The sequence below is a fragment of the Phyllostomus hastatus genome, unplaced genomic scaffold (genome assembly GCF_019186645.2).
Source record: "Phyllostomus hastatus isolate PE091 unplaced genomic scaffold, TTU_PhHast_1.1 phas_contig_152, whole genome shotgun sequence".
NCBI classification, from domain to species: Eukaryota; Metazoa; Chordata; class Mammalia; order Chiroptera; family Phyllostomidae; genus Phyllostomus; species Phyllostomus hastatus.
This window is the reverse complement of record NW_025333622.1, coordinates 53120-197298: the sequence shown is the minus strand read 5'-3', so window position 1 is coordinate 197298 and position 144179 is coordinate 53120. Positions and strand designations below refer to the sequence as shown.

Here is a 144179-nt window from a genome sequence, read left to right as displayed (position 1 = left end):
AGCCACTAAGGAGACAAAGCTTATCTCCCTGGCAGGGGTGCTACCTCTGCTCCTTTTACTTCGCTCTGCCAGGCCCCCAATGCTTGATCAGTTAGTCAATGACAGGTAAGATTCCTCAAGGGAGGGACGACTTAAGACAGGCATGAGCACGGGGGCCCCCAGGGAAGGACTTGGGGGCTATAGAAAAAGGAGGTGATGGACCCTCACCCCTTGGCTTTGACATAGCCTGAGTCCTCATTCTGTCTGTGGGAATTTCCTAATCTCTTGGCTGCCTTACTTCCCCTGTCTGACTTAAGCCTGAAACAATGCTGGAGGTGGGTGCCACCCTGTGCTGGAAAGGGTGGGTTTCCTAGAGTGATCAGGCCTAAGAAAGAATGCATAAAATCCTATGAAACCTACTTTGCTAATACCCTCAATTTAAATGATAAGGGACCAAGCAGAAAGTGAGTTTGTTTCTCAGTTTTATGGCCCTTTAGCTATCTGACCCTGACTCAAAACAGCAAAACAGGCCCTCAGAGTTTTTTGAACATTATCTATTATTTAATCATTTCTGCCTGACAATGATTGAAGAGCTTTACATATATACCCTATATTCCTATGCAAATTGAATCCAATAAAATCTTGTCAAAGCAAGGGTCAAGGTGCTCTCCTCTTGAGAGGGTAGCCATGCCATCCCTTTTCCTCCACAGGACTCAGTAGTCTGTGTGAATTTGTCTCATATCTCATGCATAATGCCTCAGACACTGTGGGCCAGTATTGGTGCCAATCTGTGGCAAGTTTATCTCATTACAAGATGTTTAAATTATACACTTTTATTATAAAAGATTTTATGGGGGCATGGGTGAAAAAGTGAAGAGATTGAGAAGTACAGATTGGCAGTTACAAAATAGTCACAGGGATGTAAAGTACTGTACAGGGAATACAGTCAATGATACTGTGATAACTGTGTATGGTGCCAGGTGGGTACTGAACTTATCAGGGGGATCATCATGTGGTACATGTAAAACTAACATAAAATAATATTGAATGTCAACTGCAGTTTACAATAGTAATAATAATAAGGTTTCTAAAGCTTAAGCAGTTGGCCCAAAGTCAAATGGCCAATAGGCTGAGCTAGGTTTCAAACCCAGGTCTACCTTGTTCCAAAGGCTGTGCTCTCAAACATTTTTTTCTAGTGGCTCTCTTGGAAATAACAAATCTCAGGTCATTTCCAGAAAAAGATCCTAGTAGAGGGAAATAAAACACCAAACATAAAGTTCATTTTAGCAAATGAAATTTTTATCATTGGATGTACTATTATTTTATGTCTGTAAAATAGATGGTATATAAGAATGTAGTATACTGAATATAAATTCATTTGGAATATTATTTAGATTTATTAATTTTTACAGTGCCTTTTTCAATGGGTCAGCTGGAAAGTCTACAATAAATATTAGTTGCTATATATTAAAAAATAATGTTAGTTGCAGGTAATTTTTAGAATCAAGTCAATCTTTATACTAGTTTAAGTTTCTGTATTACTTCCTTTCATAAGATGCTGTTCATCTCCTTCATTTTATTGTTAAATTATAATAATTGATAAATTATGTAAATCTGATACAGTGCCTCTCTCGTTATGTTCTGAACTCTATGAAGGCTGAGACTATGTTTTCTTGTTCACTGTGCCATCCTTAACATCTTGTCCAGTGCTTAACACATAGACACACGTATAAAGTTGTGCTCTGCGAAGGAAGGGCTGACTGGCCTGCACCAGGGATGGGCAAGCTGGCTCCAGTCCAGCTTGCTGCCCACTTTTTACAGCACTCAAATTAACAATAATTTTTTATTTTGAAAAATGAATTCACATTTTTCAAATGGTTGTATAAGTACCTAAATAGTAACCTGTTTTGCCCATTGGCCCATACATTACAAAATATTTACTATCCGGCCCTTTCAGATAAAAATTTTCTCACCCCGACCTAGACCAGCGCTGTCGCACGGAGCTGCTGTGATGATGGACATGCTCAGTGTCTGCGCTGTCGGGGTCCGATAGCCACAACATGCCAAGAGTGACTGAGCACATGAAACTTGTCTGCTGCGACAGGGTAACTGAACCTTTTATTTTATTTCATTTTAAATAATTTGAATAACCCAATCTGGTTAGCAGCTAGTGTATTAGATAGCAGCAGATGTAGACATGCAAAAGAGTGGACACCATGGAGAGACAGTAAGTAATCAGCGATCCAGTATGGCCAAGGAAAGAAAAAAAGTACATGCTAATTTTGCAGTTGGTTGGACTTTCTGGCAAAACAAGAAAAAAAATAGGATTAAAAAAATAAACTAAAACTTCTACCCTTAGTTTATTAAAACAACTAATGTTATGAAAACCTTAAATGTCAAAATTATTCCTTTGAAGGTTAAACAAAAACTTATTTGAATTAAGTGGTGGTTCTTTATTCTGTGAATTGTGGATAACAAAAGAATTATTTTGGATAAGGCAGATAATGTTAATGTTCTAGTAACAAATAAATAAAGAAGATTGATTATATAAAGATTTTAGAACTCTGCTTTACTGAAGGAAACTACTTACTGTATTAAATCAGAACGATTTGGAATCGCATTAAAGCAAGATGATCAATACCACCGCAGGAAAACATAAACGAGTGAGAACAGCCATATGATCTGCTAACATCCCTGAACAGGTGGCGCCAGTGCGGAGGGCTGAGACGACCCAGTCCGCAACGGGACATTCCTACGCCCACATCCACACGTTATTTCAAGCCTTTTAATCAAAAGCACTTAACAGGAATTCTGAATTGTGTGCTATTTAGGATTAAAGTTATTTGTTGCTGTTCTTTATAACACTTAAAGAAAGTTAAAAAATGAAAAATTGAAGAATAATTTTTCTTTCTTTTTTTTTTGCTTGTACTACTCCTGATGTGTCTATGTATGAAATAGTATCTCCCTGAGTAAAACTAGTTTGGCTGCTTTCTTTTATTTAAAATGATTCTATCACTAGGGATAAATTTGAAATCACAATGGACAAATAATCCCTTAATGATCTCTCTGGCTAGCAAGCACTTTGCCAAACCAATGCAGTTTTCGAGCAGCACAGAAACTCAGTAAGACACTGCGCCAATGCATGTGCCCCTCTCTGTATTTAACGTATGCACCAAAGCCTCTCATTTGCAGGGGAAAAGCTGAGATTCAATTCTCTAAAAAGAAAATTTAGCTCTAGTAATTAAAAATCATTTATATTTTCTCTCTGATAAAACTTCAAAGTTTTGTTTATTTTTAGGGCTGATATTTTAATAACCTGAATGATTTCATTAAAAAAGCAAAGCTGAAACGTCAACACCCTGGCCCTGAACCAGTGAAACGTCTTTCTTGGGATGAAGACCTGCAGTGGGCCTGACCTGCCCACACCGGAGCTGGCCGGAAGGCTCCCTTCCATCTGCTGTCCTGACAGGCAGAAACGTCAGCTCAACCTTGGATTTGAGGGACTGACTGTATTTGATAACTTTTCTGTTCTTAGGATCTGGCTCCCTCATTTTTCTTCTCTATTTTGAATCAGTCTAGGCCTGTCCTCTTCCGAGTCCCTCCACAGTGACAAGAGATGGCTGCGGTCTGCTGCGGAGACCAGCAGGGCAGTGGGCTGCCTGCTGCAGATCTGGGGCACCAGCACCAAAAGCTTTCCCCTCATCCTTTCTGGGTTCTATTGAGGCTTCCATGGAGTCATGACTGATTAAGTCACTGGCCTTTGGTGATTCAAAGCTTTAAGTTTTTTCTAAAATTCAGGTTTTATTGAGATAAAATTTACATGTATAATATTCTTCATTTTTAAGTGTATAGTTCAATAACTTTTTTTATTCATCACTTGAGGATATGTCCTTTTAATTGATTTTATAGAAAGAGAAGGGAAGGGGGAAAAGAGAGATGGAAACAGACATTGATGTGAGAGAGAAATATGGATTGGTTGCTTCCCATACATGCCCCAACCTGGGATGGAACGTGCAGCTTAGGTCTGTGTCCTGACTGGGATCAAACCTGCAACCCTTCAGTGTACAGGACGATGCTCCAACCAACTGCACAACCTGGCCAGGGCCAGCTTAATGAATTTTGGCAAACATTACAGTTGTGTATCTACTACCAGTATAGGACCTTTTCATCACTCCCAAAAGTTCCCTCATGCCTCCCTGTAGACAACCCCTCCACCAATGTATTTTCAATTTCTAGTTTTGACTTCTCCTGTATACGCAACCATACTGCCTGTAGTATATTGTATCCAACTTATTTCACCTAGGCACTTAGTGTAATGCTTTTGAAATTCATCTATCTCATTGTATGTATCATGTTCATTGCTTTTTGTTGCTGAGAAGAATTCCATTGTATGAATGTATTAATACCACAACATTTTTATTCATTTGGCTATTGATGGACTTTTGGCAAATATGAATAAAGAAACTATTAACACTTGTCTGGGCAATATATTTTCATTTCTCTTGGTTAAATATTTATGAGTGTGATTTTTGGGTCATATGCTAAGTATATGTTTAACTTTGTAAAACTCTTCCAAATCATTCTTCAAAAGAGTTGTGTCATCTGCATTTCCATCAGCCATGTATTAGAGCTCCAATTGTTTTGCATCGTCTCCGACGGTTACTGTTATCAATCTTTATAATTTTAGCCATTCTAATGGATGCATAGTGATATTTCTTTGTGGTTTTAATGACTATTTCCATGACAATTAATAAGGCTGATAGTTTTGCATATGTTTATTTCTATTTGTATACCTTCTTTGGTGAAATGTTTTTTTAAATTTTTGCCTCTCTTTTTACTGAGTTGTTTTGTTTTTCATGTATTCTGCACACAATCTCTTTAACAAGTTTGCGATTTGCTAAAATATTTTTTGAACCAAGATTTGGCCTGTTTTTTCATTTTCATAACAGTGTCTTTTGAAGAACAGACATTTTGAATTTGATGATGTTCTATTTATCATTTTTCACTTATGGTTCATGTTTTTGTGTCCTAAGAAATCTTTCCTTAACCAAGTGTCACAAATATTTTCTCCTATATTTTATTCTAGAAGATTATTTTAACTTTTCAATCTTATATTTAGATCCACAATCCAGTTGAAGTAACGTTTTGTACATAAGTTGTAAAAGTTGAGATTCTTTCTTTTCTTTTTTTTTTTTTTTTTTTGCTATCCAACTGTTGGTACCAGTTGCTGAGAAGAGCACTTCCCCCCATTGAATTGCTTTGGCACCTTCATCAAAAACAAACTTACTAAACATGGGTGGGTCTATTTCTAAACCCACTAGTTTCTTCCATTCACCTATATGGCTGTCCTTAAAAAAATGCCACACTGTCTTAATTACTGTAGTTTTATAGTAAGTCTTGTAAACTTTTACATTTTAAATGAATAAGTGAATACTGACAGCCTTCAACAGCTAAGTTCCCTTGAAATAGTTGTTTATTACCCAGTGTAGGCTTGCACTGATTTGGGAAGCTAGCCTTTCTCCAGAGATGCAAGAATTGCCATTCTTAGTTGGTGCTTGAAGTGGTCTGTCTTCCTGTGTTCCACAAATAGGGCGTTTACTGGACCTAAGTGATCCACAGTTAGAATTTAGATCTTGCATGTTTGAGAAAATTTACTTCTTTATTTTCACTAACCTCTGATTGAAATTCAGTGTTTCCTTCAGTTAAAAATGTGGACAAAAAGAACCTTAGTGGTATTGACATTACATGAGACTTGACAATAGAAGGTAAAGACATTTTCATGATATATTACAGTTGTGGCTGATATCTTCAAATATTGTTCACAGTTATTACTACCTCAAACTAAAAGATTTTAGAAATGATACTTGGTCTTGGTATTTAATGAGTTAATAAAAATATATAACTAAATTATAATTTTAAAAACTTTTGCCTTGGCTGGTATGGCTCAGTGGATTGAGTGCAGGCCTGCAAACCAAAGGGTCACCGGTTCAATTTCCAGTCAGGGCACATGCCTGGGTTGCGGGCCAGGTCTCCAGTGGGGGCACATGAGAGGCAACCACACATTGATGTTTCCCTCCCTCAATTCCTCCCTCCCTTCTTCTCTGTCTATAAATAAATAAATAAACAAACAAACAAATAAAATCTCTAAAAAAAACTTTTGGTAACTATCTCAATACAATTGATTTCCTTTCTCATATTATGTTTTTTACTACGTATTTAAAAAAAAATTGTTTAAGAAGGTCCCAAAAACATTTCCAGACCTAAGCAATAGGTTGCCCACCACCCTGGGAAGTTCATTAAAAGTATCTTTAATTCACCGTTTTAGAATATCACCAGCTTTGCCTTACTTCATCTTATATGATATAACATAATTGTAATATAAAGCATAAGATATATTATTTCATCTTATTAATAAAGGTTCAATAAGCTTTTATTAGACATGTGAGATTGGACAATGCTCCATGTCAGAATCTGGAGATTCAAAGGTGTACCACATGGTCCTGCCTTTGAAGAGCTTAGGTCCAGTACTAGGCAGATAAAGACGCAGTCATCACAATCAAGTCTATGTACTTTAATGACCACACATGGGGGTGACCCAGATGATGTTCTTATCATTTGCTTGGGCAGTAGAGGAAGTATGGGCAGAATATCAGAAAATGACATAGGAATTGACACCTATGAGAAAATCTGGAGAATAAGAGAGCATCAGCTAGAATGGGAAGGGACTGTTTCACAAAAACATGAGCAAGCATCATTCCCAGGAGCTGTTAGGAGATGAAGAGCCATTGTTTGGTTGATGGAGACCTTCTGGCAAGGGCCCCTCCCTATTTCTTTTGCCTTCTTCAGCCCATCCGCCACCCATGGGCTCTCTCAGTGTGCATCTTTGGCTTTAGCGTGGACTGGTGGCAATGCATGACCATGCTTTTAGATACAGTGGTACAAATGCTAGGGATAGCTGGGTATAGGCCCACAGCTCCCATCTCTCCTTCAGCACTTCAGCATATGGACCTGTCCAGAGCAGTGGAGATCCTCTCCCACCCTGGATTACAGGAGGCACTTATTACATCCTAAACAGACGTTCCTACTTAAACTAACTCTCCTCAAGCTGGGCAGCAGCAGGTGCTGCTCAGTTCATCAGGGACTAACTGACTGTTCAGCATACTCACTGGCTGTGACAGAGGCTTTCTCTCTGTGTGTGCCGAGTTGTGGGACCATTCCTCTGTGGTGGGCCCCATTTTCACTTTGTTTATCTGGATCTAAATGGGAGAAATTCCAGCTGCACATTTACTGATATTTTCGATAAGATAGGAATGTAGATGAAAACTCTTTATATTTTTGAGGGTTTCCGTTTAGGCTAGGAAATTATTTCATCATGCTAGTTATCCTTATGGGAAACAGGTTATCTGTCTTTGAGGGGTTTCTGCTTCCAATTGCTGAGGTGACATTGCATTTTATGAGAAAGAGGATGGTGCCCTTTCTTGCTCTCTGTAGGAGAGGTATTTTTAAAGACATTTTTAATAATGACTATAAAATTTCATGACTTCACTTACCCAGGATTATTCTTTTCCTTCAGAGAATAGGCTAAGCTATTTTTCCCATGGAGGATCAGTGTATTCATTTCCTTCCTTTTCTCCACAGCATATTCTGAATGCTTTTACTGCTAGGCATTAAAAAAAAACAGTAAAAATGATATACTTTGTGCTCCCCCTCCTCAGGTTGAATGGAAGAATACAAACATTTTAAAATTAAGTGCAATAAAGCAATACTGATGTTGTCATAATCATCTGTACAAAGTAAAAAGGTAGAGATTTCAATGTGGGGACAGGATCATAAATAGTGGAGGACAACACAGAGAAGTGCTGACAGGAAGAGAAAAGGGTGTAGCTTTCCTGGAAGAAGGATCAGTGGGAGCAAAGTCCAGATGGAGGCAACTCTGGGGATGTTGTGGGACTTGCAGAAAGCCCAGGTGATTTGAAATTGAGGTCAGATGAAGTTCAGCAGAAGATTCTGAAGAAGATGGGGAAGCATCACAGAGGATTTGGACTCCATGCTAAAGAGTTTGGATTCTGTAAGAAAATGTGAAGGCCACAAAAGAGTTATCAGTGAGAGACTGGTGGCAAGGAAAGAAGGGAGCAATTGTGAGGTCCTGAACTTAGACAGCAGCTGTGGGACTGGGGAGAAGAGACAGTGAACAGAAATGCAAGAGGTTGAATGAACTGACTTAATGTTCAAATGGATTGGAAAGAGAGAAAAGTCTCAGATGAAACTGGTTTCAGTTGAAAGTTTCCTCCACTGAAAACGAGTATTAGAGGAAGAGTAGCTTTGGCAGGCAAAAGCTACTCATGTTGATTTTGAGGAGCTAGGGGTACACTCGTAGTGAGCACCAATATCCATGAGCAGTTGGGTACACAGGTCTAGAGCACAGGAGAGAGACAGCATAGAAATTAAGATTAAGCGTTATCAGATATGTGTAGCTTTGAAAGCCATGACTATGTCCCTTGGAAAATGGGTACCTTGCAAAATGCTCAAGGACAGAGCCCTTGATGGAAAAGACTAATTTTTAAGGAACAGACAGCAAAGGGTTTCTAAGGAAGGCAGGGAGGGAACAGACAGGTGAAGGAGAAAACTCTAAGAGCAGTGGCTCTTTTACTTTCCAGCAAGCAGCTCTTGGAGGTCAGATGTTTCCTTCTTCTCTCTGAGTCTTCGGACCTGGCCTCTCTGTATTGGCTGTATGTCTTCTCTTTCACAGTCTCTTCCTCTGCTCATTCATGTTTTTGACCCTCGTAACTTTGGCTTCCCATGGTCAAACATTGCCTCTATAATTTTTTTGTATGCCATGAACTTTCACTCCCACACCATAGTGTTTTCTATTTCAAATTCCTGAGGAGAAGAGAATCGGATAGGCCACACTGTTCTTTCCGAGCCAGGTCTCACCAGGCATCTAGCCTACAGCGACCAGGCATGTGCCCCCACTCCCATCACCTGTGGTCCTGAGAGTCTTGGGCATAAAACACGGCTGCCTGACTTGGTCTCTCTGGCAGGAGATATGGGCAGGGAGATAAAAGTGATTTGTTACTTTGAGTGATATCTGTAGTTTAAGGAGTTGATGGAAGAGAGTCCTTAAAAATGGCAGATACCATAGCATGGACAAGAAAGACTGCTTTGGGTCTGTTGATCTGGATGCCAGCTGAGGCACTGACCAGTTGCTGGGATGGTCCCTCCTCAAGCGAACCGATAATGTACAGGAGTGGACAAAAGTAGGTTTGCCGTAGTAAGTATGTGAAACAGAGAGTGTCTTTCTTGTAGTATTATTTATTAGTTATTATTTATTTGTATTATGAATGTGAACCTATTTTTGCTCATCCCTGTAATGCTCCTTCAGATCCTGAGATCCCCAAAAAGGATCCCATAGAAAATCAGATGGAGGGTAATTTACTTCACAGCAAAGCTTTCTTTGGCGTAGTCCCTGATGTTGATTTATTTACAGGAGTTCCTGCCAGCCTTGCCAGCATCCTCGGGCAGCCTGCCCCGTGCACACTCCGCCCTTAAATCCAGCCAACCTGTGGTGTCATGGGTACTTAAAAGGTGTCTTAGAAATAATTGACTCTCTCATAATATAAATAAGAGAACTGAGACCTGGAGAGGTTAAGTGACTGTGCAGGGTCATGAAGCTTGTGGCAAAGCTGTGAATAGAGCACAGGCTTCCCAACTCAAGGCACACTGTTATTATTATTTTTAAGTATAAGCATTGCCCCCTAATTTCTTAATATTCTGCCTATGTCCACTCTGTGCTCATAACTGGAGTACTGTATTTGAATTATACTGACGAGCCATGGTCCTAATTTCAGGTTCCAGCCTGCACTTGGCATAAGACCTCTCATGCTGGGTATTCAGAACATAGAACCTAAAGCTAAGCTTACCTCACATAGGTCCTTATATACGTTCTTAATTAAAATAAAAACAAAAAATTGTGGGGAGGAAGAAAGGGTGTGCAGATGGAAGAGATAAATGGTGATGGGAAAAAATTTTAAAATAAATAACTTAAAGAAATTTACCCCCCTCCAAATATTATAGTAACTAAAATTCTGTAGTCACGAAGTTTCTCCCTGTTCTCTGGGGAGAAGAGGAGCAGTGATAATAATGAAAGAGTACTGATCATGAAGACAGAAAATCTGAGTCATCTTGGGCAATTCATGGGCAGCTTGTTGAATCCCACTGTACAGTGGAACCATTTTACCTACAATGGCATAGGTACACCAATACACTGTGGAAGCTAGGGGAAGGGAAAATTAAGGCTGAAAGTCAGCTGGGGAAGGTTTCCAGAGAAAGTGACATTGGAGGTGGCTTGTGATATTGAGCAGGGGTCACCAGGGAAGAAGGTAAGGAAAAGGGTTTGATGTGGGCTGTATGTAACACCTCCTACCTAGGATGAGGTGATTATCGTACACAGACACAGAAAGGGGCCAGCAGAGGCCTCTCATGGCCTCTGTTTGAATCACCGAAAATATGGAACTACATACCTTCACCTTATCACCCCACCCAAGTGGGCAAATCACATGCATCTCCACTCATCTAGTCCCTTTATGCTCTTATGTCTATACTGCTGTGTGCTTCTTCCTTACCACTTATCCTCCCATCGCTGCTATCTTTTTCCACTGAGGCCATCTAGAAATCCTTCTCTAGAGAAAACAAGCTGCCTATACCATCACCTTTTCCACCAAACACCTACTTCTCTGACACTTGACTAACTTTTATGGCACCAATTCCCTTGCCACTCTCCAATTCAGGATGCTTATTTTTTTCACATAATAAGGACCATGAGGAGAGGCTGGGAGGCTGAGTAGAAGAGGGAAGGGTTAGCTTTCTTTTTGGTCTTCAGTGTTATTCTTCAGAATTAATTCTTCACTCTTGAATAAAAGAATCTCATTGGAGGAAGTTAGCACATTATAGCAGTTACCATCATTTATCTTCTACTAAATTCTCATTAACATTTAACATCTGTCTGTGTCATCAGAAGTGATTTCCTAGATCAGTTCTTTGAATAACTGATAAAGTCCATTTTTTCAAGTACTCTTCTCTCACTAGATATTGAAATAACCACTTGAACACTCATGACTTAGACATCTTTAGCTCAGACTTTCCAGGTTGCATATTGGATACCTACATCATTTGGATGTTGCACCAACACAGCATATCCAAAATTGAACAATAATTCTCCTAAATCCTAAACTGCCCCTTGGCCCTTTGTGCCTTCTAGAGGCACAGTGAATGGTTGTACTACTTAGCCAGGCACCCAAGCTAGAAACTTGGGAGGTGGTGAAGGGTGAGAATCCTAGACTTCATTCTCTCTCTCATCTACAATCCACAATCAGTGACCAGATCATGATAATTTTAACTCCTTGACTTCATTGTTTTCTTTTCTAATTCTACTTCCTTCCCCTTAATCCAAGCATTATTACTGTCCATTTAGGTTTCTGAAATGGGTTCCTAACTGCTGTCTCAGTCTTCAGTTCAGTTCTACCCCAATCCATCCACTGGTCTACAGTCAGTGAATTTTTCTGAAGTAGAGTTATAATCACAGAAACCTCTTCTTAAATGCCTTCAATGAATTCTTATACCTTGAAAGGAAATGTACCTCTTTAGCAAGGCATTCAAGGTCTTCCATCCATAGGACTCGGTCAACCTCTCTGGTTTTATCTCACTGTTCATATTGATATTCGTCCAAGCCCCTATTGGAGTCATGTTGTCTCGTGTTTTTTGCAGTAATTTTTGCTAATCCTTATGGACAAATTACTCAGGATCTCTATTCCTTGTCACAACCACATGTGGTCACTTACCATTTTTCCCCTGGCTGAAGAATGGAATAACACACACAAATAAGTTAAGTAACCTAACCAAGGTTATATGGCTAGTGAGGAACCCAATTGGGAACTCTATTGTCTCTCTCTAGAATCAGTTTCTTTAACTGCTTTTTATAGCTCTCCCACAATTTCCCTTCTTCTGGAAGACTCTTCTTCCTTCCTTCACTTAGCTTACCTCATACTTACTCCCCTTCCACTTAATCTGGCTTCAGTTTCCATCAAAACTCTGGAAAATCTCTCGCAAAAATATCAATTATGAACTCCAAAGGGATTTTTTCCATTCTCTTCTTACTCAATCTCTTAAATGCTTTCAACCATTGGCCTTGGCCCTTCTGCTTTTTCTATGGATGTGCTCTCTTAGCATCCTTTGTTGTTCGTAAAACCTTTATAGGGGAGTTATTAAAGTTTCAGTCCAAGTTTCCCCATTCTCCTCTCCCTGTGCTTTTTGCCTTGAGTGATATTATCCACGTCCATCTATGTGCTGATAACTTCTAAAAATTTTCCCAGGCTTTCCCTTTGTTCTACAGGCCCTTACAGACCAGTGCTTCTTTAACATCCTTTGAATTTCTAAAAAGCATCCTGCATGCAACATATCCAAAATGAAACTTTCAGTTTCCCCAAAATATTGCTCTTCAGTGTGCCTTAGCACCACCCTTCATCGAGTCAAACAAGGTAGAAATGTTTCCACTGACCAAAGAGCATTCGGAACAAAACTGTGGTCCAAAGCTTACTTCAGCTAGGAAGAATAAACTCCACAGAATCTGTGGGTTGCCTCAATAAAAGAGAATTTTAAGAAGCCTCTACTAGGTTTGAACTTGTACTGCATGGTTGTAGGAATGATTTTTTTTAATGGGGTCCAGTTCTGAATTAGAGGTTGTCAAGAAGCTAGGGAAATTCAGTGATACCCTTACTTTGATTTTTTTTATAAGAGGCAGGAGGATTAAAGTGGCCTGAGAGTAGTCACTGCCAAAGAAGTAGCAGGTATGTGTTTATCACAAGGAAGGATGTTGAAAATGGCCCTGTCTGTCTTGCTCCAGACATGTCATTCAGGGCTCTTGTCTGAGTATTATCTTCAATTGTGATTTATTTTGAGTTTTAGTGCCTCTAAGTTTTAGCTAGGCAATTTTTGAAAAGTGACTTGAGCTTACAGCTTTAGTTTTCCAATAAATAAATAAAACACACATCTATCATCATCTTGGACAAAATTTCAAAATCATTTATACATGATTTTACCTGTACGTTTACATTCTATCATTTCAATAATAAATTATTTTTTAGGTTTCTAACAAAGAAAACAATATTATTTTAGCTATTTGCAAAAAACAGTTTGAGCTGCTTGGTAGACTGTGAGACCTATGCATTTACAGGCAGCACTGCCAAGACATCGCCAATTTCTGGAGGTCTGTAGGGTTATACATCCACAAAAGTCTTGCTTTTCTCGAGAGGAAACAACAAAAAAGGAAGACTAACACAGAGGACCCTCAAATAATCAAGAGGTGAGACAGGATCTGTAGTGGTTAAGTAGTTCTACACTCAAACTAGAATGCCTGGGTTTGGATCTTTACCTTACTATTCCTTAGCTCTCTCCCTTACTTGCTTGATCTTTTTCATGTCTTAATTTCTTCTTCAGTAAAGCAGCAGAAACAGTCTCTTTCTCTTAGAATTGTTGTGAAGATTAAATAAGTTAATAAATATAAATTGTTCAGAACAGCATGTGGCACAGAATAGGCACTCAATAAATATTTAGTTGGCATTATTATTATAATCCATTAAGTCTTTTGGAATTTAAAAAACCTTTTAAAAATTGAGTAGCTGCCAAGGACACTCTGTATGAATGGTTTGTATGTGGATAGGAGAAGAATGAAGTTGAAGTCATCTCTACAATTTGTATAACAGATCTGGCCACTCGAGAAGACTCCTTCAGAGAGAGCTGCTCAAATGCCAGCACACTTGAAAATGGTGAGTCTGGAATTATGTTAACATATTGGAGCTTTCCATGAGACTGAAATAGCAAAAGCGCAGTTTGAATAGTAGCCTTTCAAAACTGTCAAAGAAATTAATGATGTCTCCTGTTTGCCAGAAAGGGGCTTACACAACACCTTTAAATTGAATATTAGAACTTCTGGGGGGATTCCATGAGATCTACCATGAAGTGGCCCCATACTTTTCTTCCCATCAAGCTGGCCATTTTGACATCTATTAACTAATACATCTAAATGGGACAAAAATGTTTTTGATTATGACATCTGTTTAAATTGGCCTCCTGTGTCTGTACATAATTTCAGTTAAATCGTATGCTTTTAGCATGTACTATATTAGAGGTAGTTTCTTTGAAGCAGGAAAAAAAGTGTTTGCGGCAAAGATTAAATTACAATTTTTAAAAAATATAATCACACAGAACATGGAGAAAAGCTCTGCACTTATTCTTATATTTGGTGAATGCCCGTTTATTTCTGGAGGGTGTATTTGAATTAAGTTTTTTTTGGCACATTTATGTTGAAAACCAGTCACCTGAATTGATTTCTGTTGAGTCATTATTAGATTGTTTGTCTATATTTCCTTGCATTTATGTACAAATATCCAGGCAGGAGATGATTCAAAGTTTGTAATTCATTGTCATGATCCTGAATGTGGATCCTGTATTTAGCCACCAATGATTTCCCAAGCTGGCAGCTATTATAAGAAGAACTAAATAGAGGGTTCCATATATTTATTTTAAAATGGGGACTTCACCTCTGGCAGTTTCAAAGGAAGTAAAAAAAACAATAAAACAGCTCTGGCTGGTGTAGCTCAGTGGATTGAGTGCCCTCCTATGAACAAAATGGTCACTGGTTTGGTGCCCAGTCAAGGCACATGCCTAGGCTGTGGGCCAGGTCCCCAGTAGGTGATGCATGAAAGGCAACCACACATTGATGTTTCTATCCCTCTCTTTCTCCTTCCTTTCCCCTCTGTCTATAAATAAATAAATAAATAAATAAATAAATAATAAATAAATAAATAAATAAATATTTTAAAAAACAATGAAACAGAGTTCCTAAATAGTTTACAATGTATTTAATAATATTATCAGCCTTTAACTAGCAATCTTACTTCTAGGTATCCTTAGAGAGTAAAACATTAAAGAAAAGAATAATGCCATATGCTCAAAGGCATTCAAAGTAGTGTTAGGTACAATAGTATATCTCATTAGAATGGATTCTTATAAATTCACTAAAATGATTATCATAAAGGCAGAGTAGAATCATGAGAAAATATTTCTCGTATCATGTTAAGAGGCAGAAAAAATTTGTTGACAGCTAAGGCAGACATAAACCATACATGCATTTGGACCAACTGAGAATAGCTGCTTGGTAATAAAAATATCAGTACTTTAATATTTTCTTCATTTTAAAAAGATTTTATATACTTATTTTTAGAGAGAGGGAAAAAGAGGGAGAAAAACATCAATGTGCGAGACGAACATTGATTGGCTGCCTCTCACATGCCCCCAAACTGGGGACCTGGCCTGCAAACCAGGCATATGCCCTAACTGGGAATTGAACCAGCAACTTTTTGGTTCTTAGGCCAGCACTCAATCCACTGAGCCACATCAGCCAGGAGTACTTTCTTCATTTTTTTAAAAAAGAGAAAGAGTATGGAGTTTTAGTGGCATGACCATATTATTTAAAAGTCAAATTCCTTGTCCAGTTTTCATGGATTTGTAGAAAATGACAGCTTGTATGTTAAGGCCCAGGAACCTCAATAGATTCACTGCACCTTGATTTTCTTAATAAATTCTATGTAAATTTCAATGCCAACTAGTTTTCTAACTTTATTAATATGTAAAGATCCCATGGGTGAAAAGATACTGGAATCAGAGATAAACAGGAAAGGCACAAAGAAGACTCTTTTGAAGGGTTGTTTCTAATTGCTATGCAGTTTGTTTAGAAGTTACAGTTTTATAGTAGATACACATATATGTATGTATAATTGTCAAATTCTTAAGTTTTACTTTCAAATTGTCATTTACATTATAATTAAAAGATAAAAACCACAATGAGATACCACTTCACACTGGTCAGAATGGCCATCATAACCAAATCACAAACAAAAATGCTGGTGAGGTTGTGGAGAAAAGGGAACCCTAGTGCACTGTTAGTGGGAATGCAGACTGGTGCAGCCACTGTGGAATACAGTGTGGAATGGCTTCAGAAATTAAATAATGGAACTGCCTTTGACCCAGCAATTCCACTGCTGGGATTATACCCTAAGAACCCTAAAACACCAATTCTAAAGAACTTATGCACCCCAATGTTCACAGCAGCATTGTTTACAATAGCCAAGTGCTGGAAGCAACCTAATGTCCATGATAAATGAGTGGCTCAAAAAACTGTGGTACATTTACACAATGGAATACTATGCAGCAGAAAGAAAGAAGGAGCTCCTACCCTTCATGACAGCATGAATGGAACTGGAGAGCATTATAAGTGAAATAAGCCAGTCCATGAAAGACAAATACCATATGATTTCATCTGTAAGTGGAACCTAATCTACAAAACAAACAAGCAAGCAAAATAGAACCAGAGACATGGAAATAAAGAACAAACTGACAGTGACCAGACAGAAGAGGTGAAGGGGATAATGGGGGAAAGAAGGGGAAGGGTCAAGTCAAGGTACATGTATAAAGGACCCGTGGACAAAGACAACAGGGGCTGGGGGAGGAGTGAAAGTGGAAGGTGGGGGTGGGGCAGGGGAGAATAATGGGGACAACTGTAATTGAACAACACTAAAAAAATGAAATAAAAGATATAGCCACAGTAATTTGTAAGAAATAGTTACCCCAAAAACCAAAGCCATAATTAAAGCCAAAATTTATTAACAAGTCCTCTTGGAGTGAGTAATACATGTTGAAAGAATGTCAGCTGGAGGAAGAGGGCAATTGTGTCATCATTGCTATTTGTTCCTTGGCAGTGACTAAAGAGAGAGGGATCTGATCTTAGATACAGACCTCTAGAACAGGAGCCAAGATGTGGGTCCATCTAGGGCAAGGCTGTGAACAACTACTCTTGGGATCTGCATGCTCCCCAACCTTGGAATGCAGCAGACACTATGGAGCCTGACAAGGTCTTCTATGTTCTTGGGCATAAAACTTTCTCAGAAGAGCCACTTTAAGCCTGTTTGCAAATGTGAATCACTTGGGAATCTCCTTCAAATACCCATTCAGACTGAGAGCAAGTTTGGAGTGGGCACTGAGATTCTACGTTTTTACAAGCTCCCAAGCGATGCTCATACTGTCGACCCAAGGACTGCATTCTTTTTGGAGCAGGAAGACTCTAAGCTTACCTTAGTTGAGGAAAAGAAGTGATGCAGGGAGTTTCCTGGATAACTTGTTGCTTTCCATCATATCTCTATGACTGGAAGGAACTAATCTTGGAATGAGGGGGCATGTCATTGGAGTGAACTTCAATTTGAAAAGAAGTGTTAATTGTCTATTGAAATCATTTCTTCCAATTTCTATGCATCACTCTTGTGCCCTGAAAGATAAGTATTGGTAATTTACACATTGTTGGATGCCCACCAGTTTGTGTGGGTGTCTGTTTGGTTGGCTGTTTTGAAATTTTGCTTTAACACTTTCAAATTTAATTTATAAATAAATCTCTTCATGTAAAACCTTCTCTGATTCTTTTGGTGGCCCTTGAATGCATATGTAAAATGCCAAATTATTCAGTATTTAATAATGAACAATTATTTCAGGTTTATTTTTAGTTAGTATCTTAAGATTTCTTTTAAAATCAAAGCTAAAATGTTGTGCAGGAAGCTTTTTGGTTTTTACTGATCTTTCTAAATTATAATTAACCACTATTATTTGTGTTCAATTCTTTCAAAAGTGGAATCAGCCTGAAACTTTTAACTTTAAATTGCTAAGTTCTGATTATAAATTATCCTATATGTATGAAACAGTTAAAGCCAAGCATAAACTCTATTACCTACAGTAGTAAAAAAAAAAGTACATTATTGGAAATGTGAATGGGATTCTTATTATTGAATTTTTTTAAGCCTGTGAACAGTGAACTGAAAGATCTTGTGTATTTCCTATGAGAGCACATTTCTGTGGAAAATATGTTTACATGTTTTCTTTTTTGCTTTTTTTGTTTTATTTTTAATATAGTATTACACCATAAACCCTTGACCTGACCTACCCAAGTTTGGAGACATCAGAGCTAGACAAAAGAAAAGAACAAATGGAAAGAAGGTAAGCAGATATTGGACATTCAAGTTATTGTGATTTGAAGATAAATTCCTAGAGTGAATGAGGAATGGGTGAGCAGTTCTAAAGTATTCCTGCTTGCTCCTTGGGTTTATACTACTGTTTTGCTATTAAGAGTCTCTATCTTAATGCATGTTATTAATGTTATTAAGTTAGTTTCTTGTTCTGAAAATGGAAGTTAAGTGTGAAAGCAACCAGCACAGTACCCATTTCATAGAAAATGTTTAATGAAGCTTTTTTTTGGATATATATTATATATATATATATATATATATATATATATATATATAATATATATCAATAATCTTACTTGATTAGAAACATATACCCTGTTCTTTACAAAGTTATAGAAATCTGGACATCTGTTTCCTATCTTTCTAAGATAAAACTTCTGTTTTGGTCCTAACAAATAACTCTCCCATCCTTCTTACATATTTGCATCTTGTAGAGAGGTTAGAATCTAAAAAGTAAGACATAAATGAAATGTGCATATGGTATAACTCCACCAGGATACTATGACCTTCAGAAGTTCTGTAAGATTGCTTTAATTAACTAAATAAAGCTCCATGAGGTCCAGCTTTAATTTTCATAATAGAAAGATAAAGAGATCTTGATTGAATTTACCATTGTTTCATTACTCTTAAAAGTAGGAGCAATGTATTAACAACAGCAATTTTAATGAAACTCTTTCTTCTCTAACCATCTGCAACAAATTTATTAGAATAAAAACACATTAGCAATAATCTCATTAACAAAAGTGGATATTAAAAGTGCTAGAGATCTGTAACATGAAGCATATTGTTAAAGAATTTCAGATCTGTTTATTTTTAAGATAAACGGTATTTGCTATAAAAGTTATCCAATAAAGTCATTTATTTCACAGAAACTTTCAGTGTGTACACTCTAAATATTAATACTCATAACATTTAAATATCATCCTCCAGTACAGTAGAACATGCTGTTAAAACATGACTTCAGTAAATTTAGTATAAATGGTAACACAAATGTGGACCATCTAAAGGCATTGTTGGTATACACACAAAAAATGCTCAACATCCTATACATTTAAAATGAACTTCCATTTGCTTTCAATGTTTAGTTCTGTCCTTTAGAGTTAAGTGAAAATAGAACAGCATTATATTTTTCTTTTTGATTTAAAATCTGTCCCTTATGCCTTTATTCATAGAGATTTGCCTGCAAAGAATTGTATTGTCTACTAAAATTAGAAATATTTTGAAGTCACCAGAATACCAGAGATGTCTCTTGTTAGAATCAAATGTATCTGGAATTGTTTTATCTTTCCCTTGAAATGCATTATTTGAGTATACTTTTCTTGATGGAAAACCATCATTAAGTCTTTTTCCTATGAGTCGTAGCAGTATTAGAAGACTAGATTTTTTTTTTCTGAAAGGGCAGCTAACTCAGAATACATGTGCATGTAGCTAGGATGATTAGCAGATAAACACCAAATCCCATGTGGACCAAATGGACAGCAATATGGAGAATTTTAGGTTGGAATTTGCATACTTTTTCCATTTTTAAAATAATTTGACATGTTTAATCATAACTGTCTGAGTACAAGTTAAAGGACTTTCCTCCCATGAGATTTAAATACATGCTACTTTGTTCTGTGCTAAAATGTGTTAACTCTCTTATTTTGAATTGTGTATTGGAAAATTCTAATAAAACAGTATATTTTTCTTTGAAAAAAGGCCTTCCATTGACAGAACATCTGCACACTTAATGAGGCAATCCATTGAGATAAATACATCAGGTAATAAATTCCAGTACATGCTGCTAGTAGTATCACTGGCCAAGTACAGAGCATCTGGGGAGGTTTGGAGACTTTCAGTTCCTGTGGTCACAGGTAAATCAGAGCACATATTTCTCATAGCAGATTGTTTCTTAACCAGGCTTCCTCCGTGAAAACAAGTCATTCTACTGACCACATTTAAAAACAACCTAAGGGAAACTATAATTAAGGGGGAGAATGAGACAGGGTGTACAGTTCAGCACAGTTTAGCAGAGTTCATAGTATTGTGTGTTTATGTAGACACCTCCTGACAAATATCATTATCTAAATCTTAACTCTTCTATATGCTTCTTATATTTTTATATGCGTTTCAAAGACTAGATCATAGACTCCTGAAGTTTAGAAACTATCATAGCTTTTAAATCTTTCCCTTCAAGCTCTACTATCTAGCATAGTCTTTTCACATAGTTGTAACCTAACAGACAGTAGTGGATTGAATTATATGCTACATCCACAACATACTTTTATTGAAATGTAGAGATTTAATAAAGGATTAATAGCAGATTCAGTTGAACAGTTATATGATTATTCATGCTTTATTTTCCCTCTTGAGGCAGTTTTGATGAATTGTATTTCTTTAAGATTTTTTTTTCATTTCAAACAAATGTTCAGGTATATTGGCATAAAGTTGTTCATAATCTTATTAACTTTCATTCCCTTTTACATTCTGAATATTGGTTATTTAAATGTTCTATTATTTAAAGAATATTTTGTTGTTGTTCTATTACAGTTGTACAAGTTCTTCCTCCTTTGCCCTCTTCCATCCAGTCCACCACCCACTCTCACAGTCAGTCCCCACACTGTTGTTCATGTCCATGGGTCACTCATACATGTTCTATGACTAGTCCCTTCCCTTTCTTTCCACCATTACCCCTCCTCAGGCCGCTCTGGTCACTATCAGTCTCTTCCAGGTTTCCATGCCTCTGGTTCTACTGTGCTCATTTGTTTGTTTTTGTTCATAGGTTCCTCTTACAAGTGAGATCATATTGTGTTTGTCTTTCACCACCTGGCTTATTTCTCTTAGCATAATATTCTCCAGTTCCGTCCATGCTGTTGCAAAGGGTAGGGGCTCCTTATTTCTTTCTGCTGTGTAGTATTCCATTGTGTAAATGTACCACAGCTTTTTTGATCCACTCCTTTACTGATGGGCACTTAGGCTGCTTCCAGCACTTGGCTATTATAAATTCGGCTGCTATGAACATTGGGGTGCATAGGTTCTTTTGAATTAGTGTTTTGGGGTTTTTAGGGTATAATCCCAGCAGTAGAATTGCTGGGTCAAAATTCAGTTCCATTTTCAGTTTTTTGAGGAAATTCCATACTGCTTTCCACAATGGCTGCACCAGTCTGCAGTACCACCAACAGTGAACTAGGGTTCCCTTTTCTCCACAACCTTGCCATCACTTGTTGGTTGTTGGTTTGTTAATGATGGTTATTCTGACTGGTGTGAAGTATCTCATTGTGGTTTTAATTTATATCTCTCTAATGGCTAGTGATGTTGAGCATCCTTTCACATGCCTCTGGGCCCTCTGTATGTCCTCCTTGGAGAACTGTCTATTCAGGTCCTTTGCCCATTTTTTAATTGGATTTTTTGTCTTCCTGGTGTTGAGTTGTGTGAATTCTTAATATATTTTGTAGATCAAACTCTTGTCTGAAGTATTATTGGGGAAAATGTTTTCCCTTACAGTTGGATTTCTTTTCATTTTAATAATGTTTTTCTTTAGCCAAGCAGAAGCTCTTTACTTTTATGAAGTCCTATTTGTTTATTTTTTCCCTTATCTCCTTTGCCGTAGGAGACATATTGGTGAAAATACTGCTGTGTGAGATAGCTGACATTTTATTGCCTATGTTCTCCACTAGGACTTTTATGGTGTCACGACTTATGACTTATATTTAAATCTTTTATCCATTTTGAATTTATTCTGGTGTATGGTATAAGTTGGTGGTCAACTTTCATTTTTTCACATGTACCTGCCCAGATCTCCCAACACCATTTATCGAAGAGGCTATTTTCACTCCATTTTTATGCTCCTGTTCCCTTTGTCAAATATTAATTGGCCATAGAGACTTGGGTTTATTTCTGGGCTCTCTATATTCTTTTCCATTGATCTATGTGCCTGCTTTCATGCCAGTACCAGGCTGTTTTGATCACAGTGGCCTTGTAGTATAGTTTGATATCAGGTATTGTGATCCCTCCTACTGTGTTATTCTTTCTCAAGGTTGCTGAAGCTGTTCGAAGTTGTTTTTGGTTCCATATACATTTTTGAAATACTAAATGCTCTATTATTTTTTAGTGATTAGTTTTGCCAGAGTTGTGTCAATTTTATTAATGTAATCCTTTTTCTGTTTTTTTGATGTGTTAATCCTTTCTCTGTGTTTTTTCACTATTAAATTTTTAATATCTAGTCATTTTCTCAAATACATGTGAAAGCTAATGTTTTTGTATATCTTGTAGTTTAGCTCATCTGACAAGTTATAATATGTAATTTTTCATTATAGTTCAATTATTTTCATTACAATTAAAATTTCCTGATTTCCATTGTGATTTCTTCTTCATTCAAAAGTTATTTCAATGGGTAAATCTCAAATTTAAGGCATATGGAAATTTTCTTATATGTAAAACAATTTTTTAGTCAGCTTAACAACACTTGGTCAAGTTTTTAAAAGTTCCACATGTGCCTGAAAAAATTATATATTGTACTTTGTAGTGCTTGGGAACAGTCAATTTTACTTATTTCATTGTTCCAATCCAGCATCTTTACAATTTGATTTGTTTGCTTTTTTCATGAGATAGATTGGAGCATGAAAGCACTCCCGGAATGATTACAGATCCATCTATTTCTTCTTGTAGTTGCGTTAATTTTTGCTTTACATATTTTGAGACTGTTATTAGCTAAATGCAAATTTATAATTATTAATACTTCCTAGAATGTTGCAACTTTTTTCTTTATGAAGGGATTTTCTCCACCTTTAAGAATACTTTTTGTTTGACAAGCAAAATATAACCAAAGACACTGAAATAGAGAACAGGCTGACAGTGACCAAAGGGGAGAGGAGAGGGAACTTCAGAGAAAAAGGGGAAGGGTTTACAGGAACAAGTATAAAGGACACATGAACAAAAACTAGGGGGTGGGTAGAAATAGGAGGGAGGTGGGGAGGACTGTGGGGTTGGGCTGGGATGGGAGTAAAAGACAGAAAACTGTACTTGAACAACAATTATAATTTTAAAAAGTTTAAAAGAGAATACTTTTTGTTTGACATTAAAAACCTACTTTTATGTTAATATAGCTTTCTTTTTATGACAATTGGCAAATATGTCTTTTCCTTAACTATTAATTTTGAACTTTTTGTACCCAGGTTTTAGATGTGTGTCTTTGAGCATATTGTTTGGGTTTATTTTTCTAGTAAGTTAATCTTTGTTTTAAAATTGAAGCATTTAATTTACATTTAATGAAATTACTGACATTTCTGGATTTAAGTCTGCTATCCTATTATTTCCTTTCTGTATGGCCTGCCTCTTCAGTGGTTTTTTTTTTTTTAGCTCTCTTTTACAATATTACCTTTTTTGAGAGAGAGAGATTGAAAATCAGTATCACCCATAGACCTAGGCAAGCAAGGTTCTGTTCTGGACCCCACACTTCAAGGGTCTCTGTGGGTCCTCTGGTGCCTTAGCCCATCTAGGTAGGGCAGCCCAAGCTCAAAGTGGGAACAGTTTGAGTCCCAGTCCCTACTTCAAACCTCTGGGTCTTCCTACTCTCTACCTCCTATGTTCACTCAGCCTGACATCTCCCCAAACTCTGAGATTTGTTCCTGTGATTTGAGTCTGAGGCCCCAGAATTACAGGAAGGCAGCCAGGTAAGCAGATTGCTCCTGCTGAATAACACTGTATTCCTTCCAGATTGGGCTGCCAGAACGGTAGTGACAGGGAAATTTTGGGTGACTCACACTTTATATAAGGATAGGCATCCTGAAAAGAAAAATTGCTCACGGATCTGCTCACTCTTGGGGTGGCTCCATTTAGAGTATCATTTCATTATCTTCCTTCTATTATCTTGGAATATCTTACATTCTTCATGACTCTTTTAATGGTTACCTTAGTATATTACAATACTTAATCTTAACTTACCAAAATCTGATAATAATTTTTACTATTACTCTCTTCCTGATCAATGAAAGGACCTTGTTAGAACATTATTTTATTTTTAAATTACAGATGATGTACAATATTATATTAGTTTCAGGTGTACAACCCCATGATTAGACATTTATATAATTTATAAAGTGATCACCCTGATAAATATAGTATCCATCTGATACCATATATATCAGCAGTGTCAAACTCATTTTCACCAGGGGCCACATCAGCCTCACCGTTGCCTTCAAGGGGCAAAATGTAATTTCAACTCTTTAACAGTTAAAGAGTAGTTGCATTTATAAAGTCCTAAAATTATTTTGGCCCTTTAAAGGCAACCTCAAGGCTGATGTGGCCCCTGGTGACAATAAGTTTGACACCCTGATATATAATTATTACAACATTATTAACTATAATCCCTATGCTGTACTTTACATCCAGGTGACTATTCTATAACTACCAATTGTACTTCTAAATCCCCTCACCTTTTTTACTCATCTCCCCTCCCAACCCCTTTGCCAACTGGCAACCATTAAACTGTTCTCTGTATCTATGTTTCTGTTCTGCTTGTCTGTTTATTTTATTAATTTTTTTTTTTTAGATTCCACACATAAGTGAAATCATCTGGCAGTTGTCTTTGTCTGACTTATTTCACTTAGCATAATACCCTCCAGTGCATTTATGTTATTGTAGATGGCAAGATTTCATTCTTTTTTCATTTCTTTTACTGTTAACATTATTACAGATGTCCCCCATTTACCTCTCCTTTCCCCACCCCACACTCCCCTGAGCCTTCACCACATTGTGTCCATGGGCTTTGTATTTATGCATATATATTCTTGGCTAACCTCTTCCAGTCCCCCACCACCCTCCCATCTGAGATCTATCAGTCTGTTCCATGTGTCCATGCCTCTGATTTTATTTTATTGTCAGCTTGTTTTGTTTCTTAGATTCCACATATGAGTGAGATCATATAGTATTTCTTTCTCTGACTGGGTTATTTTACTTAGCATAATATCCTCCAGGTCCATCCATGCTGTCAAAAAAGGCAAGAGTTCCTTCTTTTTAAGATTTCATTCCTTTTTACAGCTGGGTCATTTTCTACTTCTTTATACATTTATCTATTGATGGACACTTAGGTTGCTTCCATATCTTGGCTATTGTAAATAATGCTTCAATAAACATATAAATATATGTCTTTTCAATTCATGTTTTGGATTTCTTTAGATAAATACTCAGAAGTGGAGCTGCTGGGTCCTTCATTGTATCATTATAGCCTTTACTTTCAGTCTATGTGTGTCATTTGTTCTGAAGTGAGTTTCTTGTAGACAGCATATGTAAGTGTCTTGTTTTGTTACCTATTCAGTTATCATACTTCTTTTGACTAGAGCATTTAATCAATTGCATTTAAGTTGTTGATGGATATGTATTTATTGCCATTTTATTTTTCATATTTTTATATATTATTCTTTTTAAAGAAGATCATTTAACATTTCTCATATACTGGTTAGTTGTGATGAACTGCTTTAGCTTTTTCTTGTCTGTGAAGCTCTTCATTTGCCCTTCAATTCTAAAGGATAGCTTTGTTGTGTAGAGTAATCTTGGCTGTAGGTCCTTGCTTTTCATCTCTTTGAATATTTTGTGCCAACCCCTTCTGGCCTGCAAACTTTCTGTTGAGAAATCAGCAACAGTCTTATGGGAGCTGCCTTGTTGGTAACTATCTGCTTTTCTCTTGTTGGTTTCAAGATTCTCTCTTTGTCTTTAACCTTTAGAATTTCAGTTATATGTTTTGATGTTGGCCTCTTTAGTTTCATCTCATTCAGGACTCTGTGCATCCTGGGTTGTATGTCTGTTTCCTTCTCCAGGTTAGAATTTTTCCATTATATTTTTACATAGGTTTTCAAGAATTTTTCCATTATATTTTTACATAGGTTTTCAGAGGTAAACATAGGTTTACCTCTCCTCTCCGCTGGTACCCCCATGATGCAAATGTTGGTACACTTGAAGTTGTCCCAGAGGCTCCTTACACTATCCTCATGCTTTTGTATTGTTTTTTCTTTTTGCTGTTCTCATTGGGTGTTATCTGCCCTCTTATATTCCAAATCACTGATTTGATTATCTGTTTCATCTACACTACTTTTGATACCCTGTAATTTATTCTTCATTTCAGTTAGTGTATCCTTAATTTCTGTCTTGTTCTTTTTTATGGTTTCCATGTCCTTTTATGGTGTTGAAATTCTCTAATTTCCTTGAAAATCCCTCTAACCATTGTTTTGTATCTTGTAGTTTGCTTGCCTCCATTTCATTTGGTTCTTTTTCTGGAGACTTCTCCTGTTCTTTTATTTGGGGCCTATTTCTTTATCTTCTCATTTTGACTGCTTCCCTATGTTTGTTTCTATGTATTAGGAAAAGCTGCTCTGTCTCTCTGACTTGGTAGAGTTGTCTTGTAGTATAGTAGTCCTCTTGTAACACCCAGTGGAACAGCCTCCCCTGGTCACCTGAGCTGGGTGATCCAGGTGCACCCTGTGTGTGCTGTGTGCACTGCCCTGTTGTAATTGAACCTTGATTACTGTTGGCACATCACTGGGAAAAGTTGATCCCCAGTCCATTCAGCTTTGAGGACCAGCTGTGACTACAGTAGAGGAGCTGCTGTTCAGGGGTATATTCCATGGAGTAGGACTTGCTTCAGTGGGGTTTTGGTGCCCTGAATCTGTCCATTGAGTGTGTCACTAATGGAGATGGTAAGGTTGTAATCCAATGTGCTCCATGCACCAGTTCTGAGGCCTCCTGGGTGGTCCAAGGTCAGCCACTGCCTGCACCCTGCCCAGGTCCACCCATCACGAGCTAAAGAGCATCTGCAGATGGCTGCTACTTGTGCTAGGCTTAGAGGTGCACAGAAGAGGCCAATTGAGCCTGGTTGCCACCATTGCCAGCTGTAGGGCCACTTAGCAAGAAGTAGAGGGTTCACAGAAGCCAGATGTTTCTTGTTTCAGAGATTTTAGAAGTCTACAGCATGAGCCAAGAGAGGCCATTTATATAGAAAAGCCACTGGAAATGGCTTGGGTAGGCCCACAGGTTGGGTGAGGAAGAGTCTCATGGAATCACCAAGGCAGGGCTAACAGGGTAAACCAGGTTGATGGAAACTCAGATATGGTATCTGCCTGCCAGCCTGTTTGGGGTGGGCTCAGAAAACAAACAATGGCCTCTGCTAGCACTTCTGTCTGGGAGAAAGCTGCCCCTCCAGCTCTTGCCCAGTAGCCAGATAATTCAGTTCATCCCTGTAAATCCCTGGTGCCTTTGGAGCTGCTGCCCCATCACTGAAGCTCAGAGGGAGTGAGTGCAAGTCCATATGTGGGCTCCTTAAGAGGTATGCTTGGGACTCCAGGAGCCCTTCTCCAGTCAGCCAAAATCTCCACTGGTTTTTATAATCAAAAGCTATAGAGACTGCTCCTCCCAGCAACGGAACCCTGGGCTGGAGGGTTCTGATGTTGGGTCGAGACCCATCACTCCTTATGCAGGACCTCCACAGCAGAGTAGGAGGTCCCAATTTTTAACTGCCATGTGAGAGTGTGGGACAGAGCCATTCTGCATCTCCTCCTCTCCTACCAGTCTCATTGTAGCCTTAGTTATAGGACTTCCATTCAGCTAGATTTCAAGTGGTTCTGAATTGTTTCTTCTGTAGTTTAGTTGTAATTATGATGTAGTGGAAGGTTCTGAGTATTGCATTTACTCATGCCACCATCTTCATTGGAACTCTGCTAGAACATTTTAACTTTGTTCACTACTTTCTCTTATATGCTACTAGTTTTGATCATTTCAGCTGTATGTACATTTTAACTCCCAAGAGACATTACTATTGTTGTTTTATATAGTCAATATTTACCTGAATTTACTTATATAACTTTTTTGTTGGTCTTCCTTTCTTCTTTTATTTCTAGTCCTTCTCTGAGATAATTTTCATTGTGCACAAAGAATACCCTTTAGTATTAATAACTTTAGTGGAAAATTGCTGTTAAAATTTTTTTTTGTCTGAAGCTGTCTTTCACTTTAATTCTTGAAGGATATTTTTATTGGGCATAGAAATCTATCTTAGCAGTTGTTTATTCCAAATACCATTTGGAGGTATTGTTCAATTTATCTTCCAGCAAATATTGTTTCTGTTGAGAAGGCCACTGTCATTCCATGAGTATGTCTTTGTAGGTAATGAGGGTTTTTTTCTTCTGGATATTTTTAGACTTTGTTTTCTCCGGTATCCCAGTTTTCACATAGGCCTAGATATGTTTTTCTTTTCTTAAAAACTTTTCTTCCTTTTCTTGATGACTCTGGTTAAAGGTTTATCAATTTTGTTTATCATTTCAAAAACCAGCTCTTGATTTCATTGATTTTTGCATTTTTAAATTTATTCTCTGATCTTTATTATTTCCTTTTCTTTACACACTTTGGACTGTTTGCTGTTCTTTTTCTCATTCCTTTAAGTGTAAGGTAAGATTGTTTGAGATTTTTCTAGTTTCTTGAGGTAGACTTGTAATGATAAGAATTTTCCTCTTAGGAATAATACAAAATATTATTGAATGTAAATTGTAATTGAAAAAAATTAAAAATATATAAAATAAAATTTTCCTTCCTGAATCTGTGGCTTAAAGTTTAAGGTTATTTTTAGCCAATTATCTCCATTAGTTCCCCATTCTCTATATTCTTGTTTTCTGAAACTCCAATTATATGTATGCCAGACTTTTTTCTATGTATTCCCTTTTCTCATCCTGTCTTCTCATTACTTTTTCTAAAACTCATTGTTTATGCTTCATTCTCAATATTTATTTCAGAATTTCTTTACAGTTCACTAATTCATACTTCAGTTGTGTCTAATCTCCATTAAACCAATCCATTAAAATATGAATTTTGACTATTTTTTTCACTTCTAGAATTTCCATTTTATATTTCTGTATTGTTTTTAATTCTGCACTTAAAATCAGTCTTTTATCTCTTTCAACTTAGTAAGAGAATTCCAAGGATCCAAGGTGGTGAAGGTATAGGTGGAAGCTGCACAAACCTCCTCCCAGGACCAAACTGGAATTACAACTAAATCATACAGAAATCATCCTGAATAATGAACTGAACACTAGCTGGAAAGAAGCCTTATGACCACAGACAGACAGAAGAAACCGCTTCACCACAACATGACTGGTAGGGAGAACAGAGGAGGCATGAGAGGGCTGACTAGGCTTCCATGGGCAGCAGCTGAAGTTCTAGAGGGATATTTCAACAGCTGGTACAGATCCCCCTGAGAAGTGTGGCACCTATACCCCAGGCTGGGCTCCCCAGCCTATAGCACTAGAGCCAGGAAAGGAAAACAAATAACATCCAGCTGTGAAAAGCAGTGGGGTTTCTGTTCACCAGAGAGAGACTATTGGAGATGTAGAGAGCTTCTTAAAGGGCCAACACACAACGTACTGTTTGCATTCACTTACCCTGGGCTCTGGCAGAGGAAGGGCAGAATAAAGGAGAGATGCAGGAGGAAAGTCTGGGGCTAGTGGCTCTGGGGAGAGAACTGAAGGAACAGCCACCAGGATCCCTGTGCTGAGTCATTCCCCACACTTAGAAGCCATCTTTCTCAGGCAGAGCATTCCCTTCCAAGTTTCAATGCCCTGAGGGGAAGCAGTAGCTGCACCCACTGGAATTACTCTACCCCACCCTCTTGAGCTTAGCTGGGCTGCTCAGTACAGACGGAGGCTATATCACTGACTAAGTTTAACAACTAAGCAGATCTCTGGGAGCTCTTAGACTTTAGGTGACCCTCCACTTGGCCTGGTGCTGATAAAAGCTGGCCTTGGTGCTTGGCTTGGTTCTTTCTGCACACAAATAGGCTTAGAAGAGAGGGCCGCAGGCTGTGAATTGCTCATAGTTCCTAACAGGGCGCGTCATAGTCAGCATCTGACATAGGCCTATACCAGAGTCTTACAGATGTACCTAATACATAGAAACAAACACAGAGGCAGCCAAAATAGTAAGACAAGTAACAGGCCCTGAATGAAAGAACAAGAGAATCCTCCAGACGAAAAACAAAATGAAAGGGAAGCAAGGAATTTATTAGATAGAGTTTAGAGTGATGATTATAAGGATCCTCAACAGCAAGAAAAAAGACATAGAAACCACAAAAAAGGACCAGTCAGAAATAAAGAATACAATATCTGAAATAAATGATACACTGGAAGGAATAAACAGTAGGTTAGAGGAAGCGGAGGATCAAATCAGTGATGTGGGAAACAAGGTAGAAAAAAACACCCAAGCAGAGCAGCAAAAAGAAGAAGAATTTCAAAAAATGGAGGATAGCTTAAGAAACAAATGGGACAACATGAAGTGTAACGACATCCACATCATGGGAACACCAATAGAAAAGATAGTGAGCAAGGGATCAAGAACCTATTTGAAGAAATGATGACTAAAAACTTTATTCTGGTGAAAGAAAAAGATACAAAAGCCCAAGAAGTACAGAGAGTTCTAAACAAGATGGACCCAAAGAGGCTACACCAGAACACATCATAATTTAAATGTTAGAGCTTAATGACAAGGACAGAATCCTAAAAACCCCAAGAGAAAAGCAGGTAGTTACCTACAAGGGAGCTGCAATTAGACTGTCATCTGATTTCTCAACAGAAACATTTCAGGCCAGAAGGGAGTGGCTTGAAATAGTCAAGGTGATGAGAAGCAAGGATCTACAACCAGGGCTACTTTGGAAGGCTATCATTTAAATTTGAAAGAGAAATAAAGAGCTTCCCAGACAAGAAAAAGCTAAAGGACTTTGTTAGCACCAAACTAGGACTGCAGCAAATGTTAAAAGGTTTGCTTTAAGAAGAAGAGAAACAGAGAAAGATAGTTTAAAAATAAAATGGCAATAAATACGTATCTATCAATAGTCAATTTAGTAAGAATAATTACTTTAAAGATGCTCATAACTGAAATATATGGGAGCTCTGTAGGTTTGCTTCTATTCCATAGTTTATCTTGTTTTTCAGCTTCACTGTATATCAGGTCAGTTTTTTTACTTGCAAAATGGTGTGTAGAAATAATATGAGGCCAAGAATGATGTTAAGAGAGGTCAATATTTACTTCTGCTAGTTTCCTAATCTATAAAATGGGAATAACAATATATCTACTTCATGATGTGTTCTTAGGATTAAATAACACTAGTAAAGTGCTTAGGATAGTGTCTAAGTAAAAATAAATATTTTATAATACATGAAGACAGAGATCCATCAGATACTACTCTATAGGACATTTTGGTAAGTGATTTAAGATAGAATTTGTACATTGAGTAAGAAATGCTCATCATGAATATGTTATCTTACAGGCACTGTCTTGGGTACTTGGTCTAGAAATATGCCTGATAGTTGCTGGGAGTTGCAATCTGCCATGGCTACAGAGAGAGCCCTTTTGTGGAATACAGAGGTGTTTCAGGAGACTTATCTGCATTTCTTGACAATTTCTGTTCATTCTAGTCCTCCTAAATGCTAATTAAGTCAGGATTCCCCATATCGACCTGTGTCTACTTTAACACATCTCTGGATTATGCACATTTATAACAAATTAATAGCAATGGTATTCTTAAATGGCTTTAGAACAATGAGCTAAAGTAGAAGAGATTCAAACAAAATGTTTGGATGTATTCTGAAAAACAACTTTAAAGAAAGTAGACGAGCAGCAGAATGCTAGAGAAAAGACAAAACAAAATAAAACAAATTTAGCTCATAACCAGCCAGGAAAGAACTTCATACCTCATGACAAATATTCTGGAATAATTATGCCTGTTGAAAGGGGGTAATAATAAAATAATAATTATTATTATGCACAATGGCTAAAACCACGAATCAAAGAACAATTTTCAGATGCATATAATGTGGATAAGCCTTTTGTTTCAGTCTCTGCATTAATATCTATAGATACAGAGCACATATATATGTACTCTAACCATTATACATGGTTAGAAATTACCTAAAAATAAATATTAACACTAACAATTATTTCAGTGAGTAAAATGACTGTGAAATTTAACGACTATATATAAGGCAATGCTTTTCATCCAACAATCAAATCAATTTTGAATGTGAACAGTTCCCCAGATTCGAAAGGGGATACCAAAATCCATTTGTAAATTATCTGATTGGAACTTAGAACATACTTCTTTCCTACAATGTCAATGTTGTAAATATGATGAAGTTTCCATTTCTATCCTTCTGGGGCACTTAACAAATGCAACTATTGGTTTTATATGATGCACTATATGTCTGAAATTATGTGCTTTTGTACATTGAGAGCTGCAACCACCTGCATCAATATGTGAAAGCAACGGGTCAAAGAACTGAGACCACATGTGTCCGCATGATTTATTTATTTGTTACAGGAAAACTTTGCCCAGAAAAGATAAACCTCTAAACCAATGAATAACTTCATTGTTTGTTTCAGGAAATTCCCACATATTCATTTGTCTCAGAAAAACAATCTGCTCACCCTGGCAAAGAGCTCACTTATCAAGCAACAGTTTACTCACCAAGACTCACGCCTTGCTATGACACCAATCGTGAAACCATTGTGTCGTGAACTCTTCCAAGTTCCGGCGTTCTCTGCCCAGACCCCTGGAGCCCAGACTCCCGAGTTCCATCAATGTACTCCCTGCAGAGTGTCCAGACTTTCTCAAGGCAGAGTCCTCTATTATTGCAGTTCTAATAAAACTATAGCTTTGTTCATTAACCGGTTGTCGAACAATATTTTAAGGGAGTTCAATAACATAGTTTTTTATTCCTTTAATCCTCGTAACACCCTTGTTAATGGTGAGATGAGAAAACTGAGGCACACTGAATAAAGTGACTTACCCAAGGCAACAAATCAATTTAATTCACATGAATATAAACTACAGTACTAGTATTACTGAGTCATCCTTCCCCTAAGTCAATCAATTTGAAGAATCCCTGGGGAATTCCATGCTCTGACTTTATCAGCCCTGAGGCACTAACTTCGGAGTTAGTAATTTTATGGTCTGTCTTCCTCCCTGTACTATGAGATCTTTAAGGACAGGGACATAACTTGTTTGTCTCTGTACTGACAGTGCTTCCCATAAACTCCGATACATGGTAGGCATTCCATAAATGTTCACAAAATAAATGGTATCTGAAACTCTATTTTATAAAAGAGGTTCTGAGAGAGTAACAGCCTGGTTTTAGCTCATCCAGAAAGTAGCTCAGAACTGACGCTCCCGCCGATGCACTACATTCTTTAGCTCGACTGTAAATGAGTTCCAAAAGAGCAGTTTTTGTGGAAGTCTACAAATACTGCAATCCTACCAAAATGCATTTCTTTCTTTTTGCTGTAATATTACCATCTCAGTGTGATTGTATGGGCCATCTCATGCTGGTTAGATGCTTGAATGATATGTTTGTCTCTGATTAATAAAAATTGAAAATATTAATTGAAAATTACAATTTCTGACAGTTTTACAACATACGGAGTTCTACATAGTTTCCTTGATATTGAAACAGTTGCAATTCTCTATTCTAAACTGTGCTTTACACATATAAAATTCTTTTTTTCTTTATTATAAAGAGAAGTGAATGTTATAGAAATATTGGGCATCAGGGAAACATTTAAAATTTTACATACATGGTAAAATTATGAAAGGAAAGAAAGTCTGGAAAGGTTTTTTGCTCATTCTGGGATAGCTACTAGTGTAGTAAACAATATGAGGAAATAAAATAAACAACCTACAGAGACATATAGAGTCAATGCAAATGCATGAGCCCATTTTGCTTCTGAATTGAACAAACTGATATAAAGTACTTTTTGAGCCAATCACAGATATGTGATAAGGACAACAGATATTATGGAAAAAAATCCTGAACTTAGAAATATATACTGAAGTATTGGTATGAAACAATAAGCTGCTTTTGAGATTTGCTTTAAAATTCTCAGGGAGGGAGTGTTGTGGTGGTGGGCGTGTTTGTGTGCATGCCCACGTGCACACAGATGAAACAAGATTGGTAAAATGTGGACACTGTTGAAGTTCATGATTAAGTACATGAGGATTCATTATATTCTACTCTCCATTTCTAGATATTTGAAATTTCCTGGAATAAAAAGCTTAAAAATGGTTAATTTTACCAGTATTGTAGTAGATACAAAGTTCCTGATCATTCACACATATATAGTCTGCAAACTCAGTATTTTTTTTTTGCAAACTCAATATTAATGTCAAAGCAAAAAATTATTCTTCTCTGTGGATAGACTGCAAAGTTTAAGAAAGCAATTACTTTTTCTGCTTAGGAGAATTTTACACAGTCTCTGGCTGAGCATCAAGGAAGACTTTTCCCAGCTGTTCATCTCTTTGGAGTGTATTAGAAACCTCCGGTTTCCTGTTAATGAAATGAACCTGTACCACATGGGCAGAGGCTGGCCTTCTCTCATCACTCTTGCTTTATTCAGTGGCTTTTTAAAGAGCACAAAGTAATTTCATTAAGTGCCAACCCATCCTTTTAAGAAAAAAAGAAAAACCTCACGAATCCTTAAAGTAAGTATCTCACTATAAAATGCTTATTCCTTTAAGGGCATTAACACAGTGTAAAATATGTTTCATATTAGGTAATTTTTATGTCTGGCCTGGTTTCTGGATATTTCTTTCCTTTAAATGTGGATTTTTTATTTCCAGATAATACGGAAAATACTTCCAAAATGTGGAGAAAAATGCAAATAATCCTCAGTACAACTAATTTTACTATACCTATATCTATACCTTCCCTCTTTTTAAAAATCAGTTAAAGGCAAAATGTGATATGTAGCAAATATCAAGGGTCTCAAGTACTGAACAGGAAACAAGGCTCAGAACACAATGTCCTACTGACATTCTAAATCAGGAATTTAGGTCAATCCTTTCATAGTATTTTCACATGTTATTTTATTAAATGAATGCTATGACAATGAAAAAATGGATGGTAGCCTTCTGTTGTTAGCTATTACTTTATTGCTTATATCAAATGTAAGGCAATGTTTTAAAAATATTTACATAACATGACATAAATGTTTAGAAAACCAAAATCAGCAATAGATTCCACAAACAGATACCCTGCTTCAACTGAAATCAGTGCTGCTGCTTCAGAGCAATAACAGCATAACATCTGGGAGATTTCACAGGATCAAACAACTTTACAAGTGCAGACCACGCAGTGTCTTCCTGCAAATTGATAAGTGATTTGGCAGTAAGACCATTTGTTGAAGATAGAAATGAGAGATAAGTCCAGCTATATATTTTAATATTAAAAACTACATAAAAACAAGTCATATAAAAGAAAAATATTCTTTGTTGAATAAAATTAACATTTATAATTTCACCTTCATGAACTTATGCTGAGAAAATAAGTAAATGTACCTAGAGAGTGAACTACAAGTTTACTCTTTGCTCTGACTGTAAAAAACTGGAATCTGCCATAACAATTGGGTATTATTAAATTATTTTTGAAAGGTTTTGATTTATTTTCAGATAGAGGGGAAGGGAAGGAGAAAGAGAGGGAGGGAAATATCAATATGTGGTTGCTTCTCACATGCCCTCTACTGGGGACCTGGCCTGCAACTCAGGCATGTGCTCTGTCAGTGGGAATAGAACCAGCAACCCTTTGGTTGGCAGTGTGGCACTCGGTGCACTGGGCCACACCAGCCGGGGCATTAAATTATCACATGATAAAACATTATTCAGTGTCTGTAGTAGATTTAATTCTAAATAAAATAAAACAAAGTAGAGGCAAAGAGCATTTATAATTTGATTCCAGTTTTAAGTAAAGTATTAAATATGTGCATGTATATCTGCCATATATAGATTAATCAGAGCAAAGCACTAGAAAACAAACCAAAAATGTAATAGTGCTGAAAGGTGGCATTTTTGTTACTTTTAATTTTCTTTTTTATAGTCTTCATTTTACATTCTAAAAGAAACATGTATTAATTTTATAAGATGTTATTTAAAATATTAAGAAGTTAATATTTATATGATTTCTATCATCTTATTACCAATCTACTAATTTTTGTGCAAAGCATTTTTATTACCTATAATACTTAGGACAAGAAAAATTGTTTTGGAAAGGGAAACGATGAGCACCTAGTAAAACAGGAGTGATTCTGTCATGCACCAACTTCACAACCAAAGCTTTGCAGTCCTTTTTGAGTCAGTAGCTTAGGAAAACACACCATTTTCTAAATATTTAAAAATCACCTGTCTCCATATAAATACTAATTAGAACAAAAGCAAACATTTATTAAAATCCATTTGTTCTGAGTAGCCTGTTGAAAAGAAGAAAGCAAAGCTCCACATATGATAAAATGAAATTGTTCAAGTAAAGAGTTTATACAGTGGAAACATAACCTGAATCCACAAGTGGGTTTAATTTAAAAAGTTCACAAAACTTTATTTTGATCAAAGCTGAGTAAAATCTGCAAAAAACATTTTCCCTAAATATAACCAAAAGCACAATATTTTTAGTCATTCAACATAGATAAATAAGATTGAAAATAAAAAAACAGATGCCGTCTTCCTTGATCAGAAAGACGTTTCTAACTGCCGAGTGCATATGTCCAAAAATTCAAAAGTGAAATAAAAGGCAAATTCTTACAAAATGTAACATATATACATTATCTTTTCTGTCTGGTCTTCATTACTTTTAGCTACACAATACGGCATATATGATAATCTGTGTTCACTGCCTACTGTATAGTTATTACCATACAATTAAAAGAATGTAAGCTTTATTATGGCAGTACTGCTGAAAACATCTGTTATACACATGTTTGTTTTAAAAGAGATGAAATGAATATTTAACTTTGAAAATATTTATAATGAGAAAATTATCTTATGTCCTAATCTTAAATTTTATGCGAAAGAAACTTATTCTACATATAAGTGGATCCATATTACTAAATTTAATAAAGATGTTTGTTATGTATTTAAAAATAACATAATTTACCTGCTCTTTCAGGTAGCAAAGTCGATCTAGAAGAATTAATGTCTCTATACAAGGAGCCAGGACAACTTTCAACTAAAAGAAAGAATAAGATTGGAAGGCGTTACAAAAAGGAAAAAAACTAGCTTAACAATTACATTTTTAAAAAATATATCTAAAGGAGTTTGTATATGATCAAATTTTCAATACCAATCGTACATCTACAAAAAATAAAGACTGCAGAGATCAAAAGTTTTTCTTTAATAATAATAGGAAAAGAATGTCCTTTAAGTGGCTTTGAGGTAGAATCCAAAAGCCAGCATACATGTGTGATAGAAAGCTTTTAAAAGGGATACCAAAACGAAATTCATTAAAAGGAATGCTTGTGAAATAACAGAACTGAGACCAATATGTGTTCAAAGAACTCTGCAACTTCTTTTTGTGCATTTATAATATACGTTAGGAGAAATCTACCATGTGTTCTCTTTATTATATTACTGACACCTAATATAGCTCTGAAATAGGAAGTGATCCTAAATGGTTTTTCTGCAATAAGAGAAAAACAATCTAAGTTGGTTGGCCCCACAATAAAATTTAATAGGATCCTGTTCAAGTCTAGCAACAAACCCAATTTAATATGTTCAATGCCGAGATTTACCATATTAAAAGCTTCCAGCTCATTCATTCTAGGCTTATACTTCTCATAGTAATCCGTTATAACTTTTTCTGGCACCTTCAAGATAAAACAAAAATAATAACAATAAATTTAACAGTAGTTAAACTTTTTCTTATCAGCCACACCCTAAAGTAAACATAATAAATGTAAAACAAGCTAGGTGTCTAAAGAGCTCCAAATTCATAAAGCAATTCAATATAAATGTAAATTTCTTTTACTTATATCTGTTGTACCAATATAAGTTTTTCAGTATATCACAAATGAAATTACCAATAACATCCTATTAACAATGTTTAATTTCAATCAGTAGTGATAAAATACTTTCACTTGTTTCTATGATAAAGATACATAATAGGAGCTCAATAAACAATTTTTGAATAGAATTAAGATTTAAAACAATATATCTAAAACTATATAACCTAGACAAAATGACTCAAAGACAACAGGAACACAATAATGTCGTATGTTCATATTTAAGATAATTTCCCTTAACATTAACTAAATAAATGCATCAACTAGCACTACTTTTTCCTCTAAAAAGTACAGTGCACACAGTGCAGTGAACCCTCATGGTCAGCAGGCCCCTTTTGGATCACCTACGTGTTTCTGTTACCACCAACTGAGCTTTCATGAATTCTGCGTCAACTGTATTTGTTTCTAAGCTTGTTATGCTAGTTACATTGTTATAATAAAATAGTATATGTACATAATCAATAAAATATGTATGCTAAAGGAAAACCTGTTTCTGTAAGTTGAGACCCTCTGTGAAAGGCTTGATAAAGGAAAGTCACCAAAAGAAACTGTTGTCGAATTACATGTGTTCAGAACTAATGACAGACTGGAAAAAAGAACAGAATATCTGAAAGGATGTGAACTTAGATATTCTAGCAAATGTATAAATAAATCTACTATTTTTTCCAAGCCCCTATTCTTTTTCTTACAGCGCTAAGTTTCTTTTGAATTTAAGAAGTACAAAAGTGTAACTTTGAAATTTCTAGTGCTACCTTCCAATAAGATCTCCACCCTCCTCCCTCCCGGGACAGAACTCAAACTGGTTATGCCACCCCTCCACAATCTTTTTTAAACTTTGCCCATCTTTGATTCAAATGAATACCCCCTGGGCCAAATTTCTGCAGTAGAGTATATTGAAATGGATCCAGGCCTGCACTTCAAGCCATAAAAAATCCTCATCTCACAAAATTTTATGTGTGTTCAAGTTAGTCTAGTTTTTATATCTCTGGCCATCTGAGATCAGCACTCAAAACACAATTTGTTTCGATCCTGAATCAACAGCATACCGCTTCTTATAAAGCGGTTTTTCAATGTGATTACTTGGGCTCTCCAATATTCTGTTTCTCATTCATGCCCAACTGGAAGCCCCACCTAAACTAGAAGCTGTTGGTTTTGTTGCTGAGTATGCTGCTTCAGAGGACTGTGATCTGTTGGTCTTCTTGTTGATCTGTAACCCTGGGCATGCTCTCCTGTCACCTTTCTGCACCCCTTTTCTTACACTGTACTTCACAACACCCATGGTTTGAGATTTAACATGCTTCCTGATTTTGCCAAAGAAGTTTGTGCTTCTGTTTCTCACTCTACTAGTTGCTTCTGTGGATTTTAAAAAGGTGAGAACATCACCTTAACTCTCAAAAAAAGAAAAAAAAAAGGAAGCCTGTTGCTTCACTTTAAGTGAAACAAAGCTGGACACTATAGGTTATACATTAAAGATATGTTTGATGCAAAACAGCTAAAGCAAAACTTCAAATAGTGAAACTATATGCAAATCTGTGTTCAAAAAGCAAAACAAATGGCCTTGTTCTTACAAGAAAATTTCTATGAGTGAAAGTATATTAATATGTTTTTAAGTAAAACATTCAATGTTTAAGGTATGACTTCATGCTTTAATCAACTTTTTCAATCAAGTGCTGATCAGATCACAGAGATTATATGAAAATTTAGAAACAAAGATGCTATCTCATTTAATTCTAATATCAATCTGTAACACACATGTATTTATGGCCTCATTTTATAGATGACATTGTTGAGGGTTAAAGCCAGTGAGAGCCCAGGTAGGACCCACATCCTAGAGATAAAGGAAGACATAATTGAGGTGCTGCCTGGTATAGGCAGCCTAATTACAGGCATACTGAGGTATGTCTTACTAAAGTATGTAAGTACAAAGTATGTAAAGTATAGGCATACTAAAGTATTAGGCATACTGAGGTAAAGACATACGCAGAAACTTAAAAGTTAAAGTGCACATTGAATGGCTGTTGGTCATGACATCTATGGTTCCCTGCTACCTATCCCCTAGACTCAGTGGGCTGTGGTTTGGGTTAGGGGAGATACCCGGTCCTCAAGAACTGGGGTGATACAGTAAATGAGCAACCATATTCAGGTGTTTTAGATTCCCCTGCACAATTCTTATAATTTTAGACAGTGACTTTAATTTCAATGCACCTTACATGTTAAAAAGTATATGTGTTATTATTCAATACATTTAAAATGATTAACCAATTTCATCCTGTCTACATAAGTTTCAAGAGTCAAAGTTCTGGATATAAGCATCTTTTCTTTAAAGCTTCAATAAAATTCAACATTCCTGAAATTCTTCTACTTTTATTTGAAACCTAAATTTGTCAGCCTAGTTTAGATGTGAATTTATTTTGTCTGTTGGTAAGCACAAATTTTCTCTTTGCTCTTCCTCATCATAGGATTATTTGTCTGATGACCACTACCTTTGGAAAAATGCCATGTGTTTTTCTTGTGCTAAACATCTGTTAATAAGAGAAATCAAAATGACAAAGAGGGGCATGAGGTCTGGAGTGAGATAATCTAAATTGGAATCCCTCCTTCCCAATTTCTTAGATCTGGGCCTGAAAAAACCCATTCAACCTATGTCTCAACCTCCTTACCTATAAAATGAGGGTAACTACTTCTTTCATAAGGTCATCCTTAGTATTCAGGGAGCTAACACAAACAAAGCTTTTTAGCACAATGTCTGACATAAAGCAAATGTTCAAAAAACAAGCTTTTCTCATTTTTAAAAAATAAACATTAATTTTGAAGTTTCCATATACCCACTTTTCCCTATTATTAATATATTATAATATGGTTATTTGTTATAATTAATGATCCCATATTGATACATTATTAACTAAAGTTTATATTTTATTCAGATTTCCTTAGTTTTTAGCTCATGTCCTCTTTCTGTTCCAGGATACCGCACTGCTTTTAGTCCTACTGGTAGTGATGGTTTCCCAGACTTGCCTTGATTTTAATGACCTGGTCAGTTTTGGGGTGCTAGTCAGGCATTTTACAGAATGTTCCTTCACTGGGATTTGTCAGATGTTTTGCTCATCATTAGACTAGGGCTATGGATTTTTGAAAAAAAGACCACAGAAGTGCCACGCTCCTCACATTATATCATTATACCACGCTCCTCACATTATATACTTATATCACACACAATAAGTATAACCTATCTCTGTTGATGTTGACTTTGATTGCCTGGATGAGATAATGTCTGTCACACTTCTTCACTGTTAAATTCCTCTCCACCCCCCTCTTTCCATACTGTATGCTTTGAAAGAAAGTCACTATGTACAGCCCATACTTAAGGAATGGGGAGTTATGCTATATCTCCTTGAGGGTGGAATATCTAAATAAATCATTTGGAATTATTTTCCGTGGGAGACTTGACCTTCTCCTCCATATATTTATTAATTAAAGTGTCTTTTTATAGCTCTATATAAAAGGGTCCAGATAAACAAAAGTGGACCATACTTCAACTTAATGGGGAATGGGCTGAAGAGATGAGAGACATACAGTTGTTCAGAGAACCCTCCAATACCCTACGTGGTCAGAAAATGAGTTAAGAACTGACTTAGTTCTCACCATTAGATGTGGGGGTTGAAAGTGCTGACATACCTTTGGAGAGGATATGACTGGCTCAAGAACTAAGGTCAGTGAATGTAAAGATAAAGTCCATTAGCTAATCTTGTCCAGGGAGTAAAAATGAGGCTGACATGAGTCTGATAGTCTTAGGTTGGCTAACAGAGGAAGTTATCTATGCGATCACTCAAAAGATCAGTGTCAATAAGAATCTTCTGGAGCACACATGAAAAAGTGACTCTTTTAGAAATAATGTAATTATGTATGTGACTAATCTCCTTAAGCTTGAAATTTATGGGCAATAAATAAGATACAGGATTTCTTAAAAAGAAAGGAAAATGTATAAAGTTCTTTCTATATTTTCTAATATATATCTGTTGAATTACTAGCTAATGGAAATAAAATTTGAACTTACTACTATCTGAATAGCACAATCTATATAAAAACCAAGTTCAACTAATTTTCATTTTAAAATTGATTATTGATATATATCATATATCATCTATGATATATCATAAAATTATTACATATATTTTTTCATTAGTCATTTGCAGATTTTGTACACCAATAATTCTAACAATCTATAATAATGTGACTTTGAAATTAATGTTTTTTCCTACATTAACAGTATTTTTGGATGAATTTTTCCTTTATTTTTATTGTTTACACTATTACAGTTGTCCCCCTTTCCCCTCTTTGCCCACCTCAACCCAATCCCACCCCCCAGGTCATCTCCACACCATTGTCCATGTCCATGTGTTATAAATATATGATCTTTGGCTAATCACCTCACTGTCCATGCAGTCCACCCTCCCCTCTCCCCCCGACAGTTGTCAGTCCATTCCCATATCTGTGCCTCTGTTTCTATTTTATTTGTGAGTTTATTTTGTTCGTTAGATTCCATATATAAGTCAGATCATATGGTATTTGTCTTTCACTGACTGGCTTATTTCACTTAGTATGGTAATCTCCAGGTATATTAATAATATTAATAAAATAATTAAGCAGCTCCTATTTTTCTTCCTTAAATAAAAAGTAAATAAAAAGTGTAATGGGTTTTCCTATTCTTTCAATGATTGTATCTTCTATTCCCTAGGGCTACTGGTTGGCAGGGAGACATTTCTATACCTAATGATTCTCTGTGGTTAGCTGGGAGAAGAAAGATAGTTTTATAGGCAATGTGGCTATTCTTACATAGAATTAGATTTATATTACATAAGAATGTTCTATTGCTTAATGGAAATATCCTTTTATCTTCTGTGAACTTGGCATTAAATGTTATTAGGCTTGGTCTTTGCATATAACTTTGACATACTGTTTTTGATCACCATCTCAAAGATGTTTAATTATTAATTGTTGTTTTTTTCACCTAAATGTATTTGCTCCAAATCTATACAACCATAAATTAAAGGAAACTTTATCATTCATAATATGCTTTCCTTTTCAAGAATAACTTGAGGTGTTTTCTAATAGGAAGCACAAAAATGTATCAAGGGTGGGACAATTAAATAAAGAATAATTCTCAAGGGTATAAAATTCAAGGGAAAACAAAATACCAAAATAACCTAACTAAGGACAACTGCTGAAATCAAACATAAATTGAACTTTGAGTCTCCTAATAGCTAAGGCAAAAAAAGAAGTGAATGTTCTTTGAAGATCATCCTGTCACGAAAAATTGAACAAAAATTATGTAGACTGTTGTATAACATGAAAAAGCTTCTTAATATTGTCTTATTTAATATCCCAAAATAGCCTCATACCAAATAAGTTAATACTCAGAGTGCCTCTGAACACTAAGCCCTATTTAATGTGTTCCTGCTGAATTACTGCTTCAGCAAAGGGTCATGGGGCAACTTTTGCACAAATCTTTCCACAGGTACACATTTCCTCTCTTCTTCTTCTCTCATCTTATTGGATTTAGGGTATCTGTGACTTATGACAGGGCTATTACTAGTAGCTGATATGGTGTCTCTGTGAGAATTAGACAAAATATTCCCGGACTTCTGGCCAAGATGGAGGCATAGGTAGACACACTGTGCCTCCTTGGACAACCAAAAGAAGGACAACAAAAAATTTAAAAACAAAAAATAACCAGAACTGCCAGAAAACTGAACTGTATGGAAGCCCAACAACAAGGAGTTAAAGAAACATTCATCCAGACCAGCAGGAGGGGCAGAGACGGGCAGTTGGGGCAGAGAGGATGCGCAGCAAGGCAGCGGTTAGTGGACTAGGTGGTCCCACATTTGCATGAGGATAAACCAGGAGGAACTGGGGAGGGAGACAGACCCTGCAACCAAGGATTCCAGTGTGGGGAAATAAAGCCTCAAAACTTCTGGCTGTAAAAACCTGTGGGGGTTGAGGTGGCAGGAGAAACTCCTAGCCTCACAGGAGAGTTTGTTGTAGAGACCCAAAAGGTCCCAGAATATACACAAAACCACTCACTCTGGAATCAGCACCAGAAGGGCCCAATTTGCTTGTGGGTAGCAGGGGAAGTGACTGAAAGCTGGCAGAGAGCAGAGCAAGATTAAAGATAAGGAGAGAATCTTAAAAGCAGCAAGAGAAAAAGAAGACTGACCTACAAAGGAGTTCCCATAAGATTAGCAGCTGATTTCTCAAAAGAAACCTTGCAGGTAAGAAGGGGCTGGAAAGAAGTATTCCAAGTCATGAAAGGCAAGGACCTACATCCAAGATTGCTCTATCCAGCAAAGCTTTCATTTAGAATGGAAGGGCAGATAAAGTGCTTCCCAGATAAGGCCAAGTTAAAGTTCATCATCACCCAGCCCTTGTTATATGAAATGTTAAAGGAACTTACTTAAGAAAAAGAAGATTAAAACTATAAACAGTAAAATTACAACAAACTCACAACTATCAACAACTGAACCTAAAAACAAAAACAAAAACAAAAATGAACTAAGCAAATAGCTAGAACAGGAACAGAATCACAGAAATGGAGATCACATGGAGGATTATCAGTGGGGAGGTGGTGGGAGTAGAATGGGGGAAAAGGTACAGGGAATAAGAAGCATAAATGGTAGGCACAAAATAGACAGGGGGAGGTTAAGAATAGTATAGGGAATGTAGAAGCCAAAGAATTTATATGCATGACCCATGGACATGACCTAGGGGTGGGGGATAGGGGGTAGAAAGCGGATAGGAGTGGGGTGCAGGACAGAAGGGAATAAAGGAGACAAAAAATTGGGACAACTGTAATAGCATAATCAACAAATTAAAAAAAAACACCACTCCCTCATCTTCCCTTGGGTGAGGCAGTCCAGTGCCATGGCACCTGTTGTAAATGGCACATGGACTGGAAGTTCAATTCTACTTGTGTCCTTAGCTAGATGCCTTTCTGCAGAGCAAAAATTGCAATAATCTAATGTAGTGGCCTTGCTGATGAAATGGTGTGGAATAAAAAGTCTATCCAAACAGGTATGAAAGAGATCAAACTAATCAACTAGAATTTTTTTTCTGGAGGGAGGATAAGGTTACTGAAGGTGATGTACAAAGTTAGTTGAAGATGAGAAGAATAGTCACAAATAAATAACCTATCACTAAGCAAAAACCTGGAGAGAAAAATGATCTAGGAGAATGAGTGAATTATTTGGTAGTTCAGGAGCCAATCACATAATGGCAAAAAATTAGAAAACATGAATTCCTGCTAAGAAAGTAACAGTAACTCAGTCACTGTTTTGAATCCAACTCTTATTAAAACTATACCCTGATGAGGTGAGGCTGTATATGTCTTTCTGAGTTCTTGTGAAGAGGAGAGATCCTAGTTTTTCTTATAAGTATATATATTCCTGGAATACCTACCACAAATTTTTGAAAAAACAAAATAAAACAAAACAAAAACCTGGGTAATTTTTTTTCTTGCAATAAAATAGCCATATTTCTTTCTTCTTAAAACCTTGATAAACACAAGCTATTTAATCATAGTTCTGATAATGCATCACTACAGGGATGAGCTACTGTAGCTATAGGGGCTTAAACAGGTGAATATACTTCTTCAAAGATGTGATTTGATAGAGATGAGGCTTTAATATTTGACATAGAGATGCATTGGGATGGACAATGTCTGTTATGTAATATTCCTGCCAAAAACACGTAACTTTAATCTACTCATGAGGAAACAGATCTTTCAAAATACGTCAGTGTCATGGAAGACAAAAAAAGACTTGAACTGTTCCAGATTAAATGCAACTAGAGACATGACAACCAAATGCAATGCAACATCTGGGATTGAATGCTTTTAAAATCATGCTATAAAAGACAGAGGCAGATGATGCCCTTTTGTCTCATTAATGGTGATGCTAACTTTGATCACTTGGTATAGGGTGTTGACCAGGTTTATCCACTTTTGTAATTAATAATCTGTAGAGGGTACTTTGAGGCTAAATACATTGTTCCACCTGATCTTTTACTCAATGTTTTCAACATCCATTAATGCACAGGTGGCAAACACAAGGCCCATAGGCTGAATCAGGCCCTCCACCTTGTTTCTACCTGGCAGCAGTACCAAGCTCCCAGAACTGTTAAGGAATAGTTACATTTATACAGTTCTAAAATTACACTTGGTCCTTTGAAGGCAACCACCAGGCTGATGAGGCCCCTGGTGAAAATGAGTTTGACACTGCTCCATTAATGATTCTCCTGTGAGTCAATTATTACTTTGGTGGTTGAAAGAGGCAGCAGGAACTTATTTATAGGAAAAATGCACATGTTTGTCTCATATCAGCAAAGATGACAAGTTTTCTATATATTTAATCTGTAATAGGAATTCACTGTTTCTTTAGGGTTAGAGGGACTCATTCAATCTAGATCACTAATGAATACATACCACACAGAAAAGTTTATGAGCTCCTTACATCAGTTGTTGGCCATTCTATGGAATGATTCCTGCCCTCCCATCTGTATTTAAACTACTAAGATTAGTCCTGATCAATCTCTGATTTAATGTCCAAAGATCAGTTTATTTGGCCTCACCACATGTGCCCCCTCCTTTAACCTCATCTCTCACCACTGCCTCACCGCTTGCTTTATGCTTCAGCAATGCCAAGTCCAGAGCCATGTTTCCTACATCTCTGTGGTTTTGCACTAGCTCTTTCCCTCCCCCACACACCTAAATGAATTCCTTGCTCCCTACCTTCCCACCTTGTTTGCTTAAACAACTCCTACCCATCCTTCAAGACCAAGCTAAGGAACCAATATGGTTTGTAAAATCTTCACAGGCAGAGTGAGTCACTCCTTGCTCCTATGCCTCCACTGTACTTTATTGCAAGTTCACGCTACAGTTATGCGTTTTCTTTTTTCACGGGTTATGCCTTAATTATCTTTACAGCTCCAGTTTTCACTGTTCCTCACATATGAGAAATTCTTCAAAAGAGATGTCTGTTGATGAATAACTAAATGATTTTGCTCTCAAAAGTTTTGCTTTTGCTGGCCTGTTTTGGAAAATAGCTAATGATATTTTTTCTGAATTATCCTTTATCTACTTCCATTAAGGTTCTACCTCAGTAGTTTTCAGCTTTGTCCATCCAACAGTATAACCCCTCTTCCATTAAATCAATATTTGAAATTACTTCTTCATTTGCGTATTTACTATATGTGTATCTCTCCCTCTCCCTCCCTCTCTCTCACATACATGTACATAGACAAGCTCTTAGAGAACATAAGCTAATTTTATTCTCCTCTTCTTATATGGACAAATGCTACAGTTCATTCTTTGTTTAGCAAACAATATCCATTCTGACACTTTTAAAATCCTACAATGCGTGTGTGCAGCATATGCAAGATAAGGAGACAGAAAAAAAAGTAATACAAAAGAAGATAAAAACATGAGAGCTTAAACACAATTTTGGAGGTTTTCTGAAATTTGGTGAGATGAAGTTTGGGGCAGAAGATAAAGTGAGAATACCTAATTTATTTATGGTCTAGGTAAAGTTATCACTAGGATTTTATTATTTTAAGGCTTTTTAAAAGTTCCATTGAAATGTTTTACAAAGATGTAATTGAGCTTTACAAGGATTTTACTGTAACATTTCATCCTAGAAATCCATCGAATATAAACAGTATACTTGCTGATAGAAGGAGGCCAATGTTCTGTCACAACTTATTGTTTTTGGTAGTATAAAGTTGGCCTTAATTTTACCATAAAATCTAAATAAACTCTCTTCTTAAACAGACCTATATTTTATGCAGGGCTGAAACAGTATCACCCTTAGGTGGTTAGAGCTAAACACAAAGATCAAAGAAAGTATCACTTTGAATAAAAAGTCTTTAAAAATGTAAGAACAGAATTACTGATTCCTTCCTCCTTCCTCTCAAAGCTTCTTGGTGTTGGGTGGCATTTTCTTGTTAAACATGGAGTTTATAATGGGAATGTCAGATGACTACAAATTGAATTACCCAGATGACGAGCTGAAACACAGTGGATCTCAACTAGGGCGATTTTTTTCCCCTCAGGGAAGTTTTGGAAATGTCTGGAGACTTTTTTAGATTAATTTTTTTGGATTGTTATCACTAGGTTACTATGGCTGACATCCAACGGGTAGAGGCCAGGGATGCTGCCAAACATCCTGCAATGCACCAGGGAGCCCCACAACAAAGATTTACCCAAATGTCAGTACTCCTGAGATTCGGAAATCCTGCTCTAAGAGAAAATGTCCTATGCTATCTCTCACGACTGACTACAGGACTTAATTCTCTAGGCTGTGTGTGCGTGGGACACTCAAGTATCTGGCACATGTAGCTCTGGTCTCCTCTGGAATGATGATTTGTCTATGAATAGTCTCTTTTACTTCCATGTGTTCGGCATGATTTCTTCGACTGAAAATGTATCCAGAGCATGTTAGGAGATTTTTTGGGAATTTCATTTGCTTCCACTGTTTTAAATATGAAGAGATGTGCTTTAAAAGATCAGAAACATTATCAATAAATCACTACACTTTCAATTATATATAGTTTGTTAACAAATGCTTATAAATTCAGTCAAATATTCTTTAAATATTTTGGTATATTTAACATTTTAAAATTAAATGATTTAGATACTTTTTAGTAGTCAGAATCCCAGGTGAAAATTAATTCATTTAAAAAGTAAAACTAGCCATGGCTGGGTAGCTCAGTTGGCTAGAGCATTATCCCGATATGCCAAGGATGCAGGATGGATTGCTGGTCAGAGCACATAGAAGAAATGACCAATGAATGCTATGGGGAACTCACTGAGATGCAATGTGCTCCAGCAGCAAAGGTGTCTGGAAATGTTGCATTTTTAACTTTCTGTAGCCTCAGGCTTGGCTGACTACCCAGAAAACTGGAATGCTACCCAAAGAGAAACGTCATGCCCCCAGGAGGGCCATTAATGACTGTGTAGAGTGTGATAACTGCCTGATGTTACCTGTTAACTTAGGAAGGCGTTGTTCTTTGTGGTTGTCAACGTGACTGCCCACTACATGGCTTTACTACTAACCCCCTACAATAGAGAGACCCTGTCCTGGGAGGGGTGTGGATCTTTGTCCCAGCTGGCCACCACTGGGAAGAGCTGCTTTGCCCATGTTTGTAAGTTTCTCCTATTAAAGCTCTTATGAATTTGAATAAGGCTGTGTGTCAGCTCTTCTGAACTGATCCTGAATTTAGACTTTTGGAACTTTCCCCCAACAATGCATAAATAAGTGGAACAAATCAATGTTTTTCTCTCTCTCCCCCCAGATCTTTCTAAAAGATCAATTAGTAAAACAAATAAACAAAACTATACATAAATGCCTTTTTATTAGCTTGTGGCCAAAACTTTATTTTAGTACTGATACTTCATGATGTGGGATAAAAATAAGATTTTGTATTGAATTGGAAATATAAGTTTGGTTTTAATAACTTATCCTATTTCCAACCACTTTGGCCTGATAAACACAACTCTCTTAATTCCTCTTGCTTAACATTAAAATGAACAAACAGGCAAAAAAAAAAAAAAAAACCCCAAACAAACAAAAACACCCAAATTACACATACTCCTTTATTTGCTTCCTCTCACCAGAACATCCTTTTAAACACCTCATGTTGTTCTGTACCTTCCTTTTCCTTTTCTTTTTCTAACCAATTTTATTCAATGTTTGTTTTTAATGAGTGTCAACAGTATTATGGGAAAATCAGAGGGGCACTGTTATTGCCTTTATTAACTAATAAAGGTAATCATTTTAGATTGATTTGACATGGTGCTATGTATCTATATTAGTCTTTTCTTTTTGTCTTTCTAATTTCACTCTCCACACAGTGGTGGTTCACAGCAGAGGTTTTAATGTTAGTTGAGTCTGTGTTCAAGTTCTGCTCTATCCCTTGCTAGTCTGTGATCCTGGGAAAATGAGCTGGCCATTTCTGTGCCTCTCTTTCTATATCACTACACTGAGAAATTTATAATAGTATTGATCGTGTTTTCTGAAGAACAAATAAGATAATGTTGTAATGTCCTAAGTATAGTAACTATCACATAGTAAGTACTTAGTAAACATTAACGACTGTTAATATTCTTATCAGGAACAAAATGAGCATATTCAGGAACACTTACTATGATTATTATTAATGACAAATCTGGGAAGAGAAAGCCATGAGAAAGGGTAAATAACAATTTTTTTGGATTTTTACCATTTGGTTTTTGGAAAAAAGTAATACATTTTTAGTTTAAGGAAAAACTTACCGTATTTTTTGGACTATAAAAGACACTCCCTCAAAAAAAAAATATGGGAGGAATAATGGTTGTTAATACTGCTGTTGAGTTCTTTTTACATTTACACTGGTGAAATGTTATGTTACTTATTAAATATTTTACCATATTTTTTGTTTCAAAAATTGTTTTCTTATTTTCCTCCTCTAAAACCTAGGTGCATCTTATGGTCCAAAAAAACACAGATAACTCTTTGTGAAAATAATGTATACATTTGTGTTCTTGGTATTAAATTCAAGGCATGAAACTGAGACATGCAATAAAATAAGCACTAATTTAGACTAAGTGGAAGGAAGACCAGTCTGATTAAAAATATTTTTTTAAAAACCTAGAAATAAAATAACTTCAATAAAAGTATCTATTCTTGCTAATTTATTCAAGAATAGAAGGATCTTCATTTTGGTGACTGAATAAAAATACTTACAGGAGTCATATCAGTGGTGCTACTATTAGTAAGTATACAAAGATCAGAATAAAAACTAGTACTATTTAGTTAGTATTTACTATGTATAAAAATTGTGTTCATTCAGCCTTTTACTTGTATTACCTCATTTAATCTTTCTTAAATCCTATTAGAAATGCTTTCCTAGCCTGGGCTGGTGTGGCTCAGAGGCTGAGCACCGGCCTGAGAATGAAAGGGTGGCTGGTTGGATTCCGAGTCAGGGCACATGTCTGGGTTGCAGGCCAGGCCCCCAGTAGGGGGCACATGGGAGGTAACTACAAACTCATATTTTTCTCCTTCTCTTTCTCTTTCCCTTCTTCTTTCTAAAAAATAAATAAATAAAATCTATTTAAAAATTAAAAAAAAAGGAAATAAATGCTTTTCTAAACAGCCATTTTATAGTGGGAGGAAACTGATTAGTACCAGTCCATTTGCCTTAAGCACTAAAGCAACTGGGGAGTAAACAGATAATTGGTGTGATAACTAACACCATAATACCTTTTAGCTTTGTAATAACCACATCTGGGTAAGTTTTCTCTTTCGAGAAATACAGTTCATTCCTATAATCATATTTTATTCTTTATTTCAATTTATAATAAAAAATACCAGAATGATCCAAGCTAAACTTAGTATTTCAGACAACTCATTTAAATCATATTGAGAATTTATTTATTTTCTCAATGTTAGAATATTTATTACTTTTTTCACATACTACACAGAAGAAAGAAAGAAGGAACCCCTACCCTTTGCAACAGCATGGATGGAACTGGAGAGCATTATGCTAAGTGAAATAAGCCAGGCGTTGAAAGACAAATACCATATGATCTCACCTATAAGTGGAACCTAATCAACAAAACAAATAAGCAAGTGAAATAGAACCAGAGACATTGAAAGAAATAACAAACTGACAGTAACCAGAGGGGAGAGGGGTGAGGGATACTAGTCAATTAGCTTATCTCTGTGTTCCCAAAAATATGTTTTCAATTATTAGCTTGGACTAATGATGTTACCACTTTCAAGGGTTCTCCCATTCAAAGGCTTTTTGAATTTAAGAATTTTAATTTTAATTAGTTATATAATCTTTAAATAAAAGCAATTCAAAACTAAAAGCAGTTGTGTTTTACTTAAAATTCCCATTTTTCTGTTATTTTGTTTTTAACTGTATTTTGATTTGAGAATTGGCATTTTTTTCCTGAAAAAAACCTACAAGAGGACTCTCTGAGGGTGTAAAGTAGCAGACTATCCACACTGACAGATGTCAACTGAAACAAAGGTAATGGAAGTTTGGTATCAATATAATTTACAATGTTTTCACAAATAAGAGAAAAATAGAAGGCAAATGATTTTGTATTAATTCAATTCATTACACCACAGAAATTATCCTGTTCTTATGAAAATAATGAGTAATCACATACTGACCTTGGACTCGTCTAATCCAAGCTTCTTGAGAGACTTTCTGACATAATCCAGAAAGGACAAGGATTTGGAATAAATTTTACCAACATGCTGATCACTGTAAAACAAAATTAAATCACAAAATATTTTTAAATATCATTTGTGTTTGTGTTTATGGTGCAATATCCAGTTGTGACAAAAGTGTAGTAATAATTTTGTGAATATTTTTAACTTACATATTACAAAGTATTTGAAATTCACTTTTGAGAATTCCGTCAACACACAGAAAAACCATGCTATGGAGACAATACTATGAGAAAGATGTATATAAATTTATAGTATTAAAAAGCTTCAATTTTAAAGTAAACTATAGGTCTTTCAAAAGTTTCCTTTGTGTTACAAGACACATTTTAATTTTAAGGGCTCAATATTATAATGCACATTTTTTAAAGTATATTTTATTGATTATGCTATTACAGTTGTCCCAATTTTTTTTTCCTTTTATCCCCCCTCCATCATGCAAACTTCCTACCCTTCAGCATTAGTTCATATCCATGGGTACATATAAGTTCTTTGGCTTCTATATTTCCCATGCCATTCTAACTCCCCCCTGTCTACTTTATGGCTACCAATTATGCTTCTTATTCCCTGGATCTTCCCCCTTATTCTCTCCCTGCCTCTCCCTACTGATAATCCTCCATGTGATCTCCATTTCTCTAATCCTGTTCCTGTTCTAGTTGTTTGTTTAGTTTTTGTTTTTGTTTTCAATTCAGTTGTTGATAGTTGTGAGTTTACTGTCATTTCACTGTTCATAGTTTTTTATCTTCTTTTATTTCTTAGATAAGTCCCTTTAACATTTCATATAAGAAGATCTTGGTAATGATGAACTCCAACTTGACCTTATCTGGAAAGCACTTTATCTGCCCTTCCATTCTAAATGAGAGCTTTGCTGGATAGTCAGTCATCTTGGATGTAGGTCCTTGCTTTTCATGGCTTCACATACTTCTTTCCAGCTCCTTCTTGCCTATAAGGTTTCTTGTGAGAAATCTGCTGACAGACTTATGGGCACTCATTTTTAGGTAACTGTCTCCTTTCCTTTGGCTGCTTTTAAGATTCGCTCCTTCTCCTTAATCTTGGCTAATGTAATTATGATGTGCCTTGGTGTGGTCCTCCTTGAGTGCAATTTCTTTGGAACTCTCTGGGCTTCCTGGACTTCCTGGAAGTCTATTTCCTTCACCAGATTAGGGAAGTATTTCCTCATTATTTGTTCAAGTAAGTTTTCAATTTCTTGCTCTTCCTCTTCTACTTCTGGCACCCCTATGATTCTGATGTTGGAAAGTTTAAAGTTGTCCCAGAGGTTCCTAAACCTCTCACTTTTTTTGAATTCTTATTTCTTCATTCTGTTCTGGTTGGATGTTTATTTCTTCCTTTTGTTCCAAATCATTGATATGAGTCCCAGTTTCCTTCCCTTCACTGTTGGTGCCCTGTATATTTTGCTTTATTTCACTTTGTATAGCCTTCATTTCTTCCTTCATTTTGTCACTGAACTCAATCATTTGTATGAGCACCCTGATTACCAGTATTTTGAACTCTGCATCTGATAAGTTGTCTATCTCCTCATCGCTTTGCTCTTTTTCTGGAGTTTGATCTGTTCATGTGGGCCATATTTCTTTGTCTCGGTGCACCTGTTATGTTGTAAGGGGCAGAGCCTTAGGTATTCCCCAGGGTGGGACAAAACCCTTTGCTGCGTTGTGATGCTGTCTGTGGGGGAGGGGTCAGAGAGGGAACAATGCCGCTGGTTCACGGTGCTCTAGCCCCCCTTTCCTTCACTTCCCTTGCTTCCCATAAGCAGATTGTGTCCTTTCAGGTACTGATTCCCAGGTAGGTGGGTTTGTGTACATTCTAGGACCCTGTGGGTCTCTCCAACAAACTTTCCTGTGAGACTTGGAGTTTCTCCCACCTTTGCAACCCACACATGTTTTTACAGCCAGAGGTTTTGAGTCTTTAGCTTTCCAGTCAGGCAGCTGCACTCCTTTACCCACATGGTCCACCACCTTCCAATTGGCTACACATCTCCACCCCTCCTACACATCTGGATGAATATTTTTTTAACTCCTTCATTGTCAGAGTTCCATGAAGTTTGATTTTCTGGCAGTTCTGGTTGTTTATTATTTTTAAGTTGGCTGTTATCCTTCTTTTGGTTGTGCAAGGAAGTGAACCATTTCTACCTACACCTCCATTGTGGCCAGAACCTACAATGCACATTTCATTGCAACATCTGCTCATAGTGGTGATAATTCAACAGTCATGCAGAGAAATCTTCTTCAGTGCCAGTCATTGATCAAACATCATTAACACTGAGCTGGGTTTCACTTGATCTCATTTATGTCCAGCAGAATTTCATTATAGTTTAAATAAAATATCATGAGATGACTTTAAATTTCAATAATGCAATGCTAGATTATTACATCTCACAATTTTGGTTGCAATTTAGGTATAATATAAAAAGCAAGGGAATAAAAAATTCACCACCTCCAAATATCAAAAACAATGAATAAAAGCTCATCTATACTTGGCGGTTTAAATATTAATCCCTATGATTAATTAAACATGAAACTCTATCAAATCCTCCATTGAAATACACCATAAATATGTAACTTCAGCTTCTAGACAGCCACCTCAATTCCACTTATTATTATCTCATCTCTAGATCGTTACAGCTACTTCCTAATTAAGACTGAAGTCTGTCCCATTCATTCCTGCCTGTATTGCCATGTTATTTTTTCGAGGAAAATTTTTCATTTACTACTTACCTGCTCCAAACTGCTTTGAAATAATAGTCATTTAAACAGGTTTAAGTTCCAGGAAGCAGAAATTATATATTGTATAAGTTTTTATATATTTCTCAAAGCAAACACGTATGTATGCTTTTTAATGTACAACAGATATCATATAATAGCTATGTATATCTTATATATCACACAATTTTGAACTAACTGTGTGGCCCGAAAAAGATGTCATTTAATAGTAACATCCTGCTCATCATCTTTAAAAGGGTTTTAAGATGTTTTACAGAAACAAAGACATCTATTTAAACTATAAGAGGAAAAGGCACTAAGACCATATCTACTTCTTAATTAAGTAGACAAAAGTATAGGCAAGCTGAACAACACAAATAAACTAAGGTAACTTAAAATATAGAGAGAACTACTGAACAAATATATAAGAAAAAATGAAATATAAATAAAACTAATAATAGCTAATATTTACTCCATGTATACTATATGTCAGGGTCTCTTTAAGTCCTTTACTGCATTTAGTCATTTAATCCTTGCAACAACCCCATGTGGTAAGTCTAATTATCATCCCCATTGTAAAGATGGTGACACACACACAGAGGTTAAGTAAATGAGCCAAAGGTTGAATCGAGGAAGTTTGGCCTCAGAATCTGGGATATTAACTACTATTAAATATTACCTCCAGCATAGTACTTCAGTAGGATTCATACTCCATGTTGTTAAATTGCAGATGAAGAATGGTACTGTGTATTACAGGCAAAGAGAGTTAGGGAGATTCCATGACATCCTACAAGAGTGTATGCATATATATTCTTACAGAAAAGCTATGTAGGTCCTCTTGCTATACTCAAGGACAGGGAATTTAGTGCTTTAATGCAACTATGTCATGCTAAATAATTCTAATAATTAAACAACTATGAGAGAGGTGGATATGTGGTAAGAGGCCACTTTTTTCTTTCCTAATCATGTACTGCCAAACTTATTGCTTAAACTTATCAGCAGTGAGGGCCAATCAGAAATATGTGTCTTCTTTCCAAATCATCTGCAGTTCATGAGAAATCATTCACCACTTACAAAGGAAGAGAGGTGAACAAATGTTATAATCAACTTGCTAAGTAATGATGGCCAGCAGAGGGCAGCATAGCGGAGGGAGTGCTTTAACTACTTAGAGGAGGAACTGCAGTTCTTGATGTCTGTTTCCCACAGTACTGTGAACAGCAATATTAAGAAATGAAATGAATAAATATTATCATACTAAAATTAGGCAAACACATAAAATTAAAACTTGTTTTTATATTTATTTTTCAATAATTGGTTTAAAACTGTCTCCTTAAAAACTTCAAAAAGGTATTTTAAATTTACAATTTTCCATAAAACATGAAAGTATAATTATATAAGAAATAAATCCTTTTCAAAAATATGTTGAATTTACTTGATTCTTTGAGGAAAATAGAGTGCTACTGCTAAGAAAGGCTGAAAAAACAAACTGGCTTTATTAACATCATGGATATGGAAGAAGAGGGAAGTGCCAGTGATCCCATTTTGGTTTAAATACATTGCCTGGCTGGCGTAGCTCAGTGGATTGAGCGTGGGCTGCGAACCAAAGCATTGCAGGTTCGATTCCCAGTCAGGGCACATGCCTGGGTTGCAGGCCATGGCCCCCAGCAACCGCACATGGATGTTTCTCTCTCTTTCTCCCTCTGTTCCCTCTCTAAAAATAAATAAATAAATAAAAATTTTAAAAATAAACAAAAATAAATACATATATTTTACAGGAAGCAGAATGCCAATTTATATATTACCAAAGCAACATGTTATTAAATACAATGAATCAGACTTTTAGACCTTTTGAAGGAAAAAGATTACTTTTGCAGAACATGGCACCAATCTCTAAAGTCTGGGTGTTTTTAAATCAATCTTCTTAAAAATAATACCCACAGACAGTTTATGATGCATAATGCAATCTGCTCTTTTGCAGGTGCAAGAAAGGAAGGGTCTACCGGTTTTTAGAATAAATACTGCAATTCTATTAATTAAAAAACAATGGAAAAAAGCAGGCCAAAACTTACAATATGGAAAGCAAATGGGCAAAATAGGATGATTCACAAATGGAATATGAGGCATCCTATTTTTCATTTGTAGTAAGTACTAATCTGATTTCTCTTATTATAGAACATTACAGAATTAAAGTCAGACTTTGATAATTTTACAGGGTCTGGCAGAAGTAACGCCACTGAGTGTGGTTGGTAGGGTACGTGAATGTCTCACATGATGGACAGCATTTGAACATTTTACCTAAAATGTCATATGGTGTGCACAAGTGTGATATCATTATGTTAACAGAATTACATGCTTATGATTTTGTAATAAAATATTTTCATATAATTAAAAAGGGGCATTAGTGCTGGACCCTAATTGTAGTGTATATTACACTACAGATTCACTGTAGTCTTAGTCTTTGCTGAAGTGTGTGATGATAAATAGAAGTCATGCCATCCATTAATTTGCTAATAATTAACAGTTAATATAATTGTTTTCTGTCAGAAAATGATAAAGGTCAGGAATCCGGATGCCCGCTCTTTCTTTCTCCTCATGTATTTTCATCTCCTTTTTACTGAGTGTTATTTTCTTATATGAAAATGCTCAAGCTTTTCTGTCTGAAAAAAAGCAACAAAATACCCCCAAACAACATACCCCCAATCTCATACAATAAAACTATCTACTATACAATAGGGACCTCCCAAAGCCCCAGAATTTATTTATAAAAAATTGTGTACTTATTCTTACATGTTCAAACTTTAGTGACCTTCAAAGTACTCTCCTTGTTGCAATACATCTATTGATTGATTGATTTTAAAGAAATTAATTTCCAGATCCTCTATTTTCTTACATGCATATTCCTAAAACTTGTATGTGGGGATAGGTGCCTGTGGTCTAGATTCTGTGTTATACATGCGCTTTCACAAATAGCTCTTCTCCTGCTTTAGCTTGACAAAGGAAAGGCACACCTCTCACCCATCTTACTATCTTGCATTGTGAAGAGGTAGGGCTCAGAAGACCCTCCACAGCATCACAGACAAAATAATTCCTTTACTACAGGCATTATAAAGGCCATCTCTATCCATCTCAATAGGAGATGCATTCCATTCACGTTTAACCCCTCATATTTAAGAATTTAAAAGAAAAACTCATTATAATTTATGCTACCTACATGTGTAAGTATTTACTTAATAATAATTCAACTTAGAATAATTAAAAACCACTAAGTAGAGGAAATTTTGTTGTCAGCTAGACATGATATGAAAAAGTAAAAGGAGAGCAAAGACTAGTCAGCAAAGGGAAAGGATGTTGCACCATGTTCCTGTCTCGGATTTAAAGAATGACCAGACTATGCCTAATAGAAAATGTTAAATTTTAGAAAATATTCATATTTCAGAAGTATCTTCCATAGTATTTTATACTTGACTGTCAATAATATATGTAATATTAAAGAAAATATTCACAAGAACTTTATTTTGTTATTGTCATTTCATTTGAGGTTGACAAATCATCACATAAATCACAAATTAGGTCTTAGAAGAAGTTAAAAGAATTACTTTCAAGATATTTCTGTATTTCTTAAGAGTATGCCCCATACAACACTTAGTGCTACAAATATTGTGTGCAGAGTTTTGGGAAAAGAAAGGTACTATGAATATTGGTTTGCCTCAACAAAGTTAAATTGATTTTTTAAATAATAATAGAATTCACTTGCTATATCCCAGGGATTATTTTAAGAACCTGAAGATATTAACTTATTTTTCACAACATTCTGTGAGGTAGATACTATCATTAACCCCAATTTAAAGATGGGAAAACTGAGGCAAAAAGATGGTAAGTACTGTCCCAAGCTCATAGTGTTATTACCCAGTAAGGCCTGGGACTTAACACCAGGCAGTAGAGCTACTGTGTATGCACTTAACTGTGACACTTTGCCATTTTTCACCAAGGTATTTGGTGTCTTTAAAACATGAATGGGGACTAGGATTCTTAAAGAGGGTGATATTACATAAGGCATTTACTTGATTAATAAATTCTTTTCTTAAAGTATTTTTACAGAATTACTGCTCTTCAGGATAACCATCTGGAGCACACTATTATAGATTAATCAAAATCTGATTTATTCTCTTTCAGAAGCATTTCTAAAGTACTCTGGAGCAACATTTTGGTTCTAACACTTGCAGTGAACAAAACAAAATGTCATTTGTGTTGGAGCATGATCAATGGAACAAAAAAGTAAAATATGCAGTGTATCAATAAAGAGAGTTGACGAGACAGTGACGGTGGAGGAGAGAGGGCAGATATGAAATAAGGTGTGATGGGGATGGTGAATATCATAGATAATACAAGTAAAAAGCTGAAGAAGGAAAGTACACCAGCCATGGGGACATCTGGTGAGGCACATCACATGCAAAGGCCCTGAGGTAGAAATGCTTCTGGCATTTTTAAGGACTAGTGAGAAAATCAGTACAAACATAAAGGGAAAAATAGTAGAAATGAAACGAGGGGGATAATGAGGAGCCACACCATGTAAGGTTTTATGGATCATAGTGAAAATACTAGCTTTACCTCCAAGTGAATGAGAAGCCATGGGAATATTGTAAGCACAATCTAGTCTGCTGTTACGGGAAGTGGGTGCCTATCATTTTCTTTAGTTTTGCACATGTCATTCTACCTAGAATATGAAATACTGCTGTGTGGACACTATACCCTATGCATCCAGAACCTAATAGGCTGTCTGTCACAAAATAAACAACTAGGTTAAAAAAAATAACATGCAAGTCTCAGCAATTAGAACGTGGGGTTTGATGATGAGGAAAGAATAGAATCAAATATGCTTTTAAGATTCCTAAAGGTTGATAATGGTCATGCTGTTCCCAGAAATGGCAAAAGTTAAGACAGCAGAAACAAGGGGAATAGAATTGAAAGCTGACTTTGGTTGTTTGGACGTGGCTGAATCTGGTGTATTTGTGAGGTACTTAAAGAGCAGCTGTCCAGATGAAATAGAGAAATGTAGATCTGAACTTCTCAGAAGAGGTGGAGCCAAATACAAGATTCAAGTTATTTGCTGTGAGTGTAATTGCCAAGGAAAGAGGATAAATAAAGAGATAAGAGATTAGAGGTGACTATAAAACATTAGAGAATGCCTAGGTACACTTAGAGGACGATTACGAGAAAAACTCCTAAAAACAGATACATGTTCAGCATAAAAAAATAAACTTAGAGGAATGCAGCTTAATGGAAGGTAATGAAGAAGAGAGTTTGTAGAAAAAAACAATTATTAACAGGGCCAAATGTGGATGAAAGTTCAATGAAGTTATGGAATGAAAGCAGTGTTACAACAAATATGATCTATCTACTGAGTGGTAAAGGAAGGCAGGAATGTGGAAGGTTGGAGAATTTGAATATTTTTTCTTTTTTTAATAGTTTTTTTTATTACTTACATAGTTTTAAAAATTTTTAATTGTTCCAGTACAGTTGTTTCCATTTCCTCCCTACCATTACATCCTGCCCCACCCATCTCCAGCTCCCACCCTTGATCCTACCCTCCTTTGGCTTTGTCCATGTATCCTTTATACATGTTCCTTGATGATCCTTCCCCCTTTTCCCTCCATTCTCCCCTCTCACCTCTCCTCTGGTTATTGTCAGTTTATTTTTTATTTCAACGTCTCTGGTTTTATGTTTGCTTGCTTGTTTTGTTGATTAGGTTCTACATACAGGTGAGATCATATGGTATTTGTCTTTCACCACCTGGCTTATTTCACTTAGCATAAAGCTCTCCAGTTCTATCCATGCTGTTGTGAAGGGTAGGAGCTCCTTCTTTCTTTCTGCTGCATAGTATTTCACTGTGTAAATGTACTACAGCTTTCTGATCCACTTATTTATTGATGGGAACTTAGGTTGCTTCCAACACTTAGCTATTGTAAATTTGCTGCTATGAACATTGGGATGCATAGGTTCTTTGAGTTGGTGTTTCAGGATTCTTAGGGTATAATCCCAGCACAGTAGAATTGATGGGTCAAATTTCAGTTCCATTTTTAGTTTTTTTGAGGAAATGTCATACTGTTTTCCACAGTGGCTGCACCAGTCTGCATTACTACCAACAGTGCACCAGGGTTCCCTTTTCTCATCAGCCTCGCCGGCACTTGTGGGTTGTTGATTTATGATGGCCATTCTGACTGGTGTGAAGAGGTATCTCATTGTGGTTTTAATTTATATCTCTCTGATGGCTAGTGATGTTGAGCATCTTTTCACATGCCTCTGGGCTGCCTGTATGTCCTCCTTGGAGAATGTCTGTTCAGGTCCTTTCCCATTTTTTAATTGGGTTGTCTGTCTTCCTGGAGTGGAGTTGTGTGAGTACTTTATATATTTTGGAGATCAAACCATTGTCTGAGGTTAAATTTGCAAATATATTTTCCCATACAGTTGTTCCCTTTTTATTTTGTTGATGTTTTCTTTAGCCATGAAGAAGCTTTCTACTTTGAAGAAGTCCCATTTGTTTATTCTTCCCTTTATGTCCCTTGCTCCAGGGGACATATCAGTGAAAATACTGCTCCGTGAATATCTGAGATTTTCCTGCCTACGTTCTCCTCTAGGATTTTTATCGTGTAATGATTTATATTTAAGCCTTTCATCTACCCCGAATTTACTTTTGTGTATGGGTACGTTGATGATCGAGTTCCATTTTTTTGCATGTAGCTGTCCAGCTCTCCCAATACCATTTGTTGAAGAGGCTATTTTTACTCCATGTTATGCTTCTGCCCCCTTTGTCAAATATTAATTGACCATAGAGATAAGGGTTTATTTCTGGGATCTCTATTCTGTTCCATTGGTCTATGCATCTGTTCTTATGCCATCACCAGACTGTTTTCACATTACCTTTTATCCCTCCTACACCCTCTTGCACCTCCACCCACATTTCCCCCCAAAGATTTAAATTTTTAAGTGAGAATAAAGGTTTATAAAAGAATATAGATGATTTTAAGTAGTCATTAATAAATAAACTTATGAACAGATTTGAAGTCTTAAAAGAAGGCAGGTTATCAATATTTGAGTGGACATGATTTGCAAATTTTTGTGACTTTTTTTCAACAAGGTTTGCATCTTGATGTGAGTTCAAGAGAAGGAACTAGTTTTTAGGAAGACTAAGAAATTAACTTGCAAACATTTCAAAGATTGGTAAATACATGGAAAAGAGAATGGAGACTGAGATACAGGTTTGGGAGTTATCTACATAGAATGACAGTAGAAACCAACAATATATGCAAAAGATACTTGTGTGTCATAAATACTTTCAATAAAAAATTGATTTTCTTATATAGAGAATAATAGCTAATCTAACATAGCATCTATTTTTTTAATTTGAAGAATAATCCTATTACAACCAGATAGTTATAAAAATCCTAAAATTGTTATTAGAAAGAATATATTCATAAAAATTGCTGGTATTGCAAATGTATTCTTGAGTACAACAGTTATTGAACTGATATTATGAAAACATACTCCTACCCCTTGTCTCTCTGTATAAGCAAGGCATTATTTTGGGAAAATAGAAATAACATCAACAAAAACATATGTAGAACTTCTATTTAACCGTAAGAGATCCAAATGGCCAAAACGTTGTTTATGATCAATGTCTGCTCTAGTTAGTTAACTGTGTATGCAGTACTCACCGTGAAACATTTTACATCTTCAAATGACAATATTATAGTCACTTAATTAGTTATATATAACATTTCAATACTTCTAATATTCTAAATACATTTTACATATATTACTTTACCATTACAACAACCATTCCTTTCATAGTAGAAAGGAATCACTAGAACTTCCACACTTTAATAATGATTAACCTAAGATAGAGTAACTGCATCACCTGAAGACTAAAAGCCACTTTGCAAACAATACAGCACAGTTGTTCTTGTTAAAATAAAATCTTCATACCCTGGCTGGTGCAGCTCAGTGGATTGAGTGCTGGCCTGCAAACCAAAGGGTCACCAGTTTGATTCCCAATCAGGGCACATGCCTGGGTTGCCAGCCAGGTCCCTCGTAAGAGGGGTGCAAGAGGCAACCACACATTGATGCTTCTCTCCCTCTCTTTTTCCTTCCCCTCCCCTCTGTCTAAAAATAAATAAGTAAAATCTTTTTTAAAAAATCCTCATACCATTTTGTGATGCCATAACAATCTTTAATAATATCCTGAAGGACGGCACGATAGAAGAGTGATTCAGTAGGCAGCTGAAAAAAATGTAGACATATATATAAGCACAAGAAACAAATAACAGAAATCAAATCAGTACAAGATAGTTGGGACCATAAGTGAATGTTAGAAACCTGACTTCGTTGTGAAATCTAAGAGACAATTTTATAATTTTTCCACTCCAAGTTAAAATGTTATAAGAGAAAAACAAACTAACATCCCAAATGAAGTGCTTATCAGTGAAAAATGTACACATAAACTTTCACAACCAGCCAAGCCAGCTCTGTATAAGAAAGCAGTTGGGTAAGAGATGTGCAAAAGAGATTAGGTTGTCCTAATGGTGGTGAAATAGAGGTAATGTTATCTTATAAGATTCAAAGCTAGAAAGAGACAGTACTACTCTAAGCAAGGACACACTAAAAATATGTCTGAGGCATAACAGATCATACCGAGACAAAGGGTACAGGAAATCAAACTCAAAATAGTATCAGCAACAATGATCTGCTTCCATATAAAGTTATTATTGGAAAAAAAGAGAAAGAAAAAGAAGCAAGAATGGAAGACAAGAATATTAAATAGTTCTGAGAAACCAAATAAGGTAATATGTAAAAACTGTCCAATGGCTGGTAAAGTTTCAAAGATAAGAGTTTAGTGAAATGTATATATTCATCGAGTTTTCCTTTTGTAATTCTTATTTTTCCTCAAAGCCCAAAATTGTTATTTTAATCTGTTTTCGACTAGAATGTTTGGATTCAGATGGAGTTTACTACAAAATAAATTTTGCCTGTGTGCTCAGGCAAACACACACACACACACACACACACACACACACAAGAAAAAACAAACATACTTATTGTCCCTCTCTCCCCATCTAATATCCAGTTCCTACACACAGACCCCAGATGCTGAGCCTCAAAACACCCCAAACTCGGAGTTGAGGGTCAACCATTATTTCTTAGATCTCCACCAGATGCTACTACCTTCTTAAGTCACTGAAGAATGTCCATCTTGTACGATCCTGATCGACACTTTGAATGAACACACATATCTATTCCGGATGGTGGGGATAATGGGGAAGGTGATTCTAGTAGGAAATGGTGTTAGTAATACCAAATCCCCATCCCAATTCCTAAAATAACTCACTGAGAGCCAACATACCCACATAGTTGAGTGCCCACACTGAAATTTATAAGCTTTAAAAGGCACACTTCTTATATAAAATCTTTTTCCAAATACAACTCCTTGCCTTAAGACAACAATCCTTGATTTTTCAACTTTCCTTTCTTGAAACATTTCATATTCCAAACATTCATGCTCTAGAATGTTTCATTCAAAATTTCCCATCTCTGTATATACTTCCACTTGACATTCTTTTCATTTTGAGTAATTCATTTCTGCAGTACCCAAAATCTCTACTTTACCATCTGTCCCTCACTTCCCACCAAATCCTTCCAATTTTCTCACAAAAAAAGCTGAAATCCTTTTGATATATTAACACCTACTCTTAAATTGTTCTTTTTAAAATTCAAGGCATTTTGGGAAATACATTATTACATGAAGTGAAATATTAGTATAAGTTTTACAAGTGGCTTACAAAGCTTTAAAATTTTTATTAGCTATGAGAAATGGAAACTTTAATTTATTTGACTTTTATATAAAATATAAACTTGACTTTTTCCTAAAATAGTTAAAAGCCCTCCTTTCCCATGCTTTTGAAAATTATATAAAGTTACAACAGGGTAATTTAGAAGTAAAGGTATATTTATAAATATAATAAATATTTTAAAAATAAATACTTATAGTTATTAAAACCAATTGTAGAAAACCCACAAATAAAAAAACACAAGAAATGCATTTTAAGAAGAAAACATAAAGAAATGTAACACATAGAAAATTACAAACGGATAGAATGAATCATCATTCCTGAGTTACCATGAGTAAATATGAGCTTTATGGCTGCTTCCTAAGAGGAAGGAAGGAGCATAATGAAGTGTCTTCAAATGTGCATTCCTGGAATAACTAAGACTATCTATCCTGGTAAATACAGATGGTGGTAAGTGGGAAGGGAGTCAACATTTGAGCAGCCTGAGCCTGGCTATTCCAGGAATAAACTGGATGTGGCTCAGAGTTTACTTTCTTTCCTTCACAAGTGAGAAATCAACTTAACATTTTTACACATGTTATAATGGGGGGGCGCAGAGAGAGTACATTATTAAAGTATATATACACATACACACATATATATGAGGATCTATATGAGGATATACATATACATATGAGGATGTGTGTACATACACACACACATTAGACATGCATTTTACAGGTCTTATGGAAAGGACACTAAAGTGGAAGTCAGGACTCTAACTAAGGGAACTGGAATGCATTATTAAAATTCTGCTGTGTACCATGTTATGTAAGTTTGGTATAATAACCAACTCCTAAGACTGACGGTGAACATGAGCAAGCACTTGGGAAACTGAAAACCACCACACAAACGCAGTGGGGCATTATTATGAAAGGCACTTTCTTCTTTCAGGCTCCTAGCAAACCACTGAGCTGATGTTCAGTATGGGAGTTGGAGGCTTTGGCTCCAGAACCAGATTCAAATCTCATTGTTTGCTACTTAACAGTTTCCTCATGTGTATCACAGGACAGTAATAGTATCTGTCCCACAGCACTATGTATGTAGTATGCTTCAGCTGATGAAGAAAATTTTGAACAGTACTTCGGTAGCCTACATGTTAGATTTAACTATGATTTTCATAATCATAATTATTAATTACCTATAAGAGCAACAACAGTTGACATTTATTGAGCATTTACCACCTACTGGATGTTGTTTTGAGCATTTTACATTTTTCATTCATTTAATTCTCACAACTCTACAAGGAAGGTGTTATTGCTTTTCCTACTATTGTTATCATTCCTATTTTACAGTTAAGAAAACTAAGCCACAGAGAAATTATGGCACATGTCCAAGGTCACTAAACAAGCTACTGATGATGACAAAATGAAAACCAGCAGTTTGAGACTGATGCCCAAGCCCAAACAATATGCATTTAAAAAATCAGTTTTTATTAATTTTTAGATAAAGATATTTAAAAACAAAGTTCTTAGTATCGTGCCTGGTCCAGAGTAAGCTCTTAGTAAATGGTACTTGTTACTATTGTTATTTTAAAATTATTTTAAAAATTCAAATTGACATATTAATGACACTTGCAGAGAAGCAAAAGTAAGGATTCTAAAATTTAAGTCAACAAGAAAATTCTTGTGAAAAGTTTAAAAAGAACTCTTAAAATTAACTTTACAAGTTCTTAGCATGTTTCATGAATCATAAGGTGGATATTTTGGGGATACATTTAACTTATGTTGCTATGTGTAAACCTATTTGGCTGTTGCAACTAATAACTAATCAAATCAATAAAGAAACAAGTTAACAATTAAATACAAGTTTTTGGATTATAGTTAAAAATAAATTGAATACTATACGGTGGTTATCTTGGTTTAACAAAGCCCATTAAAAGGCTGATAGTCAGTAACAGAATTCTATAGAACTATTTACAGACTGTTCAATACAATATGAAATGAGACATTAGTATAGAGTACAGAGTGGAAATTTTCCTAAAAGTTCAATTTATACTTTCTGAAAGCTTACTTATGTTTTAGAGTAAACATACAGTAAAAGTATAAGTTTGAATTTGAAGAGGTGACAAAAAGAGGTGATATTTATTAAAATCCATCAGGTTTTAAGTTCATCAGCAGGTCAAATACGAGGAGTATTTGAAAGAAAATTATCATCTTAATCAGCTGAATCAGATATACACTTAACTTACCCCTTGGCCAACTGCTACCCGCTCCAGCGCCTTTAGCAGGAAAAAACACACAAAGACTGCTGATATATTACTTTTATCATATAAGACTTGTAAACACACTGTATAAGGGCTTGTAAAAGTGACATTTAAAAAGATTAATTAAGTGATAACATGTATGTTTATACATTTAAAAGTGTTAATATCATTAAGGAATGTTGACTGGCATACTCATATAATTCAGGGTCGATTTATAATGTATGTGTGTCATATACACAACACACCCCCAATTGTATGCACTCCTCACATTGTAGAAGGCATTAGAAAACAAGAAAAAAATGAAATGACATATTCTTGGCTCACTTTCAGGGTAGCTAAAACAATCAGATAAATCCAAAGCTATTACTATGCATATATAGAGACATATTTATATACTACTTTTAACCTGTTCTATTCCATTTTTTAATAAATATATACTTTCATTAAATGAAAAGACACACAGAGATTATAGGTGAAAATTTAGTTTAGAAAACTATGTATGTTTTTGCTCTCCATGGTCTGCAAATTCAACTCAAATTCATATATAATCAAGTGTCAGGTAAAAGAGAAAATACTACACATTTTTACAATTTTATGTGTAGCTGATTTTACATCTGTATTTTCTTTTTTATTATTTATTTTTAGAGAGGGAAGGGAGGGAGCAAGAGAGAGAGAAACATCAATGCGCAGTTGCTGGGGGCCGTGGTCTGCAACCCAGGCAGGTGCCCTGACTGGGAATCGAACTTGCGACACTTTGGTTCGCAGCCCACGCTCAATCCACTGAGCTATGCCAGCCAGGGCACATTTGTATTTTCTTAACCCAATATATATAAGATATATATGAAAGATTTAAATGTGGAATAGAGCCTTCTGAAACTCTCATTTTTTATTTTTTTACTTTAAAATTTAATTTTATTTTTATCTTTAAAATTTTTTAGAGCCTTCTGAAACTTTCATTTTTCAGACATACAGTTCCACACTCACACAGATTTACAACTAAATTAGATTAAAATATTTCAGCTGTCATTTTATATTTTTAGTTTTAAATATAAAGAAAAGTACCAAAAACAATGGATCTGCATATACTTCCTATTCAACTTTTAAAATACCCATATTTGCTTCAGATCTGTTTTTATAAATAATGGTTTTTAGACATAGCTGAATCATATGTTTTTAAAACTGAAGGATAATTTACAAAATATCTTCTTAAGTACAATTTTTGCAGAAGCACAAGGTCACCGATAAGGTAAATGTAACAGTAGTTAGCAGCTAAGCAAGGACATAAAACTTGCTCTTTGATTTACTTCTCAGGCTTCATACCATGTAGATTCCATGGGAAGATGAGTTCATTGTATAAAAATTTGCTTCACAGAAACTATTATTGAAAATATGCAATTTTCCTACTGACTTGAAGGTTACAATCACTGAACATCTAGTACCAGAGTTTTATGAATACAGGAGATGGTCATATAATTTCTATAATAAACAAAAAAATAGCCCCCAAACAGGTTTATTATTGAAGAAAACAACGAGTTTTCATTTACAGTACTTGTGCTAATTTCCGATAAGATTTTTCTATGGCTTTTGCAGAAAGCTGAACTGAATAAAGAAACAAGAGAGTTTTTAATAATAAGTTATTTGATGTCAATAAAAATATCATATAACACACAAGGCTACTTTTGGTATGTGTTGCTGATGAGTTTATTTTAGAAATTACATAACAAAAGATAATCACATAGGTGATAAAGGTTCTTATAAACATTAATATTTTGCTTGGCCAATGAATAAAGATAATGAAGAAACCATACCAAGTATTCAGAGCATATTAACCTAAAATATTTTGCAGTTTTGTTAGGCTTAAAGTATGCTGACAAGATTTCATTAATCTAATTAAAATTTTATTTCTAGTTAGTACCCTTAATTTATCTGAAAGCAACACTGGAAAGGAATCTTTTTTTTTAAACCCTTACACTTTGAATATTTGTGGAACCAATTAGTTGTAGAGCAAAAGGCAAGAAAACAAGATGCATCAAAAGAAATGCTCCTTACACCTTCCAGGATTACTCTAACATCAAAATAAGAAGTCAAGGTGGGCAGGAACTGGAAGGAAGCTAAGGACGGAGCATTTCACAGGATGCAGCATGGTCTACAAATTCTGTATTTTGGAATGTATTTTTCAAAAATTCCCCCCCAATTATTGTCATTTTACTTCAGTATTTTCTTTTTTTTTTGTTCAAATACAATTTTCTGCCTTTTACTCCCATCCCAGCCCACTCCCCCAACCCTCCCCACCTCCCTCCCATTTCTACACCACCTTGTTTTTGTCCATGTGTTCTTTACACTTGTTACTGCAAACCCTTACCCTTTTCCCTCTTTGGTTCTTTGAATATTTGTAGCAAACATTCTTTTTTGTGGATATGTATATTCTTTTATCTCTTTGGGATAATAGTATTTTCTTTTGGATAGTGTTCATTACCTCCAAGTTGCTTTTTTTTTCTATTTATTGGATCTTTAATCTTTCACGTTAGGCTTTCTTAGACATCTAGTGATTCTTAGCTCTCTGTGGATAATTAAAATAGGGGCACCACAAACCTGATTAGAAGCACGTGCTTAGGAGTGAGGAATATTAAATTGTGGGCCTCACCATAAAGGTCCTGTTTCATTGCGAAATCCTTGATGAAATATCTTTAAAACTTTTCTCTTCAGACAGTCAGACTCCCTATACTGGAAGACTACTTCAGCATCCTGCCGAGGATGTAAGGTCTAGTCCCGGCTGCAGGCATTCTGGGAACCGAGCTGTTCCAAGAATGACCTGCCATTCTAACAAGACCTTGAACAATTATCATTTATAGATATAATGAAAGAACAAGACAAATTCACAGAAAAATATTTTAAGAAGAATTATAAAAATAAATTATTTGAGCATAAATAGATTTCTTAGATAATTCTAGGATACATTGACCTAGAACAATGGTACACTATTGCCAGGTTGCTAATGTAGATATAATGGACCTATAATATTTACTTACCTTGGTGTTGAACATTAAACATATCATTTAATCAACCATATTTTAAATTTCTGATGACAAAAAAATACACTGTTTAACTTATGTCTGTTCTTTTGTAAACCAATATAGCTTCCAAAACAGAGAAGACCATGGGATCAAATTTCTACATCTAAGGACTCTAGACAAATCAGGCACAAAAAAGGTTTTATTTAACTGTATGGTTACTTCATAATCCAGGTAACTTAATAATATTTTTCCCATTCTATAAAAATCAGGAGGCTAAATGATCTGCTACAAACATAGCACAGAGCTGTGGATAAAACACTGAACTAGTTCTCTGCTTAAGACTTGGTAGTTGATATATTTTATATGACGATGGAAGTAACTATATGTAAAAATTAAGTACTATAATATGTAATTATAGTATAATTATAAGTTGTTACCAAATTGCATGTAGAGTGGATAATATTGGAAGGGAAAGTCCTTTTTTTCATAATTTGCAATGCACAAAAACGTCAATGATGACACTCTGCAAAGTTGGTGTTTAATGCACAGTATTAGCCAAAAATAATAATTCTGCAACATCTGTATAAAGTTTCTTAGTCCAGAAAAAAATACAATCATACCAAACATGCTGACATTCTGGCATTACGACCACAACACCACTTCTCTTCCTTTAAATAGTGGCACATTGGAAATCCCCACTTTTCTTGGGTACATTCTGTAGATGGGAAAAAATATGGATTATTTAAATAAAATTCTTCCTCTTTCAGTTAAAGTAAATAATCTATTGAGAAAGCAAATCAGTCACTGTGAAAGTCAAACAGTAGTTCAACAAGGAAGTGATAGTGTTTAACAGTTCATTCGCTTGTTAATTGGAAGCATATTAATGTTATGGAAATGGATTTTCTCAACAACAGCTGTTTGTATTTAAACTCCAACAATTTGAAACAAACCAATTCATAAAAATTATGTCTGTAAGATTTAGCAAATGTAATTTAAAATAGAAATAGTTTTCACATTCAGTGTATAGCAGGTTAAGTAATGAGATTCTGGACATTTATTGCTGACCTGACTTTCTAGAAAAATGATTTATCAAATATTGACATTTAGCAATTTTGTATAGAACAATATTAATTCACTCTTAACAATGTTGAAGCATCAATTTTTGTTTCAGCCACTGTTCACTTTTCAAAAAAAGAGCAGCTGTACAGGCTTTTCTTTTTCATTATATTAAGAGGGTGCAATATTTTCAACTGTAATTTGGTTCAGCTCAATTGCATTTATGGTTCAAATAACAACAAAAATCAACATTCAGTGTCTAATCACACTGTCCAACTGAACGTATAGAGTTACGTATATAACCTGCTGATGTTTAAACCCCTTATGGCACACTATTAATTAGTTTCTGAAAAGGCAAACAAACTAATTTGTATTTTAAATTAAAGCCTGCCTGGAAAACAGGGGCTTAAATTTTTCAAACTGTGACAATTAAAAGAAAATTTAAACAAATACAGATTTTCTATTGGGTTAAAAAGTAAAATAGAACTAAAAACTTGAAAATAAAAAAAAACCCTCTAAAAGGAAATAGTGAGGTAAATTCCACTAAGTAAACTTTTGTGCTATGAAAAATCAGATGACTTTAGATTACAATAGAGAAACTTTAAATTTTATGGAGATCATAAGCTTGTGAAAATGGTTTCTTTCAGGTATTAAAGATTTATAATAGAGCCTACTAATCAGATGGAAGATACCAACCTTCTCCCAAGAAAAGAAATAATAGCAATGCTGCTATTTACACAGCATTTAACATTGTTAACACTATTCTAAGTGCTTTAAATGTATTACCTAGTCCCCACAGTAATTCATTGAAGTAGGTATATTATTATTCTCTGTTTCAGACAGGGAAACTGGGCACAGGGAGGTTAAGTAAATTGCTTGCCTAAGCTGAAAATCTAGCATATGGCACAGCTTGAGTTTAAATCCAGGCTGTCTAATGTCAGAGACCATGCTCTTAATCATCAAGTATATAAACAATTTCTCTTACAGATGTCCGGGAGTCATGAAGCCCTTGAAGCTTATTCAGGTCCTAGGGACTCTGAACCACTTCTGTCTATTTCCAAGATGACTTCTAACAATGGCTTCAATTTTACTCAAGGCTTTATGGTTTAACTGAGACATGATTATTTCTAAATGAAAGGTCTACTATAAATAATTCAATTCTCTTCTCACAACTAAAGAGAAACACCTAGATCTTACTGTAAACAGAGAGATGGGTTGTGCTATTTATTCAGGGTGTTTAGGAATAGTGCTAACCAATAAAACAGAGTTCTTCCTCCTCTTCATCCATTCTCTCCTTATTCCTTGTAATAACATAGCTGAATTTTTAGCAAGGTATTCCCTTGTTTAGATTAAAGATTGCTATTCTCAGACTCTCAAGCAGCCACTAGGATAGCTGCAAAACTAAGTTTTGGCAAATTGAATGTGGGCAGGAATGATGTGTGCAAATTCCAAGTCATATGTTCAAAGGGAAGGGGAGCATGATCTTTCCAGCACACTTTCCACACCCCTTCATCTTTCCTCTGTCACGGTGGCAAGCCAACTAGGACCATGTAAACAACAGCAGCACAGGGTTCAGCAACAAAATAGAAGGTTTCTGGGTTCCTGGAAGACTTTCTGGTACAGAGCTCCCGTACCAGCTCTAATCACCTACCTCTGGATTGAAAGAGAAATACCCCCCTCTCACTGTTACTTTGAATCTGAACCATTTCACATTTAAATCTTTATCTTAATCTAATGCTTCCCAAACTTTTTATAGTTCAGCACTCTCAGAATATGGCAAAATTTGTTTGTCAACCTGGCATAAACAGAGTATGATGCTAGTGTTGAGGTAAAACCCAGGGGATGCAGGAGCAGTATCTCAGGAATGCCCAGAAAACATCCATGGTCCACTAAGTTAAATTGTTCTGTCCTAATTACTACAGAAGTCTTCTGTGAGGATGAGATACCTGAGCAGAAACTTAAAATGAGGAAGCAAGCCACGTGATTAGGAGATTTAAAGAAAGAAAAAAAAAACAAAGAAGCAAATTAGACTTTCAACAAGATATAGTTAATCTCTAAAGACACAATACCAGAGTATCTGATAATTTGAAACGATAATTAACTAGCAATTTCCCAACTTGTAATATCCCAACCAAACACCTAAAAAACAAACTTGTAACACTGGGAAAGAGGAGATGAAAGTCAACTTATTGCAAAAAAATGTGAAACAAATCCCACTTAAAAAATACACAGTGGATTTGTAATAAAATATATAATCAGTATACCATCGCTGTTCTGCAATTCACCTTATGTAGCCAGGAAAAAAAAAAGCATGTCTACTTGCCTGAAAAAAGTAGAAAGATCCTACCTCAGTAATAATCTAAAGGAAACTTTGAAAAAAATTACTACTTAACATTAGATTAAAAGTGCAGGGTAGGCTGGGATGGGAGTAAAAGACAGAAAACTGTACTTGAACAACAATTAAAATATATTTTTTTTTAAAAAAGTACAACAGCATTTATAGAAAATACAGTCCATTGAAAAGGATATATTATTTCCAGGGGGAGAAAAATCTAATATCAGAGACCCACACCCAAGTTATTCCTAAATTCTTGACCCACAGAAACTAAGAAATAATAATAAGAAAAAACTATTATGGCTTTAAGCCATTCAATTTTGGGGTGATTTCTCAAATAGCATTAGAAGACACACAGTCTAAAAGTAGCAATGAGGAGGCTAACTACAAGGGATGTGAGACAGAAAAATCCACTGCCTGAGGTGTATGAAGTATGCTTCCTTAGGAAAGAGTTCAGTTTTGATTGGAAAGAAAATAAAGGAAATTTCAGAGAAGAGGTTGCAGCATATAGCCAATTTCGGTAATGACTAACTGAAGTCTGGAAAACTTTGGAATATCAGAAAAGGTGGAAGACTAGTCACAACAAAGGACATACAGAGACACATTCGTTTAGAGTGTATGGATGCTGACCCAGATGAACTATATGAATTTGTTCCTATACCATCTAGCTGTTGACTGTGTGACCAATGTTGAGTCTAGGCAGGAGACTGGAAAGATAAAAGACAGGTCAGAATATTTATACTCCTGACTGCCTCCCTCGGAGGCAGCCTCCTACTGACCAAAAGTCACCTCTAAAGTCAGTCAACCCTTAAGTCATTCTCCTTTAAGGTTCCTGTTACTTCTTCCTCCCCTTATCTCTTTGAACATAGGAGTGGTAGGCTCTAATTTCTACACTATCTCCCATGATTTCTCTTTACCCATATTTTTGGAAATAATCCAACTGTAAATAAACTTCAAATTATCCTGAACGATGCATACCGTCTGCTTACTATTTAGCTCCCTGATTCCCATTTCTCTTATAGTAAAAGACTTGCAATATCCTACCCAGCTCTACAGGATCAGTACCCTCTGCCCAAAGCTATTGCCTCTCTGATCTCATCTCCTCTCCACTATGCTCCCTCACCTCCACTCTGGCTTCCTGCTATTCCTCAAATATACCAGATTGTCCCCTTGCATGGAATAATTTTCCCCCAGGTATCCACTTGGTAACTCAATTACCTTTTTCAAGTCTTTGTTGAAATCTCACCATTTAATGAGGCTAACCCTTGACTCCCTATTTAATTTACTTACTTAAGCTTTTTATTGTTTATTGTCTGTCCACCCACACCCACATCCTTGCCCTGGTTTCCACTACAATAGAAGGTAAGCTCCCTATACACAGGGATTTTTGTTTCTTTTGTTCACTGACATTATCTCTAACTCAATATATATATTTGCTGAATGAATGAACCTCTACTATTACAGAAAAAAGATGTGCTAAAACAGGTGATAATGGGTCTAGATGTTTACAAAACAAGTAGCTTAACCTCAAGAATTACTTGTCACAGCAAACTAGTAAAACTTATATCCAATATTCTCACGATAATTTCACATTTAATTTTTAACTTCACTACCCCCAAGCTTTTTCTTAATTAGCATTACTATGCTATGCTATGTTGTCTGCCTATTCATTAGCACTGCTTGGTAGAAGCTTTGATCAATATATGTTTTATTATTTTAACTGGCTACCCAACTTACCAGTTTTGTGTCATCTTGGGAAAATTACTTTCTTTATACCTCAGTTTCCTCATCTGCAGAGAGGAAAGCTACTGCAACAGTTTTGAATATTAAATAAGAATACAGATAAGGGCTTAAAACAGTGCTAAGTACATGATGAGCTCTTGAATAATATTATAATGACTGTGATTCTAAAAAACTGATTAATATTTACTTCCATTTCTGCACTACCCAGTTACTTCTCTGTGTGCTTTACATTGGTAGTTAGGAGGACACACAAGAATACGTTTACCTAATGATTCTGTACTGTTTAGAATGCCATCTTTGAAGTCAACAAAAATAACTAGTCTTATCATTTTATGTGACCATTCCATAAATTTCATAGTATTGACATTCTCTGTTAAAACTTGCTTCTCTTTTGGTTTTGTAACAGGTTCTTCTTTTCAAAGGCCCTTTCTTCCACCACTCTTCAAATGTTAGTGTGCTCCAAATTACATTATGGCAAGTTTTCTGTTTCTACTCTTCAAGTTCTTTTTTTAGCGATTAACATCTACTTCTTTAAATTTAATCCCTATGTATCTCTAGTATCAACTTCTTTCTGAATTTCTAGATAAGAATTTTAAACTGTTTGCTTAATACTTATAAAATTAAAAACATGCAAAACCAAACTCATTTCCTGAGCCCATGAATCTGATCTTTCCTCAATAATATGTCTACATAATCAAACAAGGTAAAACCTTGCCATCACCTTTAGCCCTCACTGCCCCTCTGCCCACCCATTTCCCCACCACTGGTCACCATGTCAGCTGGTTTGTCTTTGAAAAGTCCTAGAACATTGTCGTCTCCTCCTACTATTCTTATCTAATGTATCCTGGCTTTGGACTTTCATAGCTGCTTCCAGTCTCCCTGTCTCTAATCTAGCTTCATGCTCAATTTATTTTCTATAATAATAAAAAAATACTACTTTTCAAAATATAGATGAATTTATGCAACCCTTTTGCACTAAGCAAACACAAAAATATTCTTATGGAACTGTGTTCGGTTCAATTCTTTGTCCTCGATCACTAAGAAAAAAACTGTCACAGGTGTGCACAGGTGTGCACACCTGTGACAGAACAAAGTATATTTTGTCTCCCACTGAATAATATTCTAAGACCTCAGCATACCACTCATGGCTCTAACAATATGGCTCTAATTTTTTTCCAGCTATATTTCATTTTTAAAGAAAAGTTATTATTTATTCTTATTATTTATTTTTCATATTATCATATCCTTGCCCTTACTATCACTTTACTCTCTGTCACATATCCACATGGACTTGCCTTACTAAGAACATACAAAACAGTTTCTGCTTCTATGCCTTTTCTCCACAAAGTTCTAAAAATGCCCTTTCCTATCTCATTCTCATTCATCTTTCTAAATGAAGACTACATGTCACCTTTTTAAAAAAGTTTTCATTCATGAAAAATTACTCCCTCTTCTAGTCTTAATAGCACTTGGTTTAGCCGTACATCATTCATTACTTTTTTCATTCATTTTTTTCAAAGTCATGTTCATAGATGATTAAGATCTATGAGGCCAAGAATAAATCTCTCAGACATACATGAAAGTTCTATGTAATTCCTTCTGAATTCCTCACTAGATCACGTACTTTGTAATGGAATTAGAGAGCATCTCACTTATCTTACACTTCTTGTTCTGTTATATAATCAACAGTATTTCACTTACCTTTTGTTAAAAGTACAGCTATGTAATATCAAGGGAATATGTAAAGCATCATGTATATAAAAGAAATGAAACACCTAGTTAAAAAATATATATTACTTTGATAATCATGTCTGTATTAAAACACTGTTTCTTAACCCAATCAGTCTAGATACCACTGTCTTGGTATTTTCATGCATGGCTACAAGAATGGTAAAGTCCAGTGCTGAGAGGAAACACTGTTAGCCCTACGCTGTGACAGCAGCTTCCCAATGGTGTTTCTCACTCCGTGACAAGTTTCCTCTGCTTGCTCTTGCAGATTCCTTACAGTCTTTTATCAAGATTCTAGTCTTGATATGGACCATCTGAAACATTAAGTCAATGAGACAGTCTTTATATTAATATTGTATAAACCATGTTGTTTCCTATGAAAATTTTGTTCACCGTGCCAGACTGATGATGAAAAAATGTTTGACAATTTGCTTAAAATTTCTTTAACAGGGGGAAAAAATGTGAGAACACTTATTTATAGCAAAATATTTTTCAAGATCATTTGCTCCAAAGTATACAAATCCTAATCTGTATATAAAACTAGTAAAATATAAATTAGTTTTTTAAATACTGTTTTCAAAAAATGGGCAGAGGACTTGAAAAGACATTTCTCCAAAGAAGACATACAGATGGACAACAGACATATGAAAAGATGCTAAACATCACTAAGCTCCAGGGAAATGCAAATCAAAACCATACTGAGATGCAACCTCACACCAGTCAGAATGGCTATTATCAAAAGTCAACAAATAACATGTGTTGGTGAGGATATGGAGAAAGGGAATACTTATGCACTGTTGGTGGGAATACAAACTTGTACAGCTACTATGGAAAACAGTAAGGAAATTCCTCAAAAAACTAAAATAGATACACCATACGATTGAGTGTTTATGCAAAAAAACCCAAAAACACTAATATGAAAAGATTTATGTACTCCTATGTTCATTGTAGCGTTATTTACAATTGCCAAGATAAGGAACTTAGTGTCCATTAGTAGAGGAACAGATGAAGAAAATACAGCATACATATATAATGAACCATTCCTCAGCAATAAAAAAGAATGGACTTGTGCCATTTGTGACAACATGGGTAGACCTTGTCGGTATTAAATGAAATAAATCAGAGAAAGACAAACACTGTATGGTTTCACTTATATGTGAAATCTTTAAAAAAATGAAGCAAATGAAAAAAAAACAGACTTATAGAAACAGAAATCAAATGACGGCTGCCAGAGGGGAGGTGAGTTGTGGGGTGGTAAAAAGGTGAAAGGTGCCCTGGCTGGCACCTCAGTGGATTGAGCACAGGCTGCGAACCAAAGCATCACAGGTTCGATTCCCAGTCAGGGCACATGCCTGGGTTGCAGGCCATGGCCCGCAGCAACCGCACATTGATGTTTCTCTCTCTCTCTCTCTCTCTCTCTCTCTCCCCCTCCCTCCCTCCCTTCCCTCTCTAAAAATAAATAAATAAATAAATAAATAAATAAATAAATAAATAAATAAAAAGAAAGGGGAGAGTTCGATCATTCCTTTAAAAAAAAGGTGAAAGGTACTATAGTCAGTAATACTGCATGGTCACAGATGATTACTAGACTTAGTGTGGTGATCACATTTCAAGGTACATACAAATCAAATGACTATAGAGGATGGAGCAAAAGGAGGTTTACAGTTGTTCATAAGGAAAATAATATAATAACTAGTAAATAATAATACAAGAATAAACTCTGAGTTTTTCATACTCACAACTATAAACCTCTTTTAGCCCCATCTTGCATTATACATCTGAAAGTAATACAATATTGTATACCAACTATACTTAAATAAAAGATCGGTAAATTAATTTTTAAATTTTTATTCATTTTTATTTTTTCTTAAGGACAAGAATGGTGCCTATTATTCCCTTTCTAGAGTGAACTCAATTTTTTAAAAAGCCTATTTTATATTAATTTGATAGTCAACTTTCTGGTAAGAATTTCTATCAGCTTTGATTTTATATTAATTTATATTTGATACATAAATTATTTCTTTCTACTACTTTTCAAGTGGATATATTAATTTCTATTTTAGATTTAATTACTTTCTTGACTTCATTTATTTATAAGCACAGAGAGAACTTCTTGAACACTGAATACATGCAACCTGTGTGAGCTTCAAAAACCACTTTATATTAGTCATGAAAAATAATGAGGTGCAAATTAAAGCAAGGGGAAAATGTATTAAAAACTCTATTTCTAATTACTTCTAGGCAGCAGGAAGATGCTCTATGATATAAGTAAAATCTGTGCCAGGAAACTCTAGGAAGCATACAACTGACTGAAGATCAGACACAGCGGCCTGTGTGAGGTAACTGTGCAGACTGCCAGTGCATCTAGAAATCTGTAGTCATTCCATATTAATTGGCAAGAAGTGTTCTGAGACATGTGCCCAGCTGAATGGCGAGAAGTAATGTGGTATTGTATAAAAAGCTTATAAACAGCTGAATCTACAATGCTAACAGGAGAGTCTACTTATCTGCTCTAAAATTACAATACCTTAGTCAAGGTGAGATAGCTCTTGATAGTCTCTGACTGAGTTACTGAACCAACTCATAAAGTGTTAATATTGATAGTTAAGTAAATGAAAACTTAAATATGCATTTACTATAAATTATTATTATGTAATTTTACTTCTTAAAAACTAAACCTATAAAACTTTGGGAAAAACAACATTTATAACCATTATTATACTGGTATACATTTAAAAGAATGATTTTCAAAAACTTTATCATTTAAATGCAGAATCACAACAGGAAAGCAGAGTATTTATTTATGCAAACTCAATATAATAAAGGAAAAAAGACACTAAAACTAAACCTAAATGTCATGATAAACACAGGTGATGTTCAGCTGAAATAAAAGGTACATTTCAGAAGCTACATTCAAGTCACAGAATCATATTAGTCATAAGAGACCTCCAAGATCATCTAATTTAACCCTTCTTTTCACTAACTTACAATGATCTACAAAAATTAACTGATTTATCCAAGGCTACAGTACTGCAGAGACAGAAGTAAAACTTTAGTTAAAGCATCTCCTCTTCTGTGCTGTGTTCTTAGACTCTCTTAGGCATTTAGATATCACTATCTCTATGCTTCCAAAGGAACTTGCACAGAAGTTTCACACATATGACAACTGTCTTTTGTTAGCTTTCTTCCTTTGGGTTACAATTCTCTTTAAATCATTTTATCCAGAAATCCCTGTTTTCTAGCAAAGTGAGCAATTGGTGGGTACACAGTTTCTTGAGTGTCTCCCAAATTTCAGCACATTCTATGTTGAATAAATGTTTGTTGATAGTCTCAATGGCCAAAGCTGCTGTAACTAAATCAGCTATTCTGTTCTCATAATTTTAGAGTCTTCATTTTAACTTCAGGTTGGTTTCAAACTAGTAGGAGCTGCTATGGAGTTTCTAGGCCCCCATATCCAGATTCTCAATCAAATATAAATGATTTATGTAAAGACTAAATGGAAGTTCACTGAAAAGAATTAATTTTAAATATAATCAATCATTTACAATGTGTTTGGTTTTAATGGTTTCTTTTACTCAGAATTATTTTGAAATATAATGACATAATTTATTATTAGTTTTTTATTTGCTCAGATTGTGTACCACAATTCCTAGGAAAAATTCAAGTGATACAGGTGATGTAGTAGACATTATAATATGTATAAATGAAGAAAATATTTCCTTTTCTAACTCTGAAGTTTATGAATCTGAAAAAATCCCTGTGATGATCAGTTGAGAAATTGAAGTTCTTATGTGAAAAACTTTACTGAAAAAGAAACTAATTTAGAGAGACATAAACATTCTTTTTTATTTGTCAAAATAAGGCAACTCATTCTTTTAACAAAAATGTATTCAGCATCTGCTACATACTAGACACTGTCTGGGACATTTAACAGGTAAGGTGATTTACAGTTTAAGTGAGCATATTCACTTACTTACAACAAACATAAATTTAATTTAGTTTAAACTGTGGGCTGGTTAATGCCAGTGGTGTGATGAAGCTGGCTTGCAGGGGCTCCAGAGAAATCTGACTATGTCATCTTTTCCCAGGGCAGCATTCAGTGACATCAGGTTGGTAGCTTAAAATTGGCCAAGCTGGGTGTATTTACACCATGGAACACAGGAAATGCTGATTAGGACTTTTATTCTGGGGCAGGGCCAATCATTAAATATTAACCATCACACCAGTGGCTATAACCCATTAATGGGTCACAAAATGAATTCAGTGGATTGTGACCAATATTTTATAAAATTTTATAGAAAAAATAGAATAAAAACATCGGCATGAATTGTATATTGTAAAAGCCAGTACCTTTCAAAGAACAAATATTAACAACAAAAAAAGATTAGGTACTTTTTTGTAAAATTTCAGTACCAGTTTTAGTTATCTATCTATATAGATAGTAGGTAGTGATGTAAAATGTTTTTCATAATGTAGATCTAAGTTTAAAAAATATAAAACTACTACTATATTCAAAAGAACAAATACAATTTTCTTACACAAACATATTTTACAATCTTGTGGTAATTATATGTTTTGTGGTTAAAAAATTACCTGCTTGGAAGAAAAAAAAATTGTCATAGTTAATAGGTGAATATTTGGAAGCTTTATGTTTCTTCTCAAGGAATACCAATGAGAGGAATTATAATTTATGATCACAAAGGAATCTGGGTTTGTGTAGATTTAAAATTAAATAAGACATCTGTCTCACCAGAATAGTGTGTATTCACCAGTTTGCTCCAGTAGTCTCTGGCCTCTAAACCTTCTTGCCAACCTTCTTTTTCCTATCTTTGCTAAGAAGAGCATAGCCAGCCCAGGACCCTGAGAATTCCTCAACTACTTATGTCAACATAATTATTTCATCTCAAGATGTCTTATCAAATACCTTTGTTTTTTCCTTAGTTTTAACCAGTGCTTAATCAGTTTTTTCATAATTTATAATTTTATTTTGTGTTACTCCTTTATTGGGCACTCACTACATATCACATAATATGGTGAAAATGGCATTCAAAAAATGTCAAAGATAAGCTTTTTGTCTTAAAGTTGCTCAGAGTCTATTGTGAGAGATAAATACTAAACTAGTCTTAATTAAATAATGTGGTGGGTGCCAATGCAAAATTAAAACAAAACAAAAACATATGAAGAAATCATTGTCCCTCTCCTTTTTGAGAGTGTTGTTACATTACTTTTCTCAACCCCCAAATTCAGGACATGAGAGAGAGAAGACACAGAAGAAAGGAGGAAGAGGATGGACCAGTGAAAAGAAGAAAATGGATGTTGTTAGTAAACTATTCGATAGTCAGTCAGTCATTCTTAGCACCTGTCTACATTGCCTGTCTCACCACAGAGACTTAAAAAGTCAAATACTTACTTTTCCAGACTCCCTTGCAGCTAGAAGTTATATAGTGAACCATATCTGGACAATGAGACTTGAAACAATTCTGCTAAGAAATTGCTAGACAGATTTTTTTCCTCTCCTTGACAAGACAAGGAGTGAGGAGGAAGTCTCTCACACATGTCCACCTTCCATCTTCTCAGGAAGAGAGGATGCTGACAACTGCAGCAGTCACCGCACAGTCCTGAGAGCGACGTCTGGATGTGAACACATGGTTCCGATGTCACCATGTTAGTAAACCAACCCTAGAACTGCTATCTTCTAACTTTTGGTTACACGAGGAAATTAATGGCTTCACTGCTTATGGCACTGTTTAGATAAACTTGCTATTACTTATAGTCAAAAGTATTAAAATTCAGATTCTGGTTTACATGCAAGGTATGGTTAACCACTCTTTTTTCTTCCCAAGATGTGGCTCTTCAGAAATGCCTCCTACATCATAGGCAGAATTTGCCCTGAAACTCTCGCAATCTCATTTCTCTCAAGATCTATGTGGCCCATACAAATAGAAAATGAATACAAAAAATTAAGAAGTTAATTATATGGAACAGATCATAAAAGTGAAAGAGATATTAAAGCAGGATACGGCTATTAAAATCATGCCAGTTTAATAAATTCTTAATCCCAGGGAAGAAAAGAGCTGATACCTATATAAAAAGTTAGTTTATAGAACATGGGGGATGCCAAATTTCTTATAATGAGTACATATATTTATTACACCTTAACATGAAGAGAGGCTTTTAAGGATAGGGCTGCCTCAAAGACAAAAGATGAGTACTTCCATACGCACTGGGACACTCAGACAGACACTTCACCCTTAATGTATTCCAGAGAAAGAAGAAAGTGCCAGGTCACTTTATTTAACTTTAAACAAGTTATAGGGCACAAAAGTGAGGAGAGGGAGCAGAGAAAATTGTCTTAACCCAGTGTTAGTGAGGATCAATTTACCAATCTGAAAGCTGTCTCAGTCTCTGCCAAAGTCAAGGTCCCTACCCAGTTTCTAAACTCAAACTAATTAAGATGTTTATATTTAAGAAGCACTACTCTTAAAAATAGGTGAGGGCTACAATTAGTCTTCTATTCCGTGCTTGGCCTCTACTCTATATCCAGGAAAAGCAAGCATTTGTGTATCCCCAAGGTGCAGACTTTGCTATTCACAGAGTCTGCTATGCTTTTGTCTCAGGTTTTGGTTTAGATTTTAGTCCTCTGATAAGACTAGAACTCATTCCAGAATGCTAACACAATGGCATGTAGCTCTGATATTTTAAAATTTAACAGACTTTTCACAGGAAGCTGAATGTTAAGAGTGTGACTCTACAGCCACACTGGCTGGGCCAAAATGCTAACTCCTTCCCTTATTAACTGTGATCCTCGGCAGGTTACTCAATCTCTCTGTGATTCAGTTTTCTCATGTGAACATGGACAAAATAAAAACTGTACTACTTTACAGGGTATTAATGAAAAATAAAGAAGTTAATACAAGTAAAGTATTTGGAATAGTGCTTCATTCACAGTAAGTGCTCATTTTAAGATTAACATTTATTAACCGACATGGGTAGCTTGCACCTGACCAGAAACTTTCTGCATGTGCTCAACATTTCCACTAAGACCCTTTGAAAATAGATGCCAGCTCATATCTGACCAGCGTTTACCTTCTCAATACCAATGTCAACAACTGGCTACCTTCTTTGGGGTAGACACTTCTGTTAGGTTAGTTCCCCTCGCCTGGCCCCACAATTTCTGGTTCACTTTCCTTTCTCCACTGTTCCACTGTTAGGGTCCCAGTCTCATGGTTGAGAATCACAGGTTCTGACAATGTCTGTTTTCTTGGTCATGTTACTGTTCTGCTCAAAAGTTCTCATTTCCAAGGACTTTTCATATGAGGGCTGTATGGATTGACTCCTGCTCTCATTTTCCATCTTAGGTCACATTTCTGTACCTCAAATGAATTAGGTTACTACCTAACTAGAGTATTCATCATCTTTGAGTGACCTGCCACTACTTAATTCACCATGTTTGTTACACTTAGAATGCTCCTCTCCACATTTTTGCTTATCTATCCTACCCTACAAAGCTCAATTTGAAAGTTACTACCTTCATAAAGCCTTTCTTGATCTCCTAACGCATAGGAGGCAATCGGCCCCATGGGCCGATTCCTGTCCTCCACCTTGTTTTATCCAGCCTGGCACCTTGTTTCTACCCGGCAGCAGCACCGAGCTCCTCACCCCTAGTTAAGGAGTAGTTGCATTTATACAGTCCTAAAATTACACTCGGCCCTTTGAAGGCAACCAAAAGGCTGATAAGGCCCCTGGTGAAAATGAGTTTGACACCGCTGTAACAGGAAATAATCTTTACCTTCTAGCTGGAATGGCTCTTTTAACACTTATCATGTTTTCTTTTTTCCTTATCTCTAAGAAATCACTTAGAAATCACATATAATCATATACAATTTATAAATCATATACAGTCATATATAATTCATAACATATTCATACAGAATTTATAAGTCATATATAATTTGTTATTGACAGTTGTTGCTATTAGTATAGGCTTGTTGTATAATACATTCATTGTGCATAAATACAGTTACAGTTCTAAGGTAAAAGTTTCACACAAAGGACAAGACCTCAGATTCACCTGTGATAGATAGGATGTCACCAAGGATCTCAGAACATTAGGTCCATAAGTTAGACAGAAGTCTACTTCCCTCTTGTCCAGAAGAAGGGCAGGCAATATAGAGCATGTTATCCAGAGCTCACAATATCATTAGAAGCTGTAATGCACTCTTTAAAGGACACTGTCTCAGATGAGAGAAGCTTTTCCATCTTCATATTTCTTTCCATTTAGATTGCAATGGCTGGAACAGTAACCGTTATTATGTAACCATAAGTGAAAGGGCCAAAAAACTGCAAAGACCTTGCCCATCACACTCTGAAACCTTATGAACAAATGTCAGCTACTAATGTACCTTATAGATTTTTCTGGAAAATAGAGAAAATAAGTCCTACATAGTTATGCTACAATAGTTCCACCATCTCCATGTATTTAGAAGTCTGTATCTATAAAACTTACCCAAAATGTGATTGCTCATACATAAAGCAATTAAAAATACAAAACGTGTTTGAAACTTTGGCTGAACACTTGATCTTTCCTTAACGTTTCCTTTCATGTATGTTGCATGATCGCCTATTCAGTGCCACCCCCATAAAAAAAAACCCAAAACAAAAAACTGATAATCCTTGATAATTCCTTCTCCTTTATCTTCCACTCCTCTAAAAAATGTTAAGAGTTTCTGTAATTTTTCTAATTTACTCTATTTCTACTACTGCTATCCTAACTTCAGTCTTCACCTTTGTGGTCTCAATTTATGAGATTATGTCCTATGAGTCCTATTAGACCCCTTCTGTGTGCCTAAGGACAGATTTTATCACCTGTGTCCTGCCCCTTGGAGGGCTGTAAAAACACAGCTCAGGTTTGCCATGGTGCACAAACGCCCCTCGTAGCTTTGGTGTTTCCATCACCTCTGTGGGCTCCTGCATTCTTTTACATACTTTTAATAAGTAGCATAAATCTTTGCAGTATTTCAATGCTTTTAAAAAAGAAAATTTAATAAAATTCAGTATTTTTGTTGAACAGAAGGCAGACAGGATCTATACGTACATAATATATACACATATGTCTGTACATATATTATAGTACACATAATACATACAGTGCATATATACAGGGTGGGGCAAAAGTCAGTTTACAGTTGCAAGTACATGTAACAGTTTTATTCTTACATTATTAATTATTGTATTATTTTCCATACGAACAACTTTAAGCTTACTTTTGTCTGACCCTTTATATTTAGTTTTGAACTTATATTTGTTAGATTCTAATCTGTAGAAATTCCAGGGGCCTGAATTTGGGAGTATTCCCCCACAGGATTTGAGTTTGCTTCTACATGGAGCTAGATGAAGGCTGCTTTAACTCACTCAGGGACATGGATTAGTATAGACTTTTCAGGTTCAGCTCCCTCACCATGCAAAAGCCCAATATTACTCTCTAAAACCAGTGTGACTGTCTGTAACCTTGTGGCTCCCAGTTCTGTGCTCTGATTTCAACTCCTCATCTTCTCTCTTCCCCTTCTCTCCTTTTAACTCTTAAGCTTTGATTTTTCATGATCTACAGAGACTCTCCCTCTCCCTTTTATTTGTGGACTCCGCAGTGCTTGAAAAATACTCGTTCTAACTCAACCAGGATCTAGCTGAACTGTAGGAGGAGGGTTCCTCAGGGGAAAAAAAAAATCACATGTCCCAAAGTGCTGAAAATGGAAGTTAAATACATGCTTTTTTGAAAAGCAATATCATGCTTTATTCCTCCATATCCTCCAAACTTCCAGCATTATAAGCCCACAGAGGACAGAAAGATTTAATGAAATATATATGATATAGAAAATACTGTCAAGTCTTTACTAAAAAGCAGCAATTGCACTGTTGCAATGATAGAAATAACATTTCTTAGTTAACTCCTATTAACTAAGAAATAAGTCATATCTTTCTGTATGACACATGAGTTAATGATAATATTAACTACCTAATGTTGTTTTAAGGCTTTTTAATACAACATACTGGATATCTGAAAGATTTCAGAATACAAGATAAGCTTATTTTTAAATAGTATCTTAAATTTTCAAATAATATGCTCAACATATCAACCTCCAAATACCTTTCCAGGTGAAGTGCCTCTAAATTTAAAGCAATGAAACCAACTCCTGATCCTCAAAGACAACAAAGATGGCTACAAAGTATCTAGTTTCCCCTTCAAAATTCCTACTGGTGACAGAAATTAAGATACAATCTACAGTAGGATAGATATATGCTCTTGACAAATTTCCTGGATACAAAGATGGCAAGACCAGACTGAAAGGTGCCATTAAAAGATGATCTGCAGCCCTTCCCTGGTTTAAAAAAAAGTAAATGGAGGGATCTTTGGGAGAATCACCTTAATGCCCTATAACACATTAAAGCTGGGAATGAACAATGAACATGAAGGTAAGCTAAAGGCTTTCAAGGATTATACCATTGATATTGACTCTGATTATCTGCAGTATTTTGGAGGGCACCAGTAATATAAGAAAATTCTCTGGCATTAGGCTGAGAAGAGACAGCCAAAGACCAAGCACAAATCTCTTTCATGACAAGGGTTGCTCCTAGAAGGGGCTCCTATTAAGGCCAGGGGAGAAGCTCTATGATATCATCTGATGGGACTCTATAGGGCCCCAGCTTTTCCCCTACTCCTCTTGCACTCCTAAGCCTCTGAAATTGATCAGATAAACTTACTGGAAAAGTAAAATCACCTTTCATCCCTCAGACTGGACCTGCAGGACTCAGAGCACTAACACCAATTTCTGACAGAATACACAGTAGAATGAACAAACACATACAGATGACTAAGACCAGAGGCAGAGAAAAAAAGTGACATTCTTGTCTTCTGTTCAGTTTTAAGAACAACAAAACAAAAACTTCCAGGAAATCTCCTAGGAAACATGCTCCTTATGCCTCATTGTTAAGAATTATGTCTCATATCCATTACTATGTAAATGGAATTACCATAACTAATTTAGATTCTGATTCACCTACATCTGAGGCTACAGGAGGACTCCAGCTTCCCAATAAGTGGTGCTTAAACAAAATTATAGTTCAGTTAGTTAGAAGTGATGTATAGACCTGGACAGGTAACCAGTCATGTTTCCTATAGCATGTTTCTACCTTTCTGGGAAAAACCAACAAAAAAAAATTCTCTCTCCAACTTCTAGGGGAAGAAATAATAAAAGTATTGAAAAAATAATTATAATGATAATCAATATTAAGGCAAAACAATTAAACATGTCAAGCCTGGAAAATATATTCATTCTATAAAGCACTGCAATAAAACTGTTTCTGGTATTCAGCATTCTCCTAGGAACTACTGGCTCATATATAAATATTTAAAAGCAGTTTTTAAAACATATGGTATAACTTCAGTATTCATAATGGCTCAGAGAGCTTTGAGGTGCTTTTAAAAATTGACATTCATGAAAGACCACCTCTATGGTCTACCACAGTGTACTGAGTAACATATTCCTGTAAAACACATAATGTTTACACAATACATATCATCATAAAAAGTTGCAGTGTACATACCAGGCTTTTCTAGCATACTATGTTAGACTATTAATAACTCAAATTTACATCCCAAAGGGCAACGCTGCCCCAAATCAAACTCAAAAACAGCTGTGCAAACAAAGTGAGGGTGAGGGGCAGCTGTGTAAGATGAGAGGCGAGAGACACATGACATACTTGATCATTCAGGGATACAACTCCGTGGCACCTAGTACTGAATACATGACAGGAAATATGCTAACCCTGTGCATGCAAACACCTGCCTTGTAAGTTAGTTAAGTATAATGATAAAAGTGAACAGTGGTGGATTTCTATTTTAGTAAAGGATGCTAGTACTGTATAGTATATAGGGGTGGGCAAAAGGAGGTTTACAATTGTTTGTATGTGAAAATTTATTCTTGTATTATTATTATGTTATTTCCCATATGAACAACTGTAAACCTACTTCTGTCCATCCCTATGTGTTGTATATACAAAACTAGACTACATCCATATTCCATCCATCCAAAATAGTCATGGTAAACAGTACAGAAAAACTCTGCCACCATCTGCCTACATACATACCCCTGCTCATCAGTACAGTTAAGCTAGCAAAATGCTAGTGATACTCATAATTATCTTAGATATCGCTTGCTGTTCTAGATTTTCTTCCTCCTTGATTTGTCTAATTTGTACCTCTTAACTTCATTGTGCACTTATGACCTGGTTTCCGACACTCTATGTTTGGTTTCCCCAGGTTTTCACTCTGAGCTCTATACTTTAAAGATTTTGAGGGGGTAGGTTTGTTTATTCTAGCCCTGGACTTTGATTATACCCACCTAAGCCCTTTTGGGTTCAGACTTTGGCTCTGATCTGCAAACTAATACATAACTAGAGTCCACCTAAGTCTCTGCATGGGAGAAGTTGAAATGACTGTAAATAATCTTGAATATCTTTCTATAAAACATCTAGAATTCTGTAAGTCTTCTTATCGAACCATAATAAATGCCTTGTTTTTAGCCATGTTGTTCATAAGAATTACCTAGAGAGTTTCCTAAAAATTCTTATATTGAAAATATTATATACTTGACGAGGTCAGAAGCAGGTCCTACATACCAAAACTAATTATCTTTGATTCAGCTGGGTAACCAGAGTTGAGAAACACTGTTAACAAAATTGCAAGGGATGGTTCATATCTCCTCTCTTTCAGCATAGCCAAGTAAATGGAGATGGAGTATGGGAAAGAGAAAAGTGAGTAAGTTACCTTCCCTATCTGCTTTTTGAGATGAAACAATGTGGCAGACCAAAGGCAAAACTGCAGCATAAATAGAGATTGCTTTTGTTATTCCTATGACCTATTTCTCTACATGTTTTTCTCTTATCTTTTGGCTTTCCAACTCTTTTCTCAACCTCCAAAATATCTGAAGATACTTGTGTTTCATATATCTACACCTAGTTCATCATATCATCAATCCCGTTTCTTTCCAGTTTTTGTTTTCCTCCCAAATTTCTGTTCATTTCAAGTATGTATGAGGAAAGCAAGTAACATTAGGATAATAACTTTTGCTACTTAAGCCTAGTATTGTTTTACCCAATAATCTCAATGATTCTCGTTAGTTAAGATATTTTTGACAGGACAGCCTTTGCATGAACTGCCTATGCCTACCAAAGGGAAAATGAGTGTTTGTAGCTGCCAGGCACTGCTGTAACACCACCTTCCAACACTTTTCTTATCTGAATCCTGGGACTAAAAATGTCCTGTCAACGAACAATGGCAACCTCTGCTCTAGAGAAGGGGAACTGCTTGTACCCAAGCTGGAGCCCAGACTGATACTTGAGAATCTGTCAACTGAGAGGCTTCCATTTCAAGTGTAAAAATTTGGAGTAATTTTTGTTCAACTCTGTTTTCCCAGAAGACTCAAAGAGAAGCAGTGACTATGGAGGGCAAAGAGAAAGAAACTTGATTTTGAACACTTATCACCTCACACCTTTGTTTATTCTGTCTGTAACACCCTTCCTACTTTGTCTGTTAACTTCTACTGACTTCCCAAGACACCATATAAGAATATAGTGGGTATGTATGTATTTTCTTTGCTGGAAAGATATACAAGAAACCAAAAATATGGGTCTGGGAACTTACTTTTTATTTTCCTTTTAAAAATCTTCTTATATTATTTGAATTTTCTATTCTAAATGATTTCTTACAAATGAAAAAATGTTATTAACAGGGATTATCTGATTCCTGGAATTAAGGGATATTTTTACATTTCTTGAGGGTGAAGATGAGATATCATACATTTTTATATTACCCTGCTCATTTAAGCATAGTGTGGGACATAAATGACATTCAATGAATGTTTGTTGAACTGAACTGAACTTTGCTTTTCATCTGTTCGAGTTTCTTCTTCCCCAAATTATTGACTTTCTATGAGCCCCTCCCCCATCTTCCTTTATTGTACATAACATGCCAAGCACAGTGTCTTACTATCTTCTACAGGTATGAAATGCAGCTGCCAAGGCAGCCAACAGTGATTTCTTTTTTAAATTTCTAGTCACTTGTTCAAGAGAGAGTATTTGCCCCATAGTGGGAAATACTGACATTAAGTCTGAGACCCGACGACAGTGGAATGGCTGCGAGGGCCCAGCAGGGCCAGAGATGAGAATCTTAAAAAGGCACTGTCTAAGACAAGACACCTTTTGGAAGGAGAAGTCATCTTTGGGAGCATGATGATAAAGAGGAAAGAAGGGCCATTACTAAAAAAAAGAAAAAACATTTCATTGCACCTACAGAAGAGAAAGCTCTTGAACGAAGAATCACACCTCCCCTACACAGAATCTTATGTTACTGTTGGTCCAGGAAAACACTACACATTTCATACATTAAAAGCTGTAAAACTGTGATCGTATTAAAGGTTTTCATTCTTTTAGAACAGATGCACAAAAAGATTGTAATATAGTGTAAATATTCGGATATGCACTTTAGTATAAATGCTTTTTTCTATTTTAACGTTCACTATTTTCTCCAAATTTTTATCTTTAGGATTTTTGTACTCTGAATACAGTTATAAATAATGTCAAAAAATATATATATTCTCCATCTCCCAATTAAACTACTGTTAACAGTTTGCCAATTTTCTTTCTCTCACTCTGTATATTTCTATATATTCAAAATTTTTCTTTTGTGCATCTTTCCTAAAGGATACTTTTAAAACCCTGACATTAAAAAATCAAATTCGATGGACTGCTTTTTTAATAAAAGCCTTTGCCAGTTCTAATGATGACATCTGTTTCACCCAAATTTCAGAATTATATAATCATAATTTTTACCTCTTATATACAACTAAATAAAAAACATAAATTTCATTCATCTGGATTTTTAAAATGAGAAAAGAACAAACAATACCATTCGTATGCACACAACTTCCTAGCTTAAAAAAATCTTTAGCAAGGGACAATGGACATTGATAAAGACATCACTCAACTAATAGAAAAGAGAACTACTAATATTAAATAGACAAATAACCATCTAATCTGAACCAGCAGTTTTGAAACCATATCTTATTAAGAGATATAACATATAAAAAGAGCTGCTCTGAGTGAAGGTACATGGGGTGGTTTAAATCCTCCCATGTGCTTTGCTCTTCAGGCACCATCTCAGTCCAGGGAGCACAGTTTGGATACTATTACTTTAACACAATTGCACAGTTCTGCACCTTTGTAAAATCACAGTATGTTGACTCTTCAAAATATAGTAGGAACTGTTCTTTGAGAAATATCACTATTCCTTACAAAATGGAAAAGGTTTTGAAAACGAAAGCAAACCTTGTAATTTTGTTATTATATTAATAACAAAATAAGTTTTACTATTTTAGTAAGTGCATATCTCATGAATATTTTTAAACAGTTCTCTAAAAAATAAACCACATAAAATTTTCAAATATTTGCAGTTTTCAGCATTCAGGAAAATCATTTAATGACCAAAGAAACTACAATAAAATGCATAAGGTGATATGCATCAAATTTCAATTGATATAATATTAAAATTGTAAGAATACCAGATATTATTTTCAATGTTAATTCAAAATAACAATAATGTCAACAAAAGATGGAGATATAGAAAGCAGCCAATATGCTGAAATAAATGAAATTTTGAGATAAGGTGAACTTTGTACCTTCATGTGGGTTTTCAAATTCTTCAGATAAGAGGTGGTAGCAACAACCCACACTGCAAACTCCCTTGATTTCAGAATTGGAAGTAAATATTCGCAGAGTATTTGGAGCAAGATCACCACAAGTATGTAGACCTACCATCAAGCAATCCTTCACAAATGAAAAGAAACAAAAATATTGGCAATTAAAAGGAGGGCTAAACAGACCCTTCAGGAGAAGATTTTAAATGCTCATTAGAATATGAGGAGCTTTTAAAAATGGCCAAATTCTACCTAGAAAATATTATGTTTTTTATTTTCATAACAAATAATCATTCCTTTTATGGACAAAATGACTGATCATTTATCACAATTGACATCCTTTTGAATTCATTTTTCTACTGTTTTTGGTTGCTTGCCCATTTGAATTTTCTCTTTTCTGTTTTATAAGTAATATTTGCTTAACAATTAGCTAAAGTAAGATTGGACTAATCAAGGGTAGCATCATTATTATGACAAACATATGCCTTGACTCACTAGTCAATTTTTAAAATTTACTTCTTCACAAATTGCCCATCAAAACGTATTTAAAAATCTGTCATAAAAACAAATAAGTGGTGCCAAATTAACATTTCTACTCCAACACCAGAAAAGTTTACTTAGTTCATTCCTTGCATGAAATATCAACTTTAAATTCTATAAAAATTGTCTTAAATTTTATAACATCAACTTTATGTAAACATTCTCCTACAAACTATTTCAAAGCCTAATTTTAATGTATACACATACTGAATGGGCACAGCTGTACATACTCACGGAATCTTACTCAATATACCAAGTTTGTTTTAATTCCTCAGTACCTTAATTTCCTCATCTGTAAAATGAGGATAATAATGGTACAAGCACTTTCCATTGACACTTTATCATAAACTTAAAATGCATAGTTACTACATGACCTATAAACCCTACTCCAGGCTAATTATCCAAGAGAAATGAAAACACGTCCACATAGTTAAAAAAAAAAAGGACAGAGAACCTAAACAGACACTTCTCCCAAGATGACATACAAATGGCCAACAGATATAGGAAAAGATGCTCAACTTCAGTAGCTACTTTGGAATTACAAATCAAAACTACAATGACATACCACCCCACACCTGTTAGAATTGCTATTGTTAACAAGACAAGTAATAATAAGGGCTGGAGAAGTTGTGGAGAAAAAGAAGCCCTTATTCACTGCTGGTGGGAATGTAAACTGGGACAACTACTATGGAAAATAGTATGGAGGCTCTTCAAAAATTAAGACTAGCGTTACCATATTACCCAGTGGCCTCTCTTCTGGATATCTACCTGAAAAACTTGAAAACATTTATTTGCAAAGATATATGCACCCCTATGTTCATTGTACCATTATTCACAGTGGCCAAGCCATGGAAACAACTAACATGTCCTTCAATAGATAATTGGAAAAAGGAGATGTGATACACACACACACACACACACACACACACACACACACACACACAAATGAAATACTACGTAGTCATAAGAAAAGATAAAGTATTGCCATTAGTGACAGCATAGATGGATCTTGAGAGTAAAATGCTAAGCAAAATAAATCAGACAGAAAAAGTCAAGAATCATATGATTTTACTTACATATGGAACACAAAACTGAAAGCAACAAATAAAAAAATAAGAAAACAAACAACAACTCATAGACACAGACAACAGTAGGGTGGTTACCAGAGGAAAGGAGGTTAGTAAGTAGTAAAGGTGAAGGCGGTCAAATATATGGTGACAAAAAAGATTTGACTTTGGTTGGTGGGCATATAATGCAATATACAGATGATGTATTATAGAACTGTATGCTTTAAATCTATATAATCTTATTAACCAATATCACCTCAATACATTTAATTTAAAAAAAAGAATTTCATAAAAATTTAATGAATAGAATATTACAAATTCAAAGGCTACCTTGTTTTTTAGGACAATGTGTTAGGCCAAATGATTTATAGAGGTTCCTCTACAATACTGTTTTAATATACAATGTTGCCTTTGTTTAAGATTATCCCCTTTCCATTACACAATTTGATATACTTGTAGTTTAGAAAAAGTTGAACTTCTTCATGAATATTCAGAAGCTACACTTGCTCCAAAAGTTGCATATTTGGTTACCAAAGCTAACATTAAATATAACATTGCCCTAGGTATGTCTTTACTTTACATAAAAATGAAAATGTACAAGTTTTCTTGGATTGGAATTTTAACAGTCCCTAAATCACATAATGAAAACTTAGCTTACTAGCTTCTGTATTAGGGCTTGTTTGATTTAGGAGGCTTGAAATCAGTGGTAGGCACTGTATTCTGGCAAACTGTAATTGTCAGATTTTGTAGCCTTCTCAGATTTTGCAAGCTGTGAGAATCATAAAAGTCTACATATACTATATTTTCTTAGTCCTTTAGATTAATGTAACCAAATAAGATATGTAAGTTAAACAAGCTACTATTAACATTTAATTCTATGTCTTAGAGCAATTTAACAAATCAACTTAAGGAATTCAAAAGTGAAGTCACCTCCAGATCTTTAATAATATCATGTAGTTCTGAATCAGCAGTGATAAAAGATGTTAAAGGTGAATATATATATGTTTCATTTGACTTTGATGTTGTTTTTCTTCTCTCTTTATTTGCTTCAGACATTTTTCTCTTGGGTATTTGGGATGAAGAAGTAGGTTCTATGGCATTAATAGGCAAAAGGTCAATAAGAGAAAAGGCATTTTCAAAACATAAATTTTCTTCTCGATGTGAATAAACATGTAGGTTTTCCATTTGTTTTCTGATGTTAGAAATTACAGAGCTTGAAAAATCTGGCAGAAACTCTGATGTAAACATCATTTCTTGATTTGCAGGACTGTTGTTACATACTCTCTCAATGTCACCTTTATTTTTTATTTGATCTTGCACTTTCTTTTCCTTTGCCATTTTTAATGCCAGTTCATTCACATCTAATTTTGACCGAGTATAATAGACGCTCCAGTGTTTCTTCAACTTCCTGTTTCTCTCCTGAGCTCCATGAGTATTGGTATTTGAAGAATCGATTCCATAAACTTTTAAGCCATACTTCAAGGATAAATAGGAGCTTAAGTAGCCTTTTCCAGAACCCAGGTCAATTATCTAAAGAAAAACAGAATGAGTTAAAGAATTTTCATCAATAATAAAAAGCATTCTTGATATATTTTTAAAAAGCAAGTAAACAAAGATTGTATCGTTTATACAACCCGTTATATTTTTTACTTTAATTTTTGATTCCTATCAAAAACCAACTACTCTAATAATTTTCATTTAACTTTTAAAAAGAGGTTTTAGACAGTGTAATCAGTTTAATAAGTCAAGGAAAAGATGTGAAAGTCACAAATACTGGAAATAAAAATCTTTCTTCACAGATAACATGACTGTGTCTCAGAAAATCCTGAGGAATACACAAAAAAAGCTAATATAACAAGTGAATTTAGCAATGTCTCAGAATACAGGATCATTAGAAATTAATAATGAACCATCAGAACATATACAAAACAGTAGCAAAGGACAATTAGAAAACAAAATTTAAAACCAACTGAATTAAAACAGCACAAGGATAGCATATCTAGGAATATACATAACAATGGTTGTGTAAGATCCCTATACACTGAAAACTATAAAACTGCATAGAAAAATTTAAAAGATCTAAATAAAGATATACAATATTCACAAAACATCACTCAATTTTAGATGGCAATTCTCCCAAACTGACATGTTCAATTCAATCCTAACAAAATTGCAGCAGAGCTTTTTAAAGAAATTGACAAGCAGATATTATAATTTTTACTGAAAAGAGAAGTTCCTGGAATAACCAAAACACTTTTGAAAAGAATAAGGTTGGAAGACTTACACAATTTGGGAATCAATATAAAACTACAGTAATCAAAACAGTGTTGTACTATATAAAAATAGACATATAAATGAACAAAAAAAATACAGTTAAGAAATAGACCCACACTTTTATAGACAATTGATTTTTGAAAAAACTGCTAAGGTGATTCAATAAAGAAGATAGTCTTTTCAATAAATGGTGTTGGCATAACTGGATGTCTGTGTAAAAATGAACTTTGTCACATACAAATACGAAATTAATTAAAAGTGGATCAAGGATCTACATGTAAGAGTAAAAACTATTCACTACTCAAAGAAAACATAAGACAAGTTTTGTAACACTGGGAAAGACAAAGATTTCTCACATGGGACATAAAAAGCATAACTATAAAAGAAATAATAGAAAAAACAGACTTCTTTAAAAGTTAAAACTTTTGCTATTCAAATGATATAGTTAAAAAGGAAGAGAACTTCTGAATACTGTATTTGTAAGTCATTTAAATAACACATAGTTTGCATCCAGAATAAAGAACTCTTATAATTCAATAAGACAAGCCATCAATTAAAAAATAGGCAAATTATTTGAACACATACTTCACAAAATGTCATATAAATGGCCAATATTAAAAGATGCTCAACATCATTAGTCATCATGGAAATGCAAAGTAAAATCATAATGAGATACGCACAAATATAAAATGTTACAGGCACTTTGGAAAACACTGGCAGTTTGCCATAAAGTGAAAACATACACTTACTATGTAATCTACATATTCCACTCTGGGCTAATTATCCAAGAGAAATAAAAACATGCCCACATAAAGTCTTGTATGTGAATAGCCACAGCAACCAAATTATGGTAACAATTCAAATGGCCGTGAACTGGTAATGTGAAAAAAAAATTGTGGCCTAACCATACTATGTCATACTATTCAGCAAGAAAGAGGAACAAAGAGTAAATACACACAACATTGATGACACTCAAAAGCTATGCAGTTAAGGAAAGAGGTCAAACACAAAACATCATTTATACGATGTTCTAGAACAGTCAAACTGTAAGCAAATCAGTAGTTCCCTGAGAATGGAGAAGAAAATAATTTGTACAAGGGCATAAGAAAACTTTAAATCATGACAAATATTTTTTATTATGATGGTGGCTACACAACTGCATACAATTACCAAATTTAGCAAAATGAACACCTAGAGTTGAAAAATATATGAATAAAACTAAAAATGATGAGAAAAATTACCACGATTATTATTACACTGGCATGTCTCTTTGTAATAGACAATTATAGGAATACTATTACCAGATATTATCATCCAATATTATTATATCTACCTCTAATTTCTAAAATAAATTAAACCCTGTCATAAGTATGAGTCAGTCAAAAAAACATCCTTATTTGAAGTAATACACATCATTAATTAAATCCTCAAAAATTTCAGGGGTCCTGTAATTCCAGTAGTTCATAGGTAAGACTCCAATAAATAATGCCCCCTAAATAAACAACTAGCTTACAAATAATCCCCTATACTCTCTTTTTATGTTATTCTCTGGACTAGCTATTGTGGGAAACACAGATGCACAGTATATTTTGATTTTAAGGAAGTACAATCTAATTGAAGTTATCATACCCATACTCATGAATGTAAGGGCTATGCAGTAGAAAACCTATTCATGAATTCCTGTATAACTGGATCTCCAGATAAAACAAATGTTCCTTTGCTTCCACAAAACATGCTCACTAATGTCAATGACAAACTTAATGTTAGCAGCTATTGGGTTGATATACATCATCATACTTATTTCTACCAATTTAGATATTTTCTTACCAACAAGTAATTGACTTTATTTCCAGATATATTTATGACAATTCCACTTGTGAATCAGGAAAATTCTGGTGACAAGTAACAGAACACCAAGTTTTGAACAATGAAGAAAATTCATTTCACTTAGGAAATCTGTCAGTAGAATGGTTGAACCATTCAGAGCTTTGATGACAGACCACCTTAGAAGATGCACCCCTATATTCACTGCGGCATTATTTAAAATAGCCAGCATATGAAAGCAACCCAGGACTTCCAGCCAAGATGGAGGCATAGGTAGATACACTTTGTCTTCTCACACATACAACCAAAAGGAGGACAACAACAAATTTAAAAACAAAAAATAACCAGAACTGCCAGAAAATAGAACTGTATGGAAGTCTGGCAACCAAGGAGTTAAGAGAAGATACATTCATCCAGACTGCTAGGAGGGGCAGAAATGGGCAGCTAGGTGGAGTGGACACACAGCTAGATGGCAGATGGAGGACAGAGTAGGTGAGGCAGTGGTAGACCAGACGATCCCATATTTGCATGCAGATAAACCAAGAAGAACAACTGGGGAGCAAGATAGACCATGCAACCCAAGGTTCCAGAGTGGGAAAATAAAGCCTCAAAACCACTGGCTGTAAAAGCCTGTGGGGGTTGTGGCAGCAGCGGGAGAAACTCCCAGCCTCATAGGAGACTTTGTTGAAGAGACCCATGGGGTCCTAGAACATATACAAACCCACCCACCTGGGAATCAGTACCAGAAGGGCCCAATTCGCTTTGGGGTAGTGGGGGAAGTGACTGAAAGCTGGCAGAGAGCCAAGCAAGTGGCACTGTTTCCCCTTGGAACCCTCCCCGACAGACAGCACCACAACACAGCCAAGTGGTTGCCCTGCACTGGTGAATATCTAAGCTCTGCCCCTTACAACACAACAGCTGTGCTGAGACAAAAAAGTATGGCCTTAAAGAAAGAACAGATCAAAACTCCAAAAATATAACTAAGCATTGAAGAGATAGCCAACCTATCAGATGCAGAGTTCAAAACACCGGTAATCAGGATGCTCACAGATATGGTTGAGTATGGCTGAAAAATAGAGGAAAAAACGAAGGCTATGAAAAATGAAATAAAGGAATATCTCCAGGGAACCAACAGTGAAGGGAAGGAAACTGGGACTCAAATCAATGATTTGGAGCAGAAGGAAGAAATAAACAGTCAACCAGAACAGAATGAAGAAATAAGAATTCAAAAAATGAGGAGAGGCTTAGGAACCTCCAGGACATCTTTAAGCACTCCAACATCTGAATCACAGGGTGCCAGAAGGAGAAGAGGGAAAGCAAAACATTAAAAACTTATTTGAACAAATAACGAAGGAAAACTTCCCTAATCTGGCAAAGGAAAGAGACTTCGAGGAAGTCCAGGAAGCTCAGAGAGTCCCAAACAAGTTGGAGTCAAGGAGGAACACACCAAGGACATCATAATTAAATTAGTCAAAATTAAAGATAAGGAGAGCATCTTAAAAGCAGCAAGACAAAAGCAGACAGTGACCTACAAAGGTGTTCCCATAAGGCTATCAGCTGATTTCTCAAAAGAAACTTTATAGGCAAGAAGGGGATGGAAAGAAGTATTTGAAATCATGAAAGGCAGGGACCTACATACAAGATTACTCTATCCAGCAAAGCTATCATTTAGAATGGAAGGGCAGATAAAGTGCTTCCCAGATACAGTAAATCTAAATGAGTTCATTATTACTAAGACCTTACTAAATGAAATGTTAAAGAACTTATCTAATAAAAAGATGATAAAAAATATGAACAGTAAAATGACAACAAACTCATAATATCAACCACTGAACCAAAAACCAAAAACAAAACAAAACAAATCAAACAAGTAGAAATAAGAACAGAACCACAGAAATGGAGATTACGTGGAGGGTTATCAGCTGGGAAGGGGAAGGATGGGAGAGAAGGTACAGGGAATAGGAGCATCAATCGAGGTCAAAATAGACAGGGGGAGGTTAAGAATAGTATGGGAAACAAAGAAGCCAAAGAACTTATATGTATGACCCATGGACATGAACTAAGTGAGGGGAATGCTGATGGAAGGCAGGGTGCAGGGCAGAGGTGGATAAAAGGGAGGAAAACTGGGACAACTGTCATAGCATAATCAATAAAATATACTTAAAAAAAAAAAGAAAGCAACCCAAATGCCTAGCAATAGACAAATGGATAAAAAAGATGTAGTACAGTTATATTAGGAATATTAGCCAGCCATAAAAAAGGATGAAATCTTACCATTTGTGACAGCATGAATGGACTGAGAGAAATAAGTCAGAGAAAGACAAATACTATGTTATTTCACTTGTATGTGAAAACTAAAGAGAAAAATAAACTTTTGGGCTATCTTATTTGTTATTCCAAATTTGGTTGCAAGATGGCTGGAGAAACTCTCAGGATCATGTTTTCATGCTATAATATCTGAAAACATTTTCAGTGATGAGCAACTTTTCCTAGAAAATTTGTCAGTCAACTTATATTTATATCTTATTTACCCAAGTTGGCTTTTATCCCTTTCCAAATTGGCTTTTTAGTAACATATGTAGTGGTAGCAATAGAATGGAAAACTCTGGACAACAATTAAAAGTTATATAAGCCATAAAATATTTTGCCTTCAAACTATCTAGTCTAAATTTCAAAATTTCCACTACTCAGATCACCTACCCTATCCTCACAATGGCCTTTTCCATCCTGGATCATCTTATAGGTTAGAACATAGAGTCTCTAGTACAATGCCTGGTGTGACTTACCTTCCTAGTCTCCTAATTCTGTTTAGAACACTTTCTCATAGAAACTTGTTACACAAAGTGGTTACATTTCTTAATAGTATGGTACTATACTGCAGACAGAGGAATTATACTTTGTTGACTGACCTAGAGATCTAATTAGCATTCTAGGCTAATGACTTTCACATTTATAACCCTAGTATGGAATTCTCCCATGAACTTCACATTCATATATTCAACAGTCTGCCTAACATCTCCATTTAAATGTCTAATAGACATCTCAAATTTAACATGTTCCAAACTAAGTTCTTTATATTCTCTATAAATCCTGCCCCTCCCAAAATCTTCTCCATCACAATTAACTATAACTCTCTAGGGTCACTAGTAAAGTCAAGTATTCCAAATTCTGGGTTTCCATCTATCATCATGAAATCTTTATTTATTAAATCTGCATTTTACAAGTAAAGGCAGTACATAAATAAAACATTTTTAACTGAACTATTGTGAGAATCAAAGATTTCTATTGATTTAAAAGAAAGACCATGTGCCCTGGCTGGTGTGGCTCAGTGGACTGAGCACCAGCCTGAAAACCAAAGGGTTGCTGGTTCGATTCTCAGTCTATGGCACATGCCTGGGTTGCGGGACAGGTCCCTAGTATGGGGAACGTGAGAGGTAACCACACATTGATGTTTTTCTCCCTCTTTTTCTCCCTCCCTTCCCCTCTCTCTAAAAATAAATAAATAAAATCTTTAAAAAAAGATCACATGAAAATCGTTATTTTAGGTGATTTCATTCATTAAGAACAATATCTTTTGCTTTGAAAAAGTTCCCTTAAAGCAGGCCTAACATGATATATTAAGCAATTTGAAAAATGTTTTTCTCTGCTCTTTAGAAATAAATCTGCTTTATTAAAGTTACTTATTATTAGGTAAATTTCATATAGATAAAAGAATAAATATAGTCAAAATGTAAAATTATAAAGCACAATGAATACCCCTTGTCTTAGTTTTTGTGTTACAACAGAACAGATTCTCCAGAGATTTGAGTCATTTATTGGGAGACAAAAGAAGCACAGAGAAGTAGAGAAGAGAAAAAAAAGGAAGGCAGTCCAATAAAAGGTGCATTATTAATTAAAATACCACTTTAGGGCATCTTGGGTTTAACTGTGCTAGGAAACTCCTAGAGCTAGTGTAGAAGACACATTTCAGTACCATCTACCCGAAGTGTCAGGGAGTTGGTGTATTTGTCTATCAACTTGTATCAAGGCTGCTCGCAGAGAGGGATCAATCCCCAGAACTTGTATGCAGGCAGCACCTTGTTTCAGCAGCCAGAGAAAACCGACAGGGATTTTTTTTTTAATGTCACCATAAAATATGCAGTCTTCTGCAAACTGCTTGTTTTTCCCAATTCAATTTTATGTTTCTAATATTTGTCTCCTGATCCAGATAAGTATTGTGGCCACAGTGAGCCTGTTACCAATCCTGAAAGGTATTGCTTGCACTGGATGTATGACACACAGGAGTATGATGCACTGGAGAAAGGGCTGGGAGCTGTTGCCTTAGCTCCTGCCTCAGCTCTTGCTTCTATCCCCTACCCTAGAGATCTAGGCTGTCACAAGGGGCTCTGCACACCTAACCCACACTGTGATAATTTTCTAATCATCCTCAAACTCTCCTCAAGTCTGGAAGAATCCATGGAAAAGATTCTCACACCTAATAAAAATTGAAGGAGGGAAAATCTCCCATTAGCCCCACAGATATTCTCATAGGGATAAGAAAAATAACTTACTATTTTTATAAGCCGGGGAAAAAATAACTTACTATTTTTATAGGCCCAGGCAATCTTTGATTTTATTTTAACATCTGTTTTCAGACATCACTACCTTATGCAAAAGTTATTTTTCACAACAGGAATGTATTGTAATTCTGACAGTATAAAAATCCAAGTTCTAAAACAGTTTCTTCATGTTACTATAATGAGGTAGTGGCCCCATATCACAGCTTGAGCCAGGTTTTAACAGCACCTCATGCCAAGCAGTTTTACAAAATGCCATCATAATAACGCTGCCTCTGCTTGGAGTTACAACATATCAAAGGGAGCTACTCTTAACTTCTATCCACTCTGAAAAGAATGAAATTTGTGGCAAAATGTTAATAGTGATGTCTTACTTTTAGTATAGATTTGTTATAATTAGAGTGTATTTGGGAAATGAGAGCACATTTTTAAAGGCTCTGACATATGTCACGTCAGCTATTATTTAATGACATTTTAAAAGTTAGGCAGTGATAGTAGGAAAGGGAATTTGAATGATACCAGAAAATGACAATAATCTTAACACCTGAAAATCTAGGAAAATACTCTTACCTGCTTTATTCCATAGTAATCAGCAATACTGCAGATCAGCTCTGACATTGCCTGAACTTCATGAGACTTTTTCAAGTTCATAAACTCATCTAGCTTCACATTCTCACCTGAGTAAACATAATACAAAATGAAAATATTGCTATTAAAGAAACAAAAGTTTATAAGAACCACTGGTGGATATTCAGGTTTTCTTAACCAAATATGAAAATAATGTATTTTAATGTGATGTCTGTATAATAGATCTTTATTCATTTATCTGCTATGAATCAAATTTGAATTCATAAAATGAATAAGACCCACACAACATTATTAAAATGTTACCTGATACATAAAACAATGAACTATCAAGAAAAACACTGATCACTGAACTATAATGTAAAAAACAAAAAATGTGGAGATCCATCATGAAGCTGTTGTGTTGAACATGGTGCCTGAGAGAACCCAGTCGGCAGAAGCCAATCTATTTGGGCTCCTGATACAAGGTCCGACACTAAATTAAAAACATGTTGCAAAGATGCACATATATGAACAATATACTGCTTCCAAGTGCCTAAAAACATACATACCCACATACAAACAAACACACCTACCAGTTTTCTGTTTCTGATTTCCTTGAAGGGCTATAAGCAACTGTTCAAAAGGAATACATATTCCCAAGTTTTGTACAGAATAATACTTTGCAGCCAAAGCAAAGGCTTCCACACTAACCAGCTTCTGGGAAGTTTCACAAAATATTTTAGGAAAATCCGTAATACCTAAACAAACAAACAAAAAACAAAAACCAGAAAATGTGAGCAATGGTTAAATAATAGTAATTGTGTGAGATTAAAAAAATAAATGAAAAACACCGGATCTTTACAACAAATTACAACATTTTCATTTTAGTGTGAATTTTGGCAATATCTCTAATGGTTCAATTATAGTTGTTATTTAAACTGTTAGCTATTTGTAGCGCTCAGTGTTTTCCTAACACACTACACAATTAATGTGTTTAAACTCCAAACTAAAATTTGGCCATTTTTTTTCCTCATGAGACTAAAAAAAAAAGGTTTACAATCCTGCTAAACTGCAATGTGGACATGAAATTTATGAACAGTCCTAGCTAACCTATGAATACAAATTCACAGCAGGTCAGGCCCTACAACACCGTTGCTCCCCATACACACTGCAAGTGGAACAATGCTCATATCGTAAAAGGTATAAATGTTTCTGTGAAACAGTTCCTGTATTATTTGAACCACGCAGAATTGTGTGTGTGGGGGGTGCGGGGGGGGCGTGTATATGTGTTTAGTGCACTGAACCCAATACAAGCTCTAAAACTAATCAGATGATGATCAGGTGATAACATTTCATTTTCTTCCCATGGTCAGTTTTAAACCACACACTCTATGTGGTTACTGCTAGTTCCCCAAATGCTCACTCATTTAGAAGAGTCTGGGAAACTGCTGTAGTATCTGCAACCCAGTGACCCATTCGGCATGAGGATAATACAGACTGTTGAATGCAAAGATTCATTACACATCCTTTCCCCAGAACTGTAATAGCCACAGTATGTGTCAAGATGGAACCTGCCTCAGCCCAAGTCCCCAAGTGACTACAACCAAGACATCACTGCTCTCAAAGTATAACGGACATCCAGCATATATGAAATGTAAACTTTCTTGTTTTTAGTCACTGAGATTTTAGGCTTACTCATGCAGCATAATGTTGCCTGTTCTAATAAACGTACAAAAGCACACTGATAATTTACTTTTTATTTTTTCAATGTCATTTTCCTATGGCCATTTTTAATACATGTTAACTTATTAGCAAAGGTGAAAAAAAGGCACTCCAATATTTCTACAGTAGTTCAAAGACATTCTTTGAATAGGATAGTCCAATGAAGTCTAGTCACTGAAAATTATTTTTAAATAATTCAAAAAAGCTATACATCTTGTAGTTAAATAAAGTATTTAAAATCTTCACTATACAAAAGCATGTACCACTAGGGAACAACTTTGGTGCTACAAGAAAACCATACTACATGCTGTGATGTCTATTCTATGATAGACGATCCTCCATAGTTAGTTATAAAATTATAAAATCCACTTAAACACAAAGAATAATGATGCTCCTTAGCAAAAGTTAAAAGGAAACTGATGAAAGCATGCAGGATCCTAAATAAAAATTGCATGTTTAAGATAGTATCTTTTTTAAGCTAGTATGTATATCTACTAAGTTGCTAATGGTAATATTTACAAATTTATTTAATAAGAATAAAATTGGCAGAGATCTATAACTTCCATTTCTGAATCAACTAAATGATTCAGAAATTTAAATGGCAAAATTACTACAGTGATTTGTTAAGATGTATTTTGTATATAATATAAAGTTCTTTGGATATTTTACAAACTGAATTTAATAATGTAGCCAAGAGTAATAAAATCTACATCAAAATATTTAGGCATGATACAGAGGGAAAACTCAGTCAACTCTTAAGTGCAACTCTCAGGTTTAAGGGCAGTCTCAACATCCCCAAGTTCCAGGACGGCAATTTTTAGGGTGTGATAGAACAAGAGCATTAAATCTCAAAGTGCAGAGAGACTATTATAGTAGTCAGTTATTGGACAGTGTTGCCAACAGAAAGAAATGCGATGTTTCTGTTGGAAAAGTTTCAAATCGATTTAACTATCTTACTCAAATACTTGAAAAATGTCCAATTCAAGCTTAATTAAACATTGTTAATTTGCTAATTATAGCCCTCCCAGTAACCTCAGAATTCTGGGGATCTAAATTAAAAAGATTTATCTTTTTAATAATGCTTACTTTCATAAAAGGGATAGTGTTCTTATTCAATCCATTAGTTTATGTCACTTAAGAGCTACACCAGTTTATTCAGAAAATCGGTACCTGTGAAAAAAATCTTGAATTATGGAAGTATGTATATAGTTTCTACACTTTCTTTGTTTTCAAGTAATCCAGCCTATAACTTCTATGGGGGGGGGAGGTGTCAATGATCTTATCTATACTTCCATCTCTGAAACAGAGTGTGAGCAAAGCTATGTGGAACGGGAACAGTGTGTATACTCCTCATAGTGCTTCCCTAAGTACTTGTGTAATGAATTTGGGTTTGGCAAATGGCAAAACAGAATCCATGGTGCTACTGAGCTTATATTAATTAATTATTAATAAGTTAGATGTTTTTACACAAGGAAAGCTTTGTTTTCTAAATTTGATGCTCACTGTACCTGAATATTATGTGGCTTGATTATTTTGCCAACATCTCCCTCTACTGGAATACCTGTTCTGCTTTATTACATGCTTTGTTTTTATTTACTCTTAGTTTTTGTACACCTATATCACTATTCCACAGAGGTTTCTTATAAGAAGTTAATTGGGCATCAGGAAGCAAGAGGAACAAACAGCCAGTAGAAAAGTTATTTTCTTTAATATGAAATCAGGAAATTGCTAAGTTTTCTTTTTTTTTTAATAGCAGAGATCAATGTACAAGGAAAGATCAAAAAGTTATATATACACATTAGATTACAAAAATGTCAAGGTAAAAAATGAATAATAATGTTTCAAAAAAATAAAATATAATCAATGAATATATTGATTAAATTTCAAAACTAGCCCTGGCTGGTGTGGCTCGGTGGATTGAGTGCCAGTCTGTGAAGCAAAGGGTCACTGGTTTGATTCCCAGTCAGGGTATATGCCTGGGTTGTGGGCCAGGTCCCCAGTGGGGGGTGCATGAGAGGCAACCACACATGGATGATTGTCTTCTTCTCTCCCTCCCTTCCCCACTCTAAACATTAGATAAAATCTTTTTTAAATTTTTAGAAACTGTGTTATTTTATTTGAATATTATCTAGCACTTTAAGGAAGTCAGGAGTACTATTAGGAATCACAAAAACTTATCACTATTATTGCTTAATTGCTACATTTATTGAACATATACTGTGTGCTAGGCACTGTGACAAACAGCTTATATTAAATGGGATAGTCTTATAAGCTAGTTATACAGTGCTCTTATCCTTATTAATAGAGAAGGAAATTGAGACTTAGAAAGGCTGCAATTTATCCAGATTCACACAGACACTAGGTGGCAAGGTGTGAACAAAGGTAATGTTCAACCTTGCTCTTAATTCCCATATTCGACTAGCATGTCGCAACAGTAGGTTCAGTAGACAAAAAATGAAATCAGGCAAGACAGAACTTAAGAGAAGTGCTAGGCAGAACTGTCAGAATCAGGTTTGGCAAAATCTGCCTTTGTCAAAGATCAATACATGTAGTATCTTAAGCTAGTTCATATTCACTTTATCTTCTTAATTCTTTCATTTTCTTTACTCCTCTCAACACCTTCCTCTCTACCAGAAGTGATTGTAAGGTTTCAATAAATTTTTAAAAAGTAATTTCTACATTTAAACAAACTGATAAGTCTCGGAAAAGGAAAATAAAGGTTTTTATGATAAGATTTTATTGTGGTATCCACTTCTAGAAACGAAACAATGGTACTGTTTCATGCCCAGCTGAAAAGTAACAACACCTTGCATATATCAGGTACTCAGTTAGTAGAAAATGACTGGATGGATGGATGAATGAATGAATGAAAACAATTCAACTCACTATTGTAGCATTACCAGCTACACTAGGAGAAACAAGTTCTGTAGTGGCAGTGATCACTGAGGTCACTAGAAGGACTTCAGTAGCACTGCTGAGCCTATTAGAGCAGCATAAAACCTCATCTCAGCCCTAATGTTTGTAATTGCAACATGAAGAAACAAGTGACAGAATATTTTAGAATGTGATGCAATGTAAAATGCAATTATGTATTGATTCTGAAGCTTAACTGTGTTTAAAAGCAAAAGTCACTATTGCTATTGTAATACAGCCTAGCACAGCCCCATGTCCAGAATTTCAAGAAGAAATCAATAGCACCCTCTTAATAACAATCTTTGCAAGGACATAAAAATGTTCTGTATTCATTTCTGCATAAATGTCCTACAGATACTGCAATTCAAAAAGTTCAAAACTGAACTGAATGTTCTCAGGCTCGCCACATTTTTCCTTTCTATTTCCTATCTTGTTTAATAGCGGCATCCCTCACCCAGGGCTAAAGTTAAAAGTATTTACATTACTGTAAAAGTTCATTGTGCCTTCAATCCACATATTCAGCCACCCATCAATTCTAATGTAAAAGTCTTTCATATGGGGAACCCCCCAAACTATCACTGCCATGGTTCCAACTCTCTTAAGTCTCACCAGTGCCACTGCGATAGTTTCATAGGTGATTTTCCCCTTATGATAAAACTCCTATAGCACAGGGGTTCCACAATGTCTGGGGAGTAGCCAGATGCTCTGTCCCCTTGCTCCCAGAGCCAGACCAGACTTGCAGCTAAATTGCAGCGTATTTGTCTTGAAAAACCAGTTGAAGTGTAGGTCATCTGGAAATTTATAATCAGGAGCACAGAAGACAGAAAGAGACAAGGATGAGGTGAGCTCTTTTGGAGTATGGGTGATGCGGCTTGAGGAAGAGGACTGCTCTGGCTCACAGCTCTTGGGCACCGACTTCACCCCCAAACCTGCATCTGGCAGGATTCTACCTGGGAGTCAAGCAGGGGCTGGGATCAGCAGCTGCAATATGGGAAAGTACAGCCAAGCTGCCCAGCAAGTTCAACCTGGACAGACACGTGGAGGAGGAGTTGTCCACCTGCACTTCCTACAGAGTAAGGACACCACTCCCAGGTCTGTTTGAATCACCACTGCTAGATCCCAGTTACCCTCACTAAGCACACTTCTGTGGGGGAAGGGACAGCAACTCAGAGCAGGCACATTCAAAGGGTGAAACCCAGGCAGACTGACTCAGGGTTCTGGAGGCCCCAACCTCAGGTCTACAATAAACTCGAACCTGAAAAATTGGCGAGGGCCGGGTGGGGACAGCATCTGACATTGGCATGCAACAGAGAACCTCTCGGGAGGCCCTAGACCTAGACCAGCGCAAGTGGCCAGCTTTGGAAAACAGTGGGACAGGACTCAAAGAGCTCCACGTTCAGCATATCCAGAGACTGATCACAGTGAACTCCTGAGGCAAGCCATACTTTTTTCTTTGTTAATCTTTTATTTTCACTCTTCTACTTCATTTTTTGGTCTCTTCTTCTTATTTTCACTTTCATTTCATTCTCTTTCCTATTCTCACTCTATCTTTTTTCTTTTCTATTTTTATTATTTTTTCTTCCCATTTCTCCTTTCCTTTTAGTTAATTTTTATTTTTTATTTTTCTCTATATTTTTATTTTTCTACTATAACTTTTATTTTCTCTTCCTTCTTTCCTTTCATATTCTCTTTTCTGTTTCTTTTTTCCTTATCTAAACCTCTTTTCCTGTCTCTCATTATTCTTTTTTCTTTCTTTCTTTTTTGTTTTCATTCTGTGATATTTTTTGTGCCTTTTCTGATGTTTTTTATTTTGTTTCTGTGGTTGGTGTCTGTTTCTTTTTATGTTGAGTTGTGGTTCATTTGGTTTTGTCTTGTGTAGTTTGGTCACCTCCAGTACAACAATTTGCAGGACATGGTCAGAGTTGAGCCTCACAGTCGACCAGCCCAAAGTCAAGCTAGCCCACAAATGGCACAACAATCAAGACCCAGTTACAACAGGAGGGCCCACACAACTCACATAAGGGTCATTCCTAGAGCACCCAGCTCCGGTGATCAAGGAGAATGCACCACTGGGCCCCACAGGTCAACTACTACAGAAGCCCACCCCACCAAGCCTGGAAGTCACGGCAATTATATTTAATGCGTAAAAACTAAAAGACAGAGGCAGCCAAAATGGGGAGACAAAGAAGCAGGACCCAAATGAAAGAATAGGAGGAATCTCTGGAAGAGAAGGCAAATGAAATGGATGCAAACAACTTATCAGGTAAGAGTTCAAAGTAATGGTTATAAGGATGCTCAACAGCATGAAAAAGGACATATAGAAACCATGAAAAATAACCAGACAGAAATGAAGAATAACATATCTGAAATGAAGAAAACACTGGAAGGAAAAATCTGTATGTTGGATGAGGCTGGGGATCATATGCGTGCATTAGAAGACAAAGTAGAAAAAGAATCACTCAATCAGAGCAGCAAAAGGGAAAAAGAAAGCTGCAGAGGTCATGCTGATCTGAGAGATACAAACAAACTCTTTTCTTAAATATTGTTACATATATTAGCTGCACAGGTTCAAAGTCATAACTAGCTATGCATCTGTACTTGACTCATGTTAAGCCATAACAACATAAATATGGCTCTCTCGACAAGCAGAAAAAGAAAAGGATGTGTTAGGTGCAATGCACCCAAAATGAGTCACTTATCAAAATATTTTTGTAACTGTTGTGAAAAGTATTTATGCCTTCAGCATAGCCATATTGTTTGTGGTAGCTGTGACAAACATTTTGCAGAGCCAACTATTGAAGATTCTGATTAATTAACGTTAAAGATATTTTTGGTTGTATTTTTTAGCGATATTCATGTTTTCATTATTTGAAAAAAATAATTTTTATTCTTTATGTTTTTATATTTCTTTGTTAATAATTTCTAGATTGTAACTAAAAATAAAAAATCATGTATTTAATGATATAAACATAATGAATGCAAATTTGCTGTGTTTTTATTTATTTATTTATTTATTTTTCCTGCATTTCAGCACATACAAATAATGAAGTTATCTCTTGGATACACATGACCTACACTGTAATTTTTTTTTTTTACTGTGACCTCTGCAGGATTAAAAAGCAGGAGGATAGTTTATGGAATCATTGAGATAACATCAAAAAGTAATAAAATCCACATCACAGAGGAACCAGAAAGAAGCAAGCAAGGGACAGAGAAACTCTCTGAAAAAATAATGGCAAAAACTTCCCTAACCTGGTTAAGGAAAAAGCCACCCAAGTTCAGAAGCACAGAGTCCCAACCAAGATGACCCCCAAGAGACCCACACCAAGACACATCACACTTAAAATATCAAAGGGTAAAGACAAAAAGAGGATCTTAGAGGCAGTAAGAGAAAGACAGTTACTTATAAGGGAGCTCCTATAAGGCTGTTATCTGATTTCTTAATAGAAACACTTCAGGCCAGAAGGGATTAGCTTAAAGTACTCAATGTGATTTATAAAACAAACAAACCAACAAACAAACAAAGACATATGACCAAGAATACCCAGCAAGGTTATCATTTACAAAGGTAAAATAAAGAGCCTCCCAGACAAAAACAAAGTAAAACAAACAAAACTAAACTTAAGGAGTTCATTACTACCAAGCCAGCATTGCAAAAAAATATTAAAGGGCCTGTTCTAAGAAGAAGAAATAGAGAAAGGAATGTAGGTACAGTGAAAAATGGCAATAAGTAAGTATCTATCCATAATAACCTTAAATGTAAACGGATTAAGTGCTCCAAACAAAAGACATAGGGTAACAAAACAGATAAGAAAACATGACCTTTATATATGCTGTATACAAGAAACCCACCTCATCCCTGGCTGGTGTGGTTCAGTGGATTGAGTGCTGGCCTGTGAAGTAAAGGATCGCTGGTTCAATTCCCATTCAGGGCACATGCATGGGATGCAGATGTGCCCAGGTTGTGGGCCAGGTCCAGAGTGCAGGGCATGTAAGAGGCAACCACACACTGATGTTTCTCTCCCTCTTTCTTCCTCCCTTCCCCTCTCTCTAAAAATAAATAAATAAATAAAATCTTTTTAAAAAACCTGTTACTTAAAAACAAAAAAAAAAAAAGAAACCCACCTCAAAACAAAAGACATAGGCTTCAGGTGAAAATACTCCATGTGAATGAGTATGAAAAAATTAGCAATGCTTACGTCTGACAAAGTAGACATCAAAACAAAGGCCATAACAAGACAAGAAGGCCACTACATAATACTAAGGGATTGATCCAAGAAGAGGACATATAACCTTTGTAAACATATATGCACTCAATATAGGAGCACCTAAATATCCAAAAAAAAAAAATTTGGTGGACTTTAAGGAAGAGATCTACAGCAACAGTTATAGTAGGGGATTTTAACACCCCACTGTCAGTCATCACAGTCCCTTCCAGACCAAAAATCAATCAACAAGGAAACAGTGACCTTAAATGACATACTAGAGTGAATGGATTTAATTGATAGTTACAGAACATTTCATCCCAATGCAGCAGAATACACATTCTTCTCAAGTGCACATGGGACATTCTCAAAGATAGACTACATGTTAGGACACAAAATAAGTTTTAACAAATTCAAGATTGAAATCATCAAGCACTTTCTTGGATTACAATGACATGAAACTAGAAATCAACCTCATTAAAAAAAACCCTCAAAAACATTCAGATACATGGGGCACATTATAGGAAAATAAGTGGGTTATCAACGAAATCAGGAAAGAAAGAAAAAATTACCTGGAAACAAATAAAAATAAACAAACAACAACTGGAAACCTATGGGACACAGCAAAAGCATTCCTGAGAGAGAAATTCATAGCACTACAGACCTAGCTCAAGAAGCAAGAAAAATCCCAAATGTACAATCTAACCCTTCATCTAAAAGAACTAGAAAAATAACAAAACCAAAGCCCAGAGTAAATATAATAAAGGAAATAATCAAGATCAGAGCAGTCATAAAGATATAAAGACTTTTAGTCATAAAGACTAAAAAAACAATTCAAAACACCAATGAAAGCAGAAGCTGGCTCCATGAAAAGATAAACAAGATTGATGAACCTTTAATGAGACTCATCAAGAAAAAGAGGACTCAAATAAAATAAAAAATGAAAGAGAAATAACAGGTGATATTATAGAAATACAAAGGATTGTAAGAAAATACTATGAACAACTATATGTCAAGAAAATGGACAGCCTAGGAAACAGATAAATTTCTAGAAACATACAATCTTCACAAACTGAATCAGGAAGAATCAGAAAACCCAAATAGACTGATAACCACTAATGAAACCAAAGCAGTAATAATAAAAAAAAAAAACCTCCCAGCAAACAAAAGCCCTGTACTAGATGGCTTCACAATTGATTTTGCAAATAATTTAAAGAAGAACACTTATCCTCCTCAAACTACTGTAAAAAATTTAAGAGAAGGGAAGACTTCCAAGCTCTTTTTATGAGGCTAGTATTACCCTAATTCCAAAGCCAGATAAAGACATAACAAAGAAAGAAAACTAAAGGCCAATATCTCTAATGAACATAAGATGCTAAAATCCCCAACAAAATGTTAGCAAATCTGATCCAGCAATACATTAAAAAAAATCATACACCATGATCACGTGGAATTTATTCCATGGATGTAAGACTGGTAAAATATTCAAAAATCAATAAATATGATACATCACATAAACAAAATAAAAGATAAAAACACATGATTGTATCAATCGATGCAGGAAAAGCATTCAATAATATCCAGCCCTCATTTATGATAAAAACTCTCAACAAAGTGGGGAGGAGTACAGGGATCATACCTCAACACAATAAAGACCAATATGAAAAACTTATAGCCGACATCATACCCAAGGGGAAAAACTGAATGCATTTCCCTTAAGAATGGGAGCAAGACAGGAATGTTAGCTTTCACCACTCTTTTCAACATAGTACTAGAACTTCTAGCCACAGCAATCAGAAAAGAAGAAGAGATAAAAAGCATCCAAGTTGAAACAAAAAAGTAAAACTGTCATTATTCGCAGATGACATATTGTACATAGAAAACCCTAAATACTCCACCAAAAAACTATTCAACCAAGATCCCCAAGCCTCAGTACATGGACTGGTACTGGTCCGTGGCCTGTAAGGAACTGGGTCGCAGCAGAAGGAGAATGGTGGGAGAGCAAGTGAAGCTTCATCTGTATTTATAGCCGCTCCCCATCACTCACATTACCACCTGAGCTCCACCTCCTGTCAGATCAGCAGTGGCATTAGATTCTCATAGGAGCACAAACCCTACTGTGAACTGTGTGTGCAAGGGGTCTAGGCTGCTCACTCCTTACAAGAATCTAATGCCTGATGATCCGAGGTGGTGATGCGAGTGCTGAGGAGCGGCTACAAATACAGATTATCATGAGCAGAGAGGTGTGACTGCACAGAGACCATAAGCCAGTTGCTTGCAAACTCATATAAAAATCCTATGAGTGAGTGGCGAGTGACAATAAAGCTGCGTCTGATAGCAGGCTATTAAGCCATCCTGCCCTCACCCTAGGTCCATGAAAAAACTGTCTTCCACAAAACCGGTTCCTGGTGCCAAAAAGGTTGGTTACTACTGTACTAGACCTGATAAATGAATCTCAGCAAAGTAGCAGGATACAAAATCAATACTCAAAAATTGATGATATTTTTATACACCAATAATAAACTATCAGAAAGAGAAACTAGACTTCTAAGATGGAGGCATAGGTAGACAAACTGTGCCTCCTCACACAACCAAATGAAGGACAACAACAAATTTAAAAACAAAAACAACCAGAACTGACAGAAAATCAAATTGTATGGAAGTCTGGCAACCAAGGAGTTAAAGAAGAAACATTCATCCAGACCAGTACGAGGGGCGGAGACTGGCAGCCAGGCAGAGAGGACTCACAGCAAGGCGGTGGCTGGTAGATGGATGGTCAAGGTGGCAGCCGGCGGATCAGGCAGTCCCACATTTGTGTGCGGAAAAACCATGAGGAACAACTTGGAATGAGACAGTCCTCACCACCCAGGGCTCCAGCTCGGGGAAATAAAGCCTCAAAGCCTCTGACTGAAAACACCTGTGGGGGATGAGACAGCAGGAGAAACCCCCAGCCTCACAGGAGAGACCCACAGGGTCCTAGAACATACACAAGGAATCAGCACCAGAAGAACCCAATTTGCTGGTGGGTAACAGGGGAGTGACTGAAAACTGGCAGAGAGAGAAGCAAGTGCCATTGTTCCCTCTCAGACCCCTCCCCCACATGCAGTGTCACAACGGAGCAATGTGGGTTGCTCCACCCTGGTAAATGCCTAAGGATCTACCCCTTACTACATAACAGATGTGCTGAGAAAAAAAAAAAAAAAGGCCCAAATGAAAGAACAAATCAAAGCTCCAGAAAAAATACAACTAAGCAACAAAGAGATAGCCAACCTATCAGATACACAGTTCAAAACACTGGTAATCAGGATGCTCACGAAAATGGCTGAGTATGGACGCAAAATACAAGAAAAAGTGAAGGCTATGAAAAGTGAAATAAAGGAAAATGTACAGGGAACCAACAATAACGGGAAGAAAACCAGGACTCAAATCAACGGTGTGGACCAGAAGGAAGCAAGAAACAGTCAACCAGAACAGAATGAAGAAACAAGAATTCAAATAAATGAGGAGAGGCTTAGGAACCTCCAAGGCATCTTTAAGCACTCCAACATCTGAATCATAGGGGTGCCAGAATGAGAAGAGGAAGAGCAAGAAATTGAAAACTTACTTGCAAAAATAATGGAGAACTTTCCCAATCTGACAAAGAAGATAGACTTGTAGGAAGTCCAGGAAATTGGGAGAGTCCCAGAGAAGTTGGACCCAAGGAAGTACACACCAAGGCACATAATTATATTAACCAAGATTAAAGATAAGGAGAGAATCTTAAAAGCAGCAAGAGAAAAGGAGACAGTTACCTACAAAGGAGTTCTCATCACACTATCAGCTGATTTCTCAAAAGAAACCTTGCAGACAAGAAGGGGCTGGAAAAGTGTATTCCAAGTCATGAAAGGCAAGGACCTACATCCAAGATTGCTCTATCCAGCAAAGCTTTCATTTAGAATGGAAGGACAGATAAAGTGCTTCCCAGATAAGATCAAGTTAAAGGAGTTCATCATCACCAAGCCTTTATTATATGAAATATTAAAGAGACTTATCTAAGAAAAAGAATATAAAAGGTATGAACAGTAAAATGACAACAAACTCACAATTATTAACAACCACACCTAAAACAAAAAGAAAAACAAACTAAGCAAACAACTAGAACAGGAACAGAACCCAGAAATGGAGAACACATGGAGGGTTATCAACAGGGGAGTGGGAGGAGGAGAGAGGGGTTCAGAGAATAAGTAGCATAGATGGTAGTTATAAAATAGATGGGGAGGGTAAGAATAGCACAGGAAATGTACAAGCTAAAGAACTTTTAAGTATGACACATGGACATGAATTAAAATGGGGGAATGTGGGTGGGAGAGGGTGTGCAGGGTGGAGGGGAGTGAAGGGGGGAAATGGGACAACTGTAATAGCATAATCAATAAACTATATTTTAAAAAACAAAGCAAACAACTAGAACAGGAGATCACATGGTGGAGATCACATGGTGGCTTATCAGTGGGGGAGTGGGAGGGAGGGGGAAGAGGAAAAGGTACAGAGAATAAGTAGCATAAATGGTAGGCAGAAAATAGACAGGGGGAGGTTAAGAATAGTATAGGGAATGTAGAAGCCAAAGAACTTATATGTATGACCCATGGACATGAACTAAAGGAGGGGAATGCGGGAGGGAGGGGGTGTGCAGAGTGGAAGGGAATAAAGGGGGGAAAATGGGACAACTGTAATAGCATAATCAATAAAAAATGATAAAATAAAAAAAGAAACAAAAAAATTCCATTTAAAATGAAACAACAACAAAAATAAGATACCTAGAAATAAATTTAACCAAGGAGGTAAAAGACCTGTACCTGAAAAACTATAGGACACTGAAGAAAGATACTAAGGAAGACACACACACAAATGGAATAATATACCATGTTCATATACTGGAAGAATTGACATTAAAATGTCCACACTACCCAGAGCAATCTATAGATTCAATGCACTTCCTATTAAAATACTAATGACATATTTCACAGATCTAGAACAAACATTCCAAAAATTTATATGGAACCAAAAAAGACCCAAATAGCCTCAGTAATCTTGACAAAGACAAAATTGAAGGTATCACAATAACTAATATCAAACTATTGAGATAAGGCCCTGTAATCAAAACAGCCTGGTGCTGGCATAAGACCAGGCATATATGTCAATGGAAAAGAACAGAGAGCCCAGAAATTAACCCACAATTAATATTTGACAAAGGAAGCACCAGCATACAACGGAATAAAGAGTCTCTTCAATAAATAGTATGGGGAAAACTGGACTGGTACATGCAAAAAAATAAAGCCAGACCCCAACTTACACCATACAAAAGAATCAACTCAAAGTAGATGAAAGACTTTAAGTCATGAAATCATAAAAATTCTGGAAGAAAACATAGGCAGTAAAATTTCGGATATCTTGCAAAGAGATATTTTTGCTGATATATCTCCTAGGGTAAGGGAAGAGAAGGAAAAGATAAACAAATGGGACTATATCAAATACAGCTAAAGAAACCATCATCAAAATGAAAAGAGAGCCCACTGTATGGGAGAACATATTTGCCATTGGTCAATCTAATAAGGGTTTAATTTCCAAAATACATGAAGAACTTATATAACTCAACACCAGGAAGACAAACAATCCAATTAAAAAATGGGCAAAGGACCTGAGTAGACACTTCTCCAAGGAGGACATATGAAAAAATGCTCAACATCACTAATCATCAGATATGTAAATTAAAACCATAATGAGACTTCACCTCATACTAGCCAGAATGACCATCATTAATATGTCAACAAACAACAAGTGTCAGTGAGGATGTGGAGAAAAGGGAACCCTAAGGCACTGTTGGTGAGAATGCAGACTGGTGTAGCCATTGTAGAAAACAGCATGGAATTTCCTCAAAAAATTAAAAATGGAGCTGCCTTTTGATCCAGTGATTCCACTTCTGGAATATATCCTAAGAATATCAAAACAAGCAATTCAAAAGAATATATGTGCCACTATGTTCATAGCAGCATTATTTATAATATCAAAATCTGGAAACAGCCTAAATGTCCACCAGGAGATGAGTAGATAAAAAACTGTGGTACATTTACAGGATGGACACAACATGGCAGCAAAAATGAAAGAACTCTTACCTTTTGCTACAGCATGGATGGACCTAGAGAGTATTTGGCCAAATGAAATAAGCCAGTCAATGAAAGACAAACACCATATAATCTCACTTATATGTGAAATCTAATGAACAAAATAAACTAAAAAAGAAAATAGAAATGGAGGCATAGATACATGGACAGACTGATGGCTGTCAGAGGGGAGGGGTGATGGGGGATTGGATGAAAGAAGGTGAAGGGAGTGGCAAAAGAACAAACGAGGTCTGTCCAGAAGGTATCCAGTACTATGAAAAAAAAGAGAGACATTTATTGAAGAAGATACAAATACAAGAAACACTGTACACAGGACAATGGCACCTCAGTCCCCTTTAAAGTAGGCACCTTGGGACTGCATACAGTTCTCTCAATCGCCATCAGCTGCAGTAGTATTTTCCTGAATTTCATCGATGGTCTGAAATTTCTTCCCTTTCAAAGGTGACTTTAGTTTTGGGAAAAACCAGAAGTGACAGGGTGTCAAATCTGGGCTGGAAGAGGGAGAGCTGAGTCAGTTGGGTGATTTGATGTTTTGCCAAAAAACCCTGCATGAGATGTGATGCATGAGAGGGTGCATTGTCATGAGGAAGCAACCAATCAACAGTTGCCCATCCGCTACCTCCTGAATCATCCAAATAGTGTCTGTGGAGGAATGTTGGAGCTTAGCACAAAATCTGATGCACATTCATTGCTCTACTCACTCAGTCATTTTGAATGTCATAGCCACACAGTACACATACTCACTCAGCACCTACCACCCCCACTGACTAGTGCAGTGAAATTGTCATTGTTCACTCATGCACATTCCAGTCCTCTCTCCAGGTTACCTCAATATTGTCCAAAACTTTATCATTATATTAACACTGGCTGGACTTTTTCCAGACCAACCTCATATACGCATGACCCATAGACACAGACAACAGTGTGGGGAATGCCTGCGGGAGGGGGTAGCAGGTAGAGGCAGGCAAAGCGGGGAAAAAGTAGGGACAACTATAATAGCATAAACAATAAAATAGAATTAAAATACACTCCTATAACATAATGCTCAATAAGTGTTGGCTGAGTTGAATTAGACATGTTTTCTAAAATAGCAATTTACTTATATTCAGTGCAAATTTAATAACAGTTGAAAGCTTTGGATTCTGTTGACTTTAGGCTTCAAGTCTTTATACTTGCTTTGTAGACTTAAATGCAAAGTGAGAGTCTGACTTGCTGAACTATGAAAATTATAGGTGGGATGTGTTAAATTTTATGAATGCTTAATCTACCTATAATCATATCATTTATGTGAGAAATAAAATAGCATACTGTTTCTTTTTAAAAAATAATTAAATGAATCAATTTATATCACCACATTATGTGCTATGAAACTTTTTGTCAAAGCTACATTATGTTAATTTATGGTTGCATATAAAATGAAAAAAAATGTTATTTCAACATGTAAACCATGCTCTTAGTAAGAATAAGGTATAATTAACAAAAGAATTGACACATGTGTCCTTATTGTGCCAATATTAACATCGGATTGAATAAAGTACATGTAAACACTTCAAAAGCAGTTTTCACATTTAACTGTTATTTGTAAAAATAAGATTAAATATAAAAATGGGAAATCTAACCACAGTGTTTTAACTCCAGGGACCCTTTCCATCATTTAATTTGAAGACAAATAAATCATACAAAAATCCCAGCAATTTGGAAATTGATTTGCTAAACGAAATATAAACTTGTAAAAAGAAACAATTCAGAGACACTCATTATTCACAAGGTAAAAACTGAATCTGAATAAGGTTAATTTGTTACAACTTGTGACCTGTCTATTGGACATCCTGTCTTATCACTTACGAAGCATGAGGACAGCTAGAGTTCAGTGTGGATTCCAGGAGAATCGGCAATTCCCAGTTAGAACTGTACTGAGAAGCCACATAGGATGTGCTTACTCAGGCCTTTGCCCTTGTTTTTAACTCTGTCTGAGACCATCTTCTATCTAGCACATATTTCCATGGCTCACTCTCTCACTTCCTTCAGGTCTGTGCTCAAATGTCACCATTTCAGTAAAAACTTCTCTGACAATCCTATTTCAAACTGCAACCCCACTCAACTCTCATCCCTCTTTGATCCTTTGTAAATTTTTTAGCACTTATACCATCTGACATAGCAAGTAAAATCCAAAAGGACACAGGTTTTCATTTATTGCTATACTTCCAGAACTGAGAACAATGCCTGGTTCTCAGGAAGTACTCACTGAGGGAAAAATGAATCAGCAAGAGCTTGGTTTGAATTCTGGTTTTTAGACTGCTTATTCCTCTGTGGCCATGAGCAACTTTTTTATTTGCTTCAATACTTGATTTGTCTATAAAATAGGAGGAAATGCCTATTTTATAATGCTGTTTTAAAGAACATACACATACTTGCACACATACACACATACAGATGCATGCACACATCTAAATGATACACGCAGATGCGACTGTGTGCATGCACGCATGCACACATACACAACCTCTGTCGTAACACAGAATCCCAAACAAGTGGCAACCCCCAAATCATGATGTCCAGACAAAGTAACTGAGTCTCCTAACCCTTATGATTTCATTGGCTTAGGAGGTAGAACATACTGAAATATTTAAGCCCAAAACATCATAGCGGCTACTAGAGAAGGCCTTGACACCAAGACCAATACAGATACTCAGTTTCCAAAGGCAAGGCCTGCCAGGAGAAAGGCGGTTTGGAAGACCTCCATCATTAGGACGAAGGCACGACTGCAGCTTGAGATACAACAGTGATGCCCAATGGTCAACACCGAGCACTCTGTTCTAGACAGAATGAAAGCGAGAACGACTTAGTGTTCTGGAGCCCAGTGGTGGGCAGCACTGAGCTCCGGAACAGAATCAGCGTTAAAGTACAGGAGAGAATTTTAGTACTAATGATGTTTCTTGCTGATTTTGATGTGAAAATTGGCAGGTAGGTTATAATCTTCACTACACCTTAAAGACCTGATGCAGAGTTTCAAGTTTGCATTACTACAATGTTTTAGTTTCCTATGATCGAGAGTCTATTTTCAAGAAAAGAACCAAAACCAAGAGGTAGTAGATTGTCAGAAATTCAACAACTTCAAACTCAATTTAAATTAGAAGTATTTAAGAATTAAGTAACTATTTTCCAAAAAATAAATTTAAAGTTAATAAATCAATGTGTTAGTAAAAAAAAAAACAAAATAAACTCTAGATTGTAAAACTTCAAAAGCTGATGATACAATTGTGAAGGATAGTTTAAAAGTGATCTATTTCAGTGCAGTAGGTGCTCTGAAGGCAATCCCTTGTTCTTTGCTTGCTCCTACCACAGACAGCTTTGCTCCTTCATTGTAGTTTCTGAACACCACTGTAGGCTCTGCCCGCATGGTGCCTCAGCCATGTCAGTATCTTAGCAACTAACTCTGGGACTGACCTCTCACTGAGAAGACCAGTATTTCTTTTTCTATACATTGACATGGGCCTAGACTTTCAGGCTTTCGAGAATAAAAGAGGCTTTTCAGGTTTTTTATTATTGAGGCAAGACACATGAGAGACTTTTTTTGTCCCAGGTAAACTGTAATTGTAAGTATAATTAAATTACTAAAAAGGTATTTTGAGAGAATAAAATAAAGTCACAACTCTCCCTTAAAATTGCACTTTTTTTCCATTGTGGATATCGAGTTTAACTTATTAGTCTAAACTCCATTACTTATATTTCAACATTAATACAAATTACATGTGTATCTATTCTGCTGTCTCATTACTAAATTCAGTTATAATCATTCTCCAAGTAAAGGACACATGCAAAAGGGATTTGCAATAAATACACATTTTTCTCTATCTAGCTCCTACTGTACTTCCAGCAGATCTTGTCCTTCACTTAATTTTCATAATGATGCACATAACTCATAGAAATCAAATCAGCTTTATTCTTGAGGGGCTATTATTCAAGGTGGCTACTGTATAGAGACTAAACATATCAAATGTCAGCCTAAACTTTAAGTTTAAAATTGCCATTTTGATTTAAATAATCAAATAGGAAAGAAGAATTAAGCTTTAGTAATTGACAATTGGTGCTGATTTCCCTCACAAAGAGAGGAACTATTTCTGCACTTGACTAAAATTAGTTAAACAAATGTTTGAAAATATGAAAATATGTAAACATACCATAATAAGGAGCAAACAGAAGAACACGAAGAATGAGCACAACCTCTTACGCCAAGGTGTATGAGCTAAAGGGCCCGTGAACCACCTAAAGCAGTGTGCAACGTTCTGTGCCTGTTTGTGAACAGAGGTGCTCCACGTGGGTCACCGCACACTCAACCTCTAGAACAGAAGGCATTATTTTCCCAAACAGCTCCTCAGCTGACTTTCCTAATTTTGCTAATAGAATGATTCATTATTATTCTTCAAGACATTTCCACATTTAAAATCTTAGCATTATCCTTAACTCCTCCATTTCTTTGAACTCTATATAAATATCAGTTACCAATAACTACCAATTTTCTTTGTACAATATCTTTTAAAACTATCACTTCCCCTTTATTTATTTTTTAATTATTTAATAGAATTTATTGAGGTGACATCAGTTAATCAAACTATGTAGGTCTCAGGGGTACAATTCTACAATACATCATCTGTATATTGTATTGTGTGTTCACCACCCCAAGTCAAGTCTCCTTCCATGAACATTTATCCCCCTTTATCTTCTTCTACCTCCCCCCACCCCCCTTCCCTCTGGTAATCACCATCGCTCCCCTTCCATTTCCATCTTGCCGCAGGAACATTGTTCATCTCTAGACTAACACTAAGGGATCCTAACCTGGGTCCCCATGGAAGGATGATTTCAAATAAGTTAACAGACCAGTCTCCCAAAATTGGCCACAACATTTTTTATAATCTTATTTTTAGCTATTTATAAATTGATGAATACTTTGCCCTTTTTCCCTTACTGTCCTCAAATATCTTTGGCTCTTTTGCTTGCACTCTTCTACTTACCTGGAAGGCCTATATACTCTCTATTTAGCCATATTAAATTCAACAAACATTTAATGAATGAGATTCTACTACTTATTATATACTAGATATGAGAACTCAGACCAGAGAGTCAAAGGCAATATTAATCATGATAACACAATGTGCTAAGTGCACTAATGAAGGTAGAAATGAAAGAATATGCAGATGACTATTTTGGTTATTAATTTAGGATAATTAGACCTGGGCTTTGAAAGAAGGTGAGAAATAAATGAATGTTTACTAAATAGATGTGGTGGAGAGTTCCAGGCAAGGAGGACTGCATGTACAAAATCAGAGAGGGGGGAAATGCATGGTGTTATCAGGAAACAAGGCAGCTGAAGAATAAGGTATGTGGGTAGAGAAAGAACAGCAAAAGAAGCATTGATAAGGCTATACCACCTCCTCATATTCTCTCCCTTCAACTGTGGTCAAAAACATATCTTAAAAATTGAGAACTGACAACAAATTATTTCAGTCACCTTCATCAATTAAAGTTGATCTGGAGTCAGACCACGTAGGAAGTTCAATCATTTATCAACTTGGCTGACCCAATAATGACTTGCCATAGGCTTTTTCATCCCAAGATTCAGGTTGATCTTGGCTCTCAACATGATTGTGGCTTTCAGAGCAGGGACACTTAAGGCATGGAGAGTCAAAACTTTAAATCATTATTATTTCCATAGGATCTGAGCACCAGAAGCAACCCTAGACATCTTTGAGCCAAATGGCGCATAACTCTTTTCAGTTCTCAGTCTCTTTTGAAAATGAGAAGCAAACTCCTGAATTCACTTTTAAGGGTTACAGGGAAACTGACTGAAGCCCACAAACCAAGAGCCATAACCTCTAGTACTCGAGGGGGCCAGGATGATTACTACAGTTTGCGAAGCTAGGTAGGGGAAGGGGATACACCCCCATAAAGGGAAGTATTTATCACACAGAGATACACAACAAAATGGCCAGATTTTCTGATATTTTTCAAAAGAAGCTGCAAATCCACATTTGTGTGTCAATTCTGAAATGTTTGCTGAAAATATTAAAAAATGTAAATACTTATTGGTCAGGCAATACATGCTTATAAGCCATGTGAGACTAGGGGGTGGCTATTTTTCCACCTCAGTTATTGGAACACCCCAGGCAGTTACTTCTTAGATGAGAAAACTGAGGACTACAGTCAAATGTCCTGTGCAAGACAGACAGCTCGTCAGAGTCAGAAGCGGAGAGAAGCGGGTCTTCTGACACTAGCTTCATCTGCCTCTACCTAAGGGGAGCAGAATACAGTGGAGGTGACTAATATTTATTATGCCTACTTACTTATTTGAGTAGGTTTTAACATCTATCTCATTTACTATCATACAACCCAGAATTGGGCTTGTATGATTTACATTTTTTAAAACTAAAAAAACTGAGGCTCAAAAGCTTAACTACTTTACACAAGATGAGACAGCACTAAAGCATCAGAGCAAGGATTCAAAACTATCCATGATAACCACAAAACCCATGTTCTTTCTGTGTTGCCTCCTGTTTGCTTACATTAATAGTGGAAGTTCCAGTAGATAGTAGATAAGGTCAGAAGGTGAAGAACTTTGTTTTTCAGAAAATGGGGACCTGTGATGGCTCTTGAACAGAAGAATAACAAGACCAGAACTATGATTTTGACAGATACCTGGAGATTAATTTGAATGAAATATAGAGTCTGAAGGCAAGAACAAAAGCTCAGCCTTATTGCTAAAATTCTGCTGCAAGTTTAAAAAAGGAGGGGGCGAAACTGTTTGCTGTGGGAATAAGAAACAGCAGATCCTTCTCCCAGTTGGAAGAAGATGGGAAATGATGAGCCTGAGTAACAGGAAGGTTGTTAAGCTATTTATGGAGGAGGTTACTGAAGTGATGAGATGAAAAAATAAAAGAAACAAACCCTAGTAGTCATTAAGCCATGTAGGCAAGCTGTTTTTTGTTTGTTTGTTTTTTGGTGAATCGGGGAAAGAATCTAAATTATGATAAACCATGAAGATAGGTTACTATAACTGCAAGGCTAATGATTTGACATAATTTAAACAAACAACAACATAAAATGGATATTCAAGTTTGTTCTGATTGGCTGAACAAAAGTGGAATTTAAGTAGAATGAGGGAAAAAATGCCATAGAGAAGAGTACTCTCCATGAACTTTGTTTTGCTGAACTTTTTAATACTTGAAAGGTATGGGGTGAGATGGAGAACAGAAATGGGTTTATACTATTAAAAACTAGAATATAAATTCCAAATCTAAATGGTCTCATATAAAAAAATAAAAGCACTTTCTATATAACAAAGTATGTTGACAAGTTATCCTGGGTTTCCACAGATTTTATTTGCATGTTTTGCTCAACCTCACTTATAATTGCAATAGTAACCCAGGATAAAATATATAAGGAAAGTGAATAAACAGAAGTCAAATACAATAGGGCTAAACAGATGACACTCATTCTTTCTCTGTTCTCACTTTCTATTTCCAACATGCTTTCTAGTTCCATGTGCCCCAAATTACATGTGAGAGCAATTTCAATGCACCAGTCACCACCATCATCATCACCAACAAAAATGACATAGGATGGCCAGAAAGAAATTTAATCTATTAAATGCAATAAAAATAATTCAAGAGAAAACTCCACAAAATAATAATCTATCGTGGGCATACATTTTCTGTATTGTTCAGGTAAAATACAGTAAATTAATCATACACATGCACACATAAAGGAACCTGGCCAGGATTTATCGTTATCTGCTAGAGAAATTGCCTGACCTCTTCAATCTGCCATTATCTGAAGCCTCCACGGACAATTTTAATAGCTTCTATCTTGTCTTTCTGCTTCCTCCCTTGCCTTTCAATAACCTCTTCACACAGAAGCCAGAGTCATCTCTTTGAAACATAAATCACATCACACCATCAAGCAAAATCCTTAGAGTGCATGCCATTTCATTCAGAGTAAAAGCCAAGCCCTTGGTATGGCCTACAAATCCTACACGAAGTTGCCTCACACCACCTCTCCAACCTTATCTATTACCAATCTACCCTGAACAGCTCTGCGGTGCTTCCAGCATACCCAGTATGCTCCAGCTTAGGCACCTGTTCTTCCCTCAGCCTGAACACTCTTCCCTCAGACAGCTGCACGACTGGCTTGCTCACTTTCTTCACGTCTCTGTTCAAATTTTGTCTTGATAGGTAAGATTTCCTGATCATGATCACTGTATCTAAAATAGCATTCCTCTGCACTGCTACCCCTTGTATGTCATGCTTTTCTTTATTGTATTCATGCTACCTAATATTACACAGAGAGTTTACTATGTCTATACTCTCACTAAACATCAGCTCCACACGGGCAGGGACTTTGTTGGGTTCAAGACCATAACTGTAGAGCCTAGAACAAGGCCTGGGAGGTAGAAGGTGCTCAATAAACATTAGTCAAATAAATGAGTGGATTAAGTGCTGCTATTTCTTAGGCACAAGCTTAACCCTTTCTATGTATTAACTGATTTAATTTTCATAGTACCCCATCAAGTAGATTCTGTAATTATCCCAAAGAGTTAAAAGCCAAGTTAACAAAGCTTTCAAGTGGGGGAGCCAGGACCTGAATCCAGGTAGTCTGTCTGCAAAGCCCATTGTACCATCTGCTCAGGTTGTCTTACAAACATACCACAGACAAGGTGGCTTGAACAACAAATACATTTTCCTTCTCACAGTCCTAGAACCTGAAAGTCCAACATTAAGGTGCTGCCAGAGTTGATCTCTGGTGAAGCCTCGCTCCTGGGCCTATAAGTGGCTGCCTTCTTGCTATATCCTGACATTGTTTTTCTCTGTGTGTGCCCTCCTGGTGACTCTTCCTCTTCCTATTGGATTAGGGGCCTCGTTAAAACATTAATTACCTCCTTAAAAAGACCATATCCAGAGACAGTCACATTGGGGATTAGAGCTTCAACGTATAAAATTTGGAGGACACAATTCAATCCATAACACCCACACTTTATGTCCTTGAAATATAATTATTTTCAACATATTTCCTTTTTATTTTGGAGAATCAGGATTATTTTCAGCTAGATCTTTTTAGTTGAACAGAGAACAACTTTCGGGACTCTGACTGGGCCAGAAGATCACCTGGCAAGAGAAATCTACCGAAATAGCTACACTGAGGATTTTCAGAAAATACTTGGTTTATAAAACACCAAATAATTGTGCCAAACATCTGTTAGTGTACTTCCACACACTATGCATTAGCTTGTTGCAGCTCTGGGAATTGTGCTTATTTGTAACTCCTATTACAAAACCTTACTCTTTGTGAGTCCCTGATGGAATATTCCTTATAAACATAAATTACAAAAATATATTCTTTTTAACACTATAGGCAGCTGACTGTCTGTAAAATTGAGTATTTTCTATAAAAGAGTTTGAATGGCCAAAGACATTTCATAGTTGAACAATTGAGCCTAGATTCTACCTTTGTTGGATAGATACAAAATTGATCAACAGGTTTTCCCAAAAGATGTTAGAAGTTTATTTCTAGCCTAAATAAGTGGTATCATTCATTCATTCATTCAATCACTTGCCAAATATTTACTAACCACTTACTCTGACCAGGCATTGTTCCAGGCACTAGGTATACAGCAGTGAACAAAACATATACAGCAGTGAACAAAACAATGCTTAGATTCTTGAAAGGGAAACAATAAAAATAAAACAAAAAATAAGAATGTGTTAGTGTCACAAAAATATCAGTTTTGATAATCATGACCTTTGGAATTCATTCCTAAATAATTCAGAGTAGACTTTTATCATGGTGGCAAAGAGCTCAGACTCTATGGTCAGATGACCAAAGTTTGAAACTCCATGAAGAGCTGTGCCCTTGGCAAATTAACTTCTCAAGCTGCAATTTCATAACCTGGGAGAAACAGAACCCATCCTGCAAGGCTGATGTATATATTAAAAGAGAAAACGTGCAAGAAAACACTTAATATACTGCAGAGTAAATAATAACTATCAAGTAATCCTATTATTATTTAGAATATGTAAGATAATCTAATTCTTCCATTGCATGAAGACAAAGTTAAATCCATATGAAAGTCTTGGGCTTTATATTTTTTAAAAAGGTAGTTTCTTTTCTTTTGTGGGGAATCTACTATGAGTCATTCATTCATTCATGTAATGAATATTCATTGAGTATTTAATGCATGCCAGTTATTTTACTAAGTACTGGGAATACAACTATTTATAGTACAAACACGGTCTCTGCTCTTTTGCAGTTTAAGTTGCCATATTATCATAAGTAGTGGATATTGGGAGAGAAAACTGAAAATGTGCCTAAGTTTCCAACAATAAACTGTCACTTGAAAGAAACCAATATTTACCAAGTCCTATTTTAGGAGACTTCTCTAATGGTGCTTTGTATTCAGAGAATGATCAATGAATAGCAAGGGCAAGGTTAGAAACACCTGGAAGCAAAGTAGGAGAAAAAAACAAGAGCTCATTACTGTCCTCCCAACGTTCTACTTCCGAAATATACTAGTCTTGGTTGAATCTAAGTTTCTTGAGGTTAAGAAACTCCATAGCCTACAAAAGTTCAAGGCACATAGTAAATACTTTATAAACACTTTTCAATAAGCTAGAAAATATTCCAGATCTTCACTGCCACCAACCTAGTCCAGGATATAATCATCTCTTTCTTGTATTCAATAGTATTGAAAATCTCTTCTAACTGGCCTCTCGGCTTTTGCCCCACTAGTCTATTCTTCAAATAACTATCAGAGTTGTCTTTTCAAATATAAGTTAGGTTATTATACTGACTAAATGGCTCCAAAGTTTCTTATCACATTTACCCCCCCCCCCAAGGCTACCTAGAAAGCCCTGGGCATTCAGCCCCTGCCTACCTCCCAGACCTCTACACCGGCGCTGCTCCGCACCTGGTTCCAACCTCTACCAGGACCTGTCAGGCCTGCCCTTTACAGCCTCAGGGCCTCTGCAATCCCCAGGGCCTGAAATCCCTTCCTGTGGCTCACTATGGGCTGGCGCCTTCTCATGCTCCAGACCACTTAAGTTAAAGTAGCCTTCTCGCACAATTGCTATCTTATTTGCCTGTTTTCATTTTCTTCTTGGTCCATTTTCATCATTTGAAATTATCTTGATGTCTTAAGTGTTGATTTACCTTCGTTCGTATTTCCATAAGGAACCTATAAACACTATGAGAACACTGTTCTTGTTTCCTCCCAGTCAAAAATTATTGCTGAATTACTAAATGAATGAAAGCCCTTGCCTGTTTCTAGTTCTCTTCAAACTGTGGAAATACACAAGCACCCAGGGATGGAAGTTGAGATCCCCGGACAGTGTGTCCGCACCACCTCTCCGATAATCCGATCCCCGTCTCCGCTTTCTGCTAGGGCTAGCCTCGCGGCCCGGCCCCGCTGCTCACCCAATACTGCTCGGTTTCCGCTAGAGGGCAGGATTGGCGGCTCCCGACCACCTCCGTCTCCCAGTCGGTCCTCCCACCCGCCCAGCACCTGATTCCTTCCCGGCTTCCATCAGGGGGCGCGAGTCCGAGGGCCGGGCCTGTGCCTCCCTCGTCGACCTCTTCAGCACTTCCAGCACAGTTTCCGGAGACAGGTCGACCAATTTCTCCCACACGGACTCCGTGTAGAAGTCCACTGTATGCGCACTGGAAATGGGCAGGGCTTTCCTCAGGAACTGCAGCAGCCCCTGCAACTTGGCACGCAGCGTGGACAAGTCCGGGGTCACTGGGAGAGAGCAAGAAGCCGCCATGACACTCACCCTCCCGAGCTGTAGGTGGCGCAAATGTGGTGGTGAGGCGAAAAAGTAACACAAGCCCGGTAAATAGAGCTCGGATCTACACTGGAGTTGGGCGATTGATTGCTTCGGCCTGATAACGTATTTTGACAGCGCCTGTGGTGGCTTTCTGGCGACGGGGTCGGTATGCAATGGCGCCAGTGAGGCCTGCTGCGAGGTGGCGGAAGGGAAGTTTTGGGACGCAGGACGAAGGAATTTCTCCGGTCGGATTCAAGAATAAGAACGTGAAACAGAAGACGTGGCGACCTAACCATCGGCAGCCCTTCGTGGGGAGCGTTCGCGAGGGTATGTAAGAAGGCAGTCATTCAAGTCTTCAGGCTTGTGAAGTCTTAAAATACGGGGCGTGGGGGAGCAGGACGGAGGATTTAGGAACTAGATCCGACCCTGTTTGGGGCAGAGGGAATCATTCCTAAACCAGCTGAGTACGTGGGTGTCCTAGCTCTGGGTGGGAGGACGAAGTAGTTTTGCTAGCGTTTTATCTTTTAACACTTTTCCCGACTTATCCGGTTCTTGATCAGGGCTCTTCCTCTGCAGTTCACCGCGAAACCGTAAGCAGAGAGCATCTACGGGTCCATCTGTGCATGTATTCTGGAAAAGGATAGAGAGTAGGATAGGGCCAGAAATCTGCCCTGTACTCTTCCTTGCTGATTACAAATAACCCAGAGCTCTCCAGTCTTTTATTGGTCATTCTTTCCTTCGCTTTAGCTTGTGTTTGTCACTTTGTCTTGTCCGTGAGTTTCCTCAGATCTCGTTTGGAACGTATAAACATTAGTAAGTTCAGCTAGCTGTTTAGACAGTCATACACCATCTTCTCTCTTTTGTGTTGAGTTACTTTTAAAAATAGGGCGTGTAGTAGTTCCTCTAATGAAAAAAAAAAAGCTGTGATGTGTGGTTTTTTCCCTTAAGTATTGATTGAAGACCTAGATTAAGTCTTGTAGATAATTTAATGAATTGTTTTCATTTGTGAGTTCAATAAACTGGAGTTGTGCAACACCGTAGTTATATTACCTCACTTGAGATTCTTACTTGAAGTGACTGTGCGACTGTTTCCTGCTCTTTTTGCAGAGAACCACCTTACTGTTCACTCCGTTAGCTTAAACTTGTGTCTTGCAGAAATCTCTCAAAGCAAAACAGTCACTGTAGCATCTGAATGTGATGGTGAAAAAGGTTTTCCGTCTAAAATTAACAGCTACATTCATACAACTTATTTTCTGAGGAGGTAATTGATCGTTATTCTTAAATGTAGGACAAGGTTTTGCATTTCGAAGAAAATTGAAGATTCAGCAAAATTACAAGAAATTGCTATGGAGGGAAAAGAAGGCTCAAACTTCACAGGATTCCCAATTCACAGATCGATATCCAGATCATCTGAAACATCTCTATTTAGCTGAAGAGAAAAGACTCAGGAAGCAACTTACGAAAGTTAGCCAGCCTTTGCTAAACCAAGTTAATCAGGCTTTGCCAGCAGAACAGTGTAACGTTGACCCAGCTTTATCAGAAGAACATGGTAGCATTGACCAGCCTCAACTAGAAGAACAATGTAAAGAAGAAAGGGTAAAGTATGTATTGTTTTGAAATCCATTGTTTTAAATTTAAGTAGTGTTTTATGAAAGAAATTATAGAGCAATTTATGTAGAAATTAGAATTGTTGTTTGAGGCATTTTAGAAGTCGTATAATTAGGTGAAAATTTTTTCGTGGAGGTTTTCTGTTTATCTTAAATGATCGAATTAGGCTAGGTTAGTTTAATTGGAGAAGTAATGGAATGGGAATGAAAATATCTGGGTTTTAGATTTCAGCCTCTCAAGTACGTTTAACCTATTTGTGGTTAATGTATGTTGTTAATAAATGTTTTTTTTAAATATTTTTTTAGAGGTATAGTGTGGTGGTTAACAATGTGGATGGATGGGCTCAAAGATGGACTTAGCATGTTGGTACTCACTGCCCTCTTCTCTAAAATGAAAAAGATAATAAGTAATTCAGAGTTGCCATCTTGTACCTCATCAGGGGGGATCATTCACAGACTCTATGGTGTCTCTGGCCTATCGTGACTAGCTGAGCTTATTTGTTATAAGGTACTTTAAAAAGTGTATGGTACATGGGAAGTGTTATATGAGTGCTGGCTGCTGCTGCTGCTACTGCTATTATCAACCCAGTTATTTTTTTCCCCCAGAGGATGTTGACTTAGTCTCAGTTAAAACAGAAATGGCATAACTCCCTAACACTTTGTTTTTATAAGTGCTGCCTTTAAAGCTTTCTCTGCATCTATCCCACTGTTAAAAAAAAAAATGCTAAAATCCAAACTTGCAAAGGAGCTAGGTGTTATTTGGGACCATAACTTTTTTAAAAGTTGTATTTATTGATTTTAGAGGGAGAGAGGAAAGGGGGGAGAAAGAAAGATAGAGAGGCATTGATTTGTTGTTCCACTTATTTATGCACTCATTGATCACTGCTTGTATGTGCCCTGACCAGAGATCAAACTCACAACCCTGGCTTACTGGGATGACACTCTAACCAACTGAGTTACCTAGCCAGGGTGGCACCATACCTTTTACTTCACTAAAATTCTGTCCTTTAAAATTGTGAGCTATTTATGCTAAATGTAATAGGAACTGGGACCCCAGGAAAAAGTATAGTTGGGCATGGAGACAGAGACACTAAAAACTCAGTTTTTCAGTAGGTTTGTCCATCATATTATTGAGTAATGGTGTAAATCTCAGGCAGAAAATTAGTGCTAGAAATGTAGGAATGAATCATTTCCAGTGTTAATTGAAGTGAGGAGGGTTTAATCATGACACAAGATTCTGATCTTCTTAGGTGAAAATGATATTTTTAAAGATTTATTTCGAAGTGAAAGTGGAGAAAAGTTGTCATTAGAGTTCGGTAGAACTGCCTTAAATGGAAAAAGAGGGAAATACAGTGACAGCTATGTCAGTATAGAATTGTGCAAGGTAGGGGATTAGTCAGCTCTCTAATACTTCAAATCCAAGAAAAGCAAGACTGAGAACAGATCTTTGTATTTGTGGTCCCAGCAGTTGTTAGTGACCTTGGAGAGAAGATTTTCAATAGATAACCCTGATGAAGTTTTTACCCTTACATGTAGCATCATCCAAAGTCACGGTCATGGATATGACTATCCAAGAAGAATGTGGAGAGCAAACAACAGTTGGGGAAAAACCTGGAGTTAAAAGAGAAAGAGGCTCCAGCATGACACACTGAGAAGGGGCAGTTAGGATCAGGAGAACAGAATGTCACCAGAACTAAGGGAATGGAATTTTCAAAAGTAGTGAATAGTCAGTTGAGACTGGAAAGTGCCTGTTGAGTTGATCATCGTATTTGGCTGGAAGGTCATCACTGTTTTGGCATGGGTGCTTTGATTGCAGTATGAGAGCAGAAATAAGGTTGCAGAGTTAAGAAGTGAATGTGAAGTGACTTTCGTAGTCTATTTGCTGTTCTTTCTGGACACTTGACTATGAATGGATAGGGAATGGGGGATTGTTAGGATCTAGAGATTGGTGATGGGTAATTTATATATTTGTTTACTTTAAGAAGGTAACCGCTGAAACATTTTATATTCTGTTATGGAGTTGGTGTAGTGAAAAGTTGAGAGACAGGAAAAATGAAGATTATTAATGAATCAGATAGCCTGAGGAATGGAGTCTGGGCCTAAGTGGTTGAATTAGTAGCAGCAGGGTGGTAATGTGGACACTGGCCCACAGTGTCCCCGGCGTTGTGGATGAGACGAGACAAATTCACATGGACCACTGAAGTCCTGCGGAGGAAAAGGGACAACACGGCCACTCTTTCAAGGGGAGAGCACACCGACCCTTGCCTTGACAAGCTTTTATTGGCTTTCTAATAGCATACATCAAAGAAGGTTTTCATTCATTATGCTTAGGTTTGCTTTAGGTAATTACTTTTCACAGATAACAGGGAAAAGGATGTTACTCATTACTTCTTCCAGATTAACAAGGAAAAAGTGTTGCAAATGCAAGGGAACAAAAAGTGTAATTGGTCTGGTTACACTTCAATCAATCCTTGGGAGAATTAGCACAGACTTCAGGAAGTTACTTTAAAGGTATGCAGTAAGCATTTGCTGCCTCAACTCAGGGTGAGGGAGTTTTAGCAAGAACAAGTCACAAAGCAGGCTAGATATAATGCAGGCCTGGTTTCCCACTGGAAAGCTGATCTGTGGGTTTGACATCCTGCATGCCACCGCATGCTTATGGGCTTTCTCCCGGGGCTGAGCTACAATTGCCATTGACAGGTACATCAGTTCCCTGCAGGGTAGGGCACCTTCAGAGGGGTGAGAAGTACTTCAAGATAGAACAGTTCTAAGTGGAAGCGTGGTCACTTATGACTAAGTATGTGAAGTGGAGTAGAGATGAAGTGGTCAAAGAACTTTGGATTTAAAATTCATGTACACCCACAATTTCCATTATGTCCATCAATTTAATGCCTTCTTTAGGCTGTTATTCCTGCCATTCATATGCTGGTTTCCTGTTGTTTGTTTTTGTTTAAAAAAATTTTTTTAACATTCTAGGATCTTTCAGATCTTTCTGTATTTTCCCTGGTAAAATATTTTTCCAAAAGTCTCCACTTACCACCTTGTAATCTATCTTGAAAGCTGTAACTACACTTTTAATAATGTTATGTATTTTGTTGATAAAATTAATGTCCTCTTTCCCCTTCTCTCTTCCCTTCTATTAAATTGCATTAGTTAGATTTTACTACACAAGTGCTATAGTTGACAAAGTTGTCATAATTTTAGTTATATTGTTTTTAATCATTGTGACTTATTTCTTTATCTTATAAAGCTTTGTTACAATTCCAAAGAAAAATAAAAAGAAAACATCAAATCAAAAAGCACAAGAAGAATATGAACAAATACAAGCTAAGCGTGATGCTAAGAAACAAGTAAGATCTTTAAAAATATTTAGATTCATTTTTCCTATTTATGCAAAACGTATATAGAAACTGTTTCTGAGCGTGGGTCACATAGTATGCCCCTGTAAATATTTGTTTAGTAAATGAATGGCATGAGCAGAATTGGAGAATTTCAACATATTCAAATTCCTTGATTACTTATATTATCCTAGAGAGGTGGTCAAAAATAGGATTTTAAAGATGTTGCTCATAGGTTAATCATATGAGCTTCTAGAAAAATAGTTACTAAAGGTTTGTTCCAGGAGCTTGCACTTTTAACGAGAAACTCAAGAAATTCTCATGTGTAATAAAATTTGAGAACCACTGACATGAGAAAAATACAGATGACTTTCATAATTTTACAAATGACTTTCATAATTTTACATTGAAGCAAGTAAAAGCCAGACAGGAGATGAATAAAAATTTTGTTTTTACTGTAAAGAGTTAGTCTTACCAATTAAAAAGCCTACTAGATTAACTTAGCAAAAAGTTACTACTCCCTGTAATCATTAAGAAACCCAAAATTAGAATAGACTTTTCCAATAAGGAAAACAAAATTATCTACTTCAACAAAATTATCATTATCTATCACTTTAAATTCCCCAAAGGTGGCACTGATACATAATTTTTTTTAATGTTTTAGCTTTAGAATTTGTGTAATTAAGAAATCTGGAAATTTCACATCTAAAATTTTTATGATTATTCTTACACTGGTGGCAGGCTAAGGTGAAGCAGAAACATTTCTCCATTGAAATAGTGAACCTTTGTTTCATAGCTTATTACTTTCTGCCTTTTTTCAACTGCCCATCTGATTTCTGCCACCTTTGAACATAGTATACCAGAAGTACAGTAAGGACCACTATACTGGAAAACATTTAATACCCTCAGGTTTCCCTTATATAGATAAATGTTAGGTCTTTGTAATTATGAAAATTGACAGTCACTTAGATTTCAAATGTTAATAGCCAGCATGAGAAATCAAAATTAAGAACATTAATTAAATAAGGACCCATAATTGATGGTAAGATTATTTACTATTTATTTTTGTTTTACTTTGTGTAGTGAAACTCACCCCATAGGGATAAACTACACTCCAGATACCTAAATTCACAAATAAGTTCCAGATCTTTTTGTGCTTATTAAAATAAATGAGGTGCCATACCACATGAGAACATAAGTTTAAGTGATAATGGCATAGCATGATAGAGAATTGCTCAGATTTTGAATTTTTACAAGATCTAGATATGAGACATAACTACCATTTCTTGGTCATATCACTTTCCATATCACTGACCATCACCTCCTTGTCTGTAAGATGAAGATAAAAAGCTAGCATAGAAGTTTTAAAAAATAAAATGTACTATGATGTATATGACAGTACTTGGTTAATTAATAAGTCACCATACAAATTTAAGGCTGTGTCATTTGGGGGCTGTATGCATTACAGGGGAAATTGAAAAATGGTGCACATAATACAGTATTTAAAAACTTTTACTTAACTTTATATTCAATTTAGTAAAAATATTACCATACATTTCAAGTAGTGCTTCTTGGGTCTGTACACTATATAACTTTGAAATATTTTTCTTAAACTCAAATGAACTTGAGTCTTTGTCTCAGCAAATGAAATGAGCATGATAATTCTTAAATGGTTAAAAATCATAATGCCTAGCACAATGTTTTGCACATATATGGTATGTAGCCAAAAGTTTTTCTGTAATGAAATCTCTCACATGGCAAAGTAAAAAGAATACCAAATATATTCAGGAAATGAAAATTTTAGTTGTATATGGACTAGAAAAACTCTAAAGTCCCTTTTAATTCTTCATTGGGTCTAGTTAAATGATGAAATCATTCATAAAAATGTCTTCTCTTCTGTGCTCTGATATTATTTGCATACAGATAACTAAAATTGTTTAATAACTTTATGTTATAGTGTGTATTATAGTGAAAATGCAAAATGTACACTACTTTTAGTAATGGGTAACACAATATTTTGAAAACTAAAGGGACAAACCTAAAGTGCTTACATGATGATACCTATTTCATTGCAATTTCTGGACTATATCCACTGTTTGTTACTAAAGAAAATTATATATGTTGATAATTTCAGGAATTTGAGATGAGAAAGCAAGAGAGAGAAGAAGCTCAAAGACTCTACAAAAAGAAGAAAATGGAAGTGTTTAAAATATTGAGCAAAAAAACTAAAAAGGGCCAACCAAACTTAAATTTACAGATGGAGTATCTTCTTAAAAAAATACAAGAACACAATTAAATTGGACATTTTGTTCTTAAAATCAAGGGTTATAAGATCTGTCTATCAAGGTCCTTTGTATATGTAATACTTTCTAACAATTCACTAAATTTGTCAACATAAACTGGATTGCTTTGCTATGCTATGCTATGCTATGCTAGATATAAAGTATCCAAATATTTTTATTCATATAAAGGAAAACTTTCTATATGTCCTCTACGTAATATGATTTGCTTGTTATTTATTTGGCCATGAAGAAAAGGTGGCCTGAATAACTGAAAGAACCTTCTATTTGCGTTACAGGTTCAAGTGTTCAGTACTTTCATGCCCCATAAAATTCAGATGAAATAAAATGTTTGAAAATAAGGGAGCAGAGCTTTCAATGGAGCATTACCATGAAGGTTTTCAGTTTAGTAATCAACTGTTAACAGTTGATTATTAAAATTAATTTTAATAATAGAGGCAAAGACTCTCTTGGACTTAACGTATTTTAAAATTAAGCACATGTTACTGGGGAATGGACTTTTTGAAACTTGAGAGCACTGTGCCTGAGTGCTGAAACTGCCTTCCGCCCCCACCGTTTAACAGTAGGGTCTTCATAAAGCAGAGTTTGGGGTAACAACTCAGAAAGCCTGATGTTTATAAACATTCCAAAACTGTGCATACATAGTTTGTTAGTGTCCGATGCTGAGAGCCCAGCAGTGTCACAGCAAGAATTGAGCTTTCCAGACCCCGTCACTGTGTAAGAACACTCACCGGAGCGTTCCTGGTCTCTGTCAGTGCACTGGTGAGCTGAGACAAAGTGCTTTAGTACTGCTGCCATCTTGCAGTCTACAAAATGAGAAGGCTGTCATTTTTAGATAGTTGATTATACAATGATACTTGTAAAACATTGCATAATAAAGTTTTTAAGATATTAGATACAGCCTGAAATGCATTAAGGTTTTAGGGAGTCTTTGCATTCTGATCACTCTGCATTTAAAAGTGTAAGAGGAGATGCTGAGGAAGCAATGTACTAAGAAAAGGTAATTCTTTATTGCCTAGAGAAACTGCTTAGGAATTTGCAATATGTAATACTACATTTAAAATAAGCAATTCAGGAAACCTACATTTGGCTACACCCTTTCATATCTTTCCACATCTATCATGTCTCACATCTCTGTGCCTTTGCTTATGGTGGTCCCACCACCTGAATCACCACCACCTTCTCCAGTGTCCCTGCCACTCTCAGTGACCAAATTCCTACTCATTCTTCAAAACTCAACTCGGATGTCCCTTCCTCCAGGGAACCCTGCCTGACTCAACCTCCCTCACCCCCACAACCCTAACTTAAGGCTCAACCCCACTGATCTCACACACCCCATGCATATATTTCTTTTCTTCCTACCCATATTTCAAATAAAATTTCAGTTACTGTGTCTCTCTTCCCTGCTAGACAGGAAGCTGTCTGGGAATAGTGACTGCATTTAGTCATGGTGGCATTCCTAACAGTGATCAGAAAAACCCTGACACAGAAGAGGTTTGAACTGGTATTTATTCTTCTGCACACTGACCCCTTTACTTTGCCCACTCTAGACCTCCCTTCCTTGAGAAGAAACTGCATGCCCTTGGGCACACCTGCCATGAAATGTTCTCTTCTTTAGAGTGGCCGCTGTGCAGGGCTGCTCAGCAAATGTGGTTTTGTCATCTGTACACTCTATTGTCTGTATCAGGAGTTCTGAAACTTTTTAGTCTCAGAAACTCTAATCTTACCCATCGTTGAGAACACCCAAAAGCTTTTGTTTATGTGAGTTACATCTATTAATAGTTATAAATTATAAATTAAAACTATGAAATTAGAAAACTATAAAGTCCCTTAAAAATAACAAACCCATTACATGCTAATACCAATATTTTTGAAACACAAAACTTAGAGTGGCATTATTTTGTATTACGGTTTCTCAGCCTTGGCACTGTCGAAAGCTTGGACCAGATAATTCTTTGTTGTGGGTTGGGCTGTGCATTGTGGGGTGTTTAGCAGCATCTCTGGCCTCCACCCTGTAGATGCTGGTAGCACCCCCTCCTCCCAGTTAGGACGGCCAAGCAATTCCTCATCACCTGGGGGGTGGATGAGGACATCGCCCTGGTAAGAACCAGTGTTTTATATTTCTGCAAGTCTTTTTAATGTCTTAATAGAAGACAGGTCAATTTTTATTCTGCTTCCACATTCAGTCTGTTGCAATGTGTTGTTTTGACTGATGTATATGAAGAATTATGGCCGTACACAGCTATGTAGTGGAAAAGGGGAAAATACTCTATTAGCTTTTAAAAATACTTGTGCATAGTCTTTGACACTACAGTGAAACTCAACAAAAAAAAAAGTGGTTTCTTAAAGGTTAGTTGTAATGTGGAATCTGAAACCTATTAATGACCTTTTCCTGTTCTGTGACATTAGGTATGTTAGTTTATCTTCAACTTTGAAGGGATCATTTCCACTTTTGTAGCATCATATACATTCCTTACTTGGGAAATATTTATGGAGCTCTTTTTCATGTTGACACATCTCATTATACAATATAAAAGAAAATGCATTTGTTACTATTCATTTTATTAGGAAGAAATTAAGTGCTGGAAAGCTATCAAGGTCCCAAAGGCAAATGCAATTTTTCCAAAATTCAAATTTCCTCTTGCTCAAATATTGTTGCTGGCAAAAAATACTGTTATTTGTATTTGTTGAAGTGACTGGCCCAATTCTTTTTGACACCAGATACCAACGTCTACATAATCATAGACCATGACTCGTTCTTTCAAGTAAGAACAATGCCCCCGTGTAAAAAGTGGCCAGTGCCGCGTCCGCTGCACGCACACACCCGCATGAGGGCTTTTCCTCCAGATCACCACTTTGACATGCAACCGAAGGGCTTTATGTGCGCTTCCCTTTCTGTTACCGAGAATCTTTCAAAGAGTGTGCTCAGGAGTTGGGATTTAACAAAATTAATGTTTGCTGCTTCATCAAGGACAGTCCTAAGTAAAAGTGTCTTTTTCCTTCCGCAAGCCCCTGCGTGGGGAGCATTGGTGGCCAGCCCTGCCTGGCCTGGAGCTCAGGCACAGCCGTCCACCGTCCCTACACTCCCCGCCACCCGTGTCATTGTTAGTGTCAGCACAGCAACAAAGGCAAATAACATGCTAGCGTTGCTCTCGCTGACCCCCACAGGACTTTGGAACCAGATGACATTGCTAGTGATGTTTTACTTTCATCACGACACTAAACTGTGGCAAGCATCGGTCTTGAGAAAACAGCAGCTCCATGTATGTAACGAGCTCATGAACTGTCAAGGAAACCATCGTGGATTCAGTTTTGGGCTGGAAGGGCCCTTGGAGATGGTCTACCCCTTCGGCGAACAAATGAGCATGTGTAGGCCTGGCGAGGGGAAGGAACTCGCCCAGAGCCTCACAGCCAGTCCCGGCAGAACCAGACCTAGAACCCAGGTCTACTGATTCCCAGTCCGGTGCTATTTCTCCCATGCCTCACTGATCTTAGGCACTCTGTATAGTGTGTGACACATATCTACCTGCAAAAAGATCTTGTACTCAGTGAACAAGGCTTTCCTACTATTGGCATATTTAATGTTGGTTTATGCTAGCTTTTGTCCCCCCAACATTCAGGAGGTGGCCTATTTTCTCAAGCTGCTTGACCTGTAATTATTTTAATTGGGTTAGACCTTTGGGCTCTAACAGTTAGACCTCCAGTAGAATTGGTTAACCAAGAGAACCCTGTGGATTTTCCCACTCTAAGGCTACACCACAATTTATGATTACTTAAGAACTGCACCTTTCCACCTGCATATTGGCTCACTTAAAAGAAACCTCTGGAACATTTTCCGTGGGAACTGTCTTAAGTAAGGTGCCTTGAGGTTGCTTATTTCCTTGATCTTAGCCATCACTCTGGTATTTTGTGCCTCAAGGCATTTCAGAAGAAAATTGTGGTCATTTTTCTCTGTCAGTTTAGAAGTAGATAGGGTAGATGTGGTTCTCCACATAAATAAGCTGCAGAACACCAAGTCAAAATTATTAATGACAGTTCAGAGGAAAACATCTTTCCAGTGACCTGCAATTTTTTTTTAAGAAGAAAGTGCCAGACCTGCTTGATTTTCACACCATGGGGCTGAAAACTAGGGATGCTTTCTTTTGGTTGCTTTCAAGCACCATGAAGAGAGGATATATTGGCAAAATGCAAAAGCACAGAAAATTTTACAAGAGTCTGAAATGGAATTTTAAAATTATTTCTAGCCATGTTTTCCTTGCATTTTCCTGAGTGTTGATCTGAGTGTTAATATCCCGAGTGGTCTCTTCGGTAGCTGCCCTGGGCTGGGGTTCCCCTGTCCAGGGCCAGAGGCTGGGCTGGGAGGCCTCTTCTGGAGGTCCCCAGCACTCGGGTCCTTCTACCAGATGCGGGCCCACATCAAGGATTGTGACATGAAGGGCAGCTGTGTGGCCCCAAAGCGGCTTGTTTCACAAACACCCCTGCAGCAGTGCCCCCTCCCCTGGTGTCTCAGATCACCCAGGCTTAGGGATGGGATCTGCGAGCTTCTGGGACTCTTCCCAGGACTCTTGCCTCACCAGGTGTGGCTTCCCAGGTCAGGCCTCCCAAGATGGTGAAGCTCCGAGGCTGTAAAACTTAATGTTGGGGACCATGAAGGGCAGAGGAGAGTTAGAGCCACAGCCCTGGTCACTTTGGCAAAGTGCTGGCTTCCCTGGAGGATGCTATAGAAATACCTACAGACCTGAGTAGTGAGCATCTCTGGGGAAAGGGCAGGCAGGGTGCAGGGAGATAAGAAAGGTCAATCAGAGGATTGCTCAGCCAGTCCCATATATCAGTTTGTGGAATGGCAATTTAGTTTGGCTATTTAAAAGGGAAAAAAACAAACAAAAACCACATACCCACTTGTTCAAAGTTTCAACCTGATGGGGAAAGAAGTAAAAACTTTTGGATGGGATCATAATTTAATACAACCAAGGAACATCTCTAGGTCTCCTGAGGTTGTTTACTGAGCTCCCACTGGGTGGGTGGAGGGCCTGGTGCCAGTCCCCAAAGGGTGGCCATTGGCACATGCTGGCTGGGTACTAGGGTCAGCAGGTGAGGGAACTTGTTGGAAATGCAGAATCCTGGGCCAGCCCCGGCAAAGCTTTAGTTTGGAGGCCACTGTTGCTGGGGTTATGAAGTCAAACACCTTTCCTTCTACTGGGACATTCGAGGCTGCATGCTACATGCCAATGTGACCTGGAAGTGGGGTCAAGAACTGGGGAGCACAGAATAAAGGGACATCATGAGACGATGAACTCCCTTCTCTGAGCTTCCACCGTGAGGGAGGACCAGGCCTAAACCAGCTCAGCCGGAGGCTGCTGCACCTGTTCTGACTGGTCCCAGAATTGAGCCCTGAGCTTCAGCTGGGTGCTGGGGATCAGCCACTCCAGTGGGTCCATGCACACATCTCATATCAGGTCCGCTGTGATTTGGGTCCTTTGTGCTGGTGTTCACTTAAGTCTGTTTCTCAGGCCCAGCACCCAAGTCTGGGCATTCACACTTGCCTCCTCCGGCCATTAAGTGTAATCCCAGCCTCTAAAGCAGCATTGTCTTCAGTGCTCGATGTGTGTTGGCTCATGTGTTTCTTTTTTTTTTTGCTTTTTCTTTTTTTATTGAAGTAACATTAATCAATAACATTGTACAGGATTCAGGTGTACAATTCTGTAGCGCATGTGTTTCTCAGAAAATTTATGATAGGCTTTTCCAGGTATTAGGAAGCGGTGATACAGTCAGGTGACCTCCAGTCATGGGGGCTTATTGTAAGGAAATGTAAGGAAATAAACTAATGTGAGCAATAATCTATCTCTTAGCCTCATAGGAAATTGAACCATTATGGGAGACCTGAAGGGCCCCAGTGGCTAAACACCAACTCTAACCATGAGTTTGGTCTCTGTATGCCTCTAGCACTTGCCATCTCTTTAGTCTCATCTGGCTCAGTGCTTCCCCGGTGTGCCTTGTGGCTTCTTTGCTCTCCTGTCAGTATCTCTAAGTGTCTTCTAACCCCTAGGAGGGAGACTCCTCAGGGCTGGGTCCCCATCAAGGCCACCCTGCTATTTAGTCTCGAGATGTCCACCATTGGCTCAGGCACTAATCCCAGGCCCAAACATCTGTAGCCAGGATGGTGGTTTCACAGGATACATTACAAAGCATGATGACGAGTGGGTAAAGAATGGCTTGTGGCTCCTTTCTTCAGACCTAGGCATGTACTTGAGAGGAAACAGAGGTGTTAAGGAAAGGCTGCCAAAGGCACAATGAGAGAGCTGTGACCGAGGGCCAAGGGCACAATGAGGTCAATTGCGAGGGTGCAGACCTTGTCTGCTCTTGGTAATAATGTCCACCAAATCTTGAGGTATAGCCATATACACCTCTCCACTTGTATGTGGAAAAGCCCCCAGGACATTCACCCACGTTATTAGAGTCCTCATACATGCCAACCACAAGTTCTTAATAGATTTCGAAAAGTAGGAGTTGGGTAAGATGGTCAGTGACCACATGCAGTCATTCACCCCAGTGTCACCCTGTCTCCCGCTGAGGGTGTCAGAGCTTCCTGGATCCAAATGCCTGTATCAAGCCCCTCCCCCAGCTCAGGCTCCTGATTCAGCGGTGGGTTCACTTATCAAGGCTTCTCCCAC

General features: G+C 36.3%; 2 protein-coding genes across 4 annotated transcripts; one reads left to right on the top strand and one right to left on the bottom strand.

Annotated features, from left to right (window-relative positions):
• Nucleotides 1–35014: 35014 nt before the first annotated feature.
• METTL25 (methyltransferase like 25) lies at nucleotides 35015–130314 on the bottom strand. 3 transcript variants are annotated; one of them, XM_045830576.1, is made up of 13 exons: nucleotides 130002–130314; nucleotides 120696–120803; nucleotides 104046–104210; nucleotides 103456–103562; nucleotides 95162–95761; nucleotides 92607–92754; nucleotides 70634–70728; nucleotides 66985–67014; nucleotides 63116–63189; nucleotides 52139–52232; nucleotides 37659–37733; nucleotides 37025–37096; nucleotides 35015–35244 (listed from the first exon to the last, which is right to left on the bottom strand). In XM_045830576.1, exons 1-13 carry the CDS (start codon nucleotides 130258–130260, stop codon nucleotides 35152–35154), a joined length of 1920 nt encoding a protein of 639 aa, XP_045686532.1. In that variant the 5' UTR covers nucleotides 130261–130314; the 3' UTR covers nucleotides 35015–35151. The 3 variants fall into 3 exon arrangements, with proteins under 3 accessions (XP_045686532.1, XP_045686533.1, XP_045686534.1); XM_045830577.1 differs by lacking the exon at nucleotides 66985–67014; XM_045830578.1 differs by lacking the exon at nucleotides 120696–120803.
• Nucleotides 130315–130407: 93 nt separating this feature from the next.
• Nucleotides 130408–137849, top strand: CCDC59 (coiled-coil domain containing 59). The gene is made up of 4 exons (XM_045830579.1): nucleotides 130408–130590; nucleotides 131552–131864; nucleotides 135121–135220; nucleotides 137343–137849. The coding sequence occupies exons 1-4, from the start codon at nucleotides 130437–130439 to the stop codon at nucleotides 137502–137504; spliced, it is 729 nt and encodes a 242-aa protein (XP_045686535.1). The 5' UTR covers nucleotides 130408–130436; the 3' UTR covers nucleotides 137505–137849.
• Nucleotides 137850–144179: the final 6330 nt, after the last annotated feature.

Excerpts from the sequence above, each read along its gene's own strand:
- METTL25 (XM_045830576.1), bottom strand. The coding sequence starts at position 130,260 with ATGGCGGCTTCTTGCTCTCTCCCAGTGACCCCGGACTTGTCCACGCTG. Across the intron at positions 104,211-120,695 it reads GCTGATTCATTTTTCCCTCA|GTATTACGGATTTTCCTAAA; the intron begins GTGAGTACTTCC and ends TTGTTTGTTTAG. Across the intron at positions 70,729-92,606 it reads ATTTGAAAACCCACATGAAG|AATGTACCCAAGAAAAGTGG; the intron begins GTACAAAGTTCA and ends TCCCATCTACAG.
- CCDC59 (XM_045830579.1), top strand. The coding sequence starts at position 130,437 with ATGGCGCCAGTGAGGCCTGCTGCGAGGTGGCGGAAGGGAAGTTTTGGG. Across the intron at positions 131,865-135,120 it reads TGTAAAGAAGAAAGGGTAAA|CTTTGTTACAATTCCAAAGA; the intron begins GTATGTATTGTT and ends TATCTTATAAAG. Across the intron at positions 135,221-137,342 it reads AGCGTGATGCTAAGAAACAA|GAATTTGAGATGAGAAAGCA; the intron begins GTAAGATCTTTA and ends TGATAATTTCAG.